The following is a 144,179-nucleotide window of genomic DNA, read 5'->3' as shown; positions in this document are numbered from 1 at the left end:
TCGTCTTGATATTCTGTCCTGGCACGGTGGCCAAAGGCTCGGATCACTTTCCACGCAGTGACTCAAAAGTTGTGATTTTGCAGATGCAGAGGAAAAGGTGTCCTCCGCTGCTTCTGACATTGTTAATGGAGCAAAGAACTACCAGCGCCAGCTGCCCCGTTAAGTCTGTCTGCCACCCTGGCAAGGTATGCAGACATTACACAAGTCATTACTCACATTATCCATACTATACATATATGGTGAGATTCTGACGGCTGAAGTCAGCGAGATTTTACCGTCTATCCAGCAGAATGATGATTTCATGAGCCATTATCTTACTCCCATAAAAAAGGATAACACTGTTTTTTTCCAATGTGACACTTGATCTTTGAATAATCAGATTAAAGATACAGCTGTTACTAAAGTTTAGTTTAATTGGCAATAAAGTGAAACAACCCGGTCCTACAGTTCATGAATGTAGTGCAAACTCTCCAAAGAGCCGTGAAGCAAAAAGTAAAGGCTAATGGAGGCAGGAGGAAATACCCACGGCTGTCTGCAGGCATACTGGCTTCCCAGGGGAAATTCATTGTCTTTGAACTGGCTGAGACACAGATAAGGGAGAAACAATCTCTTCCGTGTGTCAATACTCCCACTATTAGAGTCCTGTAAAGTTTTTACACTGCCGATCAAAGAAGGAAGGTGAGACAACAGGAGAAGGAAAGTGCAGTGAAAGCATGAAACCGAGATCCCAAAATCTGACAGAGAAAAATCGGAGAGCTACAACTTTAAGCACAAAGGAAATGCATCAGACCTCAAATGCATTTTCAGGTTAGATTTTCAAGTAGTTTTCTCAGTGGCGTAAAGACTTAAACACTAGTTTCCTATGAAATTAAAGCCTTAGAGGTTTTAACTATGTCATCAAAATAGCCTCCTATATAGGATATATTGGACATAACTTTGAAAATTTCATTTATCCCAAGTAGCTTTTTCATAGTCTCAGTGGGACAACATGCAGAGAAAGCTTTTTCCCTTCATGAAAACCCCAGCAAAGACAAATCTTCCATCCGCGTGTTGTAGAATTTTTGAAATTGAAAGGTCAACCCAAAATATCAAAGATTTAATCAACTTCATGCATTTGCCCATTGCCAAATATAGACAAAAATGTAATAAAAATGACTACATGGAGAATAATAAATTAACCCCTTATCTAGAGGAGTTTCATACTGTTGCAATGTGCCTCCTGTTTGGTACAATGCTAGTACAAGTCATATCTCCGTCAGGATAAACTGGTATGCACGTGGTATGTAGGCCACAAATCCATTAGCTATAGGCCGTTGTAAAAAAATGGCAGCAGATTTGTGTAATCCTTCTAGAACTAGTCATTTGTGGACAAAACTCATCATTTGATTAAGATAAGGCCTTTAAGCTGAGGATCGGGGCCTCGTTGTGGGCAAACATCTTGCCTTTGTCCCCATGAGTTTATGGGACAAAGCAAAGGTGGGAGAGGTTTGGTGAACTGATGTCCCCGTGGTCACATAGGACCCAGGTCTCTTGGTTGGCAGCCTCTTCCTCTGTCTGCCGGGCCACGCTGCTTCGCAGTCCCCTCCACGTTTAATATGTGTAAAATACAATAGATGTTCTGTGGTTTCGTGTGCTCGACGAGGGAGCAAACGCCAAAGGAGGGCTGATCTTCTAAACCCAGACCCAGTACCGGCAGAGTTCACTGGGGATGACTGATATTTATTAGTAGTGCTTATTGCTAATTCATAATGTAGTCTGTCATTGAAATACTGCAAACCAAACTTGCCGTCCCTGCCATTAGGAGCTCACAGGCAACACGTTCATTTCCTCTGCAGTGATAACCTATGCACAGCATATTCTTGCCTCCCAATTTGTATAAAATGAAGCTATTTGATGGGTCCACCATGCTGTCTTAGGTATGCAGGGTAAATAAATCCCGAAGCATGCAGTAAACACCCGCAGCTGCAGGGATTACCAACAGGGGAATCAATTATGTAAATTACTTGGGCATTTGGAGTTAGGCGTACATACAGAGACTCAAATTGGTCAAGAGAAAACTTCAGCTTTCTCCTGAAATCTAGAAAGTTTTTTCACTTGATTGTAGATTCAAGCCCTTTTTTCGCTGCTACATTTTTCCTGTAAACACCGGGAGTTTACCTTTACTGATGACAATGTTTTCTTTACCCACAAAGTTTGTACAAAACAGAATAGATTGACAGGAAAAGGCAAAGGAATCCGTAAACTGCGAAGCATAGGACTAGGAATGCTTCGTTCATTTAGGCCAACAATTACTGAAGTACCTGCCAGGCTTAGTGCTTTAATTTAGTTTTCCCACACCAATAGGAACAGTAGTACCGCCCTACCAAACTCTGGGGGGAAGAACGGCTAGGTGGAGGGAGGGAAGATTTCAGGTCTTGGAGGAAGCAGCTCAGACACCATAGGGAGGAGACAGTGGGTCTACTCTTGGAGGTCCTGCAGTCATCCACTCCTGTATGCTTCTCCACTCACCGGTAAAGAGATCCAGCAGAGACAGTCCGTAGTCTTACCAGACTCTCCTGCCCTTCAAGATACATCCACCATTACCCTTTGTCCGCTGTTTCCTCCACATCAGCTCCACATTGGCCCCCTCACAAGAGGTCCACTGCAGCATCTATCCCATGCCAACCCCAAATCTGACCATTCATATTCCATCACTGCTTCACTGAACGCTCTCTCCTTTATTTCTCATTTATCCATCCCTTTGGGAGAACCCTCCTTTCCTGACTCTCACCCCTAATCCTCCATCTCCAGATGCACATTTCCTCCCTCCCTGTCCACGTGGGCTTGACACTGATGCCAGTGTCACCCGTGTCACACCAGGGAATTACTCCCGAGCAGAGCTCTTGAATCCAGGAGGCACCACAGCTCACTAAAAGCAAAACAGCACACTGCTTCAGGAAACCACCCTGATGACCCCATAGCCTCCTATGTTGCGAGGCAAAATAAATGGCTAAATTACCCAGTGCCTGTGCTGCTGGGCTTGGAATGATTTGTGCAGCTGGGGGCCTTGCAGGATTGATTTGAGCCAAGGCGGAGGCTGAGCATGGGAAGGAGGAGGCAGGTATCACCTTGACACCAAGTGAGTATGAGATTCTCCTCCACCACTGTCACGGGGTACCTGCCTCCCATATGTCACCTGGTTTTCCATTCCTTTTTCCCCTGCCCTTCCTCGTCTCCCAGCAAGTCTTGTCACATCTTTAGAAACTTCCCCGTTCTTTCTTCTCAGTGTCTCCCAGCTCACATGGCTTCTTCCTGGGGGTCTGCAGCTGTCTTTGCTTGCTGAGCTTTAAGTTGGCATCATGGTAGGTACTGTGACATGGACACCCTGCTCAGGCTGCTGACGCTGGGACACCTTTCTCAGCCAGGGCTGTTGCTTCCTACCCAATAAGGAAAGTTGTTGAGGTTTCGGTGCCGCACAGCAAGATGTGCATCTTCTCTCCCATCTCTTTAGCCTACCTCTCCCAAGAGCGTAAAAAGCCCTCTTATTTAGAGAAGGGGTCACCTATAGGCTTTTCTCACGTGGCTTTGGGTCCCCGCCTCAGGAAAAGACCAGACACTGAAGTCCTGCTCCTCATCCACTCGGCACGAGGACATGTACCTGTGTTCTGGAGACAGGGAGGTGACAGAGCTCATGGCCCGACCTGAGCTGCTCCTCCTCTGCTGAGCGTGTGCGTGGAGGACCTGCGTGTGTGGCTAAACTGTCCCGGAGAGCCCCGGCTGCCTTTGATGACGGTCATCTGACTTGCAAAGCGAATCCCCTTTGCTATTAGCCCTTTAAAGCCCGGTTTAAGGAAGCAAAAGTGGAAAAGAAGGGGCCTTCCTACGGGATGTAAAGCTCTGACACCGCGCAGGGGGACAGCTCTGCTCCTGAGCGGATGGGCCCGAGTGTCTGCGGCGAAGAGCTGCTGTAAACCGAGCGAGCACAGCTCTGGCAAGGGCTGAGCACGGCAAAAATCCGCCTCAGCATCTCGCTCTCGCACACCACGCGCAGAGGCACTTCCTAAGCCACAGCAACCGTGCTGCGGGGTATCTTTTGCCTTCTTATTGTGTGGGGATTAAGGCTTGGCTGTCTTGATGAGAAAGTTGTCCCAACGGCTCACAACCTCTCAGCATCCCCAGTTAAAAATGTTTTAAAGAGACGGGAAAGGTAATCAGAAAACCGTTCCCACTCCGTGCTTTAAAACAAACTTAATTTTAACACCCAATTGTGGGCAATACAGGCTCATTCCTATTTCCCCTGCTAAGCTGCTTCTTGGGTTTGATCTCGCAGGGCGCTCACCCTCGCCGGGAGGGAGGCTTTGACTGAAGAAGGGGAGAAAGCCCGGCTGAACAGCGAGACGGGCAGCACGTTGCCGTCTCTGCCACTCACCTGCTCTACGACCTTGGGCATGTTACAGCGGCATTCGGGGCTTCGGTTTCCCTGCTTCGAACGGAGGAGGGGGAGGCAAGCATCTTCCCCCCGTGCATCGTGCTTGGAGACGCAGGACTGCAAAGTGCTAAACTCGAGCAGTAAAACGGTGCCAGTAGCCTCATGACAGCTCCACAGAAGTAGCAGAATACATTTGTTTCCCCCCATCTTTTCGAGCGCAGCTGACGGAGAGAAAAGGGAGTCCCTGCCCCGGCTGAGAGCAAGCAGCGACCGTCGGAGCGATGCACCGCAATGTAGGAACCACACCGGAGTGCAGGAATTCGGTGACACGGCCGTTTGCAAATTAATGCCTAAATCAATTAAATGAAAGCATGGGATTTCTCTTGGGGAAAGTCTAGTCACAATCGCAAGGAGAAGGGGAGGGGTTGTGGAGCGGGGATGACATAATCACGCTTGCGAATCACCAGCAGTGTGCACGCTTTAATCCATTAATGGGGTTTTTATCTGCGATCATAAAAAGCAGGTTACATGCAGGCTGGAAGGGAGTGAGGGTTGGAGGAGAGGGGAGGGGAGAGAAAGAGCCAGAGAGAGAGAGAGAGAGAGACAGAGAGACAGAAAGCAAGAGAGAAAGAGAGCACAATTCACTCGGTGAATTGCTTGCGAGCTTGGGGCTGATAATTAGGGATCTCAGGAGAGCAGTTTCTCAGAATAACCCGCTCTCCTTCGAATGGACCGAATGGAGACAGTGGTTCAGTCCTGCTGATATTTTTTAAGCCCTCCTCGCGGTTTGATGGGCATTCCCAGGGCTTTTGTGCACGTCTCGGAGAGCGTTGACGTGGAAAGGAGCAGCGAGGAGGGGGAGGTTGGAGAAAAAAAACCCGCAGCTCTTCTAAAAATACGGAGGGCATGCAAGAGTGCGAGCAGGCTGGGGAGGAGGGCGAGGTGAGCGCGCCTCGCACCATGTTCCCCGGGTGCCGGCGCGGCGCAGTTTCGGAGATGTCCCTCCTGTGACTGGACGCACCATGAGCATCTGGGAGGTGATCCTGGCTTTCGTGGTGGTGGTGCTGATGCTCGTGGCCCTGCTGGCCAACGTGCTGGTGCTGATGTGCTTCCTGTACAGTGCCGACATCCGCAAGCAGGTGCCGGGATTGTTCATCCTCAACCTCACCTTCTGCAACCTGTTGATGACTGTTTCGAACATGCCCCTGACCTTGGCTGGGATCATTTACAAGAGTCAACCAGGAGGAGATCAGATCTGCCACGTTGTGGGCTTCCTGGAGACTTTTCTCACCACGAACTCCATGTTGAGCATGGCAGCTTTGAGCATTGACAGGTGGATTGCTGTGGTCTTCCCTCTAAGTTATCACTCCAAAATGAGGTACAGAGATGCTGCGCTCATACTGAGCTACACATGGTTACACTCGGTGTCGTTCCCGATAGTGGCAGCTTCTCTCTCCTGGGTGGGTTTCCATCACCTCTATGCCTCCTGCACCCTGTACAACAAGAGACCAGAGGATAGGACACAGTTTGTGATTTTCACTGGGGTCTTTCACACCCTCAGCTTCCTCCTCTCCCTTATAGTCCTGTGTTTCACATACCTAAAAGTGCTGAAGGTGGCACGGTTTCACTGTAAGCGGATTGACGTGATCACTATGCAGACCCTGGTGCTGCTCGTGGACATCCATCCCAGGTAAGGTGCCTGTGTGTTCAGCAAGGGACGCTATTCACCGCAGAGGAAGCCAGTTCGGGTTCAGTGTTATGCTAAACACGGGCTGTTCTGTGTCCCAGCAGGGGATGGGGATGGGGAGGGGGAGAAAACAAGCATCCTTCTTGCCAGTTTCTATTCTGCATGTTTCTTTTTACTTCTGTTCATTTTTTTTTCCAGTTGCAGAAGCAACTCTTTTGTTGTTGTTGTTGTTGTTATGCTTAAGGGCTTGTTTTGGGAGGGAGCACAACAAAACGGGCAGATTTGGCTGAGCATGCACTTCCCTTTGAGACAGTGATCAGACCACTGCCCTTTGTCTCAGAAGGTGGATTTAGTGGCCGATAGATTTGCATTTTTTGGCACTGCCAGCCCAAAACGCTGCCGGATGCCTGAGAGGGAGCAGGCTGAGGCTGCACATGTCCCTTCCCTCGGCGTCCAGAAGAGAAGCTCCTTCGCCCGGCGGTCTCCCTGTGGCTGTGCTCTCTGTAACTTTATCTTTCCTGAAGGCAGAATTGTAAGGGAATAACATCTGCAAAATGCATACGCTTGAATGCCTATCCTTAAATCAAAGTGCGAGAGAGTGCAGTAGCAATGTTAGTATGACAAGCAAGGGATGTATGAAGTTCATTTCAAAGGAGAGTCTTTAAGGAAGCCCCGTGTGCCCAGACACAGGAGGAGAAAAGTCTCGGGGGGCTGAGAGGATAATGGGCTGGAAGGCAAGCACCGAACGGGCATGAATGCGTGCTGGGATGCTGTGCAAAAGAGTCATGCCAGGGATTATGCACGAACTATAAATCTTGCCTGAATAGGCTGTGTCTGGATCTGGAAGGGATGCAGATTTGGCTGGAGGAGGGAGGGTGGGAGAGAGAGTTTTCCCTGGGTCAGTAAGGGGAGCGGAGCGGTAAAGCTGAAGGAGAGAAAGCCTTGGTGGATGGAAGCCCAAGGGCAGCGCTGGATGGGGCAGCCATGCCGGCAAGGAGCTGGGGAAGGTGCCCGGGGGAGGAGGAATTCAGTGTGTGCTGTGAGTACCCGGTGGCTCTGCCCACCAAAAGCAGAGAGGAGGAAACGGAGAGGACCGAGACAGGCACGGCTGGAAGGACGTGGGACAGGGCTGGTGAGAAGGGAGCAGCAGGACATGGCAGAGTGAAGCTGCACAGAGCGGGGCAGGGTGGCTGGTGGATGAGTGTCTCCTGGCCGAGGGCTGAGAGGCTCTGACGAGCTGGGGTGAATGGGGCTGAGACCCAGCTATGACTGGGACGGGGTGGCAGAGTCAACGAGGGACCTCTGGACAGGGGAAAACAGAGGCACCAGTCACAGTGTGGAGAAAGAAATCAGCCTGGTTTGCTCCGAGGAACTAGTTTGGCTTAGGGTTTAGTGTGGCTGGAGCAGGGGGTTGGAAAAGCAAGAAGCTGATGTATTTGGCTGGGGAAAAAAAAAAAAAAAAAAAGGAGAAAATGGTTTGGCTCTGCAGGGCGACAGGGCGGCTGTGAGGGGTGCGTGTGCGGCTTGGGAGGCAGTCGGGGGCTGGACCTCGAGGTTCAGAACGTCTCTGCCAGAGACTGAAGGGAAAGGGAAACATCTTTCAGAAAAACGCTGGCGGCGCAGGGAGGGGTCTGATGCGGGGGGAGAAGTCTGCCTGGGAGGGAGGAAAGCCGAGAGCAGTTGAGGAGGGCAGTCCCACGCCAGACATCCCACCAGACCCCCCCTTCCCCTCGCTGTCCTTTGCTCTGCAAGCTGGAGGCGAGCACCAGCCCTCTCCGTTCGCCGCCAGCCGGGAGCGGAGCCGCGGGGCTGAAAGCACATGTGGCTGTCCTCAAAAAAAGGTCATATTTTGGGGATTCCTGAGCCTAAGGCAAATAAGTCTGACAGGATCAGGGCAGGACAGCACGCTGTTAGAGGAACAGAAACATTTGCTCAAAATTCTCTACTTAAGCTGTTTGATCTGCCTTTTGACCAAGAATGCAGAGCAGAGCTTCGGGCAAGTCCCGTTACCGTCCTTGAGAAACACATGTATAAATCTTCCCTTATCCACCGAGTCACACAGAGGGAAAAAAAAACAAAACACCCTTCTGCCCTACGTGCTGTCTGGTTGCTAAACTGTGCCTCGACTGGTCTTTAGCTCCTGCACTCCATCCCGCACGTGAGACGCGGTGGTCACTCCCAGGGCAACGCCACAGACCCACCGGGGCTATTTGAAATAGCAATTGTGACGCTTAATGCTCAAAGTGTGCCTGGACTGCACAGCAAAGCTTAGAAAAAGGGCAAAAATCCCAACGGTATTTCTCCTCCTCTGCATTATTTTTCTGCTCGAGGTTAATTTGAGGATGTTCTTTCATTTTGTAATCGTCTCACCGAGGGGTGGATTCGGTGGGGCTGTGGGAATGAACCTCCTTTCTTCAGAGGAGACAGAGTTGTACAGGCACTTTGCTGCGAGTAACCTGTATTACTAACCACGATTGATCTCTTGCATCGGGTTATTCTAATGCCTCTCTCTAAGAAAGGAGAGTTTTAACTTCTTTTCTAGACTACAGAAACGGTGGCTGATTTGACCTACGGTGGTGCTGCCTTAACCGGTGACAGCCACCACCGCTGGAAGGGTCAGACCTCAGGTGGCCTTCCCTACTGTGAGAGCTACACAAAGGCTGCAGGTCTCCTGGAGCAGTCGGTGACATTCATAAAGCTCTGACGTAACAAAGGCTTCATTTGAATTATATAAGTGGCACACGTGCAGGCAATTTCAGTGTTTATTACGGTACCTAACAGCATAGACACGGATGCTGGGAGAAGGCCCATGAGAGAACCAAGTTCGTAATCCCACCTTAGACTACCCTGACTTTTCTGCCTGTTCGCAAGGTCTGGTTTCAACGCTGAGAAATGCGTACAGACAATTTTTCTGCCTCCTGTGACTCAGAATCCACCCGCAAGGGGGTCTAGCGACAGGCCTTGTGACAGATGCCTTTATTACCTGTGACTTGGGAAGACACGGGTGATCTTCTGAAGATCATTCAAGACGAGTACAAAGGAAACCTCTAAATACCACACAAAACCGTGTGAATGTTTGAGGCGCGTATCCTCTCAAGTTAGCTTAGGCATTTTTACTGGATACTGCTTTTTCTTGACTTTGTTCTTAAGACCAAGGTATCTTAGGTATTGTGTGGTGTATTGAGAGAGGGCAAGACTTCACTTAAGTGCTTAACCCATATGTTTCTTCACCCAGATTATCTGTAATATCTTTTTGGTGTATCCAGCTTTACAGATCTTAAGGTCCTGTATCTTACGAACTTTGTTTAAAATACCAAACCTTCAAAGGGATATGTCTCAGATTTTCCAGGATATTAAAATCTTTAAATGAAAGCTTAGTCAATAATCCAGTTCTATTACTAGTGTCACTGCTGGAACTTGCATATATGTTCTTATCTTAATGCATGAAAGTGTGTGCAGAAGCAAAATACCCATCTGTGTACATTGCCTATATGAAGGCATGAGATAAAATACCTTTCTCTGTGATGTGGTATTTATTAGCTACATCTGGAAAGGCTGGAAAAAAGAAATTGGTCAAGTCTATCTGGACTTCCCGAGTCACGTGCGAGCTCCGAGAGGTAAACTCTGTATGTGCCAGTAGGGAAAAGATATAAGTGGGGAAAGTGCTAGGGACAAAAAATACAGCACACACTACACCCTAACAACACCCAAATCGAACCTACTTTGGAGATTTCTTTTCCTATATCGCCGTGTGCCTGGGATAAATGAATTTAATAACACAGGTCTTAAGCGAAGCTGTTGAACCTCTAAGCTGATCTGTCTGTGCCTAAAAATATTCCAAGTTCTCCAGCTCTTGCAGAACTGAAAGCACATAGGTTCCTTTGAAAAGGTGGATTTTTTTTTTTCCTTCTCAGCTGTCATTTCTCGCTGCAAATAACTCAGTCATAGAACATGTAACACATTTAGATGTGTTTTTATTCTACTTAGGCATATTCTTTAAGAGCGAGATGATTTGTTATTTCAAGCAGAAGAACCTTTTCCTGCAGCATTTTGTTCATTTTCCCGTCGCGGTACCTGCTCTGGGGACTGGCAGTGTAAGACCGTATATAAAACAGATCAAAGGAAACATGTTTTCGTTAGCGCAATGAAAAGGTAACATAAGAACTCACTGCCCCAGAGACCACTAAAGCACGGTGAGATCTTTGGTGTATCCTCGGGTAGCATGTGTTCAGATGGTGATCAAACATTTGCAGTTACAGCAAACAACGCAAGGGTATAGCCATAAACCTCACAGCTATTAACATATGCGAACGTGGAACCTGGCAGTGAGTCATCAATTACAAATTTACAGTAAAAACCGAGAGACCAGTGCTGAGCAGATACAAAATGCAGCACATGGGCCAGACCGTTTGGTTTGCCCGAGACAAGCGATTGCCTCTCCACGAGACCTGTGCAACGAATCGACGCAGAGCAGTGCTGCTATGTGCGTAGGGAGGGGGTTCGGGACTGCAGTCTGGCTTTGGTTTTGCTCTTTCCCAAAGGGACTAGTTTAGGCAGAGATGGCCCCGGGCTTCTGAGAGGTACGACGAGTGCTGCCCGTCCAACCAACCTACCTGCCTGCAGAAGACAGTAGCTCATCCGCTTCCCTCAAAATGCACAGCCAGCACAGGACTTACGCAAGCAAACACAGAATCAGAGAACCGTACAATAGTTTGGGTGGGAAAGGACCTTTAAAGGTCATCTAGTCCAACCCCCCTGCCATGAGCGGGGACATCTTCAACCAGACCAGGCTGCTCAGAGCCCCCTCCAACCTGACCTTGAATGTTTCCAGGGATGGGGCATCCGCCACCTCTCTGGGCAACCCGGGCCAGGGTTTCACCACCCTCAGCGTAAAACATTTCTTCCTTCTATCTAGTCTGAATCTCCCCTCTTTTAGTTTAAAACCACTACCCCTTGTCCTATCGCAACAGGCCCCGCTAAAAAGTTTATCACTGTCTTTCTTATAGGCCCCCTTTAAGTACTAAAAGGCTGCAATAAGGTCTCCTCGGAGGAGGAGTATGGTTTCTCATATTATCACTCTTTTGGCAAGATAACGTGCTGATTTCAAAGGGGGCTTCCTGCAGTGGCAGCATGGTCTCAGCCCCACGCTCCCATCACCTTGCTGGAACACCGAGGGTCTTAACAACTCTCTGGTGGCCTGGCGAGACCACCATCAGGGAACTCAAAGGAGAAGCTCTTGTCCTAAAATGCCACAGGTAGGAAAAAAAATCCAGGTGTGACTAATATGCTTCTGTTTAGTTGGGAACAAGGCTGGTTTGAGGTGAGGAGGCAGAACATCACAGCGCTGTGGGTTTGTTATACAATTCCCGGCTTTGCAGAGCGTTCGGCAGAGTGGCCGTGCAGAGCTGCACAGGCTGCCCAAAGATTTACGGCCACACAGTTCACAGCTATGGGACGCAGTGATTGCTTCAAGGTTGGGATGAATGTTCAGGGCATTTTTTTTTTTTTCCCCCTGATATGATTTTATTGTGTTTTATTGCTGGGAAGTTTCTCCTATCTAAGCTAGTGGTGTTAGATATTGCTGTTTCTAGGGAGGCAGCACGCTGCCTACCCCACTCTGGATATTTTCCAAATCTCTGACTATCATGAGGCAATCTCTGGCCTGCAAATATAGCTTGCAGTAATTCAAAAAGGAGCTGCAACTGAACCCAAGGTTGAATTCCACCGATTTGACTATATATAAATAGATATAATGGGGAGTGTATGCCTATAAATATATAAACGTGTATGACAGTAATTGTTTTTGCAGGGTAAGATGATCATACAATGCATTAATAGTTGGTATTGTCCCATATAAATGCAGTGCCCCTGGTATTGGCTTATGCGAATGCGGCACTTAAGGGAACGACTGATTTCCATCATTCCATAAGTAAAGCCGTTAAAATCTGCTACCTGATATTATGATTCACGTTCTTGTTTGTGTTGAATGTCACACAGCGTAAGAGAGCGTTGTCTAGAAGAACAAAAGAGACGGAGGCAGCGAGCAACAAAGAAAATAAGTACCTTTATTGGTACTTTTATACTTTGTTTTGCACCTTATGTAATTACAAGGTAAGTGCGATCCTACATACTGGAAAAGACTACTGAGATGTGCTCTTAACTCGGAGAAGTAGGGCATGCTGAGCCAGAAAAGGATTCAAGTCTCCTGTGGAAATTTCGTGCGCTGTTTCCACTCCTATGACAGAGATTGCGTCTTCTGAGCTAACAAAACTGTGGGAAATGTCACAGCGCTTACCCGATACAACCCTGATGCAGCCTGTGGGCCAGACCCTGCTCAGTCGGCCCAGTCTACACGCTGGTGGCATGAGAGGGATTTAGGAAGTCAGTCCACAAGATTTTGCAGGATTTTTTCAGGTCAAGTAGTCACCTACTCTTCGGATTGCCTCCGCGGTTCAGGGGGTGATGTCTTGGACAAGACACTTGGCTGAATAGGTCAGACTGTAAAAATCTGGTCAACGAGATCCCACTGAGGTGAGAAAATGGTCCACAGACTTAAATGAGAGTTTTGTCTGACTGGGTAGAGTTTATTAGTCATAAACATCAAATTTGAAAGCTGTTCTGGCTCATAACTAAAAAAAATTCCAGTGATTTATGGTCAAATGTCTGTCTATCTACCAGCTTATCTTTGGAAATGGCTCCTGTGGGAAATACAAAATTACTTCTATAAAACACAAAGTGTTAGAAAGTGAGTATATCCAGAAAAGTGTTATCCCATCGTTGAAGGAAATTTACAACTTGCATTCCTTATTGAAAGACTGGAAAAACTGAAATGCTGCTGTGTAGAACAGAGAAGGAAAAAAATATTTTTAAAGTATATCTCCTATTCCAGTACTATCAAGTAGAAATTATTGGGGCTGACCTCAGTCAAACTCAGATCCATCATAAAAAAATCAGTGAAAAAGCTGAATTAAGACTCAATATAAGTGGGCACGTAGCCAACCCCAAGTTTCTCCAATTCCGTATAATATCCTGGATTTCTATTTCTAACCAAGCAATTTCCAAGAAGGTCTTGTAGTCGTTTGGCAAAAATGGAAACCCGCGTGTCACATTGATTTTATGTTCATGATAATAATAGCCAATTGATTTATGCTGTTTATTTGTAACAATGTTGCAAATACGTTTGTAACAGTGGCACTAGATTTACCTTCACTTTCACTTAGTAGCCGCAAGAAGACACTCCATGCCACGCAGTCTGAAAGGGTATGAAAGGATTTATAATTATGGACATTTAGCCTTAGTTCTCAGGCTATAAAATATTAAAGTATTTGCCTCACTGCAAATGGTTAAATTGCATTTTATGTCGGGTCTCTGAACTTAATGAAAATCACCGCCGTCACAGAATAGCTTGCGGCGCTGTCCTGAGAGATGCCGAGCGCTCTAACCGGGACTGGCAAAAGTATTTCTGTGCTCCTCCATAGACATCTCAGCCCAGCGTTCAGGCGCCACCTCCTCTTAACTCTGTGGCATCCTAATTTGTGTCCCAGTAACCTTAAGATACAGAAGAGGGTTTAGAAAGATCCCGAGCCTCTTCCCTTTAGTCCACACAAGGATCGCTCAAATGTTTCCCTGAGTCTTCAGTCTGCTGAGGACCAACAGCTTCGCCACAGAGAGCGACTATGAGAAGAGTCAAGATGTAGGGTCATAGCATCATAGAGTGGTTTAAGTTGGAAGGGACCTTGAAGATCATGGAGTTCCCAACCCCCCTGCCCTGGGCAGGGACACCTCCCACCAGCCCAGGTCGCTCCAAGCCCCGTCCAACCTGGCCTTGAACACCTCCAGGGATGGGGCAGCCACAGCTCCTCGGGGCACCCTGCGCCAGGGGCTCACCAGGGTCCTGAATGCATGAAGAATGCCTGGAGGGTTGGACACCGGCCAGGGGTGCCCGGTAGGATAAAGATTATCACTTTCCTGGCATTTTCAGTTGTGACATGTCTCGGGGGATCGCTGCACAACGGGCGGTGGGGAATTCCCTCTTTAGCTACTCGAGAGGCCTCACTGGACACTATGCCCCACCAAGGGCTACACGAGGACGTGCATTGCTGTGCTTCCCTATGCCTCCCACGTACGGCTGAGGGTGTTGAAGTCAAGGCGATTAGGATGCTTTTGAGCTTAATTATGTAAGCAAGTATTATGTTCTGGACTATGTCCAGTGCTTTGCGTTCAAGAGATAGAGGCAATCAATCACGGTTCAAGGCAGTGAGCAGAAGACAACTGATGAAGTGTGTTGCTCAGCCTCTCATTTGGACAGCCAGCTCTAATCAGCAATAGGCTTAAATTAAGCACGCTTTTAATTGCTTCACGAATTGAGGCCTGAAAGCAGCAAAACACAAGGTTTTACTATAACAACACCTTTCCGCTTCGGCACCAAAACCAACTAAGTGTCCCTAGTAATTCCTTGAAGGAGTTGTGCTTATAACCCCAGCCAGATAAATTCTTTCCTGGGCAAGCCAGTGTTTTTCAGATTGTATTAAGGTAAAAATCAGATTAGGCACCTCTTTTATCAAGAAAACACCTTTCTAATTAGTTCAGTGGCTGACCTTAAGTAGTATATCAGTAGAATATGATTCTTCTTGATTCAGTGTTTCCAGTGTACCAGTATGACAGCCGTGATACCCCACATCATTATATATTTCTAGGCATAGCTTCTTTCTTGGTTTGTAAAAATTCTATTAGTACACACCTCTTCTTTTGCTATATTTATCATTATGCAATTAAATAACATTGTTCAAAACCTGTTTTCTCCCAGGAGCCTTTTCCTAAGAAAAAATAAAATAAGTCATTCCAATTTCTAATATTAATTTCCAACTCCAGGCGTTTCACACTGAAATGCAGAACTTGGCTCATGTAAGTTAATAAGTGCTCTCAATGTGTGAGGAAATTGGCCTTAAATTAAAAATCCTGAAGTAATATCAGAAAGAAGTTCATAGCCCCGAGCCCTCAGGTTACAGGGGAGGATGGTGGAACGGGCAGAAGAAGATTAAAATTCTCCTGTATCATCTCCGGGGGACAAAGGGTAAACAAACAGTGATTTTAAACTGGTCCCCTGCCCTCTGCATGCAGATTGTGCTCGGATGGACAAGAAAGTTCAGAATTCCTCTGCAAGCTATGTTTTTGCCTGTCTGTGTGTATAATTAGGTTGACATATTGGGAGAAAGTGTCCTTCCAGTCTTCGTCAAAAGCCTCAGCTGCTGTGAGGTAGAGATATTCTCCTCCTGGATAGAAACCCCTTTTGGTACAAGCTGGACAGTGCTGACAGGTGGTTCCTGCAGCTCTGGGGAACAGCAATGGCTAAAAGCAATGGTTTGCAAGATTTGCTACAAGAGATGTGCCAAATTCGCTACGAGAGTCCAAAAGCCTGCTCCCTTAGAGGACCTGGCCAGTTGCAATATATGCACCGCTTAAGAGGCAAAACTGGCTAAGGGCAAATCAGCTAATGACCACTGTGATGCCATTTTGGTATCGAGAAGCAATTATCAAAATAGGGCTTTTTCACTAGCAAGACAGAATACAAAGGATTCAGTCTACCGAGCAGTAAGGTGAAAATAATAAAGGAAAATCAACACCAAGATAAAACTCACGGTCAGCTTGTTCATATCATTAATGCAAAAGAAACAACTAAGATATAATTCTGATGCTATGGGACTTGTGCAGGGAAAAAAATAAATCAGAATTAGACACAAACAGAAATGTTAGGAGTGCAGGCTTAAAGAGAGCTGATCCAAAATCTTAGGGAAGGACCGAATTTCTTTTTGTGAGAACTTCATCCTCCACCAGCTCCAAAATGCAGCGCCAGCTCTGTTTCCCTCCTGAACAAGACGACATTTTGGCTTGTTTGAGTCTGGTCTATTCAGAGATTTCTCCTAAACTCAGCTACGTTCTCAGGTTTAAGCAGTGCCCAGCAGATACGTTGCCGTTGTAGTAACCTCCCAGCAGGTTGTATACGTGTTCAGTAAAATGTTTTACTGTAGTCAATAACCGGAGATGTACATAAAGGGTTTTCAGTGCCCATTATGTGCATAAGAGATGAAGGTCTTAATCTTCAACATAGCATTCTCATTTGTTTACTGAAAGTGAAATAAAATAATTGGACAGCCACATGACGTGACACACTACAGAATTGTAAGTTTCTAAAAATATTAACAAAGTGTCACAGCAAAACAGCTTATAGCTTTGAAATAAAAAGGTGCCGAAGACCAGACAGTAGAAGAGTGGCTTATGAAAGCAAGATAGGGAATTATGTAGCCGAGAATTTAATTTACAGGTAGCACTGAAATATTAATGCTCCTTCACTGAAAATGTCTTCTTCTTGGCTGAAACGTTTCATGAAAATTGAAGCTATGCCTACAATTTCCCTCATAAATGAGAAACAAAACCCTCTTTCAAAGGCAACAAAGTATGTGATACGCCTCGAAAGACTGACATTTAATTGTTTGTACACAAAATGGAATGGCATAGCTTGGGGTTTGTCTGCATTTCCCTGTTTGCTGCTTGATATCTGCAAATATAATTTACTATAAAAAAATAATACACAAGAATTGCAAAGTGTGTAAATATCAAGGACACTTTAGGAACATAATCAAAGAAAATATTTAAAATTCTGGTGATAAAAGCGTAGGGTTTTTAGTTGATCAGTCAATGAAGGTAAAATTAGCAAGTCCAGGCTTGCAACCCTGAAGTGTCTATTTGATATGCTTTAAATGGAGATTGTTACCATCGTGCAGAACTGATTGACAGAGACTTGGACACAAATTTGTTATATTTTGGTCATTCAAGGCATCCACTGAACTTAATTAAACATAATCAAATTCACATCTGTAAAGCATTCAGTAAAAGTAAATCAACCAGATGAGATTTACCATCATGAAATTCAAAACGCAAGGAAGGCACCAAATACGTGGAGCGGAGAATAACAATAAGGATGGCTCACGGTGGATTACAAAGTAAATATGACTCAGTAGATGATTAATTTCCAAATAGTCAATTCTCATTTTAGAGCATATTAACGTGGGTGTCATAAGCTACATTTTATTAAACAAGAGAGAATACACCAGATGAGACCCCCCGGCAGCTTGAGTAGATGATAATTATGTCTGAGTTTTGATCCTACTTTGTAAGAAAGATATCGACCATGAGCTACAAGAAGAGGCTGAAAGAACAACATTTGTTTAGTCGAGATGAAAGGCGAGAGAAACGGGACAGATGGCGGTTCTTTGGTATCTCAAAGTTGCTTGCAGCGATCAGCTGAGCCAAGCGGCACCGGTGGAGGGGCAGGAGCAATTCCCAAGTATTTTCATGTAACATAGCCTGGTCACATCAAACGTTTCCCACATCTGTGAGCCCAAAGAGCGTTTTGGCTAACGTCACCACCCCTAAAAGCATCCTTGTAAAGGGTGTGCATCGCTTCCAACGGAAGCGATACACAAAGTGATCAAATTGCCAGCACAAAGCGCACACAACTATGCTCAGAATTAGAATTACCAACACCGTGACAGCGGCTGAAGCCCCAGCCCTGGCTGCAGACCCGTGCTGCTAAGCCCAACACGCTTATCCAGGAAGAGACAGAGCTTTTGCTATGGAGTTTGCAGTCTGGGCAAACCACAACAGAGAGAGAAGACAGAAGCTCATAGGCAGTGGTGTAACAAACTAAGGTTCCTCAGTCCCACTTTTGTGCTCAGATGACTGGACCGTGCCATCTGCCAGCGCTATTTTAAACAACATGATGTGTTGAAAGTTCATGGAACGAGAATAAAATGACTGAGGAAACAAATCCTCATCTCTAAGCTGTTTGAAGTACCAACACTATTGTCATTGCTGCTGCAGGAACCGCACTTCAGAATGCTCCTTAGACATGGTGCTTTGTCTGAAGGAACATTGGCCTGGAAGTGTTTTCCAGGCAGGTTTAAGAGCACCTGCTGCTGAAGACAGTTTCAGCAAAGACCATACTTGCCACTGCATAGTGGAGCTCTCTCACAGCACTCACAGCGGTTCCTCCTCTAGAAAAATCAGTAGTTTCTCAACAGCCGTACAGACAGATTAAACAGAACTGCCCTTCAGTGTTGCTCAAAGACATGAGGAAAGAAAACTTCATGGAGTTATCAATATTTCACCATCAAAAATACTCTAAATCTCAGTACAAGTGAACTATCTGTGTGAGTGTAGGCATGAGGAGTACAGAAAGCTCTTCCCTCTTTCCCTCCCTCCCCATACGAGTTAAAAGTTTTGCCTTGCTAAATTTGTTGCAAATGGATATGTTTGGCCTTTAAACTGACCAGTTTTTAGAGTCAAGATATTGTGCCATCTCTCAATGATGATTTTTCCTTCCTTGGGTACTTCTCCTATGACCCAGACAAACTGTCTAAAGTCATCGAACTCTCTGGGAGCTGGACTGGCTAAGAAAGCCTGATAGCACCAGCGAGGTGGTTTCTCAGATACTCCAGAGGGAACCTAGAACTAGTTCAGACTAGATGTTGGATTTTTAGGGAGCTAATGGTAGGGGAATATGAGTCCCATGGGACCAAGAAATGACACCGCTTGTCCCGATTTCAAGCCTTAGTGCTCAAAGTATGGTTTTGCATCAATACCTAGAAAATTAAATTATGCTATGCAGAAATAATTTTTTATTGTACTTATGGTTAAGTTTACTGTCATGATGGATTCAGTGGTGACAATAAGTATGAAAGTCAATAGGTAACATACCTGGGGAGATTATACTTTCATTCTCTTTAGACTTCTATTAAGTCTGTGATGAACTTCAGCTGCCAGAAACAAGATCATACGACAGACACTACTAGAAAAATGGACACAACAAAAGTACTAAATGAAGAAAAAAAAAATGAAGTGAAATATCAAATGAGAAACTTTTCTTTCTAACAAGAGATCTTACTGGGACTGAAAACCCTAGTGTAATCAGAGAAAGTAACATACGTTGTCTGTATGGACAAGTTTTGGCACAGAGACTAGAAGTTTCATGGTTGAGGATAGGTTACATAGGAAATGATTTTATGAGTAGATGCTGCATGATATATTTCATCAGCAGTAAACTTTCTGGGAAGCGTTGACCCGCTTACCTCAGAGTATTTAGGATCCCAAACAGGGTGTTCACTAGACAGAAAAAATAGGGCTAGAGAGAGGGACACCCCTTTATCGAGGATCTTGATGGGCTGAGTAAGCCAGAGGGGTTAAAAACCCAGCTCTACATTAGATTCCATTTTGCACTAAATTCTTCCACATTTATTGAGGCAACACATCCAATGTCCACTTCCAGCTTCAGTAAACGTACCGAGTTAAGGATGCCTTGAAGTTTGGAGGTCAAGACATTCTGACAGGACCTGTGCAGTCCTATCCTGGGGAAACAGACCTCAAGTTTACTTTTGTATTCTTAGAAATGTATAAGGGGAGCACTACATTCACATTCACGAGTATGGTTTTCTTTTCTTTTCTTTTCTTGCAATTGCCAGGGAATAAATTGGAGTTTTGAGGGGGTCATTGGTTTACAGTTGTGCTGTTACTCTGTGGTTTTAATATGAATATTCACTCTTTCAACCTTCTTCTTTCCACAGACTTGTTGAATTGTCCTCTGTGGTCCACATCAATTCCCACTGGGGAATCATTTCCAAGTGCTTAGCTTACAGCAAAGTTGTTTCAGACCCTTTTGTGTATTCTTTGCTACGGCATCAGTACAGGAAGACATGGAAAGACATCATAAACAAGATCCTCAAAAGAAGCTCCATCAATTCCTCTGCCCTCACGAGTGAATCGCACAATCGGAATATATTGCAGCTGAACGAATGAGGAGCCTGGTATGGGACCTACAAGACACATAAAACAATATACGGGAAGCAAAAGTAACTGGCCTGTCCCTAGTAGCTATCCTCAGCTGTCAAGGTTTTGGGAGGCAGTTGTGGGCAGGCTGTAGCCCAGCCCACGTCCCCCCAGTAGCCCGTGTACCACCTAAGGGAGGCAGGCTGCTTTGTACCTCCTGCCTCCGACTAAAAGAATACTATTGATACGTGGTCCTGCAGGCTTCAAAAATACAAATCTCCCATTGATTTCCATCAGCAATTACACATACATATAGGGTAAAAAGCTAGTCCTCAGCAGAAGGACTCATGAAAGTAACGGGAGCAAATGGGTGCCGTTATAAGATTATTCTAAAGAGCTGCACAGGGATATTTGTGCAGTACTTTTCACTGGCTGCGGGTGAGGCTCCCTCTGATGGAGCTGCCACCTCAACCTAATCTCTTGAGTAGGTCCCGTATAGGAAAACTCCTAATAGGAAAAGCTTAATAAAAAAATCTTTACCGAGATACTCATACAGTGCCCAACATAGCTTTCAGCTTTTTCTGATACATATTTTTTGAACAATCCTGTAGAAGTGAACGAAGAGAAATATCACTTCTGAAGTATACTACAGGCTAGATCCAGACATATTTTCTCTAAGTTGTCTAAGTAACTTCTACAGAATCTCGTTCGTTTTCTCTCCATTAAGTTTCAGAAAAGTAAAAATGGTAGACAGGATGGAAAGGTCAGGATGCCTCCTGCTTACCTTCCAGGACAGCTGAGCTATAAAGAGATGGATTCTGCCCAAAGCTGCAGAACTGGGCCCTGCGCCAAGGAAAAGGAGGAAAAAATAAAAAAAAAAAAAAGAAAGAGTATTAATCTTTTCCCGAAATGTTATTAATTTTTGTTTTTTTTTCATGCAGATATGTTATTTAAAGGAAAAATGAGCCCAAAGCTGAGTTTAAAAGCACCATTTCTAAAGCAAGTGGAGCAAAAAATAATAGACCTCTGCTCCACCGTGAAAGTACAACCGATAATCCAAATCCACATCCAAACATGCAAATCTCAGGAGGTTTCAATATAGATCTTTATAGCACTAGATTGTAGCTCTGCATAGTAGTTATTAACATTTACCATGCATTCAGTTCAGCCTGCAGCTAACATGGGCCTAAATACCAATACAATTTTCAGAACCGGGACAATCCTACATGTCACATTTCCTCAGACACTGCCACAGTATCTTACTGTTTGTAAAAATTATTTAGTTCATTGTATGCACAGCTACATCTGGTAGATGGCTTCATAATGGTCATGCAGACACGTGATGCTGAAGCCATCCTCTGACTCATGAAGACTTACTTTCCTTGGTAATTTTCAGCGAAAACAGTATGAAATGAGCGAGTTTTTCAATTCTTTTTTCTTATTTATTAAGACGTAGAATATCAAAAGCAATAATTAATCAGTTGTCATTTCTGTTGTTATGATTTTTAGGAATAATTTATTTCTAAACCAACTTGCTTTAACAAAGGGTGTCATCCTCGTAAAGCTTTACAATTGTTTTCAAACTATTGATTTCAAATACATCACATTTATACTTTGACTGGCAAAGGAGGTACTACCAATTCTGACCTTAATTCTGCAGACATTATTTTCCAGAGAGTGACTTAAAGTCCATAAGGCAACAGCAAGTTAACATGAGAAATTAAATTAATTTTTGTTGGGTAGATCAAGAAAGCTTCTGTCCAGTGGCCATAAAGTACAAAGTTTCTTTTGGGATGTTTAATGGCAAATACATGCCCAGATTTTGAATAGTCTTAGTTCATTAGGCTTCATGCATAATAAGAGCTGGCGTAGCTGGCTGCATTACCACCAGTCCTTGCTCGTATTCTGACTGGTAACAGCACAGTGAGAAAATAAGGCCCCGAGTACTAAAAATGTGGGGATTACTTTTTCGTTACTATCTCCTGTGTCTGCCAAGCAAAGGGCACCGTTTGGTGCCTATACCTCTGCGGAATCCCTGACAGCAAAGGTCAATGAGCTGAATTACTGTATTCCCTATCACTTCCGCGAAATGATCAGTATCGGTCATTTGGCAAACTTTAGCACGCTCCATTTTGCAAGCTCTGCCACGAATATCAGTCTTCGAGAGGGCAGAATTTATGGCAAATACGATTTCCTTCCTACCTTGCAAAAAGCGTCCGCTGCTCAAGTTTCTGGGCAGGGACTCAGAGCCCCGTGAGATAACTCAGCGAGGGGCTTCACCCCAAATTCACCCTACCTGGGGTAACCCCCCAGCTGCTGGCATAGAGAGCCCTGCCTTAGCCCACGCTCTGGCATAGCGCTACCGCTGCCAGGAATCGTCTTAATCTATAAACTCACGTTCTCACCTGCTTTATAACCAGAACAATTAACGTAATGAAGATCACCAACTCCCGTGTAAATGAAAATCGTCAGCCGAACCATTCATTTGAGTTACGAAACAGTAACATAACTAGAATAAAATATACACACAAATACAGTCACACAATTTAAGCAAGTTTTTACCACACCGCGTTCAAAATTAGCCCTTAGCCACATCAAATAGTCTACCTCATCTTAATCGCTTTACTTCCTAGGCTTAACGTAATTTTCTCAGGTGCCGTAGATAAAACCCAGTTCAATACTTGTTTCTTAAGAAAGTCAAGTAATTTTGATGACTTGATTGTATCATAATACAGGATATCAGAAAATGTATTATCAGTGAGTTAAAAAAGATAAAAAGCTCTATATCAGATTGTTATATGTTTTACTAAGTCCACTTTTACTTAAGTAAATTGCAACAGGGTGATTATTAGAGTCCACAGCTGTTGTCAACCTACACGTGGGGCTGCTGCCAAAGTCAATGGGAGGTTTGTATGTCGATAAACCTAGCTCCGAAAGGATTTCAAATTTTAAATCGATTATTCAAATAGAGTAAGATAATTTCCCAGGCAAAAAAAAAACCAACCAAAAACAACAACCCCCCATTGTACATTTAGGATGGCTGGTAAAAGATGGAGAAGAATACAGCATTGGACTTGTCTCGTTATGCTTGTGCATCACAGTCGGTCACTGGGTGATTTATGTGTCCCCACGAGCAATAAATCTCTCCCCTTGTATGTGTTTAAAAATTTGTCTTTCCTTCATGGTGCCTTTCTTCTAGAATTAATCTTATAACAGAGAATAAATATAATTTCCCCTTACTCACATCAGCTCTCTGACACATTGTCATATTTCTACCATCTGAAGCAAGCGAGAGTTGTAAATGCTGGTGCTTGACAATCGGACTCTGTATGCAAAATAAAAGCGGTACCCTAACATTTCCTGATGACATTTTGTAGGATATTAGAAATACGATAGCGTGGCTCATTGAGTGCTAGATATTCAGCTGAATTCCTATAGGCAACCGGCAAAATTTTGTAAAATGTATGTCTAAGCGATGAATGTAGATATGAGTAACTATTTGTCTGCTGAGTATTATCCGTACTATACAACACTTTCACTCGAGTGAGTTATAATAATGATGGTAAACGTGATGCACAATACTTTATTAGCTCTGATCATGAAGCGGAACTGTTCTCTTGTCCAACACAAATGCGCGTGTGTGCGGGGGGTGTGCGTGTGATTTTCCATTTGTTATTTAAATATTTTTGAAAAAGTTTGTAAAGTATGGCTACAACGTGTGCCCAAAATATGGAACTGCATGTGCAAAAATTGTGCAGCTGCTTAGGCAATATGCAGTTTTCTGTTTGTTGGTATCTGCGATCCATATGCAATATCTAGTTCTCACACGCATGTTCAATTAACGTTTTCTTCGTATCTTGTAAATTTGGCAGGCAGAACATTGGCAGACGATTAAGAGAATTTAGTCCACTGTGTCATTTTGTGGATTCTGAGCTTTTTCCTCTGTTCATTTCATAGTTCTTTAGATAATCTCAGAGCTCTAACTGTGAACTAAGATCCTGTTTTATGTTCTGTTTTTGAGCCAGTTTGAATGTGAAGATTTGAGTAATTGTATTTAGCAAAAACCGGGAGAGACTGATAAGAGTTTATTGAGTAAATAACAAGTACCAGGTCCTCTCCTCACATAAATCAACAAAAGAGTTGGTTGTTTCACCTGAGGTTCAGGTCCCATGAGATAACTGTCCAGGTTTTATAGATCTGTCATATAACTGTGCAGGGCCCTGTTTTCATGGTATCTACAAATAGAAAGATGTAAGCAGGATTTAGTGAGTTCCTCATGTGCCTACCTGCCCACTTGCAATGTTAGGCAACCACACGTCTCTTCTCTAAATAAGTTTCCATCCCTGTTTTTACTCTTTGAGTAAAAGACCCCAACAACCTGTTTTCAGTGGCCCTTAATCCGACTTATTATAACCGCTCTTATTTCTGAAAAAAAATCAAAGCTAGATATTAAGAACATTTCTGACAAATCCTCATGAAGCCTGACGGCTGCCGCAGCAGTGGCCACTCATATCACAGCATCACAGACCAGCTGAGGGTGGAAGGGACCTCTGGAAGTCATCTCGTCCAGCCCCCAGAGGCACATCACTGCCTCTTGCCGTAGTTTACCATCTCAATTTTGCCCGTGCATCTGTTTGCTCTGCTTTAGGTCAACAATACAATCTTCCTGGAAAGAATGTTTTTTGAAAAAAATTGTTTGGGGAAGAAATCTTAGACTTAACTTCAAAACCAGCTACATCAGAACAACGTTAGAGATTACAAAGCTGGGGCAGAAATGGATGTGAATGGGAGGCGGAGGGTCAGGAAGGTCGGGAACTATAAACTGGCTCTGCTGCCATTGCAATGATGTGTGTTACCCTGACTGCGGGGGGCTTTTCCTTGTGACCTCTTTCCACACTGAGACCTCTCCAGGTCTCTCAGACATCTGCTTACCCCAAAGAGAAAGGCAGGGTTTCTACCAAAGCCCAGTAGCTGCCCCAGAGTGGGCTGAGGTCTACCAGAGCAGCGCAGCCTCCACAGAGGGACCCTTGTTGGGTTGGAAAGACTCTAATGGTTTTCAGATGGGCTATAGGGAAACTACTCACTTTGTTTGAATGCCCAGAACCACCTACAGCTGGATGAGCCTTACCTTAGGAGACAGTCTAGTTCTTAAAGCCCAGGAGGTTTAGGTAGCTCGCAGTAAGAAATTTTTTTCTGGACCTACGTGCCTAAGGTTTCATAGTTCCCTTACTTGTCTTAATCCTAAATGAAGAAGGCTCTCAATATCTTGTCCTATACATTTTTATATATGCAGTCAATATCTCTGAAACAGCCCTTTGGAAACTGCTTTCCTCTACTGTTAGAGCTCTCTTCTCCCCACATTAAATGTTCTTGTGATTAAATGAAGCCTAAAAGCAAAGCCAGAGACTTCACACCTATGTCAGCTGGTTGTTATCTGACCCCCAAAAATCACTAAATATTTCACCACACCACATTCAGCACAGAAAGCTCAGTTAGATCCGGATCCTATGGTCACTATGTGTTTGCTTCAGCAGCTAGCCCTGGATACTTAGGGTCAAGCAATAGGCTTATGATTTTGCTTCTGTGTCTGCAGAATCGGGGATTATAACTTTGTGACCCGAGCCTGAATAAGTGAGAACAATAACATTTTAGCCTTAAACCTTTTTTTTTTTTTTTTTAATTTGCATTTTATGCTTTCAGCATTCAGTAAATATATCAAAAATCTCTGATGGGGGAAGATTCTTTATGAAAACCATCCTGCTCAAAAAAGGCAGCTGTCCCTGTACGGGAGGTATAAAAGTTTACATGGAGAAAAGAGCTGCTGCAGTCTTTGTAAAATGTCTACTTCTTACCTGCAGTCCTGGCGTGTATCGTGTAAATATGTATTTAGGATTGTTGGTTTTTAAGCAAATAATGCCGATCTAACGAACTAGAGAGGTTGCTATAGTTTATCACATATGTCTATATTTATAAGAAAGATGGTTACCCCTACAGACTGTAAGTGCACTTCAGAAATGTGTGTATCGAGAGGCAAATGCATCAGGTGTATGACAGCATGCGTGTGGTAATCGTGTAGTAAAATATGATTTTTTTTTGGTTGAAGAAATACTATTGCACACAGTTTCAGTGTACCCAAAGGCACGAGTCCACGTGGTTGATTAATAATCTACAAAGATATATTAGGAAAAAGACCTCCATTTGGAGTTATTACTGAATACTGGAAAACTGTTTACGATTGCCCGCAGTTATACAATCAGAGCTTTAAGCAAAACTTTTTAAAAAAGTATGATTTTTTAAAAGAGCAAAAAACTGAAAGCCTCCATCCAGCAAGATTTCCCAAGGGAAAAGAAAAGCAGGGCTTTCAAACGAAATGCCAGTTCATCCCGGTGAGGTACTAGTAGGAACGCAACACGGCCCCGGGTGCAAATTTGGCCATAGCCTTCCTGTCGTTGACCATCACAGGTGGTCCCGTTTAGTCATATTATGCCAGCTTGGGTTCCTGAGCAAAACAACAACAAAACCCCCTCTTACATATCGAAATGGTCCATGTTACCACCATTCTGACAACGAAATGCTTGTGCAACGACAAGTAATTTCTCCTCCTCCTGCTTCGCTAGTGTGATCGATGAGCTACAGAGAAAAAAGTGTCAGCGAAATCCTCGGTGCCCTTAGGGTGACACAGCAAACACATGACAAGGCCGGGGACAAGTTGTCCATGCTCTGCCATCCACCCGCAGCCTCACTCAAGTAAAATAAAGCTACCTTCATCAGCCAGGGTAAAGAATGGATCTTTTTATAACAGAAACCATAGGGCTTCCCAGAGAAGATGTTTGAAAAATCATTATCACAGATTGCCTTGGAAAATAGAAATAGATAACTAAAAGGTGCCTTGATTTACCTTTATTTCTACACAGGACATTTTTCTAAACCTTAGATTATTTTCACAGTGCTTTTATTTTCTTAAGATCATTTTAGAAAAAAAAAAATCCCAGATATTTGGCAAGCACTAATAATTCCCTTCTGAATTCCTGCAGGAATGTAACGTATTACCAGTCTTTCCAGATACAGTTAGATATAAACACATTCCCCTAGATTAAGCTATTAGATGATTATTTGCTTTAAAAAATGTTAGGGGCTGGTTTTACAAATCCTTGCTGTAAGGACAGTGGGGTTGCTTGGATGAGAAAGAAGTGTTCATATAACGAGAGGTATAAAAGGTCTGCCGTGCGCATTTAAACCATTGTGTTTTGTTTTGCAAATAATGAAAATAGATGGTTTCCTATTTCTAAAAGCACCTAGCCAGTCTGAAGAAAAATAGTTCTGAAATAACATAAATAATAGCTACTGTAGATAGGGCATGTTTTGATTATATTATTAGAAATATACCATTATAACTTATTGCATTTTACTTTTTTTGTATAACAATGGGATGCAATTGCAGGGGCTATTTATTTAGGAAAAAATGGCTATATAAATAAACCCTTTCTAAATTGCATGGATAGAGACTTGCACAGACCAATTTGTAACGACAACGTGCTCAAGAGTGCCATGGGTTAACACGGACTTTAGGGTCCCAGGTAAGCTCAACCGCAATAGTCTCCCAAAAGATGTTTCAGAGGTACAGATTCACTCACGTACAGGCAGATACATAGATTTCTGCTATATTAGTACCTACAGTTTAAAGGAATACAACAAAACAAATTTTTATCCTGACTTCAAATTTTTGAATAATGGAGCCTGTGCTGTCTATTCTGTTTACAATGGCTTGTACTTTGTGAAGACATATCAAATGTTGTAATATATTTTTATTACATAGAAGTAATGGTTAATACAGAGTGACATATATAAATAAATACATACTATATATGTATATTGTGACTTTGTTAAATTTACTGTTAATGAAATGTGATTATGATAAATGACTTGGTGTGAGCTATTTTTTCATATAAAAGTTGACATTTGAAAAAGTCTGTGTCACTTCATTGTTGCAAAAGTCACGCCTGTAATGTCGTTGCAATGACATGACCTGATCAGTTCTGCTCATGTTTTTGGAAAACACCTGCAAAGTCAACTGCAATAGAATATTACTTCTCTGCAATATGAGCAACACAAGTGAAATAGTTGCAGCACCTTATATGTAATGCCTATGCCTCATCTTAACACAGAGGTCTCATATTAATACACACCGTCCTACTTAAGTTTAGCTGTTCTTCGACATCTTGAGCAGGTTTCACAGCTGGTGTGAAGCCAAGGTTGGGGAAACTGGTAGCTCGGGGCTCCCTCTTCCTGCTCCCTGAGCATCCTTCCCCACCCAGAGCTGCCACAGAAAGGTCTCTGGAGGTTTCAGGCTCATCCTGAACACCACCCAAGAGGCATACCCTGCAGAGGGAATAGCTGGTAGTCCTCAGAGAGCAGAAGTCTTTTATTGTCTATGTAAAGTCCAAACGCTTGGTCCCCAAAAGTGTTCTTCTGCTGGCTCACAGGGTTTGATCATTAACTGTGCTTTAATAACAACGTCACTTCAATACTCAGATGTGGGTAAGCACTCATTGAAACCAACAATAATATCTCCAGTCTTCTCCCTGCTATCTCTAGACAGAGATTTGAGTTGAAGATTAAATTCCACTCCAGCGCACAGATTAGGCCTCTTAAGGGCTCTTTTGCTTCCCTTACAGGTGTTAAATCTCCACTGTAGAAAAGCAGAAGAGACCCCAGAAGAGCTCAAAGTTCTGAGACATCAAATAATTTCTGATTTAACCAATATGATTACCTTGTGGTGTGTCATTGGTTCCCATTTCTCCTCCCCCCCCACCCCCCACCCCCTCCACCCCCCCTTTTTTTATTAAACAGCTCAGCAAATAAGTTTCTGGTTTCCACCTTTCTCTGTGCGTGCCCTCCCTTCTTGTCACCACCCCCCAAACACACACACAGATGATCTCTACAGATTGTCACCGTGCTCTCGGAAAGGCTGGCTGGGCTGGGTCAAGTTAATCATTTATTCATCTTCAGCTCATAACCACCTTCAGTTTACACTGAGGGCAATGCACAAATGAGGCTCCAAATGCAAAGTTTTCATTGTTGTCTTTGGGAGAAGAAGCTGGAGACATGCTGGTTCTGCAAACCCTCAATGCCACAGTAATGTCCTCTCACAGGGGGAGGACATTTCGCAGCATCACGGATCCATCCTGAGCTCCAGGCTCAACCAAACGCTCAAAGGAAACCTGCTAACGCAATGGGAGAGATTCTGGGAGGCTGCTCCCTCTGAATCCGTGGGAGGTTTTATTTTGCTCTGGTCTCCATTACAACTGCTTCTTTTTATCCCTTAGGAAGGACCTAAATATTGCCTTTCACATTACAAAGGCTGATGCAAAGGAATATTAATTCCTGGAAAGTTTTGCCTGGAGATTTAGCAGAGACAGAATAATTATCCTGGAAAATGCAAGGAGATGTAATCTCGAAGGACACGCCATCCACATGGTTATAAAACATTTTCCTTTTGCCAGCATCATGCTAGAATCCAGTTAGAAGCCTCATGTCAGCTTCTACCCAGACTTTTGAAGGAAACAAGCTGTAACGTCAGCAAATACAGCGGACACGCATCCAGCATGGCGAGACACCTCAAACACTGAAACTACTTATTTATAGAAGAGTGTCTGGAAAGCTGCCTGGCAGAAAAGGACCTGGGGGTTTTGGTTAACAGCCAGCTGAGTATGAGCCAGCAGTGGGCCCAGGTGGCCAAGAAGGTCAACAGCATCCTGGCCTGTATCAGGAATAGCGTGGCCAGTGGGACTAGGGAACAGATCGTTCCCCTGTATCCAGCACTGGTGAGGCCCCACCTCGAGTGCTGTGTTCAGTTTTGGGCCCCTCACTACAAGAAAGGCATTGAGGTGTTGGAGCGTGTCTAGAGAAGGGCAACGGAGCTGGTGAGGGGTCTGGAGCCCACATCTGATGAGGAGCAGCTGAGGGAACTGGGGGTGTTCAGCCTGGAGAAGAGGAGGCTGAGGGGAGACCTTATTGTTCTCTACAGCCCCCTGAAAGGAGGTTGTAGTGAGGGGGAGGTCTGTCTCTTCTCCTGAGTAACAGGCAATAGGAGAAGAGGAAATGGCCTCAAGTTGCACCGAGGGAGGTTTAGGATGGATATTAGGAAAAAATTCTTTACAGAAAGAGTTATCAAGCATCGGAAAAGGCTGCTCGGGGAAGTGATTGAATCACCATCCCTGGAGGTATTTAAAAGATGGTGCTGAGGGACACGGTTTAGTGGTGGACTTGGCAGTGCTAGGCTTACAGTTGGACTCGGTGGCCTTAAAGGTCCCTTCCAACCTAGACGATTCTATGATTCTATTCTTTTGTATTTAGCGGCATGTGCAATGTAGAAAAGGGGCCCGGCCGAAAATGTAGGAGTCCCAACACAAAACAGAGATGTATGTTGGCTAACAGAGTTGTGGTCCATCCCTTGAATCAGTCTGGTCCCCACACAATGGAGCACTACATGAGAAGGTAAATCTCAGCACATCATCAGGTGGCCAAGAGGCCTCTGAAGGGAAAAGGCTGTGAGCTATTTGGTGGCCTATGGTCCATTATGTAACAACAAACTGACCTAAACTGATATTATATCCCTGTGTGTGACATATGTCATGCAAACAATGAAAAAATACCCATATCGGTGCCATTTAATCTAATTATATGGGTTAGTGTCCCTCCCAGAGTATTCCCAATGTATTGGACAGAAAGACTCTAATGAAAAATAAAATTATAGAAAGCAAGTGGCTATCCACGTTTAGCATTGTGTCATAGAGTCATAGAATCATAGAATGGCTAGAGTTGGAAGGGACCTTGAAGAACATCGAGTTCCAGGCCCCCTGCCCTAGGTAGGGACACCTGGAACACTCCTGGAACTCCAGGGACACCTGGAACACTCCCCCCAGCCCAGGTTGCTCCCAGCCCCGTCCAACCTGGCCTTGAACACCTCCAGGGATGGGGCAGCCACAGCTTCTCGGGGCAACCTGCGCCAGGGGCTCACCAGGTTCCTGAATGCATGAAGAATGCCTGGAGGGTTGGACACCGGCCAGGGGTGCCCGATGGGATAAAGATTATCACCTTCCTGGCACTTTCAGTTGTGGCATGTCTCGGGGGATCCAGGCTGAACACCCCCAACTCTCTCAGTCTGTCCCCACAGCAGAGGGGCTCCAGCCCTCGGATCATCTTTGTGGCCCTCCTCAGGACTCAGTCCAACAGATCCACACTCTGCTTGTGCTGAGGGCTCCAGAGCTGGAGGCAGCACTGCGGGGAGGGTCTCCCCAGAGCACAGCAGAGGGGCACAATCCCCCCCTCGCCCCGCTGGCCACGCTGCTGGGGATGCAGCCCGGGATGCGGGTGGCTTTCTGGGCTGCCAGCGCACATTGCCGGCTCCTGGTGAGCTTCTCATCCACCAACACCCCCAGGTCCTCCTCCTCAGGGTTGTTCTCCAGCCATTCTCTGCCCAGCCTGCATTTATGCTTTGTGCTGCTCTGCACAGAGAAAGAAAAAGCATTCCAGAGGAAGACAAGATTAAACAACTACTCTTCAACACAGGAGAAGTGCTTTTGGAAGGAGTCATAGCTCAGGAGATGCTTTTCCAATTAAGCAAGAGAAAGGAGCAAGCAGCAGCTCCAGCCATTATTACTCTGGCTGCCACGTGTGCAGCACTGCAGCCCCTCGCTGTGAGCTCACCTTGACACTGAAATAAGGAAGCTCTTGGGGTTTTTTTGTTTGTTTTTGTCTTTTTGTTTGTTTGGTTGTTTTCTTTTTTTTCTAAGAAACTCTACAAGTTCAGATCATTGCAGCACAGCATTTTCCAGGTAATTACTTTATTAATCTTTAAGCCCCATATTTGAATATGCATGGATCAAATCATTATATTTGATAATTAGGATCAGTTTACTTTCATGGTAATTTTGAACATTCACGGAGGCTTCAGCGGAAGGAAACACTGCATATCCTTTTAAGTTTAAGCAGTCTCAATGATTCAGCTTTCCAGTCGAGGTTGGACGTAGCTAATGCCACTTGCCTTCAGGTTTAGGTAAGGAGTTTTATCACTTTAAACCGCAAATATGTCCTTTCGGATTTCTTTTTCTTTTCAGCACTTCCTGAAGTGCTTTAGGGAATCTATTTCCAAGATAAAAAGTGATGTTCTGACATCTTTCCTAATGGCTTCATCATTACATCTGACTTAATGGTTTAAAAATTAATACTGCTCCTTAGCTGTCCAGGTATCACATTTAATTCTCATTTTACTAACTGCAGCTACATAGCATTTTCATACATTTGCCTATATGTGATGTCACTTTTGCTTTCATTAGTCCTGTAAACTTCTTACACTGTAAAATAAATTATTATATACCTTTTCTACAGAGCAGTAATTGCTTTTGATACGTATTAAATATCTTGACTTTCATGACACATAGGAAGAAATAACGTTGTCTTTCTTCCAGTAAATCTGCTGATTTTTTTTTTTTGCCTGAAATTTGTTTATAATCACTAAAATCCCACTCTACGAGCCCCGCACACTTTTGGGTTTTTTTAAACTTCTGTTATAACTGTTACTAATACCAAACAGCTAAAATTCTTATACATCCATAAGGAAGTATTTAAAATAAAATGTTACAGCAAATAACAGCAGAAAGTTCTTAAGAGATAGCCTGAAGGGACCTGATGGACAGGATATTGCAGAGACTTTCCACTGAGTTCAGGGGGCCTTGGAACAAAGTCCCAGGTCTGAAAGAGTTTGACTATCAAATTCCCTATTTGCAATCAAGAAAGCATAAACACCAAATTTACAATCACGGCTAATCTGTCATGTAGACACTAACAGAATCAATTCCAGCTGCAATGCTTTGGACCGGAGCATAATAAAATAATTATTAAAGAAAATATTATAGTGAATCAGACATCTGGGGCTCCCTGCCCCCAGGTAGGCTCAGCTATAATTAATCCAGCTCCAGCATATGATAGCCTCACCTGTTTTTTTTTAAACTCCCAGTCTTGGTTGCTCCACAAATCCTCTAGCCTCTCCAGATTATTTCGGAGTTTTACCGTTCCTATAGTTAGGTTACTCTCTATAATATCTAATTTATTGTGGCAAACCTTGATGCAAACTGTATAGCTCTTCATCTATTTTATTCAGGTACAGTTACAGGAAGAAACGTTATAATAAGCGAGAATTTGAAGAGTTAAAGCTCTATTTACAAGAACCGAAAAATATAAAGGAAACTTTTGGAAAGAAAAAACCCATAAAGTTCCTCAGCCTTTTTCTCCCGCAAAACCCCTTTGAAGTGGATAAACACTTGCACAATAAGACTCTCCATGCAGATGGACGGGATGCTGGCACAGTTCAGTTGCATTATTTCCAAGCTGCTAATGAGTCAATAGTAACAGTGTCACACAATATTTTTGAAAAGACTTCAGGACATTAAGAAATTGGAAGAAAAAAAAAAAAACAAACCCAACAACCAAAACCCCACATTTTCAAAATTTTGGTTACCAAAAACTTAGTGAAAATCTTAGCTTTTCCCCACTCAGTGCCTTAGAGATGAAAGGTTTTGATGGGATTTTATAGGTAAAATATACAGAACGTACTACATTTATGTTATATGCAAACCTTAATGAGATACAAAGAAGGGTAACACTGGCAGGTTCCTTCTTGCCTCCTTCCACGCTGGGATGCCTCCAGCACATTCCTCCACACACATGAGTGCTCACTACCAAAATGAGGTAGGCGGGGAACATAGGAGCTAAATATCCCACTTGACACCAGCTGGGAGCTCCTCTGCAGTTCCCAGCAGCTAGCACCAGGGTTCACATCCTCTGAGTGGTGCCACCTACCAGGGCTGGCAGACTGCTCCTGAAGCTCTGTAGCGTATTTTTATAAGCAACGATGTCCTTTTCATTTCTCTGAATGCCATCGCGAGAGCTCCCATGCTGTTCTTAGGTGGACACTCTTGTCTAAATGGAATGAACATATCCTAAAAGGCTATCTCCCTGCCCCCACCCCCGTATGTTTTTAGAACATCTACATCCCCCTTTGTTTTATAAGATGTGGAAGTAGTAGCATCTCCGAGCCTTCCACCAGAAACCATCTCCAAGACTTCCATCCCAAAGTTCTGCAGGAGCCACGTGCCTGCCAGCCTCTACCCCCACATCCCTTTGGGGGGAATGGGGACAAGGTTCCCGCTCCCCCAGGCCAGCCCTGTGCGCCACGGGACAGAGCTGGTGCAGAATCGCCCTCTACGCAGCCATTTCTCCCTGTTCGATCCAAATTCAGTCAGTTCCTGCTCTTAGCAAAGCGCAGCTCTTGTGTTGGCTTTGCTTGTCAGATCAACCTCTCGGCGCTTTCAGATGCTAAAAATTCCAGGATATTCTGAAGATCAAAATAGTAATTGCGAAAAGCAGGTGCTTTTTTAAAATTTTAAACTGCCGACAATTGCCGCTATCATTATCACAAGGTGTTTTGTTACAAAAAGATCCACCTGCACACTGTGGATTCAGAGAGAGAGGATGCCACAAAAGTTGACAGTCAACCTTATAAAAATGCCACCAGCAGAATAAAGCAGAAGCTCACAGCACACCTGGCAGTGCTCTGAGGCTCGGTCGGGCTTGAGCTGCGCTGAGTCTTTTCTGAACTTGGGAGTTCAGAAGAGCAGGAGCCAGGGTGGCACTGTGCTGCGCTGATTATTTACAAAGGTCTACACTTCCTCAGGATTGCAAATTCTTGTTTTACCGCTATGAGGGAAAAAAAAAAAGTTCCGTTAAAGTGTTTAACGCATACAAAGTCATTTTAATACGACATACAAAGTTTGTTAATTTTTACAAGGCTGCTTGTTTTCTTCCCTTTTTTCTGATATGAAGATTGCTTCCAGGGCTTTATCATCTGTCCTCATTTAATCCATTTCAAAAATATCTACGGAGCACGAAACATTGCTGTTGATCTCATCAAGTGTCTTCTAATAATTGCAGGTTTTAAGAAAGCTAAAGACAAAAGCTGACTGAAATTAAGCTTGTAATGAAAAAGAACAAGAACAAACCGAGTAGGAGTATGGTAATTACATGCTTACGACTGTGACAGCAGGCAAAAGAAAACAGAGAAGCAGATGGTATCTGAATCTAAAGGAAAATGTAAATGATGCTGAACTCAGACGGTTCCCTAAATAATGGTGTATTTAGCAGCAGGTAGATGTTCCACCTAAAGAAGTGCTGCCTGATAATTCAAGGACATACATCCGACACAGGAGGGACAGAGCAGCCGCCTTTGTTTGGATGAGAAATCGCTCTATCAATTTCTGTGTACTCCAGCACCTTTGCCTCACTGTCCCGGCCATCTCTACAATTTTGGTTGTCAATACACTTGCATTAGGTCTGATATTTGTCACTGATGGTGATAGAGAACATCACCTTCTGCTGTGACCTCAGTAGCCTTAACGTGGCTGTTTGCAATGTAGCCTGAGTCAGTAGTAGCCGCCCTCTGGTTCAGTGGGGATCAAAAAACCCATAACACTAAAAGCGGACAGAAATTATCATCAGCGTTTTAGGACATGCTCCCAGGAGGGCTGCTCAGCATATTAATAAAAAGTGTCATGTGAATAAGTGCAATGGAAAAGCCAGGTCTCCCCGACTTCCCACGTCTGTGCCTGTACTAGAACGTGAGAGGCGGAGGGGACCTGGGCAGGAGGTCCCGCCAGCAAAGGGCTGACTGACAGAAGAGCTTTTTTAGAGAAGGGCAGAAAGCGTGTGCAGTCCAAATGTTTCATCTGCGAAAGCTTGTGTGTCAGCTCCCATAAACTGCTGGCTGAAGCCCCAGCCAGCTGCCTAAAAGCCTCTTTCCAGCTATGAATTATTGGGTGTGCATAAACACAGTTAATAAGTTCCTCGGGTCTTGTTTTGCTCATGTTGTTATAATTCTGGAACCAGCAGTCTGTGACCACTCTGTGGAGCCAGGCAGTACTCGTCTAAAGATATTTTTACTCATACTTTGTTCCTCCTTTGCAATGCAAAAGAAAGAAGAGGAAGGGAATATATGTCTATGCATTTTTCATATTTATATACTTATATATTTTTATCACATATACATATGTATGTGTTTTACAAAGGTATTCCTCCAAAGGAATACTACAAAGGCAGTAAAGTCTATGTCTGTTTAAAAATTAGTCAATTATTTTTATAAAAAAATATTAGTATTTTGAAATTATAATTATTTGCACTTCTCCTGTGTCAAGAGGACCTGAAGAATATTGCTGCCTACCAGCAGACAATGAATATACATAGGCAGTGAGATCATCATCTCAGAACTTCTGATTACTTTAGATTGTTTCCTCTATTTTTTGGCCAGCTTGCACAGACTGCTTCCAAGGACTGAGTCATATTCTTGTCTGCGGTAAAACTGAGCCGATTAGATTGAGTTGATTAGGCGGCGAAGATACTACCTGTGCCTTTTTAATTGCGCTTTTTCTTTCTCCGTAACCCAAATGCCATGTGTGTTCCACAATCCCCATGGGTTTTATAGAGTTTCCTGGGGGAAGCAAGCATCCAGGGTGGCCCCCATGCCTTGCTGGGCTCACCTGCGCCACCCGTGAGCTTCCACACCGTGGCCTGGACCAGCAACACCCTTTAATGTTTTGCGTCATGTTCAAGACCTTCTTACATGGTCCCAGGCTGCCTTACGACGTATCTTCTCTTTCCCCTTTGCAGCTCAGTTCCTACCAGCCCATGCCATGACCCACAGACGGGCTGACGAGTTACTGCTTGTTATTCTGTATATTTTGCTTCTTTTAATAGATGCAGGTGCATGCGCTGCTGAAATGTTTTCCCCAGGAGCCCGCAGTTCTTAATCATCCTATTAAAGTGATTGTGTATTTGCCATAATTTTCACATTAAAATTATCTGCCTTAGCTGCACACACAGAGCTGTTCAAATCATTTGTTGCGAACAGCCGATTGAGTTTCCCTCTGTTTGTTGTTTACAAATTGTCCCCTGCCTGCTCACAGTTTTAGGGAGCTGCTGAGTCACTGAAGTTGTTCGAGATATTTGAGATGTTTTGGGCTGGCAGGGCAGGAGCGGTATTGCTTACAGTGAGCTGATCTGAAATGCCATGGGGCACCCTACAGATGAGCACCCAACCTGGTGGGTGTAGGCTATCAGAGTTTTTCCCATCACCGATGCGTGTGTGCATAGAGTCTTCCTACAGCAGCAGCAGGATAGAAACAGCCTCAGTGCTACTTGGCAAGAGCAGCCTCTACGGATAGAGCACTGAAGCATTAAGTCACGGAATCATGGAGTTTCAGAGTTGGAAGGCACCTCTAGAGATCGTCTAGTCCCACTCCCCTGCCAAAGCAGCATTGCCCAGAGCACATCACTCAGGACTGCATCCAGGCGGGTCTTGAACATCTCCAGAGAAGGGGACTCCACCCCCTCCCTGGGCAGCCTGTGCCAGTGCTCTGTCACCCTCACCGTAAAGAAGTGTTTCCGTGTATTTGAACGGAACTTCCTGTGTTCTAACTTGTGCCCATTGCCCCTCGTCCTGTCACTGGGAACCCTTGAAAAGAGCCTGGCTCCATCCTCCTTCAACCCACCCTTTAGATACTTGTACGCCATAATAAGGTCTCCCCTCAGCCTTCTCTTCTCCAGGCTAAAGAGTCCCAGCGCTCTCAGCCTTCCCTCATAAGGGAGATGCTCCAAGCCCTTCATCATCTTAGTTGCCCTAAGTCATCAAAATAGATATACATCCTGACTTCTGTTCATGTAGAGCCTGTACGTTTTTGTCTTTCCATACAGCGTTCTTCAGTCTTCTGGTCCAACTGGCTGAGGTGCATAAAATAAGGCAGCTGTTTAGTGTCACTTGATGTGGTGTGACTTCTTGCTTTAAATACCTTGCTTGCCTGGGGGGGAAGGGGGGGTGGGGTGGGGCAGATGTGTGCATTGCTCCCGCCCTGGAGCAAAGGGATGAAGAGGATGACCTCAGATATCTTCTGGTACTTCTTAAGTATCAGTGATAAGAAAAAGGTATTAGCTACCACACTGACCATGAAGACCTCTCCTGCTCTGTTGTTTGTTTGGTTTTTTTTTTTTTTTTAATTGTTTAATATGTTTCTATATTGGGGTTTCAAGAACTTTGGGTTTTTTGCCTTGCAGAAAGAAATGCGCTGCCGTATGTGGTATTTGAAAGGCTTTATTAATTTAAGAAGACATCCCCTATTTAGGAATGCTTCCCGTGAACTGCTACACAAGAAATACTGAACTGTTTTAGAATTACTCTTAGCTTTTCTAAGATACATTTGTTTATATAATGCAGATATGTGCATTTTTAAAGCTGATTTAGCTTGCAGAAGTTTGAAAATTGGGCCTTTGCCTTTGGAGCAACGTATCGGTGAACTGAAAAAACCTACCAAACCCTGCTGGGAATACTGCTGCCACCATCCCATCCCCTCCCCTCCCCTCCCACTTCGTGTTCACAAGAAAAAACGTTATAGAGACAAGCACTGCTGATGCTACTCGGTTTATTTGTACATGAAGTACTGTTTGCCTGAAGGAGCGAAAACCAAGGAGACCGTTTTCTTGCTCCCAAGTCTCTTCTCTGTCACCTTCTCTCCCTCTGCGACTTTTTGCATGCGCATACTGCCCATGTGTTTCTTTTAGGCTTTCTCTCGGTATTTTCTTGCCCCTTACACTGTTTCTCTCACAGGCGTCTGCACCACCACAAACAAGCGACCAGCTGCTGAGAGCTGGCTAGTTGATGAAGGGAGGCAGTTACAGCTGAATTCCAGAGAGTTTTCCATACAAACCATAATAAATGTACAATGCTGGATGCGCCAGCTATCCACATCAGTCCCCACATCTCCTTACTGTGACACCTGCCTCTCTTGGGACTGTCACGGTTCTCCATTTCTCCCTTTTGCCAGCAGAGCAACATTGCAAAACTTTTTTCGCCAAGGCGGGGTGATTTTCAGCAGTGACTTGGACTTGGACTACGGGTCTATCTCTGGGATGCTAAAGCTTAATGCTTAAGGTATTGTCCATACAACTTAGAAAAGAAAGGGCAAAGGCAATAGGGTACCATGGGTACCATCACTGAAGTGATCTCTGAAGTACAGAAAATGTTCTTATAAGGTCAATATTAATGTTAAACACAAAATTCCTATAAGAAAAGCGGTCTTAGGAAGCAACAAGTGAAAAACAATATATGCTCATAATAGTACCAGTCCAATGTCTTCAAATTTTCTAGTTTTGCTCATGCAGAGTCATGAGTTTAGCTTAAAGATAATGAAATTAACAGAAAAATATAACTGAGGGCATCGGTATTTGGCCATGGTTTCTCCAGGTGCTTGCCAACTTCTGATCTTTGGCTCTCTTCTACAACTCTGAAGGCTAGAAATTTATTTCTTTTTAAAAAGCAAAAGCTGACATATTTCCAGGGAGATCTATAGTGTAAGTAAAAGTATTGGCAGCATTTTACAAGAGCTCAAATGACATATTTTTATTAGTGTTTTGTTTACAGCAGCACCCAGAATGTGCTGACCCTTTTATAAACATTCAAGTGCGGATGCATCGCAAATTTTGATCTAGAAAATCATCATACTTTCACAGCAGGAATCAGATAAAAATTAACTCTGGCATGACCCATGACCCTGCTCTTCGAATTGGTAGGGAAGTCTATGAAATGCAGTGACAAAGCGGCTGGGCAATTTTATCTTGATGTCGGTAGGTTTTGTACGGCTTCAACAGAAGAGACTTTGTTCTTGGTTGCTCTCTAAAGCCTCTTTACAACCTGACTCATGGAAACACGACCAAGGTCCTAAATATTTCAAGGCAGCATTTTCCAATACAGAAGTCACAGGAGACACTGGGGTTTTCTTCAGAAGGGTGGGGTGGTTTTTTTTTTCCTTTTCCCCTCTTTTTTCTTGTTCGGAGGGTTGGAAGGATGTTAAAACCACTGTTCTACAGCTTGAGTCCCTAGGCTGCAGCTTCATCGCTGAAACAAATTCAAGGAGATATAATGAGGAAAGCTGATAAATACTACAGACTCCTACACTCTGCTCTGACTGTTGCTATAATAAGGCTACATTCATAGAGTTTGGTTCTTCTAATGTCAAACAATTGGCAGCTCTGCAGTGTTGATGTCCCCTGAGGGCTGCCTGTCCTTGTAATTGCTTCTATCTACTGAAAGTAAACATATGAAGTGTATACAACATGCCCACACAAGGCACATAAACACACACATCGATATTGTTGTGGGTCACAGAGACTCTTTTCTACTCGATTATTTTTAACGTCCTTATTTGCTCCTTCCTCCCCCTCCAGAGTTTCTTTTTTACCTCTAATAACAGACATTTATTTTATTTTAAATTGGGAATGGATCATTTCAACATTCTGTGCAGTTCATGATACCTCTGTAGTATCTTCCTAGAACCTCAACACCTTTCTCCAGATTCTCTGTTGTTGGACAGTGATGAGTCGGAGCTATGCCTGTGCCTGGTATGGGCCAAATACTCTGGACAACAGATGGAGAACAGAGCCCTGGCTTGGCTTATTTCACATATGCTCCGATGACAGTCCATCTTCCTGCCATGAAAAGGATATAACACCATTTCTTCCTTTACACCAAACATAAAATTCTTGTCAAAGCATAAACTCATTGAAGGAATGCTTCTTTGACAGTCCCATTAACTACCCTGAGCTTTTATCAACTCTTTTCCAGGTCCCTTGGTGTGAAAAATACTCAGTCATAGAATCAAAATGGTTTAGGTTGGAAGGGACCTTACAGACCACCTTGTTCCACCCCCCCTGCCCTGGGCAGGGACACCTCCCCCCAGCCCAGGTTGCTCCCAGCCCCGTCCAACCTGGCCTTGACCACCTCCAGGGATGGGGGCTTCTCTGGGCAACCTGCGCCAGGGGCTCGCCACCCTCATCGTGAAAAATTTTTTTCTAATATCTAGTCTAAACTTCCCTCTTCCAGTTTGAAGCCATTCTCCCTTGTCCTAATACTACATGCCCTTGCAAAAAGTCCCTCTCCAGCCTTCCTGTCGGCTCCCTTCAGATACTGGAAGGGGCTCTAAGGTGTCCTCAGAGCCTTCTCTTCTCCAGGCTGAACACCCCCAACTCTCTCAGCCTGTCCTCCCAGCAGAGGGGCTCCAGCCCTCGGAGCATCTTCATGGCCCTCCTCTGGCCCCACTCCAACAGGTCCATGTCCTTCTGATGTTGGGGGCTCCAGAGCTGGACACAGCACTGCAGGTGGGATCTCACAAGAGCAGAGAAGAGGGGGAAAAGTCTCTTTCCTGCCAGATCCTAAAATTCAGAGTCATTTTTTGTTATTTGAGAAATTGCAGTCATCAACATTTGGGGGAAAATAAAGTACACTGGCATCTGCTTCTGAACTCTCTGGTTTGGACTGGAAATCAACAAAAGCCACCATTTAGGCTGTTCCTTGTTGGTTATCTCACTGACCACTTCAAAAATGACGACAATCTGAAAATTCAGGAACAGACAAGTTCAGGGAAGATTTTTCAGGACAAATAGGTGAGTAGAAGCTTTCAACTTGAATCCTCTTTTCCATGCTTCAGCTTTTCTCTGAAAAAGTGGTTATCTTTCTCCCCCCCCAATCTCATGCATTTTCTCTTCTTATTTCTCAAACACTAGACCTAAGAGCTAACAAGTTCCCTACAGATTACAAGGATAAGATCCAGGGAAGATCTATTGATTTATATTTTGTGCAGATCTGGTCACAGTATTTTTTCTCAATGATCATTAATGGTGCATTTTCAAAAATGAGGAAAGTTCATTCTTCTTTATTGTCACCAGAGTTAGTATCAGTAAGCCACTAAGCAAGTGGCTGGGTGAAACAGAATCACAGAATCACAGAATCACGGAATGGTCAGGGTTGGAAGGGACCTCTGGGGATCATCCAGTCCACCCCCCTTCCAGAGCACCTCCAGCAGTGGCACAGGACATGTCCAGGCGGGTTTGGAATGGCTCCACAGTGGGAGACTCTCCCCCCTCTCTGGGCAGCTGTGCCAGTGCTCTGCCGCCCACACAGCAAAGAAGTTCCTCCTCATGTTAAGATGGAACTTCCTATGTTCAAGTTGTGACCATTACCTCTTGTCCTATCACTGGACACCACTGAAAAAAGACTGTTCCCATCCCCCTGGCACCCTCCCTTGAAGGATTTGTAAGCATTCATAAGATCCCCCCTCAATCTTCTTTTTTCTAGACTAAAAAGACCGAAGTCCCTCAGCCTTTCCTCCTAAGAGAGATGTTCCAATCTCCTAATCATCTTTGTAGCCCTTTGCTGGACCCACTCCAGCAGATCCCTGTCCTTCTTGAACTGGGGAGCCCAGAACTGGACACAGTACTCCAGATGCGGCCTCCCCAGGGCAGAGCAGAACCGGGAGGATGACCTCCCTCGCCCTGCTGGCCACACTCTTCTTGATGCCTAGCCAGCATGCCATTGGCCTTCTTGGCCACCAGGGCACATTACTGGCTCATGGGCATCCTGTTGTCCCCCAGGACTCCCAGGTCCCTTTCCACAGAGCTGCTCTCCATGAGGTCAGCCCCCAACCTGTACCGATGCATGGGGTTACTCCTCCCCAGGTGCATGACCCTACACTTGCCCTTGTTGAGTTTCATAAGGTTTCTCTCTGCCCAACTCTCCAGCCTGTCCAGGCCAAACCCCATCATTCTCAAGCACTTACCACATTTGATTTTCAGTCTGCTAACAGCAAATCATCCACCAACCAGGGAATTAATAATACATCTAAAGAATTTGATAATCTGAAAAGTACTCTCTGGAGACTCATACTGCTTTAAGAATGATAGATTGTTTCCGAAGCCAAGATGGAAATTCATCAATTAATTTGTATGAACACTTTCATTAGCAAGAAACTGATTTTATAATGCTGCATTTTCTGCACATCACTTAATGCTGAAGGTGACATGGTTATCGACAATAAAATACCATCAGTACTCAAATTTACAGTGACTCAGAGTCATTAAATTGATCCTTGATGACCTTCTTAGGCCAAAAGTGATATAAAGTGTGCAAGGAAACACTGCTGTGAAATTTCAGTAAAACCAGATACCATATGTCTCTGAAGAATAACTCTCAAAGCTCTATTTCTCAAGCAACATATTTTAAAATTGTGATATAACAACTAACAATAGCAAAACCGTTTAGAATTAAACTGAATAGGCATATTTAACAGAGTAATATTTTTTTTTTTTTCTGGTGGACCTGTTGACTTGATGGTTTTGGTCCTTCAGTGCAGCCACAGGGGGTTGAACCGTTCCCAGAAACCATGGTGTTCATTACAGTGGTGTTGGGTGCCATTTCTTAGCCAAACATAGAAAAATAAACTTTTGCATTTAGGCTGCTACAGGGTAGGTCATAGAAGCAGAGCCTGGTTTTCCATTCGCTTTCCACTCCTTTCCAGATTATGCTGTAAATCTACCAGTTCTGCTTGTGAGAGCCTGCGCCGACCTGGGAGCCACCAGGAGCTGGTTGGTGACCTGGGTTAGAGCTGTGGCATGCCACAAGGAGACACCCAAATGAATGATTCCATTCACCTGGGAGTTATTTGACTCGCAAAACTATAATGAATAGGAATGCGATTTTAACGCCTTTTACATTAAAAAAACCTCAAAGCCATGTAATCAGATCCAGACCCTCACGGTAACAAGCAGGTCTCAAATTTAAATCCCCCGTGTCTATTCAAGTGAGCTTATGCTGCCATTGATCCTTATTAACCCAGGTATTGAATTTCTGTCACATCTAAACCACAAAAAGTAATTCCATTTTTCATATTTTTACTTGCTGACAATAAGGCCGGCTGAATTTTGTTAGATCTTTAAATGATGGTTTACTCTGAATGCTCTTTTTTGTTGCTCTTGGGATAGTACAGAGTTAATAAGAATGATTGTGCTGTTGACATAAGTGGTGTATTGATTCTAGAAAGCAGCTGCTGCAAATTAAGTGGAGTTAATGACTAGAATAATTAAAATATCAGGTGGTTGATATTACTTCGTATAATAATAGGTGGGAATTATTAACTGCTTTCTCTAAACAACATCAGCATTTCAGAATATACAGTCAAGATTTGGAATGGAAAAGCATTCAAATGAAAAGAGAAACCTTTCTGTTCATAACTGATTTGGTATTACTAGTCATAAATGGTATTTTAAACATGCAGAGGATTTATCTTGCTTATGTTGCTTGCAAAAAGCAAAGTGTTGGTTTTGTTGGGTTTTTTTTTTGCGTCTCTTTCTCATGGAACAGCCCATTCTCTCTATATATATTTTATCACTAGCGTGGTTGGGCATTCTCCATATGGGCACTTGCCAAGCTGCCATGCTTGGAGCTACATCCTGGGTCTTTAGATCTGTCTATGTCCTATTCCATATGCCTTTTTCTGGCCTTGAAAGCCACTGTGCGCATTGTTGCTTTACCCTCTGAGACAGCATCTTTCAGCTGCTCTCAGCCCCAGTCCAGACTGGACATTGCAATTCCTCAGTACGGAGTGAAGGACATTATTTAAGTCACTGGGTAAAAGTGCTCATTTTCATATGGAATTCATAGATGCTGCAAGACAACTCTAAACACTTCTACAACATCTTCATAATTCTAAATGCAAAGCATTCCTTATGGACCTATCGCTTCATCTTATTTTTTTCAACATTCGCTCTTCATCGGTCCTTCAACTTTTTCTTTACCTGTGTCCTGATCAGGAAAATAGAGCTTTCTAAGAGAACTACTAAGCTAAAAGAGAAGCATTGGCAGAGCAGCGCAATGCTCCTTTGCAGTATTTTGCTGAAAAAAAAAAACACTTTCAGAAGTGCCGATGTCCCTGGAGAACCCAAGTGCCACCTCCAGGTGCGGTGCTGGCATTCCGGCCGTGCTCCGATGACCTTCACGGATGAAGGTTGGACCTTCGTCTGGGAGCCTGGCTAACGGGGAGAGATAAGCGCTAGAGAGGCCTCTGAAGGGCAGTTTAGCAGAGTCAAGCAAAGCAGCCTGAGCAGAAAACGGCGCGGGATGTTGCTTAATCCGGCCGGTACAAACCACCAGACACAGGGGAGGGGAAGATGGGTTTAAGCTCTCTGAGCCTGGCACTGTAGCAGACGATTAAAGGCCCCTCATATAGCCGAAAAGGCAGATTAAGTATGTAAACATGCAGCTGTAAAGTACCTTTATGTTCACTGCCTCAACTTTTTTCAAGGGCTTTCCAAAAATCCCATCCTTGGCATTTTTTACTGATAAATGTATTTATTTCAGGTAGTTGTGAGTTGAAATGCTATACCACAAACTGTCCAGTCAATACAGCCCCTCTGAAGTTTATGGAAGGCATAAAAATGTCCCTTTTCTGCCAAATGAGCAAGGAACAGATAACGAGCACGAGAGCACTGTTTCAAATTTTCATGCGAAGCCGTAATCCAAATCTCCATCACAGTAAAATTGGGTAACTTGTCAGGTTAAGAGAAGAGAGAAGCATCCACAACAACTCATCAACAGATCGTCCCGCAAATCTGAGTGCGGATTTGGTGGGTTTGTAAGTCACCCCTAGATATAAGCTGGCTACGCACGCTGTAAAACAGAGATTATATCAGTGGAAGATGGGAGAGGACAGTTATTTAGTGACTTACTGTTGCAGGCACAGGATTGCATTCGCCGCGATGGCTTAACTGAACATAAATTTTGCGGCTCAAAAATCATATTATAGTGTTACAGTGATATAAAAAAAAAAAAAGGCCGTCTCAACCTAAATGACCTTTAAAAAGAAATTAAAGACTAGGAAGCACATTAAACTCAGTATATAGATGCGATTTCAACTTGGAAAATTAAGGAAACACCAGAATAAAGATCTAAAACTTCTCTAAGTCAAACACCTGAAGCCAAAAAGCATTCATAATCATTTATTAAGGACTGAAAAGGACCGAGAAAACTGCTTTCCACTATGATAGCACAAAGAAGCAGAGGCAAAAGGCGTACTAAAGTCATCCACGAAATCGACTGTAAAAATCACTGACCCTCTTCCCTTGTATGTAACCACTCCAGTAAGAAAGGAAAACAACGTTTGGGAAGTTGTATCCTCTTAGTGAGTATGAAATAGAGCTTCTTTGGGCTCTCTTGGCAGGTGTACACACAGAGCTGTTTGTCCCGCGGTGTGTCCATCCCCGCACCGCAGTATACTGAAGCAGGAGGTGACGGTACCACAATTTATGTGACTTGTATGTGCTTTTATACTTCCTCCCTCAGGCGTACTATGGTATTATGACTGAATTCACGCAGAGATCGATTACAAAGATAAATGGTAAAGCGGCACATTTGCCTCCAAACTGAGGCATTTTCAGACCCATAGCAAATACAGCATACGCCAATTTGTAAAGGTTAACTAGTGAAAGTCGTTGGTGCGAAGCCACTTGTATTCTATTGCAAGTTAACTCATCTCTGTTCCAGTGTATCTCAAAAAGGTCAACCACCTACCACAGCACGATAAAAGACGCGAGTAAATCTGGCTGTATAACTGCATCACTGACTGCTGAAATCCACGCTTTGGGAAGATGTCCCATATTCACTGAAAATAACGAGCTGAAGTTAGAGGAAAAAACCACAACTATACATGGATAAAAGAAGGGAAAGTAGTGGGCGACGGAAGCTGAAAATATGTGACAGGCTTAAAATATCCAACGAAAAATTGCATTTCTTCACCAGCATAGTCAATAACTTCGTTTACATTCATTTTTATCGCTGTGTTTTACCCACACAGAGCTCAACATCCTGGTACAAGGGATAGTCAGGTACTCCTAACAGTCTTCTGGTGCCAGCAGATTAAATTTGGGTTAGAGATTGCCCAGATTCACTACACTCATACCAACGTGTGTACGTAGGTATAGTTTTAGTAGATACAGTTATATTGGCTTCAGCATTCCCAAGCTGATTGGCAGATACAGAGATCTGTCTTTGGGAGGTTAGCGTACTTGTAGGTACTCAGATGGATGAGAGAAACTGAGATACGATCATTAAACAGACCAAAGATGAACAGCTGGATAGCATGACATAGACGGTCAAGAGCCAGCCAGCTCCCACTGTATTTTATGATTGTCAGGGCTCTGCACAGGAGCAGAAGACTGATGGCTGGTATTATCAAGGAGAGTGGAATATGTCCTCTTTTAACCTTTTATTTGCTTAACCTTTACTGTGTGGGTGAAATTGTGCAGCTGAATTTCTTGTTACTTGGAAGGGATTGTATTTTTTCCTTTTATACCAGGGATGATCACAGTTTAGTAAAGTCCTCATATAAGGAGCTATTAAAATGGATTTGTAATTATAAAAAGATCATACCCATCCTCATTTTATTTCCTGTCGTTTCTGTAGCGTTGCCTATTTTCCTACAACACTAAAAGGAAAAGAGATTAAAAGCACAGAATTTAGAAAAAATTACCTGTTCTAAAGACATGGAAAAGGTAGATAAATGGAAAACACTGGTATCCAGATTTATTGGTTTGTGGTTTGGATCTATCTAAAGGTTAAATAGTGGTGCTATGTGTTGCAAAGAAAGAAAATGAGCATTTTAACTCCCGAGTTCATAACTGTAGCAGTAAATAGAGCACACACCGGCTCAGTATTATTCTATTCAGGGCAGGCAAACGCATCTTATCTCAGCACATGGTGTTCACACACTTGAAGGTCCCAGTAAAATTCCTCTGAACTTGAGTGTTTTCCAGTGTAAAGGTGCTGGACAATCAACAAATAATTGTACAGACAAGTACACTTGACAGCTATTAGGCCATTTATTTAGTAATGCCTGGACTAAAATGGAGTAAGGTCACCTGCATTAGTCATAGTTCTGCTGTGCCCAAGTATGTGTAAGCACTAGTCACGACCAGTAAAGAACACCAAGGCCACCGTCTTCAGCATCTGATGTTACTGAGATCTTCAGCAATCAGAGTCCATCTCATTTTAGCTATTAGACAAGGAAGAATTTCCCATCAAATCCAATTCTTGCTATCAAACAGAAAAATCACTTCTCCTTGAGTTAACCTCATACCTGAGAACAAAGCATAGGGACCTCTAGGTTTGTAAAGTTTCAAATGAGCCTGAAATATTATTTCAAGGTAGAAAGAACCAACCTGCCGGGACTAAGATTGTGGTTTCCACCTTCATTCTGATTATCAGAGTGGTTTCAATTTGGCTAGTTAGTTCCTCGTTTACCTGTGCATGCCAACCACCCCCAGGAAGATGTCTGGGTAACCTTTGTGGGACTCCAGAGAAAAGCCACCTAAGAAACTCCGCCAGTTCGTAACACAAAAAATCGTGTATGGCCCTGACCTGTTGTGGTGGTAACAAAACCTACGTATGCCAATGAACAAGCCAAATTAAGCTGCTAACAAATTGTCTGCTGTCATAACTCCGTATTCCAAAATTATTTCGCATCGCTCCCTGCACAAAGCCATCATTAATCCCCTCTCAGCTGCCAACCCCCCTGCTTGACAAGTTGCTATTATATTTGCTATACAAAAATATATGACATAGAGAACGTTGTAAGGGTGGTAAATAGAGTGGAATAAGTAAAATATAATTCCAAATGCTAATGTAATGATTGGATTATTTGTTTACCTCTATTACTTAATTTAAATGATGCTGACTGGGAGCTGGAGTTCCATAATTGCAGTTATAGAAAATCATGTATGTGCTGTTCTATTTTCTTCGAGCCCTTGCTGCCAAATACCTTGCTGTTATTGAACGGTATCTGCAGGACAAGCATGGACTGGAATTGTCTAAGAAATTTAAGAATACAACTATTTATTATGTAAGGGTTCATGATTATATTATTCATTCTGCAATCTTTTGCCTTTTATGTGTTTACAAGATTCGTTGACAAGAAGAAAAAAGATCTAATACAGATGGCATGTGGTATTTTTACACTGTTTTCTACTTGCACTTTATTTTTCCTCGGTTTTGAACGATATGCTGGTGAATGTCTTTTCCAAGAATCGTATCAAATAGGCAAAAACTGTAATAGCAATTAAAAATGTTTTAAATAGAATTGTATTTGGAAGTGTATGCCGCAGTCTTTCTACCAAGCCTATTAAGAGATGTTTATTTAGCGACAGACTTTTGACTGGCTAAAAACCTACCGCTGGCCCTTCAATTGGTATAATGAAGGTCATACCATTCAAGCTAAGGGAGCAAAGTTGATTTTCACCAGCTGATACTTTGTCCAGTGTTTATTTAGTTCATTCTTTCCTAGATCAGATCTGCATCTTTCCTGAACCTCAATCCTATCCTGCTGTACAATTTGGTTACTTAAAAGCCAGTGCTAAAGCACAAATCCTGCTCCCATAGAGTCGTAAGGCCAGGCAAGCAGCAGCAGCTGCAGCGGCAAGATGAGCAGACCACGCAGAGGAACACAAAGTCCCTTGCATGTCATAGAAGACAGAGGCACAAGGTGTGCGTGAGCACAAAAGGCACGTATAGGCGGGCCAAAAATCAAGAAAAACGATGCTATCAGTGGATTTGTGAACTACGCACGTATCAGTGACCAAGCCTCTCCTCTCAAACACATGGTCCGACCGGCTGTATCCACAAGAAAAGCTTTTTTTCCAAGTACTTCTCCCAGGCTGGAGAAGGGGTGCCGTCCCACGGTGCTGCAGTGGTCCTTATCCCATGCCCTTTTCCTTAGGTTTGGTTCAAAAACACGGCCTTGAAAAGCCAGAGGAGAAAGCACTCCTGGCACTAAACCCTGGAATCACAAGACATCCTCAAATATAAACAACCCAAGCAGGAAAGGTAAGGTGGGTTATTCGCTTCATTGGGTTTTTCCCCCAATATAATGGTTCTTGTCTCAAGGTGGGATTTCAGGGAAAGGTGGACTGAAATTTTGACATAAATTTTAATGATATTCAACAGAAGTTGTCCCCTCAGCTTTCCTCACATCTGAGAGTAAAACATAAAGAGTGTCAAAACTTTTTTGAATTGCAAAACTATACCGATTTTATACTTTAGAAACAACATTTTTCAGTTTTTCATTCAAAACAACACTTCTCCTTTATCCCTCTTTTGGTTTTTTTTCTTTTCGTTTTCTCTATTTTTAAAGAAAACAGATTTACAAAGGATTAAATAACCCAACAAGCGAAAAAAAATTCATTCCAGGTTAACTCAAAACATCTTTCTACATTCTTCCTGCCTCTCCCCCCAGACCCGGGGCTTATTTTGGTTCGACTTGAATTTTGTTTCTGATCTTTCGCCAAACTTTCATCCAACTTATTCATCCAAGCTCCACTAACAGAAAGGCCTCGTGCAGAGAAATATGTATGAAGAGGTGGGCTACGTAACTCTCACTACGACTACCGCCAGGCTGAGAGAAGCAGAGCTCGTGGACGCCATGGGCTGCCGGGTCGAGGTCTATCGCTGCTGCCGCCACTGCCGAGCCCTCTGCCTGAGCCGCCGCACGGACAGGCTGATCGGCTGCTTCCCGAACTTCTTCATGATCTCCTTGATTCTTGCCAGGTTGGTTTTGGAGATGGTGAAGTCGCACCGGGTAGCTCCCATGTCATAGCCGACTTCGCAGGTCTTGGTAGCGGCGGTGTAGCCCTCTGCCTTCACGCCCACCACGTATTCCCCCGGGTTGAGAAGACGCCAGTAATCCCCATCGGCTCCTGGTAGGAAAAGAGATGGTTTTCAGGACAGAGGCCCTTTCTCCTTGAAGAAGGTGCTGTTTATGAGAATACAGAAATGCCCGCACATGGATAAGATGACACCACAGGCAGCAACCCTGTGTCCTCACGCCAGGATGGCATCAACGAGGCTGCCCCCCATTCACACGTACCTCTCATGGTCCTGCCAAACCTACAACAAAACACACCTCAAACGTATTTTCCAAATGATGAAAAAAGGACAACAGGCTTCAGTTTGGCCTAAGATTTTTGCCAGTTGAAGTCAGGAAGATCCTGAGGCAAAGGGTCACCTTGTAATTGTTGGTGATTCCTGAGGGGCATAAAAGACCTTCCCCAAACTAAGTGTAACCAAGCAATCAAGAGGAGCCCCGGTGAGGTACCCACATCGCACTCAAATCCCGGCCAGACCGCCTGGACACGTGCATTTTGGTGCTATTTGGTATGCAAAGCACGTAAATGCATAATGTCAACACACTTAGAGATCTAAGTAATATCCCCCTCTATAAAATCTTACATTGAGTTTTATCACACTGATTTTCTATATACTATACTATACTTGTCAGGGTACTTAACCACTTGTTTACCTGTAAATGCATGAATGAACAGAGCTCCTGTAATCAACCAAACTACTCACACGTAAAGCAAGATGTATTTCAACACCTTGTTGAATTAGGACTTTCTGTTTTCCGCTTTTATCCCATATATGATTTCAGGTTACCCATATGGACATAAGGAGGGTTTTAGACTTCTTTTTAAATATTATTTTAACTAGGAAGTACGCTTAGCTGTGGACTGAAAAAGGTGAAACACTAATATCTAAAATTAGTTTTGCACTCTGTCCTTGGAAAACCCACTGTGGAATAAAAGTGCATATTCAAATACGCAATTCTCTATATAAATAGGAATGCAACATCTCTTCTATGAAGAGGGTTTGGGGTTGGTTTTTTTTTTTTTAGCACTGATGAGAACTGACAGCCTTACTCTCACCAGCCTTGGGTCGCTTGCAAAGCAGTGCGCTGCAAAAACTAAAGATGGTTTGCATAAAAATATTATGCTTGGGAAAAGACCAGACTAGCTAGCCTCTGTTTAAAGAAATAGGGGTTTAATTTAGGGGTCGGTAAAACAAAACACATGTTTGCAAACAGCAAGTGTCAGCAAAACAGCAATATCAGCTATAGGCTGACACTGCAGCCTCCGAACGCGAGCGTGAAGTTGGGGCGTATCAACTTCCTCAGGTTTTTCTTTCAGCCAGTTTGACCCTGCTTGGGTCAAAGAAGATCGAGGCCCAGATTTTCTGCTTCTGGGGACTCAGGCGTTTTTGGGAAGGGCTCCCTTTTTTCAGTTCTCCCTTATTATTGTGTCCATTGGCACCTTAACCAAAATACAAAGCATAAAGCTGCCCAGGTTTCTTCAATTTATCCCCAAGGGCTCATTTTTAGCTGTAAACGCTCCGGTGACACTACACGGCTGGCAAAAGGCTACTTATCACCCCGTGCATGGCTGTGAACACATCCCTGCTCAGAGCTTGCCTTTAGCCCCTGGACTTCAAAACCGGCCCACATTTTTCTGACACATTTAACAGGCAGTTCATCACAACCCTGCACACACGGCCAGAAAAAAAAAATCTACACATTCGCACACCACCGGGAAATTACTGCAAAGCTGGATATGAAACTGTTAACAGGATGCACTTTACCTCCTTTCCATTTACAAGTAGACATTAGTGTTTCTGTCAGCTGTCATTGCCCAGGATTTAATACCAGACTAAAAGTTTTTATTTTTTTTGTTGAAAATCAGATTAAATGCAGTAGGTAAAAAATTTCAGAGCAGATGGCAAGAGGAACACAATTAAAAATACAGATAAATTTAGTAAATAATAGGTTTGCTAAAAGAATTGGCTCCAGTGGGAGCAGGCTGGAGGCAGACTACATCCATCTCCTCCCTCTGGGTCTGGGAAAGAATTGCCGTGTCTTCTTAGATAAAATAACAATGCATAAAAATAGGAACATAGTACTATTATAAATGAAAACTGCAAGATGACTCCATAAACACTTCAGTTAAGAGCAACACTCTTTGAGCTTGATAGGACAGATCTTTGTTACAATTAAGTGTCATATTTACACTTAAATGCGGCAAATTTTACTAATTTAAATATACAGTAAAAATCTATCCTCACGCTCTGTTCCCTACAAAAGACTCTCCAGGAAAGTTGCACACCCAACGCATCTAACAACTAAAACCTAAATTTCTGTGCTGAGCAGGCAGCCAGGAATGAGGCTGGAGAGGTGTAATACCAGGATTATGCTTAGCTTAGCGTAACGTTATTAAATATTACTAAATGCTACTTCAAAATCTTTGGGTTTCATTACATAATGTATACTGACATCATATGAAACTTACCAAATATTGATAAATATGTCTCTGAACTTTACATGAAATTAAATTGATTATTACTTTGTTGTAAAAATCACACAGAAACGTTAATCTTTCTTCGGACTCTGTTACAGAAGTGTTTCACTGGAAAGAAACTGTACATTTCTTCATCAGAATTTACTTTGGGATTTCCAAATTGTGCAATCACAGGAAGGAAGCCCCAAAACTGCCTTTGCACCACAGGGAAAAAAAAGTGTCCAAGTGCATTTGGTCACCCCATGGATGAACTCTTTTCCAAAGGTTATTTCACAGAGCACAGTTCACATCTAACCATGACAATGTGTGATCATTCAGACTTAATCGATAGTTACATCTGCATCGAGAGAAAATGGAATAATTTTCCACAGAGCTCTTACTCTCAGAATCAATGACTTCAATTAACCTATTAATATTGTTAGCTTAGTGTCAGAAACCCTCTCTTTCCGTAAGATATATTGTACGTCCAAGGGGAAGTTAAAAAAAAAAAAAGTGGTTTCCATGCACTTTTTTTGTCCACAGCAAGAAGCAGAGATTTTCTCAAACGAGTAAATGTTATTCGAAGGCCTTTCCAGACAACTTCTGTCTGGCTCTACAGGGTAGTCGACCACATTAATGTATCAAAGCAACAGTAGATACCTACAGCCCAGCTCACTTTAAACAAAAGTTATATGAATAGAGATAGCGGCCGTAATTCTTCTCCTGCTCGGCCTATTTTTATATCAAGGCATGTCAGAGGTTTAAAAGGATACATTTTTCATTTAAAAAGCTATAAATGAAAGAAGACTGCTGACAATTTGCCTGCTTTCTCTGGAGTTATACATGCCATTTTAGCTTTTTGGCTCCAACATAAATTCCTTAGTTTCAAAGACTAATGAGACGTACATTGTTATCTGTATAATATAAAGCAAGATAGAGCTTTTATGTTCCCATCTAGAAAGTGATTCCCAAACAGAGTGTCAGCTTAAACATCTCTCATTAAAAAGAATGAAATAAGTACTTTTATTTTTACTAACAATTGCAGATGGCCTTGAGCCATAGAAGCTCAGCTCTCAGTCTGGACGTAAATAGCTGCAAGATTTCCTGAGCATTACAAGGTGGATTCTGGGATCTTGCACGGCTATTACACATACCACCAGCACTCCTTTCTGCGTGCACATTTGCTGTCTCGTAACTTGATTTTTCTTTCATGTGGCAATCCAGTGTACCAAGAGCTGGAGGTTAATCACCTATGGCATTTATTTGGTCATTCCCGCTATCATTTCCCAGTGGTCCCATTTTGAAATATTTAAGGCAGAATCATTATTGCCTAATTAAATATCTGTTATTTAATGTTTTCTTTTACAATAGAGACACGGTAGCACTGAAATAAAATTAATGTAAACTAAGTTAGATATTCCGAGATTTATTATTGGCTCAGATAATCTACTGTAGCAAACATTAAAGATTTGGAAGTCTCTTATCTAAAGCTCTATGATATGCCAAAGCCTGAAATCAGTTTACACGTCAAAGTGTGCCGTACTGGTAGCAAAGCCAGTGAAAGTGGCAGCTAGCAAAAGACCCAGAATGTCAGACAGGACATAAAAAATACATAAAATTATCATTCCTGTTTCTATACTGAACCGAACCCAGAGTACACAACAATGTGATCTGTCTGATTATTGACCATGAGGCTACTTTTCCATAAACATCCAGCAGAAACCTTGTTAACCTCTTGGAATCAGCACTTTGCATGCCAAGCAGCTCTGCCACAGTCACTACAGACTCCCCTCCTTGCTATATCCCCTTTGCTGCCTCTCTATTTAAGATGATTGTGTGTCTTAAATCACGGCAGAGTACCTACACAAACACAGTGGCCGTTGGACGCTATCCTGCCCTCTACCTGCCAACAACAATTTTCAGGTATTACTACCAATCTTGTAAGTGCTGGTGCCTATTTAAAGCAGTTCTTTATTTAGTGCCATAACTTCTTAGTGCCATTAAACAGGATTAGAGTTTACTCTGAGGATACATATCTGTGTCTGGGTACAGATCAAGACTGTGCTAACAAGGCAAATAGCCATTTGTGGGTTTGGTTTGGTTTGGTTTGGTTTGGTTTTTCAAACTATACATGTTGAAAAGAAATTCTCTGGGCTGAAATTCACCTGTGCAAAACAGTGTCTCTACTGAGCTCCATTAAATGACCTTTTATAAAGCTGTGATATTTTGCAGGAGACTCTTCACGTTGCGAAACTCCCCCTTCCCTGCACCAGCTGTTCCTCCTCCGGACACGGCGGCTCTAAATCACATCACCAACACATTCACAGCCCTATAACTGTTAACAGCCCGAGAAACACTCTTCCCCCACCGAGGCATTACCTACATGCTTTGTTTTTTCAGTGCTATAATTATTCTGGGCTAGATTTGCACTTCCTTTATGTGAGAAAAGAAGCAATAAGAGTTCTTTAGACACAGCCTCACTCAGGCTATCGGTTTGGGGCAGATAAAAGGCTATTTGCTCAATACTTTAGAAGAGGTGGAAAGAGGCAGAGGGGCGGAGAGGAAAGCCATAGTTCTGTTCTTGTCTACGAAGCTGCGCCGTGGGAAGAAGCGACTCCCTCCGCGTGTGCCCCTCCTTCTGCGACACACTCCTTGGACTGGGCACTATCTGCTGGCTTTTCTCAGAAAAGACTTCAAAGTTGCAATGAGGTTCTGTATTTTGTTTTTAAACCATCAATCTGTTCATTTGCACTGATATTTTGGGGTTTTTTGGTTGTTGTTTTGGGTTTGGTTTGTTGGTTGGTTTGTTTTTTTTTTTTTTTTTTTTTTTTTTACCTGTGCGAATGTCATGGTTAACACCTTCTACTGAAATAACAGCATTTGGGATTCCTTTTCCGTGCACATCTTTTACTATGCCTTTGATACCCCGATGGACCTATTGAGAAAATAAACGAACAAATATATATTGCACAGCAATGAACAGTGCCATCGTTAGGAAGACACAACAAATCATTGATTCCATATGTGATTTAAGCGTCTGCTATTCCTACTTTGTCATTCACACAATTTTGAAATATCATTATTAACCCAGTGTCAGCCTTCCAGGCATTAGCTACTTCTGACCCAGCTGACAAATTCCGTTAGAATTCCCGAGGCATCAAATTCAAGAGACAAACCCAAGCAGCTAAAGCGGCAGACCTAAGGGTTTTTCTTCTGGCAGTCATTTCTAGCAAGTTCTGCACTCAAGGCAAATTTTAACAAGCGTCATTGTTTTGTCCTCCTAAGTTAAAACATCCCGGCTGAAGTGGTATGCTGGTATTGCTTATAAAAATAATCACATAATCAATGATGCAAGGAAGACATCAGAAACCTTAAACTCCCTCTCAATCTGGAAGGAGTCATCAAGTTATTCGGAAGTTATTCTTCCGTCGCATACCTGTTCCATAAAAACAATCAGGGACTCGCGGTTGTTTTCCCATTCTTCGGGCAGCTCGCTCTCGTGGGGATACTTGTCACAGCCAACATAGATGGACAGCTCAAAGCAGTTTGTGTGCAGATAACTGAAGTCATTTATGCCTGTCAATAGGAGACAAAGAAAAAAAAAGAAACAATTTAATATCCTCTTTCAGTCTATTGATCAGATCTGATTATTTTACGTAAAGTAATATAACTTATTTAAACACAAATTGGGTATTTTTTCTAGCTGGCTTAGTCTGCAGATGTGGCAAGGCAAAAGTATTTTGGAAATGCCACGTCTCTTGTAATAAAGCACCAGAGTAATGTCACAGCTGTGCATTTAACAATACAGGGCTTTCTAAAGACAGTGTCCCATCAACACGTTCAAAACAGAGGACACAAGACTGCACCATGACACCATGGGCCACTGTGTCAGCCCAGCACCACATCCCCAATTCCTCCAGAAGAGCAGTGCCCTTCTGCTATCACAAAACTTAAAGGAAATAGAGATTTAGCAGAAAATAAACAAATAAAAAAATTGAACTAATCCCAGATAAAGTTTCTATGATATTGATGGAGAAGATAGAATCATAGAACCATAGAATTGTTCAGGTTGGGAAAGAACTCTAAGATCATTGATTCCAACTGTTAACCCAGTACTGCCAAGTTACCACTAACCCATGTCCCTCAGCACCACGTCTACACTTCTTTTAAATATCGCCAGGGACGGTGACTCCACCACTGCCCTGGGCAGCCTGTGCCAATGCTTCACAACCCTTTCGGTGCAGAAATTTTTCCTAATATCCATCCTAAACCTCCCCTGGCTCAACTTGAGGCCATTCCCTCTTGTTCTATCACCAGTTACTTGACAGAACAGGTCGACTCCCATCTCTCTGCACCCTCCTTTCAGGTAGTTGTAGAGAGCAGTAAGGTCTCCCCTCAGCTTCCTCTTCTCCAGGCTGAACACCCCCAGTTCCCTCAGCCGCTCCTCATCAGATGTGGGCTCCAGACTCCCCACCAGCTTCGTCTCCCTGCTCACACCAGGGAGATGTTAGGAGAGGTATCTCTTATGGCAAAAAAAAAAAACCACCTTGTACTTTGCTTTTAAGAAAGCACTAAACTTCACTAATCCTGGACACGTTCCCTTGGAGCAGCTCTCAGTTCTGATTGCCCTGGGCAGGAATGGGATGGTCTACCCCAGCTTGCATGGATGTGCGGCCATTAACCGAATTTATACAGCTGTAAATGCCAGGGCACAGAGTAACAGGCACTCCAGGATTGTCATGTAAAAATGATTCAGCAGAAGAGCTGATGAAATAATTTCTCAGTCTAAATGGTTTCCCAGGTAAGTAATCTAAATGATAGGAAAGCCAGAAAAATCAAGGTAGTAGAAGTCCTTTTCAGTTATCTATGGTGCCTGTTAGCCTGTAAGGAATGAAAGGATCTATTCTGTTTGCTCCCTATTATGGCTTTCCAGAGGGCTGGAATCTGCACCGCTGCTCTGCAATAGGGATTTCCATTAGAAATACGTCCTAAGCAAAACCCGGGAACCTCAGTGCCTCTGACCTGTCAGACTACATTACAGAGAGCACTTTCCAAAGGGCTTAAGCACTAAGGAAGACTGTGTTTACATACAGATCTCAAATATTTCCATTTTCCAGGTTTCTCTCCTGATCCTGCAATAATTTTCATTTGGAAAATTCCATTTATTAGTTCTCTACAATCACGCAGATAACATGATACAGTATGTGAACACTAGAGGAAGAAATGATAGGAGCTTCATTTCTTAATTATCCATCTGCATTTTGAAAAAAAAAATCTTTAAATGTTTTTTAATGATCATTAATTGTTATATTTTACAATGGCAAAGTTTAGGAGGAAATTATTTCACCAAGTCCTTCTCAATGAAAGGAGTTAAAAAAAAAAAACACAACCTAGTGATGTCCAATTACCATAGAGCAGTAGTCAAGTATTTAACGAGCTCTCAGTGCCTTCTGGATGCAGAGCAGGAGGATTATTTAATACAGATGTTAAACTTTTCACTTTTGTTGATGGGGAAAGCCTAAATATCAGAGAGTGGCATATGCTACTCTGCATAAATGTGCTTCGTCTCCACTTGAGAAACAGCGGCAATTATTTTCCCCTCACATACTGTATCGTATCCTGATTAATCTATTGTGAAATGTTTTGCAATACACAGTAATTGCTCAGTTTTAATACATGTATTTAAGAAAATGGCTTAACGTTGCCAAGAGCAACTCTCCGTGTAGCGTCTGAAAGATGCAAATCCCGCCTTGAAAACACTGGAAATGAAATGGAATTCATCTGTTCTTTGCCTTTGTGCAGTTCACCCAGTGCAGAAACGTTATATGTAAAATTGGTGGGGAACTTGCACTCATGGCAGCCCAAAACGTGCGCGGGGAAATAGTATGGCTGGGTTTCAGAGGCGTGCGGAGGTCTTTGACATCCGTGCAAGATATACTTCTCTGGGGACTCTCTGGTGCTGAAAAGGAATTAGAAAAATCCCTTATACGCTTTCCCACGGCACGAGCAGTGGAAGGTCTGTATGGATGACCGCTGCAAGGCCAGGCAGGGGGTGGGTGAGGGGAGAGAGGATGGGCAGCTGCAGTTTGGGGTACAGTAAGGAGCTGCCACCCGCCCCAAAGGAGAGGGGGGACAACTTTCTGCAAGCACTATATCGGGGTGTCACCTTCAGGTCAGACCTTAAGCAAGCAGGGGTTTAGGAGAAGGAAGTGTTAGGTGTCGATCTAAAAGGTAAATAAAGAGAGAAAAAGTGGAGTGAGCCGTACAAGTACATCCATATAGTCATGGAATTATAGAGTGAAAAAACATAGGGGAAATCTGTCTCCAAATCTAGAATCATATTTGGACAACCTTTTGCAACGCAAGGTGCCATTGGTTAACTGTCATATATATGTACGCATATATATCTCTGCAACACAAATCACTCTCTTCCATTTGTCCATGTAGTGAAGAGGTCTAAAACCACCCTGTAGGGTGGAGGTTGAGCTCAAACCACATATTCTGAGGTTTAGTCAGGAGTCCAAGGTGTAAAGAATTGAGAGTAAGAGGAATATTTTTATTTTTCCTTGGCCTTTTAAATATAATGGCAACTATTTATAGCGGAAGGTTTATTATAATGGAGGAGAGCAGGATGTAAAGTATAATGAGAAACATCATAAAGCGATAAAACAAATCGGATGAACCAAATCCAAGATGCAATTGTTACTAAGAAATCAAGATACTATTCAACATCTACATTGTACATCATGACTTAATATAACTTAGTGTGACAGCTGCTAGTGACATGGCCAAGGTAATCTTTTCTGGATCGATTCATAATCATGTTTCTTATAGCACTTAGGAAAATTAAACTCATAAATTAGATAATTAAGCATCCAAGTTAGCATTCACTTTTTTAGCATTTGCAGAAATGCGTAGAAACCTATTGTCAGGCATTGGCCTTGCGATCTAAGCAGTTCAACCTTCCCCTCCCCCGAATTCACCCAGCACTTTTTAACCTCCTGAAAAATATTTGAAAAGTTAATTCTTGGCTCCAGCCTTCAAAGGCTGGCCAGCATTAACTCTACACGGGCCAATGTAAAAGCCATAAAAGATGTGTCCAAAATTTAGAAATGTATATGCAGAGAAACTACCTGCAAGTTACAAACACGAGCCAGCTCCAATAAAACGCGGTCGGCACAGACGCTCGCTTGCGTCTGTTGGCCATCACTGCTGCGGTTGTTCCTGTTGTCCTTCACATTGTCATTGTGATGGACACAATGGATGATTGTCACATTGTCACATGTACAGCCCATTTCTCAATTTCATAGAACGCATTGTCTGACTGATGTCCTTACAAAAAACCAAAGCTTTTGAGCAGAACTGTGACGAACGAGCAGAGTGCCTGTTCCGAGCCTGCTCGATGGCACCCGTAGAGATAACCGCGCCTGTTGCTGTTAAAAATGTGCTTCTAATTAGGCTTTCCTGGAAATCGATGCTTTGTCTGCACTACAGGACACAGCTGCCCCTTCGCGCTCCTTGACAGGGCGACAGGATTGGGCGTATGGTGAATGACGCAATCTGTAATTTATTCTGGCAGCAGAAATGCCGATGGAGCCCAGGCAAAGTTTAAGAGTAATTAAGTGCATTTTAAAAATAGGATGGTGGCAGGCAAGCAGCAGCTTTTTGTGGCGTGCTTTTAAAACTCAAAGTGAAGGCGAGTGGGGGCTGATCTACAACCGAGTTCAGCCAACAGGAGGCTGAAATAATGATTTTTTTTTTTTTATCCGAGGGCCACTGGTCTCTCCCCAGGCTCCCAGACTGGTTTGGGAGTCGCCGCTTGGGCTCTGTTGTCGGTTACCTCTGCTGTTTGGCAGCATTTTCCTGTTGGCATCCTCCGAGATGGCAAAGGTTGACAGATTGTAGGTTTGGACCGGGGTGGATTTGTCCTGACAAACCATCCTGAATGTATAGAATCCATAAAACTAGCGCATTGCACGTGCGCTTTTGGAAACCTGAGTAGTAAATAAAATTGTCACCAGGTATTAGTGACACCGTCTCCTTCAACCCTCTGATACCTTATGAAGTGCAAGGAACAGACTTCCAGATTGGGAAATTCTCCTCTTATGAGAGGATGTTTTGCCACCATCGCCACCGCAGCGTACAGCAGGCAGTGATGGCATTAGCATAACTTAGCAAGGTAACGCTCATCGCAGTTTCTACAGACACTTACTTCCAGCCACGGTATGCCAGGAGGCTCCGTTAACAGTGCCATCCTCCTTTTGGAAATCCTCTGTGTGACACGCTCTCCTCCTCGCATCTGTCATCAGGCGGTGAGTGGAGGCATAGGAATACGCAAGCCAGCGAAAGACGTGGTCGTCCGGGGTAGGTGTGTAATCCTGGGTTTTCCACATCGATCGTACCATATCATAGGGGTACGCCACCACCAGCTCTCCGCCCTGCAAGTTGCCACCCAGCACAAAAGGAATTTTTTCCATCCATGCTATTATTGCCCGCGTCTCGACTGCCACCTGGGAGGAAAAGAAACAGCAGCTTTGATTCAGCCTGTGAAATCTGATGACCTTGCTTCAAAGGTAGACCAGGCGCAGGAGTCCCGCTGCGCATTTCTCAGCGCGGAGCGAGGAGGCAGCGCAAGAGACGTGGCCGAGGAGAAGGGCTTCTTTAAATTACCGCGCCTGCCAGCTGTGCCTGGGAGGTCACCGACAACCCATAAAAACTAACAAAGCCTTAACGTTAGTAATTTATGCAGCAGGAACGTCTACGTAGAGCGAGGCCAAGAGCAGCAACCGACAGAGATGTCAGACCGTGACACTGCTCCCACTGCCACTGGCTGAAACGAGTTTTTAAAAGAAAGGATTTTCAACATGGAAATACTTCTAAAGCCCACAGAACTGCCGCAGTTAAGTGCCTTCCCCTCAAGCCGGGGGAATCTCAGCCACTATAAACAGTTGCCGTTATATTTAAAAGGCCATGCAAAAATAAGTTAAATTTCTGGCACAAAGATGCAATAAATGACTTTAGCGTAAGCCGCTGCATTGGTTTTGCGTGTGCCTCAGCGTTTGCTGTGTAATCTCAAATGAAAACATCATGAAAACCTCAGGAGAAATCTGTACGGTGACTGGGTTTGCAAAGAGCCCATCTACAGTGCAGAACTAGGGAGAAGCCGGATTCGCAGGACTGAGCCCTGCGGTGGGTTTCTTTTTGTCTGCCTGTTGCTGCCTAAAAGTTGGGTACTGAGTCCTCCAGGTTCTTGCAATAGCACTGGAAGACAAGGATCCTCCAGGAAGTGGATCCCTTCCCAAGGGAACTGCCTTGGACATACAGGGGTGAATGGTACTTTTGTGGTGCGCTGTTATTTCCATTGACTAAGAAGAAAGCCGAGACAAGTAGTTTGGACCAGGTATGTAACTTCACCTGCAAGTTACTCATCTCTTGAGCTCAATCTTTCAGCCTGCCCCAGCCTTTTTGTCCCCCTCTCTCTGGTCTTACTCACGGTGGCGTTTTCGGACAGGTACCAGTCAGGGATCGGGATGTGATGGTTCGGAACTTTTTTTTTACTCTTCTTCTGATCTTCTGACTCCCAGAGCAAAGAGTTTAAATCAGGGAAATTATTGTTGATGTCAATGCCATCCTGAGTCCATCGTCCTAAAGACCAGCCCCCTAATTCGGAACCCTTAGATTTAAAAAAAAAAAAAAAAAGACAAAAGAAAGCAAGAAAAAAGAAAATAAAAAGGAAAAAGAAAAAGAAGAACAAAAAGACAAACGTTCATTCAGAATACAACAACCTGCGAGCCCTCAGCAAAGCATTTGGGGATGTGTCAGAGATAATTCTATACAGAGAAATGGACGGATGAATTATTCAATTAACTGAAACGAATAACCGGCTTTTTTCATTTATTATGAAACCTTCAATGAGCTGAAGCAAAACTTATGAAAAATTACTTGGGGTTAGCCAAAATGTTCTGTTTGGTTTTCAAGGTTTCTATTTAAGACTGTTTTTCCCCCGGGTTCCAATGGAGATGGCGTATATCCCCTTCCACGGCTGTGAGTGCAACTTTTGTGTTCCAGTCTTCTACAGACCGCCCTGGATGATTTTCCAGTGCGTTTGACCAGCCCTTGCAATTTTTCCTCCTGGTGTCTGTCTTCTTCCAGACTGAATTATTACGATGCCCAACACATTGTGCTGTCCTTAAAGACACACTATTAAATTTCAGCTGCAGAGGAATGCAAATTTTCATGTGCTTAGCTTGGTTTCTCATGAGAAAGAGGCTGCATGAATTTTCCATTTTCCATAATGGTATTCCCATTGATCTATACACCTCAGTATGGTTTGTTCTGGCACTCTTAGTGACCCTTCTTTCCATACACATCCTCCTGTTAGCCAATGTCACACAGAGTGCTGTTTCTTCCAGCTTTTTTGCTAAGTTTTTGCTTTGATGTGCTTATTTTTTGCGCTTATTGCTTGTAAAATATGACCTTTGGAAAAAAGAAAAATGACAAGAGGGGCAGGTTTCATTGATCTGGTACAACTAAAACAACTGCTTGATATATTCATAATCGTATTACCGCCTTGTATGCCTTGTCATATCCATCTGGGTTGACCGAGGGCAGGAGGTGGATCCTGGTATCCTCAATGAGATGTACGATGCGTGGGTTCCCAGCCAGGTATTCCTGACACATGAACTGCATTAACAAAAGGATTAGCTCACGGCCAAGCACTTCGTTCCCGTGAGCTCCTGCAATGTACCGAAATTCTGGTTCACCTGTTGAAAACACAGAAGTGTAGGGCAGAAGTGTAGTCAGAGCAGCAAATTTCACTTAAAGAGGGCTGAAGAAATGCCTTAACTGAACAAACGATAGGTGAAAACGTAACTTTACAGAAACAAATTATTACTTTCTGGTGCAATTTCAGAAGAACAGGCTTATGTATCAGGGATATCTAAAGCCACTGTATAAAACCTCCAAAGCTGATTTTCCATTAAAGAGATTTTTAATTACACTTACAATTTCAGCATGTTACAGGTAGATTTTAAAAGTTCAGATAGACAAAAAATAACGAAAAATACCTTGCTGGTAGTTCATTGGGACAGATGATAAGGTTCTTAAGAGATAACAGTCAGTAACTGCATAATTCATCTCTGACTTCACACATTCCCTTTTCTCCACTAATAAAAAAACAGGTTCCCATGTATTTTTCAAGGTTATCCTGAATGCCACAGTCCTTGCACTCAACTACAAAATGCTTCAGAGATGATTAGGAATAGTGCCAGCTATTTAATTGTCCCTTGTGAGAATAACACTTACAAACATCAACAGGACAGACCCAAACTGGCCAAGCTATGGCTTGTGCCTGGATCCGCCCTCCCAGCTCTCCTGGCCCATGATACGCTCCTTGCATGTTCTCTGCAGGGCTCTCAGACATAGATAAGCCACCAAGGCTGATTAGATTGGGACATTAACATCTGAGATTCCAAGACTGCAGTCTAAGATCAGCCCGAGTCTACTGAGAGGTTACATCTATTGTGCTCCATCCCTTAGGGCAAATTAGGGAGATGACTCAGGAGTGCGTTGCAGCTTTCTTCCTTGGGTGGGAGGGACACGTATCGGGGTATTTATGGACATGGCAAAGCACAAGATGTCTTTATTCCAACAGGTGCCCCAGGCACCATCATAGTGAGATATTTATTTTTTTCCACAGAAGGACCAAAGACTGAATGACTTTCTATTCTGAAGAATTATATCACTGTAGGAAATTGTATCCCGGCACTCACCAGAGAAAGATGATTTGGGAGATTTGACCTGTCCTTGCTTGCAATGCATTCACCCCATATAAAAAGGCAAATTTCCATCCAAAGCTACATAAATCCCCACAACTAAAATCCATTCCTCTGTACTAAAATTCACTTTTATTTTGTTATTGTAAAGAATAAAACTCCTTATCATTAAAGAATTTGATCCCACATTCAAAATGCCTTCTATTTGTGCTCACCCTCCTCTTCCCAATTTAGAAATGTAGCGCTGAAGTTCCTCCCACATACATTTGAAATCTTTGCTGCCGTGAATATAATTCCATCAGTGATAATTACTGCAGATACAGAGAATGGGGATAAAAAAAAAAAAAAAAGCCAGATCCCAACACCCTTCAACAGATTTAGTTAGACTGAATCCTAACCAACTTCGTGTTCTCCTGGGTTGTCAGAAATCTCGACAGCATACAGCTTCAGTCCTTGGTTGCTTTTTCCAATATTGTAAATTCGTGTGATATTCGGGCACATTTTATTCACAGTTTTCATCAACTGCCAACAAAAAAAATGACATATAGTTAGACAGTGCAGCTTCAAAATAGGTCCACTATTAATTATTTCATTCCAAATTGGTTGCGGCAAAACCTCTTCATTTTCATTTCTGAGTATTGTTTAGTTGCAAACGCTTTATGTCTAGTTCATGAATTACAGCTCTTCTACTGGACAGCATAATATTTGTTCAGCTGGAACCAGCTGAATACTGCCTGTTGAAACACCACAGCGTAGGTGAGATTTAAAATCATTCTTACGTTAGATGTATTTGCAGTATTATCACAAAACTAAGGACTTGAGGGAGAAGTCCAATAGGAATGAAAACAGCAAAAACATTACTACTACATTACCCAGAGGCAGTAAAACACATTTTCAAAGCGTTATGCAATAGAGGGTAATTAGACACTTTAAAACTTCCTTCTACACAGTCCATGATTTACTATATTTTGTTGCCCCGAGAAGCTGTGGCTGCCCCATCCTTGGAGGTGGTCAAGGCCAGGTTGGACGGGGCTGGGAGCAACCTGGGCTGGGGGGAGGTGTCCCTGCCCAGGGCAGGGGGTGGAACTGGATGAGCTTTAAGGTCCCTTCCAACCCAAACCATTCTATGATTCTATAGGTAAGTGACTTGAGATGACCCAGGGTGTTAGTGGCACGGCAATGCGTATACGTTACAGGTTGCCACAGACATACTCTGCCCAGTAAAGGAAATTTCTCTCTCCTTTGCTCTATGCAGCAGCAACTTAATTTAAAATAAATAAATAAAAAAATAAAAAAATAAAAAAAAAACAAACCCAACACTAAAACCAAAAAACCACAAAGGGAGAAGGATATAATCAATTTAAACACAATTTTCCCAGTGAATTCTGATTACACCTGCCTCTGCGGAGGCAGAGACCAAGCCCACCCTTCTTGTGTTACAATGTGAAATCTCATACGGGAAAATTGTTAGTTAAGGCAGCGTTGACGTGGCCGAAATAGCAAAATAGATATAAACTGGATGACTCCATAAACACAGCAGGATGTAGTCCTTCAGTAAATAACAGATTCCTCAGAAATTGCTTACCAAGTTTCAGCAAAGAAATAGAATTAATAACGGCAATGCCAACAGCCTGGCTGAAGACATTCCTCCCACCGAAATCTAATCTATTCGCTGTTGCTGCGGGTACTGCATGACATAGTCAAAATACAATGAAATGGCCTTAGCGTTTACTGAAGTGCCTAGGGAAGGTCATGGTTAAGGGTACGGAGTCACACAGGTGTCAGCCAGGTCTAAATTGTCCCACAAACGCTTTCCTGTGACCTTTCAGGTGAATGCTAAAATTTGCAAACAAGTCTGAAAATTTGTGTGTTACTAATAAGAACTTATTGCAAATAGCTTTAAATGACAACTATCTGTCTCAGTTTTTTCTTTTTCATTGCAAGGCACTAAAGAAAGAAATGAAGACTTTAGATTGGAACCCTAGGGACTATTAATTAGACAATCTTTTCATAAACAAGGGTGCATACACTATCGAAGAAGGAATACTGTAGCATAACAAAACTCTCTGCTCACACGGTGTTAATTTAGAAACAATATCGGATGATAACAGGGCTGATGATTTAAAAAATGCAATAAGTAGACGTGTCCGATTCCCATGCCACCATTTAGCAAATCTAAATGGAAACACAATTCACATTGGGAAGACCATCATTAAAATTCCTCTCATAAAAGGCTTCACTTCTATTTATAATCATGTTGCAAAGAGACCAAAAAGGTGCTATTTTTGTACACTTGTTCATCTCATACGTTGGTTTTATACACACGAGAAATAATTTCTTTTGGAAATCTAAACTCAGACACTCGGCGCTGTCTGAAAAATAGCCTTTCAGTATATTTTCTAGTTTCACTTTTACATTTTTTCACCACTGTTGTTTGTCATCATCAGTGTGCTGGTATTACAGCCACCCAGCTACTTCCGTGGAACTTTTTTTAATGTTCTGGGCCTACATAAGTGGGTATGTCATTATTTGTTATTCCAGCTGAAACAACTAGGAGAAGCCAGAAGACATTGTTTTATATTTTCTAGTGTTTGGTTTAAACAAGTCGATTCCCAACTTTTTGAGATAAACTGCCTTAAATCTTCATGGTGAAGAGCTACCGCATCTGAACCCACTCTTAACGAACCAAAAATACCATCAATGGATACGGAGCTATGGACCTCGTACTAGAGCCTGACAGACCAAAACTTATCCAAGGTCTACTGTGTGGGGATTATAGAGTTACATTCTACTGACAAGAGGATTAAATGGATTATTATTGGATCAGACACTGTGTTTTTCTCCAATAGAGATAAATATTATTTCTTCCACTCTGCCAATGAGTACAGATATAGCATCAAAAGAAGGTCTATTTAAGCAGGCTGAAAACTGGTTTCTGTAACGTATAAATAATATTGCTGTCTCAGCTCCGTGTTTACTAATTCCTCTCCTTATACACTCTTCAAACTGCAGGAAACTCCGACGGATTTATCGCTGCATCCACCCAACTCCCCAAGATGTGGAATAGGGAAGATGAGCCTGTCCTCCCAGGGGTGTCTCTGAAATCAGGCTGCAGTGCAGAAGCTTTCCTAACCTGCCTGGCACTACAGTGGGCACAGGATACCCAGAGCATCGATTTAGGAAAGCAGTTAAAAGTATTCATTACATAGTTAAAAATTCATTACTAGTGAGAAAATTTCCTAGAATCAAGTTCAAAGTGTATTAGAATCAGTGGAAATATTTGTATTGGCCTCAGTAAACTCCCCATCATCTCTTTAATTGCAAGCATGTGATTATTTTCTGAGTCATACAAAGAACCTTTCCTGAATTAGGGCCTCTGCAGTAGACTTCACTATGGCTTTTTTGATAACAGTATGGATATAGTAATGTAGTTAAAGGCTTATGTGTAAATACAATACTGAAAATGAACGTATTTCATATTTGCTTTTCTCATACCCATTTCCTACAAATGGAACAACAGGTCGCCTAAATGTCACAGTCTTTCCTTTGTGCTTTGCACAAACTGCCAAAGACAATTGATGAAAACAGTCAGTCAGGGCGTTATTAGCAACCAGCAGGACTGTAAAACACTTCCACAATTGCATTCACTAGCAGTTCTTATTTGACAGTTCCTATTTGTTTGTCACTACCAATTATTTACCCTATTAGTGCCCTGGAAAAAGACTGCATGCAGTCTTTCAAGACTTCTTGCAAAAGTGGTTTCTGAAGGTCCATTTCCTCCATTTTGCAGAAAAGGTGTACTCAATGTAGGTCTAAGGCCCATCTGCAGTTGAAAGGGCTTCCAGTCAATGCCTTTAACATCTCCATATTTCTTGTTCAAACCAGAAACTACCTCCTCCTTGACCTTGGAGACTATCAGATAGAGACCATCAACCCGGTGTTGCACGCAACCTAGGATGTTTGCCAGGTATCGCTCTAGTCTTCTACATTTGGTTGTTTCGCCCTCTCATAAACCCGCTCAACTGGTAACATATACAGTGCTCTTCAATTTTCTGCATTATCATTACACCACTTCATAAACACAGCTGGCCACGAAGAGCAACACCAGACTTGAGGGGTGCTTGGGGTCTGGCTTGTCCAAAGATAAGTCACAGCCAGTTAAACAGATTTCGAAATTAACACTCTTATTTCCTAGGAAAGATAAGATCTGGGTTAGTTATTTCAAAGACAAGGTTGTGCTTAAGTATCCATCTTAAACTATTTCTGGGGATATCTCTCGATTATTTTAACAGCTTCCTGTAGAGCATGAATACATCTTGTAAATACTTTGGACTGTAAGACAATCCTGACTTCTGCAAGATACAGTGACTGTTCTCGTTGATTGAAAGAAGACTCTTGAATGCTTTTTTTAAGAGAAAAAAATGGTACTATAAATTTCATCTTCCTAAACAGAGAGTTCTATTAAAATAATCTAACGTGAAGAAAATCCCTCCCTCTCACAAATACTCAACATACTGTAATGTAATGTAATGATTCCAAAACACGGCCCAGGGAACACTCTCTCCTCCTCCTTCTTCAGTGCTTATGATAAATAACTTTAAAGAACAATGTTTTTTTATAAGGTGGTTGGCAGTGAAGCAGCTAACAAAACCGACAATAATGCACGGTATTTAATAAAAAATATTGACTCTGGAAATTGGCAATAATTGTTCTATTTTACACTCAGGCAAGAAATTACGGAGTTCTAAGAATAGTTTTGGGGATATAAGACTTATTGCTCCCCAACCCACAATCTCCTGCCCACCAGCAGCAGAACCCTATTAGAATCCAATAAGCTCTAAACAGATTAAGTATTTTGACACACAGAAAACCAGAACTTGGGAGAGCGCAGTCAAATACACTTCACAACTGACCTACTCTCAGCCACAGTCGCAAATGTTCTGCTGCTATGAAAAGTGGAAAAACATTCTGGTTTAAAGCTGCGTTTTTCCCCAAAGACATTTCTAACCTGACCAACCTGTCTTTCTGCAACGAGAATCTAAAATACACTTTATTTTATTGTTCTTGACAGTAATTATGCCAATTGAGTTTGTACTTGTCTAATCTTTGTGCTAAGAAATATAGGCCACGAAATCTCTACCGAAATAAATGTGTGACTCAGTACCCAATTGCTTAATAAAAATGAATGGTGATTCATGCAGTATAAATACACTGAAAATTCAGCACACGGAAAATGATTCACACACTTCAAGTCCAAACATATTATCTTTATATTTGAAGAGAAAGCAGGCAGAAATATTTCTTTAGTACAACCCGCACCTGTGTCTGTGGTGATATGAAGCAAGATTAAAAACGACGACGAAAATAACAACAAGGTTACCTGTTTGAAGTTAAAGAACAAGATTAACAAGGTAGGTAGATTTAAAATTAAACTAATAGGATTTTTTATTCTTTTCTAACCTTCTTTGTTTTATTTTTTTTAATTTTATTCTGATTATCCAAAACCACTGAAGTATAGGAGACGGCTGATGGCTAAGTCAGGCTCAGATCTCAAAGCAGAAACCACTGCAACGTTCACCACTCAAATATAAACGGAAGCGAAATAATGGCACGTTATGTGTAAACACTGCTTCTGTCATGTCATGTCACCTGTTTAAGGTTAGATGATGTACAAATTAAGACTTGGGGATTTTAATAGATTACCATTTTTAATAATAGATTAAAACAGACAGGGGAAAAGGTATTTTTGATAGATCGCACATAACGTTTAATAATATTTTTTAAAGGTAGAATTCAGATTCCGTAAGAGCTCAAAAGCCTGCACCCATCCACCCTCCATCCAGGAGGTCACACAGCAGCCTCTTTGCCTACCTGCCTCATTTCCTTGTAGTTGTGATGCTTAAAGTCAAGATTATCTGTAGTCGTCATTTCATTTCTTCTGTGGTAATAATTATTTGGGTCTGAGAAAAGAAATGAAAGAATTTTCATGTGCTTATGTATTTCAAATATAAAGATGCTTAACCATGACATATGCAAGGAAGGTGGAAGTCTAAATGCCATTGTCCTATGTGCATTTAAAAGAATTTTTTAAAAGTAAAACTCAAAGAAAAGAAACATTAAATATTTGTAATTGCTGCAGAAATCAGCTCATATAAATCCAAGCAGAAGCACGGAGGCAGCGGGCACTGGCTTGCTCGACAGCTACTCTGCACAAACAACTAAACTCCAAGAGAAAAGCAGAAGGGCATCCTAAGGCTACGGAGGAGGGCAAAAGACACTGGAAAATGATGAGTCAGATGCAAGATAAAAGAGTGGAAAAAAAATCGCATCAGAGGAAAAAGCCCCAGTAAGTGGTTTGTGTCCGCTTGATTAATTTACTATTACGAGGCATGGGGAATTATCTTTTCATCTTCTTGATGAGTATTTTCAGAGTCTATGCACTGCCTGCAAAATACAGAAAGGCGCTACTGTGCATATTAAACATTCCTAATTAATTTGCCAAATGTTTTTTGTGGAAGTCCAAGGTCTTTGTCACTTTAAAATTAGCATATTCATTTCTATATGGATATAATTTACAGTGTCTGTATTTTGAAGTATCTAAGGAAAATATGTGAATAGAAAAAAAACCCTTTGTTTCCTTGATTTTCCAGGCCGTTCACCTGGAAAAAAAACAGGCCAAGACTGTTTGGGCTCAGCTTTATATTTCCAGATATATGTACTCCTGGGCTAATCTATTATGATTTATTTTTACAGGTAAACAAGTCCATTTGGAAAACATCAGACACATTCCTTAATTTGCCACATCTGGGATGTCCGGAATATCGAGCAATCGTTTGTCAAACCAGTGGTTGTCAGGTTGTTATGAAAAGTTGTTTCCCTTTGCACAAAATCATCTTCATTTGGTTGAAAATTATTGGGAAAAAAGCCAAATATGAAAACCTAGATATCATCCTGTCTTATTGCAACACAGCCAAAAGACACCGTCCCTAAAGACGAAAAATTATTTTTTTTAACCTGTCAGGATATTTTTTTGGAGAAAGCATAATTGTTAGTATGAAGAATATGTAGACACTGTCCTGCAACAACAAACACTTAATGAAATTACGGAAAACTCATAGTGCTTAAAAATACCTTATGACTTCACATTTTTAAGCTTCATTCGTCTGACATTGGAACCTCTAAATTCTCAAATTTTTTCTTCCCTGAAAATTCTAAAAGTATTTGGGTCTTTTTCTTATGTGGAAGGAAAGCAAAATCTGAACTATTTAAGTTATTTATGAAATGGAACATGCAAGTTCCATTAAGCTTCACTGTAGCATCACCCACATTCTCTATCACTTATTTACTCTCCATTCACACGCTTGTCTCCACTTCCATTCCCCAATCTACAGCAGAAACACTGCAGGGTCAGCTGAATGCTGCTTGACAAAGATGACTGAAAAATGTCAAAAAAAATATTGTCTCAACAAAATCTGGTTGTTCAATGCAGTCGGTCCTTTCCAGTGAGAACTTATTCTATAACGAGACCATCTGGAAATGGGAGCAATTAGGCTTTAATCTCAATTAGAGCCTAATCAGGTGAGGAACCAAGATTTCTTTGGCTATTAAAAAAAATAATAAAAGTTTTGAAGAATCAAGAGGGTTAAGTTTCACATAATTCACCTGCATCTTTAGGTGTTCTTTCCAACCTAGCTCAGGCCAAATTGATGCGAGTCTACTGACAGCAATGATGTGGCAGTAACCCCGCGGATGACTCTGGAATGCCAGACCCTTAAAGGTCAACCCATGTTAATTTGTAGAAATTATTCCTTAATACATTGATGACCGAGAAACAGAAATCACAAAAATCCAACTTTTTCTAGATAAACACAATGTGTTTAATGCCGCACAAGATACCTTCACCATTGTAAAAATAGCTCTGTGTTGTAAAAATATAAAAATAAACATTATAAAACTGCCAGGATGTTGAAAGCTTTCTCTAGCACCACGAGCCAAAATACACAGCAACTGATTTTTTTTTTCCTAGTACTTTAATCCCATTCTTTTCAAAGTCTGGCACTTTTTCCATACATCAAACATTAATATCACGTGAATGACTGTGAATGTTGTGGAGTTGGTGGAAACTTAAAAAACTGTACAGCGAGAATGACTGTATCTCTGGTCCGTCCTCAAAAGCAACGCACAATTTGACAGCTCCCTCGAGAATTAACACTCGCATTTTGCCAGGCTCTACTGTGAGTCTGCTTGGATCGCTGGATTTCTGCTGCAGCAGGAATACAAATTAGAAAATTAAAAGCTAAAGATGTAGAAACGCATACAAATCTTGTGCACAGCTGGTTAGGTCCACCTCGGCAAAAATTATTTTCTTCCATAAAACAGAGAGTAAGAGACCAAGAATCTCAAGCCACAGAAGAATTCGATTTGAAATACACTCGTTTATTCATGGCACTACCTCAGACAGTCTTTGTTTCTTCCAAGGAGAAAAGATCCTGCAAAAGCATGGCATTCCTATTTACACAGAGGAATGTGTGAGGTTTTTCTACCACTAATCCATCTTTATGGTAATTAGTAGAGTTTATTAAGATTGCAGGTAAAGATAGCTTGTTACCTTCATAATTCTACTCTTCGTAAAGATGGACAAGTGACTAGGAAGCCTTTTCTGTCTTCATTTCACAGAATATTCAGGGTTGGAAGGGACCTCTGGAGATCATCTACTCCAACCCCCTGCCAGAGCAGGGGCACCTACGGCTGGTTGGACAGGAACGCATCCAGGTGGGTTCGGAATATTTCCATGAAAGAAAGAGATCGACTCTCTGAAATGCTCAACTTCTTTCCAGCACGAGACCTCTGGGGACTGCCCATAAAAAGTAGCAGAGAGGACCAATTGCTCGGCAGTTTGACATATCGAAGGGAGTTTCTGCTACATTCCAGCTCTACACAGCACCTCAAGCAGTGGAGCCCTGACTCTTCCAGTGGGGTTCCAGTTATTATGTTATCAACAACATCTGTTGGTCTTTCTTCTTTTCTCCTTTAGTTCTCAATGTTCTTTTAACTTGCATGGAAAGGTACGAAATGAGCTTTGCAATGACTTGAAGATGGACTCAACACTCACAAAGCAATACGATCAAAATACTCTCGTTTGGTAGGTAAAACTTGCATCCATTCCCAACAGGGCTTGTTCACACGCTTCGTTCTCACAGAAGTCCTACAGCGAGTTGGATGCTATCACACCTAGCAAGCTCAGAAGTTGGGCTCATGTACTCCAAATGGACATGATAATGAAGTCAATCCAAGTGATTTAAATAAGTTTTTAATAAAAAGAATAGTCTAGTCTAAATCCTTTAGATTGCCTTAAAAACCTCAACATGCCATTTTGCAAATGGCTGATTTTTTTTTTTTTTATTTCTGTGTAACATAAATGAATTTGACTTGTCTTGCCAAAATTGAACGTATCACAGACAGCACACGTGTAATCTTGAAAAAATCCCCTAGCAGACATATCAGATGACTGTAATTTTTTTTTCCACGTGATCTATGTCATGGCAGTCGTGAGCATTAGCATCACACATTAAATCAGCAGTGACACAAATACTCTGCAACTATATATGGATTCTTTTCTATTTACGTCGATGTATACTCAAATACCACACAACTAATTCCAGTTAAGTTTAATGAAGTATAATAGCATGCAAGCTCTGAACCTGGGGTAGTTGCTTCTTAAAGGTTTTCTACCAAGTTTGATGTTTCTAATGATTTTCTACAGTTTGATTCTAATAATAATGGTGATCTTGAGGATTGGCAATACACTTCCAGAATAGCATACACTTCACTGTACAAATAAAATTTGAAAGAAAAACCTTTTAATGACACCCACTGCATTGCTGGACACATCTGTCTTGATGAGTATGGAGAAACATACTATATTGGCTTTTCCCAGGAGAGTTATTGAATTTGGTGTCATTTTTATTTAGCTTTTGCTCAGGCAAACTTCCAAAAAAAGTTTTAAATTGCCCAAGATTAAGTTTTAGCATTGCAATGACAAAAGCAGAACACAAGGACAGACTGTCACTCTAAGTAAAACTTTACTCTGGTGAGTAATCCGCTGAATTTAGTACTATTGTATACACATGCACTTATACTGAAAGATACTTGTAGAAAGTCACAGTTTTATACAAAATGAGCACACTCCTAGACTTAACCAGGTGCCTGGCAAGAAAAGACAAGCAATGAAATTAGGACTGAGTGATGCATCCACTGCAAAACACCGTACTCCGTTACAGAGCAGTTTGTCTTTTAGCTTGGGGTGAAAGCGATGGCATAATCTTGATGCCAGTCATAGTTTTCTATATAAGAATTATTAAAAATTAAATCTAATCACAGACTTATTCCATTAAAATAATTGACTGTTGCCTTGAATATTCTACAGTATAAATAAATGCATGAAGAGCTCAGCTAATTTTCCCTCTCCTCTCTCTGGGTACTTTTGATCACATGCAGTTTCTTTTTGATTTTCCTTAGGTTTGAGAAAGAACAGGCAAGGAAAGTACATCCATCCCTCTGAGGCAATTGCAAAAGCTTGTGCAGGTCAGTCTACATCTGTGTAAATACTAACATATTTGGAAACTGGAGAGGGAATTAAACGCTGGCGCTTTCGTCCTCTTTCTCTCCAGCGAGAAATGCCAGCATGACACTCCGCTACAGGTAGCATTTTCTGGCATCTTTCCTCCACAGCTAAATGTTTTTCCCTTGGTGAAACAGCAAAGCTCTTCTGTTGCCCGAAAGACGGTTCTGACACAGTTGGATAACACAGCTTTTTTGTAGAGCCACTGTACTAGTCTAGAAAAGGTTGGTTGGCAAAACTAGCCTACAATACACCAAAAATGTGTGTTATGAATAATATATAAGCATTTCACTGATGAAAATTACAATTGTCTTATTTAATACCAATTAGATAATCATTAACTTCTCTGTTCCAGTTATCTAAATAGTGTTTTCTTACTATTTGTCCAACTTTTAGTGCACCTAGCATATGCTGCAGATTTTATTAACAGAGCCCTACCCTAGCTGACAGACCCATTTTCACCGCATTCCGTCAATGCTAACAAGCTTTCCTAGAATATTAATATCTTATTCAGATTTCTTTTTTATCTGGTATTCCTTTCGTACCTTCCCTCATGAGCCTACGTGATGGAAAGCTGCTATACAGTACAGACTGAATGCAAATCACTTAATTTATTCAGGGATTAATAAAGACATAAAACCTAACATTACAAGTTTAAAAGACAAGAACAGAAATTCACAGTCATGAAAAGTGACTGATTTTCCTTCCACGCGATCTTTTTCCCCTTGGGGTATTTCCCTACAACCCCATCCGCTTGTGCACTGTCACTGCCTCAGGAGGACACGGGGCACGGGAGCTCTAAAATATGACCAAACTTCTCCTCCTGACAGCTTGATTTCTTATATGTTCACACTCAGGGTGCAAATATAATCAAACCCACAGCAGGTATTCAAGGAAACTGAGCTTCGCCTCACCTCTTTCATGGGTCTCTGGAAAGGATGGAGTTGTGTGAGCTGACAGAGCTTCACCTCCTGATTGTGATGAATTTAGGAGACTTGCTCAGATTTATGGAGGAAACCTCTGTCAGAAATGAACCTTCAATATCTAGTCACACAGTCAACAGTGTACCAGAGCAGCGCTATGAAAGAGGCTGGACTCATGGCCAAACCAGTTGGCTACCTAAACTGGAACAAGTAAGAAGACACCAAAAAAGGCTGAAGAAGTCCATTTACAGGAAACTGCAAAAAAAAAAAAAAAAAAGTCACGTCCTACAGGAAGAAAACACGCATGGAAAGGCCTCTGCAACCTGGGAAAGAGCTTTGTTTTGAGAGCCTTGCGTGCAACGAATAAAATGAGCTAGAAGAAAGAAATGTCAGTTCTTTCTGAGCCAAAAAGACGGGTCAGCAGCTTATCAAAACCGATTAGTTCTTTCAGTCCAATTACATTTTGCATAAACACACCCCGTTGCCATTGTGTTTCTCAATGAATGATTCTGGTATTTTCTTTCAGGAATCAACTGAATCGGCCACTGCAGGCAGTTAACTCAATAAATGACTACCAGGAGGACGCACTGATGCTGTTTCCATGCGAATCCCAGCCCTGCAACAAGCTGTAACGGCGCTCATTGCAACGGGGGTGGAACTGCAGATATGTTCTTACCTCAGTAGCACCTTCACCCACTGATATGGCCCTGTGAAGCTGAAGGATGACAAATGCTGACACTGCAAAGCACCATTTGGCCCAATATGGGTGTATACCCAATGAGAATCTAGCGTAAATAACTGATGCACTTAATAAAAATCACCTTTCCAAATATCAACTTTTTTGCTCTTTCTTCTTTGGGTGTAGTTTTATGGAATACAAAAGGATTATGAGAATTTCCCTGCAAAAAGCTCTCCAAAATGGTTTGAGTGTCATCTCTGTTATTCCCTGGAGACCTCCACGCGTGTCCTGCATGCCAGGAAAGTCACGGTGTTGGAGAAAGCCATGCTTTTCCTTCAGCCTCTCACCGGGTGTTACAGCGAGTGGATCCTCTCTGCAAACCCGCACAGGAATTCGGGATAGATGACTGCTCTTCGACAGCCCACCAGTCCTTTCAAGAGCTGAGGGGAAATACTGGCTCTGGAATTGCCGCTCCAGGGTAAAAGGTACAATGGGAAACAAGAACCCAACGGAGCTGGAGTTTTCTAACCCCACGATTGAAATACACTGAAAACATGAATATTCACATAGACAGGACACCGCTGGTCACTGCCAGTCAAGCGCAGGATGTATTTTACCCCCAGGAAAGCAGATGTCCGAGTGCTGCCAACTTTCACTGCTTCACGACAATGCACCTACAGACTACGCTTTGTGACAGTACTTGCCCCATACTTCTCTATGTTAGAGAATTATCCCTTCTGTGCCCCAGAGGGTTTTGGTTTGTCTTCTTTTTAAGAGTATTTAAACTTCTACAGGGCAAAAATCAGTCTACCTCTGCTAGGCACGTGAAGACCCTACATCAACAGTGGAATTGGAGGCAGCAAGTCTCTGAACAGCAGCAGGAACAGTAAAAGCAGTAATGATAGGCTCGGGAAAGGCAGTTTTCTTTCTGGCTCTAGTATTTCTGAAAATATTATTCATAGCTCCCTGAAAAAAAAAAAAAAACCAAAAACAAAAAAAAGAGCGCACTATGCCCAAGGTGCCAGGACTTAAAACCAAAGGGAAAAAAAAAAAAAGGCAGATGAGAGATGTGGAATGAGCAGTGGGCAACTTAGAAAAGGTTTGAACAAACCGTTTTTCAAATATTGATACACACCCACACATATGAAGACATAAGTTCACCACTATTTACAATGTGCTTAACAGAAACATGGCTTTGCTGTAGTTTGCGGTATTGAATGCCTTTGTCTTTAAGTGGCCTTGCATAAGCTTTCACTTCGTATAGACTGTTTAGCAAAACTCTGATTGTATTCTGCCCTCATATGATAAGAGATACAGGTAAGACCTGAAGCTTGTGCTAAACATCAGTCTGTGTCTTTTCCACGATCTTTACCAAGGATAGGACCATTTAGCTTCACCTGAGACTTACCAGGATCATGCTGGATTCAATAACACTTGACATTTGCTAGAAATTCTTTACATCCCCAACTCCCCTTCCTCCCCCTACAAGATATGCACTACTTCAGTCACAATATTTGCCTTCAGGTTAATTCTGGAAAGTCCTATGGCCTGTACATTGAATATTAAAAAATAGTAAAAATATAGTCTACATAATTATAATGGATCTTTCTTGTCTTAGAAGCTTAGGACATCTGCAAGTGACTGTCCCAACACGTAATCCTCTCTAGTATACATGCACTCAGTAAGATTAATTGCACTGCACTTCAGCCCAAACAACAGAGAAAATCCTGTTAGATCATCCATACAATCTTGGTTTATTAATAAAGCCACTTGTAGATACTACGTGGTTGCATTTAAAGTGTTATCCTGGTACTGTCTGTGTATCTGGACAGATATTTTGGGTTGGTTTTTTTGCATAACTCTGCTCACTAAAGACGGGTAGTATATCAAAAACAAAGATATCCAAAGGAAATAAAATTTACGAGTCTTGGCACAGGCAGACATGTCAACATCAACTGAGAAAGAGTCTTACCTGGCAAAGGACACCCTAAGATTTCCAGTCTCATACAGATGCTACCTTCTTCGAACCAGGACCGAGGGTTTATACGGATATAACGTGCAACCAGAGGCACCGGCAACATATTGAGAACTGGGATCTCTTTCTCACTGTTTCCTTCAAAAATCTACATAGGCCAAACATATGGAAATGGCAAGATCAGTTCTTCAAAAAGCCTTTTAGCACTTTCGGTAACAGAATCAGATAAAGTCCCCTGGTACAGCCCCAGGTTGAGGGTGGCTCAGGCCAGAACTGCTCTTCAAAGAGCACAATCCCTCCGTGCCCCTCGGAGAGGGCCAAAGGAGCCAGAGCTCCACGCCTTCTCTCCAACAAAAGGCACCTCATGGGCATGAGATGTCCCCAGGAACCATCAGGCTGACACGAACCCTTGCAAGGGCCATGTAACAAGAAACATGTCTCGTCACAGTAAGACGACTGTCAGGTTGGCATTCACAGACATATGCAGATTTGTCATATAGGATATTCTGAGTCCCTCTCTATATTACGTGATTTGCTCTTAAAAGTAGTGGGACCACTGAGAGACATTGCCTCGTGGTCTTACACTGACTAGTCCGGCAAATGAAAACTCTATGTGGACAGCCCCCGCTTTCCCACCTCTGCCCTTCATAAAACATCTGTTTCGTGATACTCACCACATCTCCAGATTCATTTCTGACAGCAGTCCATGCATGGCTGTCATTGCTCACCAATACTCTGTAAGAGGTCACCCAGTTACTCCTTGAAAAAGACAAAGAGTATCTAAGTTATTTTTTCCATAACTTAGAATGACTGCAGATTTTGTTTCCTGTAATAAAGCTTGTAAGCGTGCTAGCAACGGAAAGCCCAGTGGGCAAAGTCATGCCGACACATGGCTGAAAAAGTGACATGCAAATCTAGAGTCAACAGACAATTAACAAAGCCTAGCATATAGAAGCAAAAAAAAAAAAAAAAAAAAAAGATAATATTCTGTGATTCCAGGAGGGGAGGGATTACTGCTCTCCTTTCCTTTTACATGCAGATTTCGGGATAAATGGCTTATCTAGAACAGATGCACCCAGTGTTCAAAAACCTTACCTTTTCAGCTACAGAACATTTATTATTTCTGCTGTTACTATCAGAGAAGATGGGGAAAAAAAGAAAATCCTCTAGGATGCAAAGTCCATGAATTTCAACCAGCAAAATTTCCATTTCTTCCAACACAGGAACGACTGGGACCTGCAGTCATTCTTGTCTTTATCAGCAACAGGTAGGAATGAAGAGAGAATTGTGTCTCTGCACAGCACAGAGTCCAACTGATCACAGCACGAGTGCACTGGCGCAACGTCTAGATCAATCTTCCGCAGGCTGATCTTTCTGCCTGTTACCTGACTTACAGCAAAATCCCCTTCAATCTAGAAGCAAAATCTTCACTCGTACTTAAATTATGAGTTGTCTGTATTCAGCTAAAGAAGAATACGAGGAGAAATAAAATGCTGCTTCCTATATTCGGAATGAAGTTAAAGCTATGTAGTTTTACACCGTCTGGTAGGGCACTCCCATGCAGCTGTGGAGAAGGTAATGTCCTGACTTTCCTCTCATATTTGTTGGCCTGAAAGGGCAGCAGTAATTTTTTTTTTTTTTTTTTTTCCCTCTAACACCTTCCTGGTTTCAACAGACAGTGACTTGGAGGAGACACGTGGCTTGGAGGCATCTTTGTACCGTAAAGTCAGTCCAGGATGATTAAGTTCTGTTTTCACGTATATAAACTGATCGTGTGTAACCAGCAGCCCTCGGGAGCAGGCATTCTTGAACACGGGTTCTTAGCTAAGCTACACAGATTGTGGGAGTGAAACCAGGCTAAGGAAAGCTCTTGGGACTAGAGTCCCAAAGAAGAGTAGGGGCAGTTATGGGAGAAGCAGCAGAGCGCATGGATCAGAGGTAAAGGAGCATCTGGAAAGACAAACACACACAAGAAAAGTTTCCCCCATCCAAAGCAACTTTATTTGTTTTTCTTTTAAAATCAATAAATAGCATTAGCAAACTACCTATGAACACACACATTGACTTCACTGTACTTATGTTTAACGGGACCAACTAACCTTTACGTGTTCACGAAAAAAGAGAGTCAGGCTTCTAGTGAAGACCAAAAAAGAGGCAGGGGCAGAACGAGAGCAAATTCATCAGCCACATGATCAGCACAAGTTCATCCAGCTTAATCTGCCACAAAATAGTGACCATCAAATAGTGCCTACATCAATGTGTGGCAGCAGAAAATTTATAACTTTAGATTTCCATCTGCTATTTCATTTTCTGAGTAACTGCGAACTCTATTGCACAAAAGATTCAGACTGATGTCCACGATGATGCCTAAACCCAAAGATTAGGTAAGTGTTTAGCAGGATTTAGAAAAGCACTTCTGCATGCGGTATACTAATACCCCCAAAAGTCAAAGGCTGAGATATCATGTGATTTTCAAAAAAATGACTGGACAAACCCAGCTGTTTTACACACTACACCTTTCCTTTGCAAATCTTTCACCAGCCTTCTTCAATGAATAGATATTGCCATCCATGTTATTTTAAACGGAAAAATCTCGACCATTGCCAAACTGGCTGAACTTTTTATTATTGCACTGAAAACATGAATACATCTGTCACCTGTAACACACACACTACTTCAACATTAGTTAAACAACTTTAACAAGTTAGCAGCACACTGAAAATACTAATTGTCTGCCTGTCAGTGGAAGATCTCCTGGGGTCGGGGATTTACTGGAGATCTGTGAAGTGCCATGGTGGCATCTCAGGTCTTTATGGCTGTAAAATGATATACAGCAAAACAGACAGTGAATTCAGTGTACTATATCACTTTCCACTCACTCTTGTAAAGAACTTTACCTTCTTCCCTCAACTTCTCTACGATCACAAGCTGAAAGAATGCAGATTTACTTCTAGCAAAGATGGAAATTAGGAATTTTGGAAATGGCCAACATCAAAACTCCAGGAAGAAAAAAAACAGTAATTTTTTCTGATTGAAAAAGAAATCAAGCTTGAAAGCAAAACTCACGGGTTTGAACTGGGGGGGTGGTGGTAGCGTACACGTTCAGTGCACAGCAAGTGGTGTTGGATGTTTTGGCTGGTTTTGCGTTTTGTCATTGTTGTTTTGGGGATTTGTTTGTTTGTTTTTAAATATTCTTGGCAGTTTTTCAAAATCACATTAAATGGCCAAAAGAAGCAATGTCACAAGCCAAATAACATCATTGCTTCTGAAGGATTACAAAACTTTTTATACTTCAACTGCACAAATAAGATTAGGAGGGCAAATACAACACATCCATATTCTTTACTCTACGCCTGGAAAAGCAACTCAAACAGAACATCTCAGTCACATAAAGACAAGACAACAGTGGACATTCTTTATAATTGAGAATTTTGTAAGACAACCCTTGTCACATAGAGAGCATGTGAGCAAGAACCAGCTCATTTTACTGGCATGAGAAAGCGTTGCTGTTACACTCATGTTTCCAAGCTACCACTTTTGTTTACTGTATTTTAATTTTCTCACTCCCTACGGTTACGAAGGTTCAAACTTCTCCCAAAGGAAAATGTATACTAATCAGTCGTACACATATTCCATCTTGAGTGACAACAAGTAACATGCTTTTCAGAGGCAGTCCGCCAATTAAAATACAAATGGGACTACATCCAGTCGTGTACATTTGCTGTATAGAAGGACTACGGAGGGTCACAGGAGGAGATAAATCAGTGTAATGTATTAAGTCACACACCACATCCTATTAACTGTGCCCGCCTGTGAGGAACATGCGTCCACTTTGCATTTGCTGAGATGCAGAATCAAAACATCACAGGTGACCAGATTCTTCTCCCACTGGCACTGAACGCAAAACTACCTCTGGGGGCTTAAATTCTTCCCCCCTTTTTCCAACGTCGTAAGAAAAACAACTTCTGCTAATATTAAAAATGCTGCTGTAAATTCAAATTCCCCTTGGAATCACATTCCCGTGGTGGGGAAGGGGACCTTATGCACGTATTTCTGTTTTCCGAGCATCTGGGAAACACGCAGAAGATAACGCAGAGGGCTCCTGACCAGGCAGCCGATTATCTTGAAATACTGGGTGTTTCCAAAGATACAGACCAGCAGAAGAGCATTCACATACTAAATCTTCTCGACCTCTGCAGATATGCCACACACGTGTGGCACAGGAGGTCTGACATTTCCAGGAAGCGGATGGAAGTGCTGCGTGTGCTCCAACCACCAGCCAGTCCGTTTGCAGTAAGCACAGCGCTTCCCGGATTTGGAGAGTTTAATACGTACATGGTGCTCCGTTCATCCACACAGACGCAGAAATCTGAAGCTTTCAGGGAAATCCATCACAGAAACACGACAGCTGAAGCAAAGTCTAGTGCTAGAAGAAGCATTGGGGGATGCCACCTGCTTTGTGTCGTTACCTGATGGCAGGAAGATCCATCTCATTGGGTTTGGGATTTGCAGACATTAATTTCTGCAGCACGTCACATTGAATCTTTTCGGGGCCCATCAGCACTGAACAATAAAGCTGTCTAAGGAAAGCTGACAGCAAGCTATAAAGCTTTACCGTACTTTGGATGTCCCTATGGATGTTTCAGAGAAGCTCTTCTGAAGTCAGTCTGTTAAAATCTCCCTGGACCTACTATCACATTCCGCAGACAAAAAATACAGATATTTGTTCATTTTACAGAGTCAAGGAGACATTCAGGGGAAGTCCCATGCCAGCATTGAGAAAAGAGTGTGTCAATTACCGAGCTCTTTCTTGGCAGGAAGATAGGCAATGCCGTAGTTATTGCGTACCTTCAAAAGTATTCGAGGTTGCCTCCAGTTCACCATGCTCCAACACAAAGTGCTACTTACATGAGCGCCTCATGAATTTCATCAATGCTAGAAAAGGATCACGAGATACAGATTGGACAGGAATCACTTGGATTCAGGTGCTTCCCATTAATAATTCTTTTCAAAACTTAACACCAGCCTTATCTCTTCAGGAGGAACCTATCTGAAAAAGCTCAGTATCTATCACCAAGATTAATCAAGTCTCTTCACAGAAAGAAAATGCAAAATCAAATACAATTCCAATTCACTTAATGGGGTGAGGTTTTTTAATTATTATTAATTAGTTGGTTTTTAATCTGTAAATGCACTAGCTTTAGACAAGGCTTATTTGAGCATCTTAGATTTTTAAAGTCAGTTTCTTGTGACGCATGGAAGTACCCAGCTTGTCCATTTCCCATCCAAAACCAGACAAGCTGAGAAATTAAGTGAATTGCCCAGGGACAAAGAGGAAACCCGAATCAAAATGGAGAATTAAAAGCAGATCTCCTACAGACGTAGCAGGTTCCCATGCAGAGGCTCTGCTTGTCCTTACCTACCCACATCACCCGGCTACCGAGCAGAGGGAGAGACGACATGACAGCACCAGAACAACACAACAGCCTTCTGCCTTGCCTTCCCCAATGCAATTTCCTTACTTTTCTTTATGTATATTAGACGCATAGATAAATCCCAACTCAGCGCAACACACAGCTGAGCGCTTGTCCTGGTTTGAGGTCAAACAGGACCAATTTTGTTCAGTAACTTCGCTTCTTAGCGGGGCCTCTCTAACTACTGACATTAACTGCACATTGTGCAGTCAGCGTTCACTCTCTCAGAGTGATCAGACCAATGTTTGCAGCTGATGCCCGGGCATGGCATGCAGAGAGGCTCCTGCTTACACTCATTGCTCTAACCCCCAGGGCCAACCAACTTTGCTATTTGCCACGTTGGAGGGTCGGAAGCAGCAAAGCATAGTGGGGTCCCACCTGCGGGGAGGAGCGGACAGGACGGGTGACCCAAACCTGACCAACGGGGTATTCCAACCCATCTGCCTCATGCTCAGTATAAAAGCTGAGGGATCAAAGGGTCAGCGCTCTTCCTTCAATGGCCGACGTCTGAGGAGGACTCTGTTCGTCTGCCTGTGATCCCCATCCTGAATGCAGATCCAGAATCCAGTTCCCCTCCGTCACTGAGTCCAGCCTGGGACTGCCCCAGTGCCAGCCGGTGACGTGATTGTCATCTCAGGAGCTTGATACGATTTTGTATATATTTCATTATTTCTTTATTTTATTATTAATATTTCATTAAAGTAGTTTAGTTCCTTCTAAACTCATAAGTCTCTTTTCCCTCCTCTGCCTCTCTCTTTGAAGAGGGGTAGAGGGGAGCATCTGTCGGTCCCATCTGGGGTCCCTCAGGTCCCCAGTAGAGGATTTTGGCCTAAACCACGACAGTGGTAAACGAGCAGCAGTGGAGGATGCCCAGCGTTGGGCTGCCCGGCCTCCCGCAGGCGAGTGCATCAGCCGAGACTTCTGACTATTTGGACAGGGTTTTATTTTGTTTGAACAGCATCTGCTGCACGCAATATTTTCAGGCCAAGCTTATCAATTACGGAAAGCTGAAACGGCAACAAGTGAAATAAATCCGATACGCTTATTCTACTTTCTAAGGATGCTTTTCCACCTGAACAAAACCCCGCGTGACTTGAGACAAATGAGGAAGGTAGGCAGGTGCTGGTCAGCAGAAGCTCAAGCTCACAGTGGTGGAGATGCTGGAGATGAGACTAGCAAACATTGGTAGAGTTCAGGTTAGTATCATCTGCAATGGACCTGGCTCCAGCTGAACATATTTTCCTTCTGCTGTCACATAATCTGATTTATCGCTGTTACAACCCACCCAAATTAACAGAAAATAGAACCAGACTGGCACACAAATGTGTATCTTCCAATAATATATAAATTGGTTAGCCAGAATACTTGTAATAGCAGTATCTCTTTACCAAAAAAATGCTAGGCAAACCTTAGATTAATCTGTAATCATGCAACAGAATCAGCATGCTGGCAATTAAATGGCTTTCTGGTTGAAAAAGCAATTTGTACTCTCGTGCAATTAAATACAAACCCATTAATATTAATATTCTATAATATTTATGCTTGTAAATTTTAAATCACCCACTGCCCAACAGTTTCAAAAATAAGCCAAGTCAAAAAACGTCCAGGCTAACCACAGGTAGCCCAGCAAGCTTTACAAACTAATTAAAATAAATATGATTTAAGAGATGGAGCTTGACTAGCAAGCAAGGGTATTTTTTTTAATAATTGAAATCTTCAAATGTTTAATTTTTAAAATTGCTTCTAGCTGACTTAAATTAATATACTGCTGTGAAATCCGGCTCCTCGGAGGCCCTATGAAGAAAAGCTCAGGGCCAGCATTTCACTTGCTCAGAATGAATTAAACACAGATTTTTCAAAGCTCTCTTCTCAAGGAGGGGACTTGGGGTTGCAAATGCATTTCCCACCCAACAGCTGTCACTTACAGACAGATTTTTTTTTTTTTTTTTTTTTTTTTTTTTACAAGATTTTAATCTCTGACCTTCCTGGAAAATCCAGTGCCGTCTGTGGGTGTCTCCTTTTCCTGTTGGACATTCAGACAGTAACACCTGAAGGCGGTGTTAGGTCTCCTGTGTGGGGTCAAAGACATCCTCTACTCCAAAGATTTCTATGGTACTAACGCCTGTGAGTACCATAGAATCTCTTCGCAAAGAGATTTGCATGCGTTTGAAATTCTTCCTTCCCCCTTTCATATCTTCTGTGTCTGCTAAGCAAAACCAAGCTGTGATTCCTTCTCTTCTAAACCTCCTATTGGGACATTTTAAATTCTCTCTTGCTTCCTTGTGCCTATCACACCTTTACACATCAGTCACATATTTGAGAAAAATCTGAACTGTGCCTCACTATCCCTTTTTGTCTCCTTCCCGTGAATATTAAAGTGACGGAAAATGAAAAGCTCTGGCAGTAACCAGCAGATACTGCCATTTGCGTGCACAGCTGTGAGTATATTTTAAAGCACTGCTGAAGGGGCTCACATCTACCACACGCACACGAGGATGTGGCCAAGCACCGGTTGGTGCCTGCAGGAGGGATGCCGGCTGGGGAAGGATGCCGGCTGGGGAAGGATGCTCAGGGCATGGGCAGGGGGAAAGGAGCAGCTGCCCCATGTCCTCTGGGTAACCCCACACACAATCATTTCTCATTGCAATTAGTTATAATACACATGCAAAATATACAAATCAAGGCTGTGGTTAGTAAGTGTGAGTAATCTGTTGCAGCAGACACCTGTATGGAAAAGGATGTATCCTTTTCCTAAAGGCTTCAGCTCATTTGATTTCAAACTGTAGTCCCTTCCACTGAGGTTAAAGAGCTTTCCTTCCTCTGCTGAACATCCCCAGTGAGCCTCACTGGGCAAAGTGGGTTCTCTCCACACACCACCACCCTTTCCCAGTGCACTGCAGTGGTTGACCAGGCAGGAGTCACCTGCCGTCCCTCATGGGGATGGCAGTGACCTGCTCCCTCCCAGTGCCACACGGTGAGTCACCAAGTCTTTGGCAGGAGAGTCATAACTGGAGCAAGAGCATCACGACAAATCATGCCTGCAATAGGACATCATCAGCTTTGACGTTTTTTATCAAACAAACTTGTGAAAGTATAAATACATTCCTGGGTGTGCTGTCAGAACTCCACCGACATGGGATCATCTGAGCTGGTCACAAACCCAACTCCCCAACGCTGGGAGGAGCGGATGGTGGGTGTTCATCGGCAGTGATGATGCCCTGTCTAGGGCACAAGAATCGGGGCGGAAGATTAACATGGCACAGGAATTGAAGCTAGAGTAACTAGATGGAGAGCGCTCGAGGCTGAAGCTGCCAAAAGCTGACTTTCAGCGTTGCAACAACTGAGATCCCGCGAGACGGCTCCACCAAGCCAGAGTTAACAGAAAATATAATTTATTAAGAAAACCAATCATAAACACTAATATAATATGTAAATAGTGACATTGATATATCAAGGGAGCTTTTACTACCCTGAATTCAGGTTGTTTTGTAACTCCCATCAATACACTTGATATGATTTCAGTGGATTTGGAACAATTCACTCTGTGAGAGTGTGACTTTGGGGAAGATGTAACAATCGCTGCAGTCCTGTCACCGAGACAGGGCAAATAACAGTTGGCGCTGATTTGATGCACCGTAACAATTCATGTCAGTGCAGAGCAGCTGCTTATTCTAATACATGATTTGGATAAGACATTGAGACATTTCCATTGAATTTGTTGAAGTTTCATCGGGGTGTGTTTTCACAGCCCCTGTGCGGGGACAGGAGATACTGCTTTGAAAGCCAGTGCCAAGGACGTTGTCCTTGTGAGCCGGACAAGATTTAGGGTTTACTCTACTTTGCTTTCAAAAGCAGCATTGTGCTGCTGTTGTATTTTGCCCCTTCTTCGTGTATAAAATTTTGTTTTCTTAGGTATCTGTAGAAACAACTCAAATATATATGAGTAACTATTATAGTATCCCAAATGCTAACCCAGTTACACTGAATAGATTAGCACCGCTCTTTATACTCTTATTATTAATGCTGAAGATTATCTCTTCATGAAAGCCAATCTTACAATTCAAACCATGTTCTTAATACCATGAATGGCTGATAAACTGTGGAGGAAGCAAGGATATTTACCCTCCTGCAAGCAAGTGAATTTACCACCTTGCAATCCTCGTATATACACTGTCCATAAAAGCAAATTGCAGCTCCTGAGGAATTGCCAATAAACATAAATTAAATTTGGGGCAATAAATTAAAATTTGGGGTGGCACATTCATTTTGTGACCAAAGAAAGAGAAGAATGCCGTACCGCCAAAGTGAGAAGCAAGTAAACTGCACTGACCTGAATTTATTCTCACCTCCATCTCTGGAAGGTACCCAGCCTGCTACAGACCTACAATTCCCGAAGGACAGCTTGTCAGACGGGATGCCGGGGGATCACGGAGGGCTACACTGCACACTGAGAAGGCCGAGGGTGTACCATAGAAAATTGCAAAATTAGACCCTATTCAATTCCAAATATTTTGCCTTTAGCAAAAGCATGATCAGACACAAAAATCAAATCTGCTGGATATTTATTACTTGGTATCCCTACGGAGTAGCACAAGTCAGACAAGTGACCCAGCAGGGCGTATGTCATGGTGTCTACACTACCTTCTGCTTAAAACGTGGCTTCACCAGTGATGAACGAAAATGGCCAGTTTAAAAGTGGGTGACTTTACAAGCAATATCTGTAAGTCACTGTAATTATTCCTTCCAGCCAGCAACGCCATTGATTTATTGCCTCCTCCAACCAACTAACCTTTTAAGCCCTGTTGCAGGTTCGCAAGGCACACAGATTAACCTCTACCCCAAATCAGAATTTGGAAATTGACACCCCTCCTTTTTCTTTTTTTCTTAAAGACAATTATCTTGCATAAAAGTAAATTATCTTCAATGTTTTCATGAGGCTGAAAGGTCTTAAAGAAAACTTGGAAATAATTCTATTTTGATTATTTTCTAAAAATCTCAGGATTTTGCTCTGGAATTTGAGCCTTCTGCACAGATTATTTCATCCATGCTTTTTCTTATTGCTGTTATTTTTTTATTTCATGACGTGCAGTGATAGTGTGCGATTTAACATGGTTGAAAGATTAATTTTAATAAAATGCACCAAGCCACGAGTACATCTCACTCACTGAAACATTGCATCCTCTTCTAAAAATGAAAACATCCTCTGCATCGAGACAGCCTGAAGCTTTATATTACAGTCAGTACACATTGAGTCTATTTAGACATGTGGGTTTTCTCTTGATACAAATGATGGTACTGAATTATCAAAAGATTGTTTGGGTTGTGGGAAACATGTTCCTATGTTGTTTAGATTCTTGCCAAACTGCTAAGAATGATTAATATTTTCTTTCCCTCTGTCAAGAGATGCATATTTTAAACTACCACATCATTGCTTTAAATACATGGCACAATCCCGCAGCGATGCTTCCAGGGTCCCGTGAACAGTTGTTTAAAGATATTTGGTTCATAAAACTGAAGGACGCATTGGCAGCAATATAAAGAATTACATGTTGTATTTCTCCCCCAATTATTCAGCCATAAACCCTCTTGTAGCTCAGCTATGGCACCATCCACCTCTCAGAGGAGGACGTCACATGCCTTTCTATAAAGGTCACATCGCTCACACAACTTTCTCTGGCCCGAGAAGGCAAAACGAAACAGCCCTGCAAAGAGATGTGACTAATATCAGTCTATCAAGTACTAGATATTCATAGAGAAACAGCGTGGTAACTGCCCAGAGGCGCCCGTCTCCAGGTGTTCTCAGTTCCTACAAAGGAACTGGTATTCTGCCCACTCTCAAGGTGTTACCTCTTATTCATATCAACCCACACTTGTGGCACGTCTGAGTTTTGGCTGTCTTCAGTGTGAAAATTAAATAAATAAATAAGAAACAAACCGAAGAGCCCTGGTTCTTGCAGCTGGCCCCCACTTTACCTGAGAAATTTAAACATCTGCAGATTTTCTGGATAACGTAATCAGAGTTTGCCATTTATGATGGTAAATGAGCACTTTGTCATGATTTCAGGTTTCCCAAGAATGCCCGAGGTGCCTGAACAGCAACAGCCTTTGAGTCCACGGGCTTGCTTTGACCGGAAAAAGGAAAGACTCCTCAAATTCAGGAGGTTTTGTTCAAAGCCTGGTTTTGCTTGTTACAGGAAGAAGGAAAAAAAAAAAAAAAAAAAAGCAGAAAATTTGATTCCATATGACTATCAGGGAATTCACAGCCAGGCAGTCTGAGCACAAAAGTTGACTCAGAAGTGTTTTTCCTTAAAAAGGAAATGATTAAACAATTCAAGCATTCGCTACTAACCAAGCATGGGTTCCTTCTTTCCCGAGTCAGGTCACCTCAGCTTTCAAGAGCTGCTTCTGCACCTTGGCCTCTTCCTCCTCAAGGCTCTCCTGTCGCAAGCACAAGAGCCCTGGGCAGGCAAGCAGAGCCACGGCCCACGGGGGAGTCAGACGAGAAACTTTCCCAGTGAGACTGGGAGAGGAATAACCGAGGTGAAGCAGCTCCTGCCAGCACGCAGTAAGTGACAACTCCATGTATTTTCATGTTCTGTGCATTATGTCAGGTGTAACCTTCAATTCATCCATTGCCCACAAAACTCCAAAAAGACAATAAGCCAGGCTGATGTGAATAGACTGACGCTGGGTTGGAGAAGAACATCAGCAACACAACACTAGAGCTTCTAGTGCTGCTGTAAAGGAGTAAAGGGTTGCTTCTACCACCACTATTCCAGCTCTGGCTACAGCATCAGAAATAAAAGTAGAATCAAAGGCGAATAGCGCGAATAACCAGGGAGTCCTTGCCTGCCCTCCCACGTCATTTTACATGTCCTCATCAAGTTGGCAGCAAGAAGCTAAAGGGACCGGGACAGGTACAAACCTGATCTAGGCAGAAGCTCAGAGAAGACTTTCAGTCAAGTAAATTTTTCCACTTTGTTAAAGTTTTTTGTTCAATACAAAGAATAAATAATAAAAAAAGGTTTTCTGATTCCTTTTCACTATCCCATCATAGCACTGGTGAACTTAGCATATATCCTAGTGTCTTGATTTTTTTTTTTTTTTTTAATATAACGCTGGGAAAGTCTCCAAGGCTTAAATGATAATCTTACCTTGGCCCTCAAGCTTGGCAGGCTTTTGTTTCTAATACAACACAGATCACAGGGGTGTGTTTTGGCTGTCCTACCTGAAAGCAGCTTATTCTCCAACATATATTTCTATTCATTATGAAAGCACTGTATTCTTGTCACATAACTTCAGGAAGTTGGGAAGGTGCCTCAGGTAACACAACGGCATCTTTTTGTACAAACTTTCATATCGTAAATAGCCCCTTTTGATACCACCATAGTCAATCATTAAGTATAAGAGAAGGAAGCTCATGAGTCTCCTTTGCTTCTACTGCCCATTATAGAAAAACAGTCACAAAAGAACCTGCCCACACCAGTAAAAGTCCTACCAGCCTGTTTCTCCTGGTCTGGTTTACACAAGGCAATTCGCTGCATGGAAGCCCTATGGCTACGGTCAGGTCATGGTCTCTTGAGTTTGCCACAAGCAGCAAAGCTTCCACCAGAGCCTTGGAATGCCACCCTAAGGCAACTTCTGCTCCAAGCTCAGGGTCTCTACTGTTGTCTGGATTCAATTTCCCTTTGTGTAGCTCTTCTCCACACCAGGAGTTCATTTTTCCTTTCTTCTCACTTTCTCAACTGCTGGAGGAATTGGGGTAGAAAGTCATACTGAGAAGATCATCTTTCAGATGTAACAACATGATTAATTCAGAAAGCAGCATCTGCCATCTTCCTAAGTATGATGTTCCCAGGTGCCGAGACTCTGGAAACCCAGGGACACCACTCTTGGCCCAGATGAGGGCTGCATACATCAGCCTAAGCTCTTTTGAAGGCATGAACATCTACTTTGCTACCTCAGGAAACACAGAGTTATTTTTAAAGTCTAGGGACTTGCACACACAGAAGCAGAGCACACAAACATCAACTACACCGATTTTATCTGTTCGATCTGATGAAGGGAGGGAGAAAAACGAAGTGGACTCCGGGGAAGGCAGTCCCATAGCCAAGGCTGTGTCAACAGACACCAAGTGAGATGGATGCCGTCACACCCTACCAAGAAAAACCACCTCCATGGCAGTCCCTCCTGTGCAAGCTGGAGGTAGGGAAGGAGGTCACCCCTCCCTGGGACAATTTCTCCCCACTACCTGGACCCTCCATGGGGCAGAGCCCAGCTTTACAGGGCATGTTTTCCAGGAGACATTAGTCCACCCCACAGTGCAGATAATCCATCTGAAACCATCTTTGCTCCTACAAGGCAGAAACGTGCCTGTTTCTCTGCAAATCTGAGTAACACCGCAGGACAAGCCTGGACCTGCTCTCCCAGCACCAACCCTGCTCTTCCTGCGGACCCTCAGGGTTCTGCCCACCGCCTCTTCGCAGGGGAAGAGGGCAAAAGCAAGATTCAGTAATTTAAAGACCAAACAAAACAAAACAAAACAACTGTGAATACCAACTATAAATAGAGTATCAAGTCCTGCTGTAAACTTGCAATAGAGCTGAACTAAAAATAGCAATATGAAAAGATGAAGCAGCGCAGCACTGGTGTTGATAGGAACAGCAGTGTCAAGAGCACGGATACAGAAGAAAAGAATGAGACTTTTCTACGGTAATTACCTACCTAACACAGAACAATGTGGAATAAATATAGAAACCTCATTGCCAAAAAGGCTCCTGCTCCCACAGTAACATTAAAAGAAATAATAAAATCCCAGAAAATTAAACTATAGAAGGAAAAAAAAAAAAAGGCGCATTTCCCTTTTTCCCTAGCTATAGTGGTATTTTTTTGGTTTGCCTTTTATTATATGGCACATTCATTTTCTTAAGTGAGAGACCTGACCAGAATGGATGTAAGGCATCCATTGCCTACAAAACTCCAAAAAGACAATAAGCCAGGCTGATGTGAATAGATGCAGGCATCTCCTGCATCCTTGGTCAAAAGGTCCAGCAGTACAAGTGGGATTATTTGCTCACATAGTGCAGCGAGACTCAAAAAGAAATTAAGAGACTAAACAAACACTGTATAGACCAGGAAAAAAAATAAACCATCACCTCCAGTTCCTGTTTATGCCATCCGATTGCTGTATTCCTCATATACAATTCTCACCTCCTTCCCACTGGCTGTGGGCACCTACACTCAGAAGCAGGTCACAAACGAGTAAATGCACACAAGTCCGGGCAAAACACTTATTTCCCGGTGCCATACACTCGTGCTGTAACACAAGCACTAACCAGAAAGCTCACGAACGCTTTCAGCACTGGACATGAGCAACACTATCAGACCACGTTTTCTTTTAACTGTTCATTTTAAAATCATGTTGTTTTGGAATTTTACCGTTTATTTGGTGACTGTCTCTGTCTTAGAAAAAATCTCAGAGACCACTGGTTACTCTTTAAGATAAGCTAATCAAGTTTAATATCGGAAGAGAATTAGGAAGTTCAACACAAGCAAATTTGACAAGGTGAGTATAAGGGCATATAATCCGAGGGTATTGTTTTGCTTCCTTTGCCAGATGTAAATAACAACTATAGAAGTTTACAACCTTTTAAATTATTTTATGCCACATATAAGCACTTCGCCTTTTACTGTTCCTCCCTCCAGTTACTTGATGTCACACAGAATTTCCATTCTTTACTTTTTGCTTGAAAACCCAAAAGATAATACAACATGAATTCCTTGGTCTGAAAGCTCAGAATCTCATGGAGAAAAGTGAACATGTACTTACGACCAGAGGGAGTTTCTTCCTTGTGTGATGACTCCAGTGAATTTTGTTAGCCTTCGAGCATCTACTTCAATCCACTGATATGGGTCATTTCTTCCTGCACACCAAGCACCATCATAAAAATCATTTTCGTTAACACCTGCCTGAAAAGAAGGCAAAGCTGTTTTCATAAATCAGAACCGAGAAATTGAAGGTCTTTCATGGGAAAAAGAAAAGAATACATGAAGTCATTCATTCCACTTACTCCTTTGGCTCCACTTTAGGACCCCCGAGACTGTCATTCTCAACAGCTCTACGGAGCAACCAAAATATTTTCTTACTCGGAGCGGGGAGGGAAATTCTGCAAAGTTCCTTCAAAAACTAAGAACCATTACATATAAACATAAGTTGGAGCGAGAGAGCATAATCAGAGCTTCAGTTCAGTCCCCCTGTCTGTGCCTGGAGCCTGATAGAGAGCCTTTATCCAGAACAAATCATCCACATGGTCTTCAGAGTTCTGAAAGCCCTAAAAAGCCATCTCCAACCCATGTAAATACTGGTCAGTACTGGAGCAATCTCCTTTCCCCTGGAAGCAGCAAAGGAGGCTGCAGGCCATGTGGAAACAGTAACACCATTTCCCACCAGTTTTCAATCCCAGAATTATTAATTTTCATCACCAGGGATATTTAAGCCCTAAGAAAATTAATATCAAAAGTTAAAAATTTAGGAATGCCCAGAGGTACTCCAACTCATGTACCAATCTATACCCCAGTTTATGTTGGCAAGAACACCACAAACAGCCTTCTCAACGTTTTCAAAGAAATAGCTGCAAGGTATTTTGAGCAAGATGTATTCTAAATACAACTGAAATAACATTTAAATACACATAGCCTCTGAGGTCTTCAGATTTTTATCTTATTACTAAAGCCCAGGAAGTGTTCGGCACCAAGCTGGCTACTGTCAGAGAGAGCACAGAAGGTTTTCCACATGGTCCTCTGAGGCTACATGTATTTTTATGGTATTTAGTCTTTGTTTAATGTGGATTTATCATTGCCGTCCATGCAATTGAAGAATAGATATCCTTAATTATTTCCCAAATATAAATGGAGAGTCTGGAAAACTGCAAGTTTATATTAAAGACAGATTTTAAAGCTCTGGTATACAGTTATTGTATGTTCAGTGGTATATTTTCAGCTGGTGAAGTACCCAAGAATACAACCGTCAATTAAATTTCCCAAATTATCCCTCAGCTTCCCACTGAGTGGTATTTGCAGATATTACAGCCATAGCTGGGTTACAGTTGCAGTGATTGACAGGTCTGTCTACCTCCATTTGTACAGACAGTTTCTACCAAAATGGGCACTGGATGGGTCTGACCCAAAGAGAGGATTCCGTTGTCAATCCCTCTTCCCAATGTGAATCTGCTGATATCTGAAGGAAATGCTGCAGAACACAGACACAGATTCAATTCCTAAAACTTCTCATTCTCTCAGGTATTCAAATCTGAGATAGAGCAGCTTAAAAATTACTTTTTCCTGCATCTACCGAATTTACATTAAGCCACCTACTTCTACGTATTAACTCCGATAATTGTAAGTGAGGTTTGTATAAAAGTCCAAGTACAAGATACAGAGAAAAACTCTATTAATAATGGAAGATAAATTCATCAAGGAGAATGGAACAATGGGAAAACACATGAATATAAATATGATCACTGACCTGAGTTATAACCTTTTTCAAGAAAAGGTTTCAATGCCTTTTAAAACAAGATGGGTTTTGAATTAGCCTTAGGGTTTAAAACCAACGCTTGCCAGGAAGCGTTAAGATCTGCAGAGCACCTTGAAACGGCATCGTGCTAATCCCCTTCACACTGATGAAATCCCACCAGTTTCTGCAGACCAAGTGCCCATACCTCTGATGGGTTCAGCTGGGACCCTCGGTCCTCTTTCAGACTGAGGATATTTCCCATCGGTGTAATGCTCATCAGGGTGTAAACCTCTCCTCTACATTACAGCGAGGAGAGAAAAAAGCTTATTTGCAAAAAAAACCCACCACCCCAAATGACATACTCAAGTCTCCATGGTTTCAACCAGACTTAAATAAAGCTAAGCATGTGTTTAAGTCATATATCAAATATGGGGAGTGTAAAGGACATGCTCAGTTATGCACAGCTTAAAATACTATGGCCTTAAATCGGGGCAAAAAGAGCATAAAATAAAAAAGAAACTGTGTTGCTACTTCTTCCTGCTGTCTTATTTCCTGACATCTGCTTCTCTAAAGCTAAAAGAATATTTTTACTAGGCAAAAAGAAGCAGGTGTCTGTGTATAACTATCACAGAGTACTATGTGAAAAAAGAGGAGTTTAATAAATAAGAAGTTCTTATTACCAATATTTCCAAAGGCAAAGAATTCCAATAAATTTATGTTGAAACTCCTCTTTTCAAGCTTCAAGTCTGTGTTCTTTCTTAAGGCACTTGAAGTTTTGAATTTGCCCTATGGCCACTTCAAAATATTGTTTCTATAGAAAAACCTTATAAACTGAATCAAATATTTAGTAGTTAAAATTGCTATTAAATTTCCTTGGAAAATTTTAATTCCTGAAAGATGAGAAAAACTTTAATCAAATATTGCATCAAAGAATATAGACCAAGATACCTTTTCTCAGTAAGATATTCAGTGGAATTTTAAAACTGTGTATTAAATCCTCGATCTCTATTAATTCAAGTTATGATGTACATAACTTTAAGCTATACACTTTAAATACTTAGAGTATCTTCATAAGTAGGAGAGTGAAGGAGCTAATGAAAACTGGAAGCGAGGACTTAAGCAAACCCTTTTTTCCCTCCACTGAATTTTCAAGAATAACTCAAAGTTGAGCCCAGCTTATATTTCACTTACAGCCAAATGCAAAACCATTGCTCAATATGTAGTGTGTTATAAAAAAAAAATACCTTTTTTATTTAGGAAAAGGGATTTTTTCCCCCCGTCACTCCTGAATAAGTTATCTATCAATGTGAATGTTGAAAATTGTAATTAAAATAAAACAAATCAACTGCTTATTATGTACCCAGAAGCTAAGATGCAATCAAAAGGTTACAAATCCTTTACAAATTACATGACTTCTGATTTTAATTCATGTTTATCTTCTGAGTTAGACACGTGCAAGACAGAATAAACACTTGCTCATATTATCACTGTTCCAAAAGCCTTATTTTATAATGAGGAGAGAGATGTTATTGCCTAAATATATTCAAATGAAGAAAGACATTTCAGTCTTCTGCCACAAGTCAGCTAGAGCAGCAGTGAAAATACAACTAATACAACTAATATTAAACCACTTCATCTTAAATTCTTCTCCATTCCCAGCAAGGTGATCACAAACATCCACAGGAAATTTGGGAGGAAAAAAAACCTAACCCAAACCATGACTCATCACAGGTATTTCTAGCAACCACTGCCAGTAGGGAAGAGAAGGATTAAAGCACATGGGCTGAAAGCAGAACTTCAATAATTCTGTCTTTTGCTTGTGTTTTGATAACAGAGGTTTTCAAAAGGAACTAGTGAAACAAAGAACTGGAAAGACAAAGAGCAATACGTCCTGCTTAATTGCATACACGCGATGGCATTACTCAGTTAATCTTCAGTGTTATCGGGATTTCTCCAACCAGGAAAACAAGGAAGGGGAGAAACATAATTTGACTAATTTTTTTAGGTTTTAAGCACTGCTAGTTATTTTACAAGTGACAAATACTAATGACTTTTATCCCCGAGGGCAGAGCGCCTCACTGAATATTATTTTATGCTACGATTTTCCTGAGGATGTTAAATTACTGCCGGTTGTGCCGCTATTGCCGTTGCGGGCTATGTCTCCGATAGACGCAGCTCCGCGGCCCCAGTAGCTCCGGCTCTCAAGAGTTCCCAGCTTAGTCACCACATTCGTACAGCAAAATCAGGGCCCACGCAGTGCAAAGCCACCAGAGAAGCAGATCCTGGAAGATCTTATCCAGTCCTGCTAAGCCCGTTCTTCTTTGGAATAAAGCATACACCCACTTATTAATTTCATATGCTTCAAATAAACTAAACAGGAAAAAAAAAAAATAACCCTCAGAGCCTTTGAAAAACTTCATTATTTTCTGAATTCCCTGTGGACCGAGGTAGTGCCAGTTACCTGGGGTGGGCCCTAAGCTTCAGCTTCTCGCCTGACTTTGCATCAGATGATGCCATTGAGCTAAGAGTGGATTTTGCCTTCTTTCAGGGGGGAGCGCGTAGTTACACAAATATTGTGATGGCACTCTGGTGACACCCAGTTTACACCACAAGGGCAGCAGCCCCCAAAATTGCTCATCGCCGTACATTTACGTAGCGCTCCGGTGAAACTTGAGCGGCACATCGGCCTCTCAGGGTCTCTCTGACTTGGGCCGAGTTTTTTTCTTCATGAACAGTACTAAACAGCACGAAAACACAGCTGGTTAGATACCAGTGCCTTTTGCCTTTCCTCAGCGTGCCACAACCTGCCCTTTCGAGCAGCGCACGGAAACCACCAGGGAGCTCATTACCAGTCTGACGTGTCAGTCCCCTGTACTACCTGTGCCTGGTTATAAGCGTATCTCTTTTAAATACTACTGAAATTCAGAACTCTTAATGCAAAGTAAAACTAAATACCGAAACCCCAGTGACAGGGAAGAGGTCTGCAAATTCTAGGTGGCTTTAAAATTAATAGGACTTTAAATTTTTTCAAAGTGCTATTAATTTGAAGCTAGTCCCAAAGGAACCAGTAGCTAAAGAAAAACAATTGCAAGCCCGTGCTCTTAACGCTGCCAGTCATAGTGTTAACTCTAAGTGGTCAAGGGATTTAGGGAATTACTGGGTCTATAGTATACAGATAAGATTTCAGTAATAGTAAAAACGCTTAATTGGAGGATTGCCAGAAATCTCTGTTAGGGGTCAAGTCACGGAATGGTTTCGGTTGGAAGGGACCTTGAAGATCATCAAGTTCCAACCTCCCCGCCATGGGCAGGGACACCTCCCGCTAGGCCAGGTTGCTCCAAGCCCCGTCCAGCCTGGCCTCAAGAAAAGGGGCTACATTTAAAAAAGAAAAGTAAAACAGAGAAGTCACAGAAACCAGAGTTTGCTATAAGCCACGTGGTGTGGGGTTGTTTGTATACGTGTCTCCCACAGTCCTGCGAACAGGTAAGTCTCCATACCAGAAAAGAGTAAACCCAGCTTTTGGATAATAAGGAGAAACAATCCATGCAGAATGCATAGAGCTCAAGAAAATGACAACACGAGTCTGTATCAAGCAGAAGTACAACATTGCGAAGCCTTCCTTCACTGGAAAAAAAGCACCGTCTTTTGAACGGAGAGGAACACAAACCCAGTTTGCACAGGACAGAAGGTCTTTTCACCCGAGACTACGTGTAGCACTCCGAGAGCAGACAGCAGCCCCCGTGCCACAGAGGTGGGGGCTTTATTCGCAGAATAAATGCAAAAGAAACCACTGGCACAGAATTGGCAGAAACATTGTGGTTGGGCAGGAGCAGGGCCTGAGAACGGCTGTCACCCAGAGGTGAAGGGGGGATAGCAGAAGTGTGAGCTGTGAGGCCCTAAGAGACAGGACTCCAAAGGAAATGCACTTGGTCTAATCCGACCTCGTTTCTACTTGGTTCCCAGCAAGAGACTGTCTCCTCAGCTCCTGCTGGCGGCTCTGGACTATGTTGAATGGAAATATCATCCATAGGTAAGACTCTTGCACTTCTCTACTTGTTTTAAGTCAGTGTTACTGGTGATGGCAGGACACTGGGCAAGATGAACTCCTGGTTTAAACCAGTATGGTCATTCTTGTGTTTAAATAAGTTGTATTTCAACATCAGCATGAAAAAACGAGAAAACACAACCAACAGAGAATTCAGAGGTTTGCATCGCAGTCCTTGGTCTTACGCTACTGTAAAAACAAGACTATAATAAAACAATTAAACATTCCTTTAGAACCCACCTGAATATTGTCTGCATACCATTTTTGTGTTCATGAGTTTTTGTTTGTGGGGTTTTTGGTTTTGTTTTTTTTTTTTATTATTTTCCTAGCAGAGGATATGAAGAAGCAAACCACCTCAGTCAGATCTCAAAAGGAATTAGATACGAAGGCTGCAGGTGAGACTCCACATTGCACCCAACCCCCTGTACCTGCATACTGGCTTGGAAAGAAAGAGCCCAAAAGCCTGGTCTCACCTCTGTGCTGCCTGCACGCTCCTCTACTCACCTCCAGCTGGCTCTGCTGCTCACGGGGCTGCGCAACAAAGTGGTTTACTGAGCTTTTTGGACCAAAATTCATTCATTTATTTAAACAAATAACACACACAAAAAAAAAAAGCAGCTTTTTTCCCCCCCAATAGAGAAGCTCACAGAGCTGTTTGTGTAGATACATGAGAAGAAACTGAAGCAAAGGAGGACAGCTGCGCAGTGGTGCAACTAAGAGTGGTCCCTCCTTCCAGCAGCTGCCCACCATTACACTGAAGTGGGCACCACCTGAAACTGCACTGCTGATTAGAGCTCATCCTTCCTAGTCCCAATCTTAGTTCATTAACTAGCAAACCCCTTCAGCTGGAGAAAAAAAAAGGAATCTAACGGAGGGTCTAATAATGAAAGGTAATTGATAAATGAAATCATCAATGACCTGGTTGAGGGGACAGAGTGTATCCTCAGCAAGTTTGCTGATGATACCAAACTGGGTGGGGTGGCTGACACCCCAGAGGGCTGTGCTGCCATCCGGCGTGACCTGGACAGGCTGGAGAGCTGGGCAGAGAAGAACCTAATGAGGTTCAACAAAAGCAAGTGCAAGGTCCTGCACCTGGGGAGGAAGAATGCAAAGCTTCAGTATAGGTTAGGGGCGGACCTGCTGGGAAGTAGCTCTGAGGAGAATGATCTGGGGGTCGTGGTAGACAGTAAATTACCCATGGCCCAGCAATGTGCCCTTGTTGCCCTTTATCTGCTGCTGTCTCTAACAGAGGAAGCCAAAAAGCCTTGTTGCCAAAAAGGCCAATGGAATCCTGGGCTGCATAGGGAAGAGTGTGGCCAGTAGGTCGAAGGAGGTCATTCTCCCCCTCTACTCTGCACTGCTGGGGCCTCAACTGGAATAGTGTGTCCAGTTTTGGGCTCCCCAGTTCAAGAGAGACAGGGAACAGCAAAGGGCAACTAAGATGATTAAGGGCTTGGAGCATCTGCCTTATGAGGAAAGGCTGAGAGAGCTGGGACTCTTTAGCCTGGAGAAGAGAAGGCTGAGGGGAGACCTTATTATGGCGTACAAGTATCTAAAGGGTGGGTTGAAGGAGGATGGAGCCAGGCTCTTTTCAAGGGTTCCCAGTGACAGGACGAGGGGCAATGGGCACAAGTTGGAACACAGGAAGTTCCGTTCAAATACACGGAAACACTTCTTTACGGTTCAGGTGACAGAGCACTGGCACAGGCTGCCCAGGGAGGCTGTGGAGTCCCCTTCCCTGGAGATTTTCAAGACCCGCCTGGATGCAGTCCTGAGTAATGTGCTCTGGGCAATCCTGCTTTGGCAGGGGAGTTGGGCTAGATGATCTCTAGAGGTCCCTTCCAACTCTGAAAATTCTGTGATTTCGTGAAATGAACTTTAGAGATGTTTTTACTGTTGACTTGGTGCTGGTATCCTGTTTATGACTTAGAGTTTTAAATGTTGTACCTTTTATGCAAAAGTAACATTTTTACACTGGAAAAGACTGTAATTCAGAAAATAGCGCTAATAAAGTGAAAAACAGAAACACATGAAATGGGAAAATAGAAGTTGGTCCTGCAAGGCACCTAAGCACATCTTTAATATTAAATAAAAGAAACTAAACCTGGTTTTATGCTGGTGATTTCTGAACTGAAGCATTTTTTGGTAGCATAATCATTGCCCCTGAAAAGCTGCCTTAGGGCAAGTGCTTCACTTAAAACCGCACTTTCAACTAACCATTGCCGTTAACTACAGGCCACCACCAAAAAAAGCAACTTGCTGTGTGAGCTGCCTTCCCGGCTGATTGTTAAGAGAGCTGGGACGATTTCCTCCAGCTGGGAGGGGAGCAGTTCTGGGCCGCCTCCCCCTTTGCTTGCTCATAGACATCTGGTTGGATTTGCACCCCCAGCACACCGAGTTTGGAGGTTGTTTTCCAACTAAGCCCCGCGAATCTAAAGGTTATCCATCAACCTTAGTCACTCCTATAATTCCAGTGTTTCCCCTTCATTTGAATTACATGAGCTGACAAAGTAGTCAGAACTGATAACCATCCATTGGTTCTCCTTATACAACAGTACAACCTTAAGCCATTCTTCCACTTAGGAGAAAAATTGATGTTACCTGAATATTAAGCCTTCCTCTGTGGGCCCCAAGGCCATACCGCTTTGCTGTAGAGGCGTGGAGCTGGAAATCAGTAATTTTTAATGTCTCTAGACCAAGTGGAGGACAATCTACAAAACAAAAGAGTGATTAAAATTTAATTAAAAGGAAAAAAAAAAAAAAAACCAAAACAAAACCAACAACCAACCCAACACAAAACAAACAAGTATTCAAAGTTTCTGGATTTCACTTGTGCCAAATTGGCCGGGGTCCGCAGCTGGTATAAACGAGCACAGCACCGCTGAAGTCAATGAGAAATGGCAGCTCTCATAAAATCAATGAAGCAATGCTGATTTACACCAGCTGAGGATCCGCCTTTTTGAGGGTCTCAGGTAGTTATTACCCCTCGCTATATGCTTCAGTTTTTCACAGATATGCACAGTGTTTCTGGTGAAGTACTTTTCGGTACAAAATGCCAGGAAAACAGCCTTTTTTATTTTTTTTTCCTCTCTTTTGCACATTTTCTTTTTCATCTGTTGTTTTGATTTATTTTTTTTTTTTCTCCCTCATGTACTCATTCCAAGCTACTGTATGAAGTTATGTTTCTAATTAAAATCTGTTCTGGAAACTTCAATCATAGTCCTTCACGTTGCACAATAGCATCTGTTACAGAGGTCCGGGAGGCCGGACAGCCCAGCTCTGCAGAGGTAATAACTAAGGACAAACAGGACAATTTTGAAACAAAGGGTCATCTCTAAGCTCCAAAGCCTTGAAGAAAGAAAAGCAGCTGCCATTACTGCGGCAGCAAGCCAGCAACGCAGCAAACTACAGCCTGGAGATCTGGCTTTGGAAGATAATATGTTGGAAAGAGTCTACTTCATGACTATCAGAAAACTATTCTGCTCTAAAATGACCCTGGCCACCACAGTATTTAAGTCCCTCACAATGCGTAGCTTGTTTACCCTCAGAATGCCACAGTGAGGTGGGGGAGACCCACTCTCACTGTTTCACAGAAGGTGAACAAAAGCAGAGAGAGACACTTTGGGAGCATCTAAGTTGTACAACAGAGCACTATTTAGAAACCCTGAAGTCAGCGCCAGCTGGAATTGGAAAGTCTGCAGTGGTGGAAAGCGGTGTCATACTTATTTTTTAGTTCGGGTACTTGTTAGGTTAGACTAGGTTTTGCACTGCCATGGCTGCATCACTTCTGGTTTTGGACAGAGGCCAGATTTTTCCTGAAGTTGAGTGTGGGTGGTTTGTGGTAACTTGCACAATGGGCTGTGGCAGAGACAGGAGCTGAGCACCAGTCACGAATCACAGAACAGTTTGGGTTGGAAGGGACCTTAAAGATCACCTAGTTCCAACCCCCCTGCCATGGGCAGGGACACCTCCCCCCAGCCCAGGTTGCTCCCAGCCCCGTCCAACCTGGCCTTGAACACCTCCAGGGATGGGGCAGCCACAGCTTCTCGGGGCAACCTGTGCCGGGGGCTCACCACCCTCAGAGTGAAGAATTTCTTCCTCATATCTAATCTAAATCTCCCCTCTTTCAGTATAAAACTGTTACCCCTCATCCTATTGCTAAACCTCCTGATCAAGAGTCCCTCTCCAGCTCTCCTGTAACCCCTTTAGGCACTGGAAGGGCCTCTAAGGTCTCCCCGAAGCCTTCCCTTCTCCAGGCCGAACACCCCCAACTCTCAGCCTGTCCTCACAGCAGAGGGGCTCCAGCCCTCCGATCATTTTTGTGGCCCTCCTCTGGCCCCACTCCAACAGCTCCGTGTCCTTCTGCTGTTGGGACCCCCCGAGCTGGAGGCAGCACTGCGGGGGGGTCTCCCCAGAGCAGAGCAGAGGGGCAGATTTCCCCGCCGCCCCCCCCTCCCCCCGACCCTGCTGGCCACGCTGCTGGGGATGCAGCCCAGGATGCAGTTGGCCTTCTGGCCGGTGAGTGCACATTGTTGGCTCATGTTGAGCTCATATGTGAAATGCGGTTTGAAGCCCAGACCACATTTCCAATCCCCAGGCCGCCCCTCCAGACCCCAAACCCTCCCTCCGCACCGCCTGCCTGACAGAGGGGATGGCCGTCTCGCTTGTGCCCCGGTTGCTGGAGGATTGTCAGAGCGCTCACTCCCACACTCTGTACCTGTATCCCTCTTACATTTATATTTTTAATCACTCACCAAAATGTCATGAGGGTACATACCTGAGAATGTCATCCTGGCCACGTTTGAGTTGTAGTTTTGCACTGCCCTGCGCAAACTGGCAAAACCTATGAGATCGCCTATGCTCCTCCTTAGCTCATAACAACCTAAAATCCCTCAGGAAAAATGTTAATTGCTCTCAAATCCCGCTACTATTTCTTTTGTTCATCCTTAGGAAAGTTCTCGCAGAAGTCCAAGCCAAAATTTGTGTCTTCAAAAGAGACGATACTAAATATTAAAAGTAAAGATAAAAGCTAAATATTAATGTATTTTCTAAAGTACCAACAGTTGGTCTTAGTCTTGCACAAGAGACAAAATGTAGACAGTTCCTCATTTCCAAGAGCTTTCAATCTAATTATAGTAAACAGAGAAGAGACAGGATGAATAAGGAAAGCCAGAGGAAGGAGTAGCTCAGAGGATTCCTGTTTCACTGGCTGATTGTTTTAATCACGTTTCCCTATAGAGTGTTTCATCTTTCATCGTACTCTGACCAGAAGAAGTCTCGGGCACTAACAGATCTCTACTGGGAGTAAATTATACAGCTGGGAACCGCCTGCCATTCTTTAACAATTTCAGTCCTCAAGACAGGTTTGGAAATCAATTTCATGGTGTAATCCTGCAAACGGTTTTGCACTTCGGCATATTTGGCTCTGTGGACAATCTCACCATTCCCAGGCACTCAAAAGCCATCCAGAAGTACCCATCCCTGGTCTGAGCTGGAAATAAAAGCAAGCTAGTTTTACACACTCAGTCCATAAAATACAGAATCACAGAATGGTTTGGGTGGGAAGGGACGTCTAAAGGCCATCTAGTCCAACCCCCCTGCCATGAGCGGGGACATCTTCAACTAGACCAGGTTGTTCAGAGCCCCATCCAACCTGAGCTGGAATGGTTCCAGGGATGGGGCATCCACCACCTCTCTGGGCAACCTGGGCCAGTGTCTCACCACCCTCCCAGTAAAACATTTCTTCTTTGTATCCAGTCTAAATCTTCCCACACAATAACTTTCATTTAATATAGTTTAATTCAATGGTTTTACTGCACCTAACAAGGCTAAGGGGCAATCTGCAGGTACTGCTAGGAGTTAACAAAAAAGTAGAAAACTTCCCACAAAGCGAACAACCAGCTCCAGGAGCAACGCATCCATGGAAGCACAGTCTCTTCCAGATTGCGTTTCACAGCCCGTTCTCTGCTACCCGAGAGGAACGAGGGCTTATGGAGCTGCCCCGGGCGCAGTGCAGGACACACTCTTCTTTAGAGAGACCTATTTTCACGAAGCCTGTGGGAAAAGCACTATTTTTGAGCCTGGCAGCTGCCTGGCAGACCTGGCTGAAGATACCTGGCGTGACGTATGCTCGCCAGTGTACGTACCAGAAGTGGGTTTGGGTTTATTCAGACTGAAATGTTGAGAATTTACTATACAACCGCAACATTCATGGATTGCCTGTGGATTTCAGGGAGGGTTTCTTAAACTGCAGGATGGGTACTTACAGGCTAAAAAAATTGCCGGCATATATTTTTGTGTGTTATCTCAGTTTCTAGAGAAACTGAAGCCTAAGAATAGACTGAAAAATGTTCCTATGGATCTCAGTTAAACATGCCTGACTGCTCTTTATTTTTAAGGATGAATTATTTGTATTGTCTGCGAATGCATCAGATTAACGGGCCAATATTATGAAATGCTCAATTTAACAGGAGTTTTCAATGAAAGCAAGATTAAGCTCTAAGAGCAGGCAGGAGCTATCAACGATACGCAATACAGACACCTTTGACGAAAACTGTGCAATACGTTGTTAACAATATGCTGTCCTTTCTCAAAGTGCTCAAGCTTTACGATATTTCAAGTGAAATCATTAGGATCTTTTTTTTTTTTTTACTGTTATTGATGTAAATTAATAGGAGAGCACCTAACTTGCTATCTCTGGAAGTGAAGTAGATGTTAAGCTGTCACTTGAATAACTTACCAAATCATATAAAGATCTATTTTTTTTTAACTTGGTAAGAAAAATCAAGTATTTTGTTCCAACACTTGACTGAAAATTAATGAAAAACATTCATTTTGGAGTTGGCCCCTCTTTCTCCAGTGACCATCCCAAACTGGGAGCAGAGCAGCAGGATTCTCCATAAAAGACCACTGACCTTTAGATGTTTGACTGTGCCGCTCTGCACTGCGATGATATTCTTGGAGTCATCAAGCCTATTGTTTGCAGTAGCTTTGATGTATGGAATTTGTGCTGTTTTCCCCAAGAGAAGACCTTTGATTTTGCTTTTAAAAGAAATGATGTCTTCTATCTACAGCCATAATAATTGACTATTAACACTTTAGGAATATTAATTTTTTCCACATGCATATGAATTCCAGTGTCAACAAAGGGATGAAAAGAGGAGCATATTAGACCAAAAAAATCTGTCATGTACAGAGATGGTAGGGACAAATTTTTCAGTATGGCCTCATCTGATTAACTCCAGGTTAGTCATCATAATACAACACAATCCACCTAAGGTTGCCATTTCACTACTGAAAAAAAATTAATTCTGAGTCATACTGTGAATCTAATTTTAGATGAATTATTTTGTTGGTGTGTGTCAGGACAACTTATTTTTGAAAAACATACAAGAAAAGAAACTGATTTATGTCATTCATAAATACTGTGCCTTTTAAAGTATTGCTTTAATATCTTTTATTTAAGAAATCTTCCATATAACAATGAAAACTGCCACACAATCTGTCAGACTGTCTTAATGACTTTGTATTCTCCACGCTAGTTTGAAAAACTCTTGCAGAAGCCACAGATATCGGATAGCATGAATAATCAGAGCAGTTCATACCTTATAGATTCAACTGGAAATGACCTAGTTATTTGGTCATTTCTTTAACTGGTTGAAAAACTAATCATTATAAAATACAGGAAATTCAACTATGGCTTTGAAAGACATTTAAATCCACAGACTACGCACTTAACAACTTACTAACAAAATGCAGTTAGAGTATTTATGTTCTAAAGAGACTGAAAAACAAGCATTAAGCTTGCAGGTGCAGGGAAGAGGCTGAGTTATGGACATTTCTCTCTGCCTGACCCATATCCAACCGTGATTTCGTCTGTGATTTGCCACCACGAATAGGTATTCACTTTAGAAACAAGCCATTAATAAGACGTCTGGATGAAATTAATTAATTCCAAGGCTTAAAAAGAGATGGGGCTTGGACTCGGACTTGATAATGTTTGTATCTGGAATGGTGTTCTTGTGAGGTTCCCATTTCAAAATAGCTTTCCTATTCCCTATGTTAAACGTCTATATCTCAGTGTCCGTTACTTTCAATTACACTTCTTCTGGACAGACGGATGATTGTATCCCAGCTCAGGGCAGCCAGGCATCTCTGATCCTTCGACACTTTGTGATCGCCTGTCCCTTGAAGTCAGGAGGGGGAAAGCCTTGAGAATGACTTCAGTCCCAACCCCATCTCTTGAAATCTCAACTTATCAGGTATAATTCATGGCTTGCCTATACCAAGCGCACTACCTGAAGGAGCTACCGAGCTCCCTTCTCAAGCCAACATCAACTCAACTTGCAATCTCAGCATGGCTCTGCACAAGGACATTGGCCCAAGTTGGAAAGCAGTTTCAGCCTCGTGGTGGCTGTGCTCTACTGATGCAGCACCTTCCACTGAAACTCCAGTCAAAAGAACCACTTTCTGAAGAGCCAGCCTGGTTGTCTTCACACCAGCAGTATAATTACAGCTGCTCTGCTGCAACATTAGCTGTTTTTGATGATAAAACTGTATTAGCAGGCATTCTTAGAAACATATCAATTCCATAAGTAGAAGATATATGTACGAGCAGGGAAAAGAAAACACTTCTGTTCATCTTTATTGCCTAAATTATTCATTTATTTTATCTTCTTCTAGTCTAAATAAAGACTGTCAGATAAGCACAGATTGTCTTTATAGCTTTTATATCTAATAAGGATGCATTTAGGAAATCATTCTGTACTGTTCTTTTGGAGGCAGAGCAGACGAATTATTGGTTTATTTAAAGGATATTTTCCATCAATTTAGGAATATGTTCAGTTTTTCAAATGGAAAGAAAAAAGAAGCATCATGTTTCCTTTTCACTTATATTTTTAAAACCCATACGAATAATCCTTTTCAATTCCCTCAAGTCTGTTCTTGTCTAACTCCTCATACACAGCGATACTCAGGTCTAGAAACGGAGAAATACCAGCCTTGTGCAGCCTGACAGTCTCCCTGACATTTGGAGGCAGAATGTACTCTGATTATTTATTTTTTATGATTCTAAATGGGTTTTAGCTGCAGGAGCTTTGTCATTTTTAAATACGTAAGAATCCCCTTGCACTTCAAAACGTTTGGGGGGAAAGGATCTTGCACTACAGAGACACAGCCGTTCAGAGAAGACAAGAGGAGGTCAAGGCAGTGCTGACGGTGAGTTCACACAGAAGTTTCTCTATGCAAAGAATGGGTTTAGGGCCAGGATTTTTTGTTGTTGCTGTTGGTATCTGTAGCTTTGCATTTGGAGCTTGAGTTTGCAGCAGCAAAGTCAACAGAACATCACTATGATAAATACAAAGACCTCATCACCCTTCCAGTGTAACTGGTTTGTTTAAGTCGAGCATTTTCCACCAAAACATACAGTGCCAGTATGATTATACAGTGCCAGTATGCTGGTCTCTTCTCACAGGTAATTAATGACAGAACAAGAGGGAATGGCTTCAAGCTCCAACAGGGTAGATTTAGACTGCACATTAGGAAAGAATTTTTCACAGAAAGAGTGGTCGGGCATTGGAACAGACTGCCCAGGGAGGTGGTTGAGTCCCCATCCCTGGATGTGTTTAAGAGACGTTTGGATGTGGTGTTGGGGGATATAGTGTAGGGGAGAACTTTGTAGAGTAGGGTAGATGGTTGGACTCGATGATCCCAAGGGTCTCTTCCAACCTAGACAATTCTATGATTCTATGATTCTATTTTCAGTAATGAAGCCCATCCCAGGTTATCACTGCATTCAGCCGTAACAACAGACACTAAAGTATCTGTAAAAATTATGCTGGCCAGTTTAAAGGGTCAAACCCACATTGCACATCTTGGCCTTAGAGTGGCCAGAGTTTGCCCAAGTCAGGGGGATGACAGTGGCCAGTAGGCACCTACAGCAACAGAGATGATCTGTCATTGCTGGGAAGGGAAGCAGGTATGGTGCCAGCGTGATGTGCTTTAGGATGTTATTTCTAGTAACGACATATCACTGTAATCAATACCTGTTTCTTCCTTCTGTAAACCCATTTGCCCGTCAGACTTGGCTATAGACTCATCCCTTCTCCGGAGAACTTGTCCTCTGCGGACTCAACACATGCCTTGTCAACGCGGTAGGGTCAGGTATTTCATGGCAAAATCCCACGTAAAATGACGGATTTAGTTTTAGGGTTTGATTCCCTGTTTCTTTTTCTGAGCCGTCCCAGGGTAGGTGCAGAATTTAGGCCTTCTTTAAGTAAAACACTTAAACATTTAGCTAACGAAGAAGATGCAAATTTGTGAAGCTACTGATGTAGGTAAGTTAAGCGCACAATTAAGCACATATTTTGGGGGATGAAAACTTTAACACTTATTATATTATCCATACTATTCTTAGATCTTTATGGTCTTGGACAAAAATTCTTAATGAGGTCAATATAATAAATTGTATCCTAACAGCTAACTTTACAGCTTTTCCTATGAAAAGGGAGGTTGATAATAAATCTTCCAAGCGCAGAAGCTTTTAACGGAAACTCTGGCTGTCTAATTCCTGCATCTCAAGTAATACTCAGGTCACAGGTATGCAAAGTATTTTAATACTGCGACGCACCTGAAAGGTGAAACAACAGTAGCGGCACGTTTCTGCTGACCTGCTACTTGCTGAAAACGTATTTTGACTGCTTTGCTGTGATGGACAGCCTTTGTGGGGGCCGAATTAAACAGAACAAGGTTCTCCGTTTTCTAAATAATTTGGTATATTTATAGTCTTAAGACATTTGTGGGGGGAACATGGTCTAGCTAAACGTTGCTGTTTTGACGATGTGATTGTGGAAGTGTGAAATTTCCGCAGGTGTTCATGAGTCACACTCTATACTTGGTATGGCCCAGCTTTTCCCTGGAAACGGGTCCATGCATTTCAGCCTGAGCAGGTTTTTGACTTTGTTCACATCCAAAGTGTTGCTAGCGATACATACTCGTTTCTTTTGTGGCCTGAATTCAGGCCACCAGCCCCCACGCACCCCAGGTTAATTGGAGCAGATGAAAGTTCTTCAAGCAAACACAGTTTGCTTTTATTTGTTTTTTCTTATAAACCCATTGCCAGGGCACTAAGGGAACAAAGCAATCAATGTGCACTTACAACAAATCCCCTATATAGAAGTTAAAATACTGAATTATAGTCCCAGATCAAAGATCAAATAAAGGATTAAATAGATGCCAAATTTTTCTATCCAAAGACAATGTTAATTGTTCTCTAATATTGCATCAAAGCTGTATATTTTTCTAGGACAAGCACCAAATACTGCATGGGGGTTTTAAGAAGTCGGCGACCTTTCTCAGAAGGAAAGGGCAATATTTATCACAGCACTGCAACATACACTTCTCTTTATGGTTGCTGTTGAAGATTAAAAAACAAAAAAATGCTACCCATCTGATATCTCAGAGCTGCTTTAGGTGATCAAAGATGCCTCTTCTTTTCAACCGCCTTCTCCAGGGCCTGTCTTTGGGCCAAGAAGCTGTGTTTTGACATCATCTTAGCTTGTGGGGAGGGGAGGTGTTTTTAATCCTAGCTTGCTCGCTTGGCTTACTCTTCCAGGTAAACTCACACCTTTCCCTGCTAAAAGTCTCACCAGAAAATTTGCTCCAACCGTGTTTCCTGTGTCCCGCACTACACACGCTTCAGCAGCTAAACCAGCTCTTTAGGAAGGGAGGTAGTTAGAGAGAAGTGGCAAATAGCTCCTGCCTGATGGCACAAGGCAATGCGGTCCTTGGCAGGGGACGTGTGGATTTAATACCCATGTCCCACTGGAGTCAGAGGCAGCAGACAAGGGTGAAAGCCCTGAGATGGTTTCAAGGCCACCAAAGTTGTGTCCTCACCATATCTGATACCAGCGACACACAGAGCCCTCCCCTGGTGCAAAGACACCAAACCCTTCACAGAATCACAGAATTATCAGAGTTGGAAGGGACCTCTAGAGATCATCTAGTCCAACTTCCATGGCTGCTTTACGCCACCTAAACCCTGCACGCCAGCTGGCAGCATCGGGAACAACAGTTGCTTGAAAAGTTGCGGGGTACAGACTCTACGCGAGTGTAAAACTGTCTCTTCTTCTGCTTCAAGGCTGAGGGAAAATTCAGCAATTAAAGGCGAATAAAGAATAAATTAAGAATTATCTTGGTCCTTTGGGTTGGGTCTGACACAAAACCAAACATTTCTGAGATCCAGAATGTACACCTTTTTTTTTTTTTTTTTTCTGTCATTACTTCTCACATTTTTGCTCCCTCACAAACCCAGGTTGTGGCTGGATCTAGATGCCACAAAACAGCACATTTAGCAGGGAGAGCTTCCCGGCACAGCTGGAAGCAGGAATTTCCAAAGAGTCTGTTCCCTGGGAGACTTCTGGCCAAGCATTCAGATTGAAGGGGCTCAGCTAAACTCCAGACACCATATGACATTCCCCGAGCTGCCTACTGCTGCCATCCTACAGCCTGCCTAGGAGATGACGTGATTTATGACGTGGACACTACAGGAGCCCGATCCCACATGAACAAAGTCTGCATGCTTGGGCACAAGAGGCATCTCCCCTTTTTCCTCCTGGCTCTGATTCTTGCTGCCTGTGGTCCTTCAGCTCAGGGGGAAGAAGCAACCATATCCATATGTGCCTGTGGAGAGGTGAAGAGGTAACGGAAACACTGTCCGTAGCTCTTGCATGTGTTGAACTGGCTTCATCTCTCTTTCCCCATGTCTCTGCAAGAAGAGAAAGGCAGAGGAAAGGGGGGTTGCGGGCAGGGACCCCAGAGTTTCTCCCTTACTGCCCATAGGAACACCACCTTGCTGACCTGGTCACGGCATCCAGGCCATTAACAAGTGAAACAAGGGGAGAACAAGCTGTATTCAGTGCAGACCATCAGCAGGCATTAAGTACCACTGTAGGCATAGCCCCAGGACTGGTTTCCAGATGCTCATGATACAAGGTACCCTCTCATTTCTACCCAAACCTCGTAAGTTCTCCACTTCATCTACAAAGGAATAGGTGTATTTGATTGCTCTGAAAAAGACAAACTGTTACCTTCAATAGCCAAAAAAAAAAAATACAGCCTGAAAAATATCATATCAATTCTTAACTTTTTATTATGAACTTTGACTCGGGCTGAATTCTGTGCTATTAATTTTAAAATGTCTCCTCTGATGTTTTTCTGAAGCACAGGATGAAGACTTTCTGTAATTCCAGCTAAAGCCACAAAACTGAGTACAGCCGTCAAAAATGAGAACTATCCTTTTTTTTTCCGTAGCCAAGCAAATAGACTCAGCCAAACAATGGAGAAAAAAACTGAGACAGACTGCTTGCACAATGGCTGGGTATAGGACTAAAGTTACCATTAAAAACACATATCTGTCAGATGTGTTCATGCCAGAAATAGCTTAAAATATCAAATCACTGAGGTATACTGCAAGATCAAAGATTCTACAATAAGAACATTAAGTCTGGCCATTAAAAATAAACATTGAAACTCGGACTACCACTAACAAATACAAAATCAAGACAGAAAATAACTACTACCTTAGGGTACTGGCCTGTCCCAATAAATAAGACACCTTTAAAGTGCTGAAGTTTAACCACTGCGTAAAAACAGTTCTATGAGTATAAAATTGGCGTATGGTGCAATTATTTTCCTCCCCCTCTATGAAAGCTGTGATAGCAACTTCATACAGAAGTAACTATATCCATAGTTAGGTATAGCACGTTCACTACGCAGTTGCGCAGAGTGACAGCATAGTCAGGAAATTCCTTAAACATACATAACCTTGCAATTTTCCATAACTTTGGGGCCTGGAAATATACATCTACCAAGAATTCTGCCAGCTTTAAGGATTTTCCAGCAGACCCACTGTTTTGGAGCAAAACAAGGATCCCAGGGAGCACAAGGGAAGTATCCAAGAGGGAGGACATGGGAAAGGGGCTGCATACGCTCCATCACGAGGATCTGAATTACACACCTGGGGCTATAGTAGACCTAGTGGTGAAGTACACAGGAACAGCTTCAGCAGTTCTCCAAAACCACCCGGTTTCACTGAAATAAGTGGCACCACTCTGCCATCACCCAGTTTTCACCTTCTCGCTCTCCCTAGCGCACGCAGGAAGCCCACACACATAGAGCAGGAAAAACTTGAGAGATTGTAAAGGAGGTCTCATTAGTACTGAGGAGCCATTAAATTTTATTGCCACTACTATAGTTTCCTCTATTCCGAAGTACTAAATTTGCACTCGAGAAAGACTGAAATCAGCCGCTTCCCGGGCAGCACTACTTAACTTAATTCAACTTCCAATCAAGTTAAGCTCCAGCATAGACCAAACCGTATTTCTTTTAATTTTCTGTTAGGTGGAAAATCTGGTGTGTATGGTATTGAAACAGATGCATTAGCTTCCTTTGATGAATCAATCCAAAACCTACCACTAGTAAACCAGGAATGAAGAGGGACTCACTTTGCTGTTCAGTTTTGGGTTTCATAGAAGGCTGTTCAGCTTTCTGACTTAGCTCTTGGTGGGAGCCAGCAAACTTCGGAGCCAGCATGATGAAGTAGCGTGAGCTATGCCTTTAGGCAGCAGACAGTCATTAGTCATCTTAGCCGTGAGTCGAAATGTCATCTTTCATTTTTTCATGATTAAAACTAAAAATAGGCATTTACCAACAGAAGGTAGAATAGAAGTAGTCTATCTGCAGCGAGACCTGGGCGAATAGTACAGGATCATCTTTCCGAAAGTCATTCCTCCCCTGCTGCTTTGTGAAAAACTAATCCTTGCCAATTTAAAATCTTCCCAAAGAATATGCTGCTAATCAGAAGTGACATTAAAATTTGCCTCCTCTGCATGTAGACAAACACAGAGTCGCAAACACACCTCCGCGCACAAACAAGACGACCCTCAAAGGGCGAGCTGACCTCTTCAGCAGAGATTGCCAAGCCACCCGTCATACCCCAGCACCCAACTGTGCTTATACCCCTTGCAATTAATAGCCCTCCTCCTCTGGCAGCACTAATTGTGCTGCCCACCGCGAGGAAGCATCACCGAGGGGGTGGGAGCGCCTGCCCAAGCCTCAGAGTTTATTTGGGAGTCCTCACCCCACACAGGCTGGTCTCAGTTGCTGCCTAGCCCTCCTCCAGGTTGCACATCTGGGCTAAATACTTGACCTATATAGAGAGCCTGTGACAGGAAATACCTAAAATCCATCCAACTTGGTTTTAAAACCTTTTATAAAGTGTAAGTCTCAGTTTTATGCAGACCTGGCGTGTCTGCTTTAGCAGTGAGTTTAGACATTTATACAGTTGGGTTTTTTTTCTAAAATCACATCTGTTGTTATTATTTCATATGAAATAATAAGAGAAATGAATAAAAACAAACACTTTCTCATAAAGCGTAGAAGTCACCGTAGTGCCCGGAGCTATTGCTCAGACAATGATTTCAGGAGAAAGTTGTGTGGTTACAATTAAACTGAACTCAAACTTTGTGCTCCTTCTCAACCATGAAAAAGGAAGACGTTTGTGTTTTCTAGAGCACAGTAAAAGAAAAAATAATTTAATCGGCTAGTTTGCTTTTCATTTAAGTATACTTTTTAATGGACGTAGTTTTTTTTTATTTCATGGCTCAAGCTCAGCTCTAAGACTGTACTAAAAAATCAGAAGTGGCTAATATATTTAAAATCCCAAACAGTGAAAAAGTTTTAGTGAAGGGATGAAAAACTGGCCAAGTGGACATAGAAAATAACCAGAGGTTGTTTGGATATACCCAGTAGTCCTGAAAAGCAAAAGATTTAGGAACTCATATAACAGAGCTTTATTCTTTCCTTTAAAGCACCCTATGTCCAAGCTGTTGCACCCTTGAGAAGCACCCTGAAAACAGAGTATTTAAGAGTCCAAAGCAAAAGAAAGTAAAACTTCAAGAAACAATTAAATCTCTAAGATTTGAGAAAATCAAATCCAGGCCTGGACTGAAATGTGACTACCCTAGTTTAAAGAAAAAAAAAAAAAAAAAAAGAAAGAAAAAAAAAAAAAGAAAGCAAAAGCCTAAAGAGCAGAGGAATGGAATTGCTGGGGTGCAAGGAGGGATGCTTCCCATTGCCTCCCGTGCAGGAGGGATGCTTCCCCTGGGAACAGGTCTATGACTGGTGTTTGGGCTCACTGTGGGGACGCAAACCCCAGGGGAGCACAGGAATCCCACTGGAAATGCACCAGCCATGAAGAAATCTAAGCACAGAGCCCAGCTTGCACAGGCAATTAATTAATCCCTAAAGTAATTTCTGAAAAAGGCATGGTTTTTAAGGAGCTCAGGAAAAACACACGCTCGGCAATCAGCCTCTCCCTTTCCCACATTTCACCAGCTGGGCTTCCCATGAGCTTTTGCCCAACTTCCCAAAGGATTTCAGCTTCCAGATGACTTTTTAGCTTTCGGATGTTCATTGTCAAAAAAGGCAATGGCACATACCATAGTCCATCCATTTTACTTCCCCCTCTCTACCTGCCCTCAAGCTAGTCATGGAAAAGCCAATTTTTAGGGAACTAAAAAAAAATAATTTAAAAAAATGCCTCACGCTCAAGCAAGCACCAGGATTCTGTGGTTTTAAAAGCTCAGTTAATATCTTTTAAATTTGGGGCGCTCAGCATTTTCAGAAGCCTCTGAGCTTCCTGTCCACAGAAAGAGAAATTCTAAAAATACCGTGAGAAAGACGTTGCTCTCGATATTTCTGAGCTGGTCAGAGGGAAGAACTGGAGGTTCAGCGGGGAAGCTCTTATGAAGCTCCAGCTCCATGCTACAGAGCGAAGGAGCCGAAACAGTTCAAGCAAGGTTCAGACAAATATCTCAAAGGGTGGGCACCCCTCCAACTCAAATGACTTGAGTGTTCAGAGGTCCTTCCTCCTTATTCCCACTTCCTACGATCCTGCAGCTTTGTGCAGCCCGCCAAAGATTCCCAAAATTCATTTTGTCTAAACATCGTTTCTGCTTTGTTTAACAATTCGGGCCTGGTCCAGCAAAGGCTCAAAAACACAGGCTGAACATTTAGCGCATTGGAGGTTTCACTGATTCAAAGCAAAGTGTGTCAGAAGCTTCAAATGTTAAGAAACGTGAGTTATTAGAGAGTTTAAAATTGCATGCATGCGTGTCTGCTTGCCCAAGGCCGAAAGCCCAAAGATCCAAACTGAAGGCAACGCGCTTACCAGCCTCTGGACCCCATGAGGACTGCTCAGGAAAGCATTCAAATAAACCCTAATTTATACTACATGCCCAGTGAGGTCTGACATCCTTTCCCCAGAGAATAGCGCCGTGCTAGCAATAGCCCATGTTGGCACCAACAGAGCCCTCGTCTCCACTGCAAAACAAGAACGTGCTAATGTGAAAAGTGCAGGATGTGATTTGGGACTTTGGGACTTATCATTGAGTCGATGAGAAGCTCAACACGAGCCGGCAATGTGAGCTCGCAGCCCAGAAAGCCACCCACATCCCGGGCTGCATCCCCAGCAGCGTGGCCAGCAGGGCGAGGGGGGGGATTCTGCCCCTCTGCTCTGCTCTGGGGAGACCCCCCCTGCAGTAATCTGTCCAGCTCTGGGGCCTCAAACATCAGAAGGACATGTACTTGTTGGAGCAGGGACAGAGGAGGGCCACAAAGATGGTCAGAGGTCTGGAGCCTCTCTGCTGTGAGGACAGGCTGAGAGAGTTGGGGGTGTTCAGCCTGGAGAAGAGAAGGCTCCGGGGAGACCTTATAGCCCCTCCAGTGCCTAAAGGGGCTCCAGGAAAGATGGGGACAAACTTTTGAGCAGGGCTTGTTGCAATAGGACAAGGGGTAATGGTTTTAAACTAAAAGAAGATAGATTTAGACTAGACATAAGGAAGGAATTTTTTACTCTGAGGGCGGTGAGCCCCTGGCGCAGGTTGCCCAGAGAAGCTGTGGCTGCCCCATCCCTGGAGGTGTTCAAGGCCAGGTTGGACGGGGCTGGGAGCAACCTGGGCTGGGGGGAGATGGCCCTGCCCAGGGCAGGGGGGTTGGAACTAGATGATCGTTAAGGTCCCTTCCAACCCAAACCATTCTATGATTAACTCAACTGCTGCCTTGGAGAGCCCATCCTCCTTCCCACCCACAGGAGCTAGAAGTATTTAGTAAGCATAGGTATTCTGCACTTGAAAAGCTGTGGAACAGAGAAAGCTTCCAGGCAAGTTTCCCTAAGCATAAAACAAAAATGTTTTCCACCTTGCTAACTGGGAGGAAAAAAATCTGATTCAGGATTAATGAACAGAAATATGGAATGGTTTTGCAGAGGAATAGTTCTGTGCTTTTTTCTCTCCACCCTTTCAAATAGCTCTGTGACATTTTAGCTGCGTAACTCCCTACTAGCATTTTTTATCACATTTTGAAAATTTTCCTGTTCTATTCCTCTTGTAAGACTGTAGGGGCTCTCAATCAGTCAGCATGGTTGCCATTTGATTGGCATTCAAACATCAAAAAAGCCAAAGAACATATTTGCTCTTTGGATATTAGCAATATCAAAAAATTCAGATGTGTCTGCAATATTTTGTATTCCACATGCCACATGCCACTAGCCTTCATCATGATTTGAATTATTTAGACAGTAGACCTACAAGAATTTTTTTCCCCCTTTTCATTTAATAGTTTAAAATAACACTGAATGCCTTCAGCTGCTGGTTGAGAGCTTGGCTCTTTGTTCATTGTGGACTTGAACTATTGCCTGCAGACAGACATCACCCTCTTTTTTTTTTTTTTTTTTTGTAGAAGTGTTTTCAGATCCTAAGCAACAAGCAGTAGTTTTGCAGAAAAATTGGAGCAAGAGTGTATTACCCCTTGTATTTCCTTCTCTTTTTAAATATAGAATTCAGTCATTCAGGCAGACAACAGATGCTATACTTTGTGATTTCAGTGACCAGATGCCTTAGCCCTCATTCCTCCTGGGCTGCAAGTTTGGCAACTGAGGAATTTATCCATTTTCTTCTCTGAGCCTCCCACATCCCACCCATCTCTGGGCCTCTGCAGTACCTGGGCTCACTTTGTCAGCATTTTCAAAGGTCTTTGGAAGAAGACTTATAGCGTTCTATCTCTGTGTATGATCTCCCAAACATCTGTTCCACTACAAGATGGAAAGAAGATTTTTTGGGGCCCCTTTCTGTCACTTAAATGTACCTAATGAAATACCTGATGCAAAGGAACTGCACCAGATACAAGACACTAATCTGAGGAGCCTGCAAGAGTTTTGGACTGCAGTCCTCTGCTGGGATCCGAGAGCATCCAGAGGTGCCCGAGGAAACAAATACCTGCCAAAAGAGCTGTAAGATACTTTTCTCTTTGTCTGAGCTGGTGTAGGTACTGGACCCTGGCTACAACTGTCCCTGGCTCCTCCTCTCCTCTCCTCTCCTCTCCTCTCCTCTCCTCTCCTCTCCTCTCCTCTCCTCTCCTCTCCTCTCCTCTCCTCTCCTCTCCTCTCCTCTCCTCTCCTCTCCTCTCCTCTCCTCTCCTCTCCTCTCCTCTCCTCTCCTCTCCTCTCCTCTCCTCTCCTCTCCTCTCCTCTCCTCTCCTCTCCTCTCCTCTCCTCTCCTCTCTGTTCACCAGCAGCACAAGATCTATCACCTCTCCTCCCACTCCAGTGGCACGCACTGAAGACTGGGACACGTCCCCATGCTGTTGTGTCCCGTCCCCATGCTGTTGGGTCACCTGCATCCTGGAGCAGATCCGGATCCAGATTTCCTATGGGAAATTCCAGCCTTCCCCCCAGCCATGTGTATAGGCCATATGTAACCCAGACATACTTTTGGCAAAGTTCTCAGTGGATTTTTTACTTGGCATTTTAAGTGCATAAAGAAAGTGCGTTTTAAATACTCTGTGGTATAAAACTGTGTCTATTATTTTTAGTAGGGTATTTGCCATCCATCTTGTGGTGGCAAATATAATTCTAACTGTTTCTGAAATGCTTTCTGGAACTTCTCAGTACATAATCAATTAAGGGAAAAAAAGAAAAAAAACATGTTGTCAAAGGCTGAAGTATTAAGTTCTACTTGCAGGCATATACACAAGGCTGCTTGGCTGAAATCAAAATTTCTGCTCTAAGTCAATGGCAAATCTTTGGGAGGGTTGAAATCCAGTCCTGTGTTGAGACCTCCTCTGTCGTGTATGGGGCAAACTCGTTGCGCAATTGAAAATTATATTGGGGAAAACAGATTGTGATAAAGCCAAATCTGGCGTGAGGGGTGGTCTTAATGGTGGTGGTAGGGAGTGCTTAACCCCAGATTTGAGATCAGCTCTCCCAAGATACTTTGAACTTTTCCCGTCATTTGACAGATGTTTTAGGCGGACCCTGACAGTAGAGAGGAGCCATAAACCTGTCAGCTTAAAACACCGTATCTCTGAAGAGGAGAGCATAAAAATACTCTGATTTCTGGGAAAGAATGAGAGAGGGTTTTCCGTTGCTCCCATTGCAAACAATGCCGTCTCCCAGCACACCACGATGATTAACGCACTCAGGCAGATTACAGTAAATCTTGAATGTGCTAGAGGAAGGAGACACTTGGCCTCGCTCTGTACTCTCCTGTCAAACATAACTCCCCTTGAAACGGGACACTGTTTTTCTTTCTGGAGTTCATATGAGGAAACAGGTAAAAGGCAAATCTGAGGACAACGGAGACCGCAGACTTACTGAGCCCCTCCATAGGTCAAAGAAAACTCTGGGAGTCAAGCAGGGACATTTGGGGTTACCTTTCAGGTTCTCTTTTAGGTGCCAACCAGAAAGGTCAATCTTACAGGGCCAAAAAGAACGGAAATAGCAAGAAAACTATAGTTGTGATATGCGAGAGTGTGAAGAAGAAATCTACAGGAACGACTCAAGCCCCATAATTTAAACAAACAAATTAGACTCAGGAAGCTCTGTTAGACCTTGTCTGGATGAGCTATTGATGTCCAAAAGAACATGCTGAACACAGGACTCTGGTGCTTAACCCCAACTGAATCCCATTATAGAACAGCTGAACGCTGTACCCAGCAGCATGTCTCCTTCTGGATGGTGAAGGTCTGTCTACCATGTCCTAGGATTCAAATCTGAGCATTTGTCTATCCACATGGCAGTACACTGCAAACATGTCCAACGCTCCAGGCTCCGGGTGAAACATGGCCACCAGACATGGCAAAGGAAGAGGATGTTTCCCTTTATCTGACTTCAAACGATGGCCCAGATGGTAAAGCGCTCTCGTTGATGAAGCGAACACACGTCTCCCAGGGAAAGCTGTTGAACATCAAATTACTGAGGCACACAGGTGGTCTCAGCCCACGCTGCAGGAGATACTCCTCTTTTCACAAAGGTCAGAAGGAGCTGAATTGGGGCTGGAGAACTAAGATGAGCATGATTCTCCAACCTAAGGGCTAGGGGATGAGAAATCCTGCCCTGATGATTATTTTTGATATTTGTATTAGCCCACAATGGATGAAATAAAGAAAGATCAACTACAGTTTTAATCACCACTACCAAAATGATGACTACCTGTGGCCATATTTCTATGGATAGGAGCTTCTCTCTTAGATTTTAATCTGTTGTCCTGAGCCCAAGACTGGCAAAACTCCTGTATTCTTAGAAGTTTATAAATATAAAAACACACATAGCCCTTTAATATTGACTTCATAAAGATTTAAGTCGCATTGTACGTTGAACTTGGTCCTTGGGAATCATGTTGATTTTAACAGAATAACACTATTGGCAGGCAGTGGCATAATGCACATAATTCACATGCAGGTGAGGTAGAGGTATAGTCATACAAGAAGTTTGCCAGGCAACTAATTAAAAAAAAAAAAAAAAGATAAAACACAAAGTAGACTGGTAAGCGATTAATAAAAAAGAAAAAAAAAAAAGAGAGAGAGCTCAATTAATCAGGTACACTCTTCACTTTGAATGTAATATTCTCTATGTCGGTGGCTAGAAACTGCAGAGCAGATACCATGTGTAGCAGAAAGAAGTAAAAAGACACGTGAGCTGCCAGTACATGAACTGTGTTTAACTTACGTATACAACAACTTTCATTACATTCCTGGTTTGGACTGTTGGATGCAGCAGCAAATTTGCAAATACCGCACCCTGCTAATTCTTGTGTAAAAGCAGGAGCAGAACTATATTATTTACTATTTACAGATCTGTACATTTACAGGATTTCCATGCAGTACATGACCACAAGTAAACGGAAGATTAATCCTGTATCTGGGTGCTTTCACTACTAAATCAGCTGCTCAACTTCACTCACGAGCAATAGTTACTGGAAGTCACTATGGTCCACTGTTGTTTCCCAATACCGAATCCCAGCGGATGCGCTGTGGCGCAGCCCCACACAGACTATGCACGGCAGGTTTGGGGCTCACGCATGTGTCAGAATAGGAAATCCTTCACTCTGCCTAATCCAAGGGTGAAATGTGTTTCTCTAGCTCTGAGGTATTAGTAGCATCTCATATAATTCTTTTACAAGACATTCTTGTAAAATATACTTTTGGGCCCAATTCCCATTTATAATACAGCTCCTTTGAACACCTCTCCAGAATCAGAAAGTCACTTCAAAGCCTCTTTCTGCTTAGAAAAATTATGCTGATTACTATGGAAATATGGAATAAATCCCTTACGTTTCCTCATCATCATTTAACCTATAATAATATGGTACAAATCCTTGCTTGCCAATGCCAGTATGTTACCCAGGAGAAAAGAACTATTTGATGTCCAAAAGAGGACTTAGATATCTATCAGCAGATTCCCCAGAATATCCTTTGTAAATTAATTCAAACAGGGCTAGAGGGATTAACAGCTAAACCCAAAGGACTCCAAAGATGCTTTAAATGATCCCCACATACTTCCTCTGATGTCTTCATAGGCACTGTGACTCTCAGATTCACCATCTGGCATCTCTTCATTCCCCCCTTGTTTTTCTCACCTTTTTTTTGTTGCCATGTTTAGCTATGGGTATAAAAGAGAAACAGTATTCCTTTTACACCTGTCAAGTTGATTTAGCACTGCCTGGTGACCGCATGAAGAAGAAAATGCCTTGCTCCTCTCTGATGGCGCTCCATCCCTTCCAGCACACAGAACACACCCAGAGTACCCCGTTCTTCCCCGCACTGGGATGATAAAACCACGGAGTTTAGAGCAAAAAAACCCAACCACGGAGTTCAGAGCAAAAATGTTCCTTTTGCTGTGATGCAAGAAAATTAGAAATGTGTTTGCATCAGAAGTAATGAATTAGCATTGCAGTGTATTTTACTAAGGGTTTAACGGAGGTGTTTTTTATGACTTGGTCAGATACGTAAAAGCCCCACCAAACCCCTTTTGAAGTCAGCAGAAATAGGCAGAGAAATGCTTCCAGAGGAGCTAGGCAAAGCCTCGAAAGAGGTGTCTGTGGTGCTCAGTGATCAGCATCATTGGTGGCTCAGGAAAAGAAGTCCCCATCAGGAAAATAATCAGACAGCAGCAGTGTTACATACCTATCTTGGGGCTGGCCACAGTGTCCTCTGAACATCCTTATTGCACTTCATTCTTGCCTGGGCATGGCCAGTGTGTTCAGGCAGGGTACTGAGAAGTAACTTCTACATTGGAGATGTAACTGCACAGATACGATGGCCATGACCACCCCTGAATGAAATTCCACGCCAAAATGAAGGCAACTCAAATGCCATCTTTGATTCACGGCATGTTGAATTAAACAGGACCAAGCTGTCCGTTAAGGTAGCTCCCAGGGACAGAAAAGTTAAAGGCGATTCTCTGTTTCTAACATGAGTGATTATTCCTGTCACCTCTGCTTTCCCTTGGTGAATGTTTGTTTGAGCTGAGTAAAGGCTATGGCATGTGCAATCACTGAATTTTAAAAGGCAAATAATTTCGGCTACATCACAGCTTTGCTTGTTCCCGTTTTCCTGGAGTACCCCAAACCCCTAGTGTTAAAGGGACATATTTATATGTTCATTTCAAAAAGCCTCGCTCTATGAAACAAGCAGTACCGCAAGACAACACCTCACCAGATGCCTGACAAGAGGACCACACCTGATGCACCCTTTGCATAATAATAATGTAAGCACGAGCAACCACTATGTGTGACTACGATAATCAAATCTCAGCTCTGTACCCAGACAACAAATCTTTTGGTAGTCTGCTTTTTACATAGACAATGGATTGGGAAAGGCTCAAAAATCCCAGGAAGGCTCAAACGTTGAAAATTCAAGAAATTGCTGCTTCTGCACCGTACCTTCCACTGCCTCATCTTATTGATAGATTCTAAGTTCACATAGCTGACAGAAGTCTTTGTTCCAAAACTAAAAGAAATAAGTGAAATATGATTGTGAACCATTGGATTGACCTGTCTAGCCAGCTCACTGAAAAGAGAATAACATTAAAAACCGAGAACAAATTCAAATAATGAGTGATTTGTAATATTCCGGCATTTCAGGAAGAAGTCTAGACTCAGGTTCATACTGTTAAAATCTATTCAGTGAAACTGTCCTTTTTTTAAAGAGGTATTTTTCTCACCTTAAAAATTAGTTTGAATTCAGAGAAGACTGCTAGGAGAATTATCATAGAAAACGGTTTTCTCTAGCGTAATCAAATGTGTTTATTCTTTTTTTTTTTTTTTCTCATGGTACATTATTCATTGAAGCCATGGGTACGGAAAGATGCTAATCAAAAAGGTATGGCCAATTGTGAGGGCACTGCTCATTATTCGTTCTTAGTCATTCTTTGTCCTCTTTTGTTGTGACATTCTTTAAAGGATGAGCTCTTAAATGGAATGGCTATGTTACATTTCATTATTCTACATGTTTGCAGAAGTGCTGAGGAGAAAATAGAAGCTGGTAGATGAAAGAGAGCTCATTAAAAGCCACATGTTTTCATCTTTGCTTGTCACATCTGGCAATTAGGAAGTGATACAGGTCATATTAAAATTCATGGGATATGCACCTAGGGCCAATGAGTTTGTTCTTAAAAGTTGAGTATATAAGAAGTTTAAGCAAAAGCTTTAAAATGACAATCTACGTTATAGGTCACAGGAGTGCTCCACTTTCTCGGGGCTTCTCAGGAATGGAAGCCAGCTACAAGAGAGGATACCCACGGGCTAGAGGAGAGCAGCGCTGGTAATTACCCAGCATACGGGTAATCCTGTGCTTATTTCTTAATTCCTGTATGACTCACTTATCACTGAATAGCCTTCACTTAAACACCAGCCCATGTACGCAGGAAAACCTTCATTCTACCCTCTGAGTCAGTTCCCCAACCCCAAACCCTGTTTCCTCTTCCCCCTGAATCTCTCTTGTAGTTCCAGCTCCTGTCCCATTTCCTTTCACGCCTTCCCGCTAAGCCCGCCGACACGCTGCCGAAAGCCCCTGCTGGCTCTGCTCCCGGCCAGACCCACGCCACTTGCCCGTCCCGTCTGGCTTTTGGCCCTTGCGTTCCACTCAAAGGCACCTGGCCAAGGTTTCCAAGGACTTCTTCCCAGCCAGAGCTCTGAGACGTTACCCCATCTTCAACGTGCCAGCAAAGTTCAACACACCGGACTACAAATGTCTTTGGAAAACTTTGACTTTGATGACTCCCTTTGCTCCTAGACTTCCTCTGAACTTTCTAGGTACGCCTTCAGCCTGCCTGTCTGTTTTCACTCTCCCCTCTTCCGTCTTTGCTCTAGCTGATCCCATCCAAAGCCACAATTTTGGCAAGCAATGTGGATTCACAGGCTACCTTCTCTTTCTGTGTTTCCTTCTGTTCTAGCTGGAAATCTGGTGTATCTTGGTGACCTCTTCTTAAGTGCTTTCAGCTATCAGTTCAATGCCTTATATATCCCTTTCTCCTGTCTTCTTCCTAGTGAACGAATTCACCATTCAAATGCCAGCAACTCCATAAACTTGTCATGTTTTTAAAATCACACTCTCTGCAGGTCTTCGTCACCATTTTGCAACAAAATCTTTCCAGCTCTTCTTGAGTAACATCTCTATGATTCAGCTTTTCCTCCTTATTCACTCAATGACCTCTCTTCAAGCCTTCATTATCTCGTATCTTGATATATGCCCCAATTAACGTACTATCAGTCTATTTTTACGCATTCAAATTCTTTCTGTAAGATAATTTTCATAGTTGCTTGCATTGGCCATTTTATCCTCTTTTTGCCTTCCCTTACTGACTCCTCCTTAGACACGTTGTCCAGTAAGACCCTGACCCATCCAAGTGATTCCTGTGCCCTACGTAAATTAAAAAAACGCAACGAACCGAAAACCTTAAGAATTACATTGCTGAACAGGTGGCAACATGACACAAAAATAAACAAATATGGGGCTAGTAACCAGTGATGCATCTGAAGAGTTTCATCAAGCCCGGGGAAAGCAACAGATAAGACGGAGGAAATCATGACTCCTACACAGACACATATGTCTGATTGCACAGAGATCAAACACTGGGAGACCTGTGAAATACAAAATAAATGTGCACTGAAACCCTTTAAGAGCACTGCCGGGTAAATACACATCACTCCTTTATTTTCTGAAGGCAGTCAGCACTGAGGTATGTCCAGAACAAGAACTTCTATAACAAGTATAGGCTTTGTAAAGCACACCAAAATAATTACAGATTTAATTGTGGCAGATTTGGGCGCAACAGGATTGACAGGGGGTACTGTCGAGTCGCGACCCTGAGCAATGCGCAACACCCAGCAGTGCTCGTGGGGGCTGCAGACAGACCCCCAAAGCATCTGTAGGGGTCTGCCCCACAGATGGTAGCTGAGACGGCGTATGTTAAACTCTTTTAATAGAGTTTAATAAAAGAAAAACATTGACGTTAACAAGACTCTTTCCACTGATTTGAATGGGCTTTGGATAGAGGCCTAAGCAAACAAGGATGGAATTAGAAAATGGAAATATGCGTATACAGAAACCTGTCAATCCAACTGTTTACCTTCCAAGGATGACCTAGTACCACTTCATTTATGAGTCGTTTAAAGGGCAAGGAGGCAGACTGATATTTTTAACTGTTATCTGAATCGACTATTTGCAAATATGAATTCTATTAATAGTTTTAAAAAAAAAAAAACAACAAACCAAACCACTGCAACCCCAGTGGAATCAATAGGATTTCTTCCTACATTAATATTTCACAGATTGAAAATATCTATATTCTCACCACCTTCAGTAATTAGCGTAAATAAATCGAGTCTGTGTCATCTGTTATGTGCTGCGTCCTTCAGACTGCTACGTTTGACTTCAACTTTGATTCAAAGCTCGGGCTGATCAGTACCAGCTGCTCAGCCAAAGGGCAGATCACACGTTCCTGTTCCTCCGCTTTCTTCATCCCAGCTCCCAGCCAGACTATTGTTTGTTACAATTAATTAATCCCACATGCCCAGCTGCCAGCGAGCCTCACCAAAAGCAAATTTTTGTATTTACTGCATGTCCAATAAATTAATTCCAGTTCCGGATATATGTTTAAACACATAAATGTATACATATACACACACCACTCATATTTACACAGCCAGATTTGTAGTTACTATTCATGGATGTCTGTTTGGCAACTGCTTTTATTATTTCTAGCTTTCCTCTTAACAAGCCACAAATGAGAAGTTATAGGGATGTATTATTATTTGGGCACCTCTATGAGGGGCCGGATTTTCAGATCTTCATTTCAAACCGGTCGCTGGTGACACGGCACTAAGCACTGGAGTCACTGCACGGGCAGGACCTGGCCCTCGCCTGCCTTTGAGAGAGGAGAAAGGAGAAATTTCAGATATTATAGCCAGAACTTTTAACACTGGCTGCAGTCAAAATTGCCTTCCTGCTAAAAACCCCCTGTTTTCACTTACGTCCTTAACGAACGCTAACCATTCTCTTTGCCGGGTGTTTGCCTTAGGGCTTATTATGGCTATTTCAGTTAAAATAGTTCAGCTGCTCCCGAGGAAATACACTGCATTTTCCCATATTAAAGCAAGTCTAAGAGCCAGTTTGTTGAGCTGGTGTCAAGTCTCCATGTGCTGGAGCAAGGACCAGAAGTTTGGTGGAGGGGGATCAGTTGTTTGTGGTACTTCTGGCTATTTTTTTAAAAAGCTTTTAGGCCTTAAAACCTCTTATTGCACATGGCTGGTGAAAGCTTAGAAGCTCAGCTGTGTCAAAAGAGTGAGTGCCTGTTGTGGAAGAAGGGTCTGAGCTGTTTCCAGCTGCTTTTGGTGGTGCCTCAGGAGCCTCTCCCATACTCCCCTTGACCTTGTGCTTGGCCGTGCTGAGGAAGAGGAGGAGGCTGAGGATGGACTTCAGCTGACTGAATGAAGAAATAAAATGACTCCCTGGACTCAGAGAGTCAGGTAAGGTGGAAAGTAAAAACCAGTACAGTAGAAGATGAATCTTGCACAAGTCAACTGGTTGGCACGCAACGGAGTGTTTTCTGGGGAGGGTTTGAGGAGGTCTTTTTTTCCCTTTCTAACTCCATAATTTCCTGTATAGAAAAATGAATGGGATTCCATTTGTAAACTCAAACATGCTTAAGAAATGATCAAATTCAGACTGCCTGTAAGACCTCGGTATGCTCCCTGGTAGGTCAGCAGCGTGATACAGCTTGAACTTTGTACTATGCATAAACCAAACCGGGTTTAGAAGGAATGAGCACTCCACCATGATGGAGGTAGTTACTGGTACGGCTGCCGCCTTCTCTGCCCCTGTGCTCAGCGCAGCGGGTGGGGAACAAGGAAGGTGCCTGTCTGTAAAGACAAATCAACGTTTTCCTCACCAACGCTATCCTCATCGCTGTCATTGGTGGAGTATATGTGAAGCTGTGGTGCTGGGGAAATTGGGAAAAAGCCAACAGTGAAGGTGAAACTGCAGGCTGGAAATCTGGATTGTCTCCACCAGACTGAAGAAGGAAAAGCCTGGTACCTAATTAGGCAGCTTTAAAATCCATGTGTTGCCCATGGTTAGATAATGAACCTAACAAGCCAGTCCTTGAGATGGTCCAGGCAGCGTTGTCTGCTTGGGAAGCTGCTGGCCCCAGAGGGAGCTGTGGGTGCAGATGTCTCGTCTCTGCTCCCCTGGACAAGGCACATTTGCTGTTATCTGTGATTTTTGGCCTTGAGTCACACCGGCAATCCAAACTGGCTGCCCCACGTACAGTCTTCCAGATTTCAGAAATGGTATTTTCTTATCACAATCTATTATTATAAAAGTTTGTATCATAGAACGGTTTGGGTTGGAAGGGACCTTAAAGACCATCTCGTTCCAACCCCCCTGCCCTGGGCAGGGACACCTCCCACCAACCCAGGTTGCTCCAAGCCCCATCCAACCTGGCTTTGACTTTGCTAATCAAAGGCTAATTAATTTCTGTTACTGTTAACATTAAATCGAAAGTATTTTGTTTATTATCTGCAAGATGTAACCAGGAAAAGTTAAAGCCACTCTACAGCTTTTGCTCCTCTGTTCTGCTGTGTACCGTGTGTATCGATGGCTCTAAATTGCAAACTTTGTGCCACACGCTCCAACTGTTAACATTAAAAGTTTCCTTCTGAAGTAAAGGGGAGTTCAGCTGTAGGGGAGGGGGATTTGGCCCCAGTCTTTAGAATTGTAAAGTTCATGGGCCAAACTCACTCCTCACACCCAAATCAGTAAAGTACCTACCATATTTTTGGGAAACACAGAAAAAAATTACTCTTTCAGGGTGGTGCAAATAGCCCTTAATGGGAACAACTGGACAGTAAAAGCTGATCAAGTTTCTGCAAACTTTCGTAACTGCATATTTTCACCCAATCAAATGCAGAAAATAGAAAATGGAATTAAGGGAGGCATTTTTGTCACTGTTTAATTTCTTTGTTTTGGAGGTCATTAATTAACTTGAGCTTGTTGTGGCTTAGTCTTTCACAGGAAGAACTTTGTTTACATATCTTCCTCTGGAGGGCTTTAAAGTGAAATCTCAAAGAAATTCACAGGTTTGTAAGTAAAATTAAGTCAGGAACGTCCCTTAGATTAAAATGACAAGGGATAAAGTAAGGTGTCACCGCACACAATCAGCTTTTACTACAGAATCTGTCTCTCTTCTTTTGCTTATAGAAGGGCAGCTCTAACAGCAAGCCAGTTGTCAAGTGTAATTAAGAAGGCAAAGTCTGTATGCTAGATAGCGTGCAGCATAATTTCTACATTACCGCTCTGAAATCTCTTTACTTGATGAGGAAAGGGTTAAAAAGCCTATAGAAGTTCTGTAGATCTGTTTTGTGGGGTATTAAAAATTAATGTCTTATCATCATCACCACGAGCGCATTTATTGTTATTATTACCAAGACTGCCATTAACTGGATATTCATTAATGCTAAAAGTCACAGTCAGCATGAGACTCAGCAGACTCCAAGCTCTGGAGGAGGAGGTGGAAAGTTACCTGGTGGAGTTTCAAGAATGGATTTTCCTTTTTTGTTGTTTTTCTTCGGTTTTAACTCTTTCCTGCTGGGTTTGAACCCTGGGTGCTCCTCCGTCTCCGCGGCGCGGGCAGGTCCTTCCTCTCCGGGTTGCTCCGTGAAAGGAAAAAACTCTTCACCGGGGTACGGAAAGGAATAATAATGATCCCTGTTGCTGATTTCCTGCAGGTAGTAATCCTGATCGTCCATGGGTACAGCCCGGGACACATCCCCCAGCAATGCCAGCCCAAAGGCGCAGAGAGCGAGGCAGAGCTGGGAAGAACGTGAGCCTTTCTTGCTAAGGGCGCTCATTATCCTTCGCTTTCGCAGAAATCTCCCCTGCGAGTCCCACAACTTTATTTGGCAACGGGGAAAAACAGAGAGCCTTGGCAGCTGGTGAACCCCCCCCCCCCCCCCCGGTCTCCCTGCTTCTTCCCAGGGGAGGCAGAGGGCTGGAGGAGCCCGCCCGCCAAAAAGCGTCTCCGCTTTGGGCTCGTTTCGCAAAAAAAAAAAAAAAAAAGTTGCGAGGAGCGCAGCGGGACGGAGGGCTGCGGAGGGAGGGGGCAGGACGGGGATGCATGTGATCCCCAGGCTCACCAGCCAGACAGACGGACGAGCTCTCCGCTCCGCCGGCGTTTGGCAGGTGGGATCTCCGGCACGGTTGGCTTGCTGCTTTTCCTCGCCCGCCTTTCTTCTTGTCGTCGTTCTTGGTACTGCTTTCTTCCAAAACCAGTTACAAGACAGTTTCAGCTAAATCCCCTAACAGCCTCTTTAGACTCCCCGCGTGTAGCTGATCTGAGAGAGCGTTTACTCAAAGCAAAGTAAACTTGGCAGCCGGCCTCTGCCTCCCAGCCTCCTGTACGAGAGGGTTTCCCTCCCCCGGGAGATGCTGTGCAGCCGGGGGTGGGCACACCGCGCCGGGGCTGAACCCCGCCGGCAGCTGGAAGGGCTCCTCTGTCCGGCTCCCACACTGGGCGTACGTGGAGACGCGCGGGATGTGGGTCGGCGGCAAATAATCCTCATTCCGTATATGCTGTGCTATATTCCCTTTCAGGGTTTTTTTTGGTTTGGTTTTGGGTTTTCTTTTTTTTTAGTGTGGTGTTTTGTTTTGTGTTTTTTTTTTTTCAGCTTTTACAATTGTAGGTTGCCTCTCCAGCACCGATCTCAGCCTCCCTTGTTTATATTGGTTTATATATATGTAACATATAGTTTCTATATTAGTTTATGTATATATAAGTTCTATATTAGTTCATATAGTTATATTACTTTACACCTATCACTTTATATCTATATATTTACATGTATAAAAGCTATATATGAGTTATCTACAACTAATATAACTCAACACATATCCTCTTATAAGTTGGCACGTGCTTCTCCTGGGGTACATGGGAGCTCCCTGGACTCAGCCCAGCCAAAAACCAGGAAGGACATGTTTCATCAAGTTGCCCTTTTTCTCACTCTTTTTGGAATGATCCTGACTTTTGTTCTCTCGGAAACATCTTCTAAACAGATCAGGATGCATTGTGCTTGGCAGCCGCACACACGCAACCCAGTGTCCTTAATGGAATCAATTTGTCTGAGAATAAAATCTTATCTTTCATCTTTTTACTACCTCTAAAATAACCTTCAGTGCTGAAGGAAATGTGCAGCAGCTGCCTCGCATGAAATATGAATCTGTACTCCTGTGTTGAAAATACCAACTGATGTTTTCATCATGTATATTGTATTTCTCGCCATTGTCCAGTCATCTACGAGAAAGTATGACATCTCTCACCCCACTTTTTATTCTGCCTTTGCAATCACATTTTGTGTGTGTTTCTTATAAGTTTAATACCATAATAAGCATAATTTCATATCGTAGTACCTTTAGCTTTTGGTGTATTTGGTTTCCAGACTGTGGGTGATCCAGTCCCATACATTTAATGGCCAGCCTTGCTTTCTTAGTCACTGTCTCAAAAGCAAATTAGTGATTATATTGTGTCTCTTGTCCTTCCTTTTAGATGAATTAAAATATTTTTTTCACGAGGAATTCTATTTGTATTCTTCAGTTTTACTTTTTTTTTTTTTTTAAATCTGAAAACTGACTTTTTCTATTTTAAAGATAGTTCTCATTTTCTAAAGCTAGAGTAAAGGGTACTTTGCTTTTTCACTGCTTTACTCAATTACCTTTTTTTTTTTTTTTTAATCCTTTAGTGGAAACTGCTTCCCATCAACCTTTTCAGCTAGTTTTATCTGGAATGGATGGCTTTGGCACCTTTGTGCAGCGACTGGGGGCAGTGTGGGAGCTAAGACCCACTGGATATGGTGTGTGAAGCAGACTGCTTGTTCTCTGTGTTCAGTGGCAGCCCGAATATCCTGGATATCCCGTTTTAGCTATTTCACAGATGTTCTCTTTTCCCTTTCCAAAGTATGCAGTCTTCTCCTCCCTTGGTCCAAACTTATGAGGGCAGAGCACGAGCTACAGAAAATGTGTATAATTTTGTTGCCATTTACAGCACAGTCACTCTTTTGCAAATAACGTGGAAATTCATGTATATGAGGAGATGTCATAGAAAAATAGACTTTTCCTTTGCATCATTAATGACCTATTTTTTCAGTAACTAAAGGAGCTTTAGCTACAAATTATTATTTAACTCATTGCAGTGGGGGAAGGATACACAGAAGCATAAGAGGATTTACATTTCCAAGCATAACAAGAAGTATTTTCATAAAATATAGAGTCAAGTATACATTAATTAAAGACCTAAGGAATGTGATTTGGGGGAATTTTACATTATTTGCTTCTGGCTACTTTACATGCGTACATTTCAATAACGTATGTGTGTAAAGATCATGTATTTTCTTTCACATACAAGAGTCTGGTTATAAAATAGCATATCTTCTAGAAAGACAGCTGTGTGTGTGGTTTTTGGTATTTATACTAATTATTATAACAATGTGGCACAGTGGATATGGGCCTCTAATAGGCGAGTATGCATAGTAACCGTATGTATGTTGCTGCGTGACTATAGCTGCACAGACTATAGAAGCAAAAATCTTCTCCTGTCAATATCAGACCTGTACCTGTTTAATACATGTAAAAATATACATTTATGTGACACAAACAGCGACCCAAATGTTACCCAGATCACCCATCACAACACCTTATTATCCATGTACTAAACGACTCATTGCTCTATCTTCATGTTGTTTAGGTGAGGTGGTGGTGGTAACAGTAGGGGCCAAATTGTGTGCCAGCGGTGTTCCACCTCATTCTTTCATCTCACCTCTAATAAGTTCTGACTTCACCAGCAGATCCCTGGAGGTGTTGAAAGCCAGGCTGGATGGGCCTTTGAGCAACCTGGTCTAGTGGGAGGTGTCCCTGTCCATGGCAGGGGGGTTGGAACTAGATGATCTTTCCAACCATCTTTGGCCTTCCAACCCAAACCATTCTATGATTCTATGCTTACAAGCAAGTTCATCAAAGCAGTGAAGATCTCGATGAAGTTTCCATGCCCTGCAGTTAGCTGAGTCCCTGCACGGGCCTCCTTACCGCGTGATTAGAGATGAAAGGCCACCACGTGAGCTTGCTTGTTGCTGGAAACAGGAGAAGCCACGCCTGAGCGTGCATGACATGGGAACATCCAAGCCAGAAGAGAAGCTTGTGAGGAATCTGCAGTCGGCCACGAGGATGTACCCAGCAGGACGCATCGAGAGACTCGAGGAGCAGCAGGTTTGCTTGCACACTTCCACTTCTGCAGGTAAGAACTTCACAGAACTTCAGGCAGGGCCATACCCACTCCTTCACCTCCTGCAGTCACCACAAAAAACTGTCTCTCTCTCTCTCTCCCTGTGTACTTACCTTAAGAAAGATTTATTCACCCAAACATACCTATCAATATCTGTTCCTGAGTCTCGACCTGTGCCCATAACCATCTCCCCTATATTTCTTTCTCTGGAATTTTAACACTTTCCGCAGGTGTGTGTATGGGTGCACTGCTGCTCCTTCCAGACCCACCTCTGCTTTTGGGGTGGGCATGCATCCAGCCAGCTGGGACCCCACAAAACTCTGTCTCGAGGCAGGATTTTGGTCTTCCTCACCGTAAGACGTTTTCACCTTTTTTTTTTTTTTTTTTTTTTTTTTTTTTTTTTCTCTCAGTCAGAGCCCTGGTAACATACAGCGTACAGGAAAGGAGATGTTACTTCTTCTTAGAGTATGAAGTTCACTGAAGGCTCAGATGTTTTTGGCTTAAGGGCTGTTCCTTATTTTTTTTCTGTGAAGTATCACAATAGCTTTTAAAAACTTGCAGTTGATGTGGAAGGAGATAAAGCAAACTAATATTTTTGTAGAACAACTACATTATCTTCCCCTCCTGGACCGATGCCAGCGGTCACGTGTAAGTCATTCTACACTTTGCTTTAAATCTTTGTCCTGCTGAAGTGAAACAAAATGTGCTGTTACCTGCAAGCGAGCAGGGCTTTCCCCCTCCGTTCCCAAGAAGTATTTATTTGAAAGATGATGGCTTACCCTCTACGCGGAGTTAACGCTTCTCAAACTGTGTATTTTGAGCCAGTTTCAACGACGCCCCTTGAAAAAGAGACACTTCCAGTTCCCCTCGCCCCTACCCGCCGGCAGAGAGTTCTCTTTAGCTGGAGCAGTCCCCGTGTCACCCCCGAGCTGGAGATGCTCAGCAGCGGGAGGCCATGCACGAGCCACCCTTTCCTGCCCTTCCTGTACCTCGAGATGGTGTTTCCCAGCTCTTATTGTACATATACCATTTTAACAATATACGGCTTTAGGGGAACTAGTGGTTTGTGTTTGGGAGAACTGGGCTCTACCTGTCGTGCTCTTCCCCTCCCATCTCTGCTGCTTTATTTCTCCCTGGCCGGTTGTCAACAACCATAACTTCGTGAAGTTCAGAGTCAGGAATGCACTTTTGCTGAAGAGAGGCAGAGCTGTACGCGTAAGCACTGTCCCGGTTCAAGATCTTCATTTGTATTTACAGTACCCAAACAACGATCGCACGTTTCTGCTTAACTCGACTCCAAACCGCTCGGTGACTCCTGCAACTTCTCCTCCGGAATACGCGCATCGTTTTCAAATTGGAGAAAAGCTTTGTGGTTGGAAAGAAAAGAAGAAGCAATAGGCATCCCTCTTTCATTGCCGTTCCACAGTAACCTTCTAAGGTAGCACGTAAAGTTTCTATATGCCTTGGCAACAAAACAACGCTAAAAATAACTTTCCTCCCAAACACCAGTAAATCCTCTGCTCCTTTGTACTTCAGATCTGTAGTAAATCCTGGAGCACAGAATGGAGCAAGAAAATAGAATTACGCTTTTTAAACAGTCATTTTCTTTCCCACATAAAGCGTTTACCCCGACTGTCAACAAGGTCAAACCGTCTCAGAGGAAATGGAAACCTAAAACTGACACTGGAAAATATGAAGTAAACCGCATTTAACATTTATGCGTCTCTTAGATGCCTGTTTCTTACATATGTAACAGAGCCAGCCACTGGTTAGCTGTCCTTCTGCTTACCTGCCTCCACTGCATGCATCCCTGCGGTACCCCGGCGATAAAAGCCTATTTGCACTCGTTGATAAGGCAGATCCTTGAAAAAGTGGCTCTTACTGAAAAAGAAAAAAAAAAAAAAAAAAGACTGGAAACAAAACCAAGCTCTCATATGGAGACATTTTACTCCTTTTGAAGAGGCATTTGGCTTTAAAGGGTATGTCATTATTTTACCAGGTGAGGGACACCAAAACCACGCAGGATCTTAACATTTGTCTCTGGGCACGTCAAATAGTGGTACAAATTATAAGTGAGTCTAAAGAACAGCCAGTTGTGCTGCCCTCCCTCACGAGCAGGCTGCTGTTTCCTTTAGGAAAACAGATTTTAAAATAAACAGATGACATTAATGAAGGCAATTATTTCCTTTAGCGATTGCTTATTTCAACTGGTTAGAAATGCAGCACGCATCCTGACTGGGGAAATTAGCCCGGCGTATTCTCTCTAACTTTTCTCGTAAGAACAACATGACCTTCAGATAATCGTTCAGCATATTGCCTTTGTGCTTGTGTCTGAAGAAGGAGCTCGGATTGCCATGGAAACAAAGGTTCCTTGTTCTCTTATACTTTCTTGTGCTATGATATTATTTTCACTATGCTTAGCAAGAAATGGAATTGTGGGATTTTCATGTTTTGAGCATCCCAACGTCGTCGTCTTAGGTGATGGCTCAGTTCATGGCAGAAATGCTTTGAACGTGGAGCAGAGGCTGCACCCATCATCATTATTATTTAGGGATGTTTAGATGAGATACATCTGCATCAGTACATTCCTGCTGGAGATATGAAAAATATCTATCTACTTTTTTTCAGAGTTTTCTTTACTTTTTCCTTCTGTGCTGAACAGATGAGAAGAAACAGCATTTTAAGAAAGACGATGTTAACCAGTGACATAAACAAAGCCAAAAAGAATTTCTGGCATTTTTGCAAAGAATGCAACGGCTCTTTTCTTTTTTTTTTTTTTTTTTTTTATATGATGGGAACTACATTTCTTCATGCCCCAGAATGCCTGTAGATTTTATGTTGACAACACATTGCCCTGGCATTTGGCAGCCGCTGCTGGATCAAAACCAGCAGGATTATCACTAGACTGAAGAGGCTTCCTTGTGATTAAAAATTCTGTAATGCTAGCAGTACAGAAAGGAGAAATAATAATTTTTTTTTCCAATACTGTTTTTCTTTGATTTATCAGCATTTGAAACACTGTAGGTCTCCATTAGTCAATGGTTTAAAGTAAAGGCTTTTTTGCATTGTTTGAAGATGGGCAAATTTTATGTGCATTTCATTTTAAGCGTAAGACTGCGCCAGCATTAAGACACCAGAGACGAGTGGGTGACAGTAGTTTTATGGAACAGTTGGAGAAAATGGGAGGAAATGCCCCCGCTGCGCACACAGCCAGGCTGCGGGTGATGTGCGACAAGAACGTCCTTTTCGGTTTACTTGTATGAAAACAGCCACTTCCAGCAAATTCCCATGGACATCACCTACCTGCCAACGTTTGAATTTCAAAAAAAGTAATGACTCTCACATTTCAGTCTGGTATTTCCTGGACCAAAACTGCTGTACGTGTGCCATGCGGAGTGTGAGCAGTATGTATAACACATCCCAGGCAGCAGCAGGGAAGCGCAACGTGGAGTTTGTCTGAAACTTACTCAAAGGCCGTTTTTCCTGGGATTTCTTCAATACCCACAGCCTAAATGTAGCCTGAGAAGTCATGGACAAAAGTCCGGTGGGAACTGAAGATGACACATAAATGCCTCCGTCACGCTAAATGCAATAGAGCTGGCAAATGCGACGTCATCAGAGTCGTCCTTAAAATTTCTGTATTTAAGGATTGTGTTTTCATGACACAACAGCAAGGGGTTATTCCTTTCAGATGCAAATAGTATTCATAGCTGTGATTCCTTTGGGCGAATAAATACGTAATGTGGTATTTCTGTATGATAACTGTGTCTCTGCATAGCTTATGTCTAAATCCAAACAGATTCAAAGTAATTTAGTGAAGTTTCATTATATGTATTTGGTTGAAGGTGGGAAAAGCTGACTTTGTTTATTTTCATAATCACATATTTTGTCAATATGCTGTAAGTACCTTCCATAGCACATTCACTTATTAAAACTGTGAAAATGCAAGAATTTATGGGAAAGAAAAGCTCTGAAATGAGGTTGCACTTGTCATACAGAAGGCATGAAAGATTAACGTCAGACTTACATTGCCGGATACGCCAATATAATTTCACAGCTGCGTAATAAACTTGTTTGAACTTGACTTATAGCCATTAAAAAAGGGCTTGTGCCAGCACGTCGGATGAAGCTGTTTGAAAGGTGAAGTGATCGGCTCTAAAGACGCACTGAAGCTTTAAGGCTATGCAGATGTTTACTAATACGTGGCATAACAAAAATTACAAAGTTCCAGAGAATTTTTTGCCATCTCATATCACGAATACCCAACTGTTTGGAACGCACTATCTTTTTCTGCATAGGTCCTTGGCACTGATTCTGCCAAGGCAGGGGGATGGTGAAAATTGCCTTGCATTTTCAAATCTATCTTAAGTATTTAGTTTCCAAAAATCAAAGAATAACTTAGGTTGAAAGGGACCTTTGGGAGACCAGCATCTCCCTTTTTAATCCCCGTTGTATATTTAAACTATAAGACCTCCAAGACAGAGTTTGTTTCTCACGATGCGGTTGCGTATCCCACTCATTAATGGGATCACCACTGTTAGACATATTATTGTCTTCAACAGAGTTATACCATGAAGAGTATCGTTAACGTTTGGGTTACTGAATGTGAGTTTTGGAAACATTGAAACTTAGCTAAATACACCCCATAGTGCAGTTCAGAAGGCTTTTGCTTGCTTCGTACTGGTCACTGCAAACAGTCCAAGCAAAACAAAAATCCGGCTTCACTTGAGGCCAGATAAGCTCGTCAACTGAGTAGGGAGTAATTTCCAGAAGCATCCATCAGGGCTTAAACAGCTTATCTCAGAAATAATGATAATAATATTTTTTAAAGGAAATCACTGCTGTCCCCTTTGCAACAGTAACCAGACAAGTGAGTTTCTTCTTTCTTTTTTACTGCTGTAACTGGATTGATAACAGAACTGGTACAAAGCAATTTCCAAACTCTCCTGGCATTTTTAAGGATGCTGCTATGTGCTGTTATTGCTTATGACCTTCTTTTCCTCTCCTGCCAGTAGTCCCCACACGTTTGCCTTGGGATGGGCCTCCTCTTCTTCGGCCACGATGCCGTATGGCATTGATGTCAGCACCCTGGGGAGATGCTGGGCCCAGAGGGCTGGCAGAGCGAGGACCACGTTGCTTCTCCAGATGGTGAGGCGTTACATAGTCAAGAAGGGTCCCCGATTCTGCAGTGTCACGTTCCCAGGTTTTAATACAAATTCTGCTGCCGAGACCTGCCTTCACGCCTGTGACTGCGTTCCGCGTCATCGCTGCTTTCTCCTTCTTGGTGGCCACAGTCTCGGGGCTCCATTTCATGGGAAATCTCAGATTTGCAGTGGTTTTGGGAGGAGATCAGCAGACCTCCCGCAAGTCTAGGGCATTGGACACCTGCAGACCTAAGCCTTGAGGTTGGGCTGATATTTATGTAGGTGTAACACTGCACCGTAATTATCTTTCCCATCTAGTTTCCCAGGTGATTTGAAGCTGTATTAAATATGGTGCCTTTTCTGAATATAAACAAGCATTTTCAAACACATTCATCATCTGTATTTTATTCACTTCGGACAGAATCCCGGCAGAAACTCACAAGAGGCTCCAGATCATTCGCAGGGAACATTACCGAAGGCCTCTCTGCCAGCAAATGAGGAAAAATGAAAACTTAGCTCCTCTCTCTCCAGAGAACTCCATCATGCACTCACATATTTTGATTAATTAATGCTGAGTGACAGCTTTAGGTTTCAAGTGTACTTTACATGTATTTTAAATGAGATTACAGTCATACGAGGTCATGATGTTCTATAAATTGTAGAAGTCACTTGCGAGTACTCATCTGAAAACTGTGATTGCATCAAGAATGTCACACCCTTCCTATACATCTGGATTACCTCCAACAAACGCAAACAGCCCAGGGTGTTACAGAAGCATCATTTTTCCGTCCTTACTACCTCAAGCCCTGTGGAAGATGTTTTATTTGTTAGGGTCTTTGGAAACGCCTGTCCCATTGTGGAGCACAGTCACCAAGCTGTTTGTCCGCTCGTCTTCCCAGATGTCTGTCCATCTGCAGTGCCCTTGTCGCTAGTGGTGCTGGAATCCCTGACGGATTTCAGCTGAACTGAATGGAAAAATCAAGATGGCAAATAAATTCCCTTCACATATTACGAACTTTGGCTGAACAGTGAAAACGCGGCCAAATTAGTAACCCCAGAGATGGAAAACTGCACCGTGAATTTAATGATTTTGTGTTGTGTTTAGCGAGCTGATTTCTCAACGTACAGATAGCTTCCAACCAACCCAAGCACACGAATCCTCTTGGCAAGACAACGATTTGGGGGTGTGGGAGAGACCCAAAGGTCCTCCGCCAGGACAGGGGAGTAGGAGATATGGAGAAAAGTAGAACTTGCTGTCATAAGCAGCCAGAGGCATCAAGTCATTGGAGAAGAGCCATATAGGGGACATAGAATGGAGATCCAGAAGAAATTATTCTCAGCGTCCTTTCTGCCTGCACGTGATACCTGTGCCTCAAGTCCCCCCAGGATGCTCACTGCAAACTTGGGGTTGTTTTTTTTTCCTTATTTCTACATCAGCCTCCCTCTTCTCAAAGGCCGCAATGTTCTTCCAGTCCCTCTGCCCCTGGCCAAAATATTGTGTCGGAGGTCTCCCCTGGGGGAAAATGCACTGGCTGTAGAAGGGAGGTACTGCTCCTCTTTTCATGCGAGAGGCGCCGATGGTCCGAAGGTGCCATTTCTGCACCAACATTTCTGGTGTGTGATTTCCCCGCGCCTCACAAGGCTAACAGGCAGGGGAGGAGGGCAGACGGCCGAAAGCTCTTCCTGCGTCAGCTTCCAGACATGTAGGCAGCACATCACCAAACGGAAGGGAGTTTTATAGGCACCTTTGATTTAAATCACATATATTCATCTTACCCGCAGAGGAAAAAGGAAACCTCGATCAAAATACCGGTCCCACCAATGAAGTTTCCATATGTGGAATTCAGGTTGCAGCTAAGAACTTCTGGGCTTTTTAACAGCTGTGAATGTGTGTCGTGATCGGTTTCATAAACTAATATGAATACAGTCTTTGGCAGCAGATCACCTTCCCTGAATTTTTAGGATGAGCCGAGCTGTCAGCCACTTCTTTCTTTAATCCCAGAGCTGCAGTTATTTTGGTTCTTGATTCGGCAGGCGCTTTGCTGCCGGGCCTTGGGGAGTACCGTTTGAGCAGAGTGGGAAACTCTTCCCTGTCCTGAGCTGCTTGGGCAGCCTGTGAACACGGGCAAAGGGCTCTGAGCCATGAGGAGGAGAATGCCCAGGTAGACATGAGGCTCATCAGTGGTCATCTCCCTTACGTGCCCGTACAGCTCCTCGCAAGGCTCAGCAATTCACTGCAGGGCAGTGTTAGTTATTCAAGACACTCAAGCATCCACTCAGACAAAGGAAGGGTTTTCCAGTGTCATATTTTCATGTTTCATATGTGAAGTGCTCCATGTCATGAGCCTTCCCATACCCACAAACATCTATTGCCTCCAGGGCTGCGCAGTGAACTGTGTCTAAGCAACCCGAGGGCCAGCACAGCAGGGAAGAAGGATGCAATGTGCCTAGGAAGTTTTCTTCTGCTGTAGCAGATGTATCTTCCCGTTGGTAGTGGAAAATTAGCTTCAAAAGTTTGGGTCAGCTGGAGGATCACTTACAGCTACTTTCGACGTGGTTCGCGTCTAGCTGTGATCCATCATACATACCAGACTAATGGATTACAGGGCAGCAACTTCAGCTTCATCTTCCTTTATCTTGGAAAATCTGGGTAATGGTATTAAGTGTATTTTTCCGTAAATAATTTGTATGAGGAGGCCAACCTTGTAATTGCAATGGAAGATATTTTTTTCTTGTTAGTTCACCCAATCATGTGTATATTCCTCCTGCCTACTTGTTTAAAACTGTCACAAAAGAAAAAAAAAATACTTAAAAGGCAATGTTGAAAATGCCCTGCAAACACCAGCAGCTTAAAATAAAACAGTGGGGTAGAGAAAGGCAAAGCAAGACACAGTAAATTCCAGCCAGCCAGCCAGATTCCACAGATAATCATTAATCTGGGGAAAAAAAAAAAAACAAACCAAACTTTGCAATTTCTAAGATTGTTGTAAGGGGGTGGGGAATGGTTGGTTGCTGTTGATTTAAATACTCCTGCCTAAATGGCATTGGCATCGCTCATCTACCGCAGGGACAGCAGGAGAGGTGAACCGCGCTCGAGAGTTCGGATGCAAACCGCATCCTCATCCCTCCCGTGACCCGCCGGGAGCGCGTGGTCCGCTGGCCGCGCAAACATCACTCCCAGCTCTAATTTCCACCAATTTTCTTTTCAAAAAGCTCTAATGAGGTGGTGTTTACAGAGCCCAGCTTGTGCGTGTCGGCGGTGCCGGGGGGAGCCGGGCGGCTGGTGGCGCAGCCCTGCCCGGTGGGCAGCCCCGCCGTGCCGGGGCACGCAGCCAGCTCCGGGCTCCCGCAAGCCAAAAAGACTTTCTTCAGGCCACGTCAATTAACGATCCCCTGAACTTCTGTCTCAATCCCCTTGCAGGCAACCCAGTTATTTGGTAGCTCGGTCCCCTAATGCCTGTGCCATCCTTTCACGAGGCTCCTCACTCCATTTATTACAGTATTGGTGCTCTCAAATTTTTCCAGTAGCTGTTTCTGCTAAGAAAATAGGATGAAACCAGAAGGTTTTATTATCAGCCCAACAGCAATCTATTGAGGTAACACTGCCTTTACAGACAGACATTTCTGCTTGGTCTGTCAGTCTCTTTCATTTCCTTGTCAGAAAATAAATGTCTGCGCCATAAAGAAAGGTTTAAAATGGGACAGTTGTGATTCTGGTCTCTTCAGAGCGTGCTTCTATAAATAAAATATCAAAAGCTATTAATTCTGGAGAATCAGAGGCGCGTGTTCATCTTTAAACAGATAAGCAGTGATACTGCACTCTTTCAAAATCAGATTTAGGACTCAAGAGAGAGGAAAACTTTTCTTTTTTTCCCCTCTATTTTTCTCCCTTTCCCCCAGGCACAGAAGTGCTCGTTGCATATTTTCCCTTTGTCCGGGTTTTTTGCACTAACAACAACACGTGGTCCAGCCACGAGCACAGAAAGCTGAGGAATAGCAGAGCTGAGTGTTGCTTTGACCTCTGGCACTGACTTGCTGTGTGAACCTGACCATGTTGCTTAAACTTTCTGTAACTCACTTTTTTTTTATTTTTTTTCTCCATGGAAAAAGTACGTTTTTATGCGGCTGATAAGAGCTATTAGCATTATTCACTTGTACTTTCACGTGCATTCGTACCTTGAGCACAGGTTCAGTATTAACCTGATAATTTGATTTTTGAAAATTTATGTTAGGGAGATATTAATTAATAAGTTGACTATGAATGGTGCTCCACCATCCTAACAAGGAGAAGGCAGGAAAAATCTCGGCATCTGTTCAAACAACGTCACCTGGTCGCACGCAGTCTGTTTCTTGAAGAACCTACAACTTGTAAAGGACCAACCAGTCTTACAGACATCCTGTTTATAAACGGGATTCTGAGAGTCTCTCTCCTCTTAATACAACTTTTGAGGTCTCATCTCAGTGCAAATTTCCTGGCTAAAATGGTGATAAAGTATAAGGATGCTTCTCCTTTGCCACAGAAGAAAACAAGAACAGGTAAGAAGCCAGCTATATTAACAGTTGATTCTTATAAATGGTACTTTCTGAAGCAAATAAGGCAAAACGGATTGCTTATACTTTTCACCGAAATGAGGATATTTCCCTAATGAAGAAATTTAGCATGCAAATTTTTGAGTTATGCTCAAAATGTAACTTTCTGCATATAGCAAGCGTGTTATGTGTGTCGGTTTTTACAGAAAGATATAGGATTACTCGGTGGTTGTATAAGGCTGCTATAAAGTTGTTGAAGTGTAGTGTTCTTAAACGTTTAGGTATATGGTGGTGGGTGTATTTTATATATTTATATGTAAATTTATAATTGTGATCTATATTGTAT

The 144,179-nt window shown here is 42.8% G+C and overlaps 2 protein-coding genes across 2 annotated transcripts; one reads left to right on the top strand and one right to left on the bottom strand.

Moving 5' to 3' along the window:
- Positions 1–5,430: 5,430 nt before the first annotated feature.
- On the top strand, positions 5,431–19,946 carry GPR26 (G protein-coupled receptor 26; the record flags this gene model as incomplete). The annotated part of the gene is made up of 3 exons (XM_082486022.1): positions 5,431–6,098; positions 12,093–12,206; positions 19,715–19,946. The coding sequence occupies 3 exons, from the start codon at positions 5,431–5,433 to the stop codon at positions 19,944–19,946; spliced, it is 1,014 nt and encodes a 337-aa protein (XP_082342148.1).
- A 30,388-nt stretch (positions 19,947–50,334) lies between these two features.
- Positions 50,335–130,740, bottom strand: CPXM2 (carboxypeptidase X, M14 family member 2; the record flags this gene model as incomplete). The annotated part of the gene is given in 16 exon segments (XM_082486698.1): positions 50,335–50,588; positions 55,830–55,929; positions 56,431–56,570; positions 61,207–61,504; positions 62,488–62,667; positions 63,561–63,757; positions 65,167–65,290; positions 70,640–70,728; positions 78,964–79,114; positions 79,641–79,725; positions 94,270–94,409; positions 102,599–102,708; positions 122,888–122,953; positions 122,956–122,974; positions 122,977–122,990; positions 130,413–130,740. Coding segments are annotated over 16 exon segments (2,295 nt in total).
- Positions 130,741–144,179: the final 13,439 nt, after the last annotated feature.

This window comes from Vanellus vanellus (assembly GCF_965231255.1).
Source record: "Vanellus vanellus genome assembly, chromosome: 7".
NCBI lineage: Eukaryota > Metazoa > Chordata > Aves > Charadriiformes > Charadriidae > Vanellus > Vanellus vanellus.
Note: the sequence above shows the minus strand (reverse complement) of the source record. Positions and strands in the feature narration are given on the sequence as shown.